This window comes from Vespula pensylvanica, chromosome 6, assembly GCF_014466175.1.
Source record: "Vespula pensylvanica isolate Volc-1 chromosome 6, ASM1446617v1, whole genome shotgun sequence".
Taxonomy (NCBI): domain Eukaryota; kingdom Metazoa; phylum Arthropoda; class Insecta; order Hymenoptera; family Vespidae; genus Vespula; species Vespula pensylvanica.
In genome coordinates, this window is record NC_057690.1 from 6,823,567 (window position 1) to 6,936,446 (window position 112,880).

At 32.2% G+C, this 112,880-nt stretch overlaps 3 protein-coding genes and 1 long non-coding RNA gene across 15 annotated transcripts; 3 read left to right on the plus strand and 1 right to left on the minus strand.

Annotated features, from left to right (window-relative positions):
- Positions 1 to 7,627: 7,627 nt before the first annotated feature.
- On the minus strand, positions 7,628 to 8,161 carry LOC122630183. Its single transcript, XR_006327429.1, has 2 exons — positions 8,022 to 8,161; positions 7,628 to 7,952 (listed from the first exon to the last, which is right to left on the minus strand). It is a non-coding gene; the product is annotated as an uncharacterized LOC122630183 (long non-coding RNA).
- Positions 8,162 to 15,495: 7,334 nt separating this feature from the next.
- LOC122630182 (protein doublesex-like) lies at positions 15,496 to 78,840 on the plus strand. 12 transcript variants are annotated; one of them, XR_006327426.1, is made up of 10 exons: positions 15,542 to 16,020; positions 16,212 to 16,281; positions 23,529 to 24,064; positions 24,310 to 24,538; positions 28,757 to 29,016; positions 29,155 to 29,374; positions 43,513 to 43,656; positions 64,129 to 64,378; positions 66,568 to 66,746; positions 76,098 to 78,840. XR_006327426.1 is itself a non-coding variant. In XM_043814391.1 (10 exons), exons 4-9 carry the CDS (start codon positions 23,816 to 23,818, stop codon positions 64,371 to 64,373), a joined length of 1,347 nt encoding a protein of 448 aa, XP_043670326.1. In that variant the 5' UTR covers positions 15,542 to 16,020; positions 16,212 to 16,281; positions 16,654 to 16,720; positions 23,529 to 23,815; the 3' UTR covers positions 64,374 to 64,378; positions 76,098 to 78,840. The 12 variants fall into 12 exon arrangements, 9 of the variants coding, with proteins under 9 accessions (XP_043670327.1, XP_043670329.1, XP_043670328.1 ...); XM_043814391.1 differs by lacking the exon at positions 66,568 to 66,746 and adding an exon at positions 16,654 to 16,720; XM_043814398.1 differs by lacking the exon at positions 66,568 to 66,746 and having other exon boundaries at positions 23,529 to 23,804; positions 23,883 to 24,064.
- Positions 78,841 to 81,342: 2,502 nt separating this feature from the next.
- Positions 81,343 to 82,332, plus strand: LOC122629835 (protein UXT homolog). The gene is made up of 2 exons (XM_043813667.1): positions 81,343 to 81,604; positions 81,769 to 82,332. Exon 2 carries the CDS (start codon positions 81,774 to 81,776, stop codon positions 82,203 to 82,205), a length of 432 nt encoding a protein of 143 aa, XP_043669602.1. The 5' UTR covers positions 81,343 to 81,604; positions 81,769 to 81,773; the 3' UTR covers positions 82,206 to 82,332.
- A 108-nt stretch (positions 82,333 to 82,440) lies between these two features.
- On the plus strand, positions 82,441 to 92,702 carry LOC122629834 (cysteine sulfinic acid decarboxylase-like). The gene is made up of 11 exons (XM_043813666.1): positions 82,441 to 82,940; positions 83,052 to 83,295; positions 83,365 to 83,563; positions 83,644 to 84,020; positions 84,988 to 85,179; positions 85,799 to 85,835; positions 90,791 to 90,981; positions 91,105 to 91,185; positions 91,464 to 91,626; positions 91,801 to 91,940; positions 92,480 to 92,702. Exons 1-11 carry the CDS (start codon positions 82,669 to 82,671, stop codon positions 92,642 to 92,644), a joined length of 2,061 nt encoding a protein of 686 aa, XP_043669601.1. The 5' UTR covers positions 82,441 to 82,668; the 3' UTR covers positions 92,645 to 92,702.
- The last annotated feature ends 20,178 nt before the right edge of the window (positions 92,703 to 112,880 follow it).

Genomic DNA, 112,880 nt, shown 5'->3' on the forward strand with positions numbered 1-112,880 from the left:
CCACCCTTCGAACAAACATTCCACGTGAGAGAGACCTTACGCGGCGCGCTTCATTAGACCCTTAATGAAATTTCAACACTTTAACGCCCCGATGCCCCGTGAAATACATAACCAATGAACTCGTTTTCACGCACGACTGCCCCATATCTTCAACGTGGCCTCTCGGGTTCTTCTTTCACCCTCTTCGGGATCTCGTCTCGGAAGGAAAACAAGGGTAGAAATCACCCTCCGAAGAACATTCAAGTATCCAAGACGCCAAAGTGTTGCTTTTACATTGGCGATCCTAGAGTAATATTCTTGAAACTTTTGTCCAAAGTGAGTACGATCGATAAAATAAATTCCTTACTTACCGATAGACGCAGCCTTATTTTTATTCTTTTACTCGATGGTTTTATATATTTAAGATAACGCTCGATTGAATCTACTTTTAATTTAGAATCCTATTGAATGTAAATTAAAATAGATATTAAGTTGAAATTTTGTTCATTTTATCCTAGGATAATACCCCTAACATTGGTAAGTGTTTTCTTAAGAGATAACTGAAGTACCAGTAGAAATCTGCAGCGGATAATACACTATTTTCTGTTTCAGTTGGAAAACTACTAACGATTGGTCAATCAGTCCACAATGCATTGATTAACAGTATTGAAGATAACAGTAGAAGACTGCAAAGTAAGCTATTATTATAATCAGAAAGGAATGCTACTTGCGAGATTATCACTTGAAGGTCTTTTTATACTTGCATCAACCCTTCCCTTACTAAAGGTGACTATAGTCAATCAATGTTGAACACTCGTTGTATACTTGTTGTATACTAAAGACTCTACTTCAATTAAGAACTCTAAGTGAATGCAACTTATCTTGATATCCTCGTTTATACTATTACTAATTTACGGAATTAATTCTTTCCTTTTAATGTTTTTAATTTAATTTATTTTTAGATATCAATAAAGATACAACAAAGAAAAATTAATTTCTCAAAAATGAGAACGTGAATTATTAAAATTATTGATCCAATTAATGGTCAAATAATTAATTGAAAAACTAACTAATTGAAACTTGTGTCTAGTAAACAATCATGTCGAATGTGATACGACAAAAATTATCGATTTACAATTTTGTTGTATTCGTAGTTCTTTTTCCATTAACTAATATTTCCATAAATAGTTTTCATTAATATTAAAAGTATGAAAATGTGCTATATTTTGTTATTCATTGATTCTAATCTAAAGAAAATTCTACTTTCTAAATGACGTCGCTGCGTAATACATTTTCTTAGTAAACTCTTAGCTATTTGTCGTGTTTATTTCGCTGTAGCTTAGAAACGCACGAATTACATAATACTATGTTAAAATTACGATATATTTATCTATCATGTAATACTATGTTAAAATTACTATATATCTTTTCTATTTACAAAATTCGATCTTAATATTTTAAAATTGAAAGAAAACTTTTTCTATCGTACTATATTAAATTTATCAATGACGTCTAATTATAAACAGATGTTTTGCGTCGTTAATTACAAGAATTTAGAATTATTGAAGTAAAAAAATAATAAATATAAACAATATATTAGCAATGATACGAAAGAAAATGTTAGTGACAAAGCAAAATGATAAACAACAAAATTATTTATCAAAATTTTATTGTAAATCAATTTCCTTTTCAATTTTTGCCAAATTTATTGCGTAAAATCTAGAATTGATTTGAAGATTTGCTATTATGTTTATCGAAAAGAAAAAAATCAGATTAAAATTTGAAAGTCTCAGTTGCAGAGTAGGTAGTCCATCATTAGATAAAACCGGTTTTTTCAGGCCATACTGCAGACGTGCTGTCTACCATTCGTTTTGTATACAGCCTATCTTGAAACCTCTTTTCGATCGATCCTTGATTAGTTTCTTATCTTTCCACTGCAAGACGAAAAATAAGAGTTAGAGGGAGAAAGAGAAAGAAAGAGAGAAAAAGAGAGAGAGAGAGAGAGAGAGAGAGAGAGAGAGAGAGAGAGAAAAAGAGATAAAGAGAAAAAGATAAATAGGTAAGCATCTTGCTTCAATTCCAAGCAAATTTACGATGGTTGATAGCTCCAATTGTGAAGTCTATTTTTTTTCTCTTTATCTTTCGGTTCTTAACTTTTTTTTGTCCTTCGTTCTTACTACATGGAAAAAAATCTCCTTTACACATTCACAGTTTGATTAACCCTAATCATACTATAATATTATTTTGAATCACTTTTGTGATTCATTTCTGAAGGTTCAAAAATGTTGAAAATTACTATGAAATATTTTGTATTTGAATACCTGACAAGAAAAGCATTGTACACTATACTTTTACAAAAGTAATAGATAACAAACATGAACATGAACATTAATAATTAATTAATGATTCCTTTTTTCATTACAAAAATATAACAATATTAAATATACATTATAATCCGACATTGGCCTTGCTGATTTTGTTTTTGAAGAAATTTAAAATACTCCTTAAAATTACAGATTTGTAATATATAATATTTTTTCCATCAGATAGGTAATAATTTGTAATTGTATCAACCATAAGTAAATATCGATATTTATAAAGATTTATTAATTGTTTTAAGGCAAATAAAGAAAAGGAAGATGAGAAAAATGAAAACACTTTTAGCAGAAAGAAAATGTACATGTTACTTCAAAGTATAATAAAATTCATATTATGTACACTTTTGTGTTGCATTTTGTGGCGGCTGGTCAAATAATTTTCACCGTGATTACATATATATCCGCATAGATACGGATTGGTATGTGTTGGTAAGAAGGCAACTCTAACCGAAAGAAGGTAACATGGTGCAAGAGGGCTCAAAATAACCACCGATATAGCTGACCCCTTATATGCTGGCATAACGCGTCTACATGCGTCTACGTGTATACTGTTGGATTATCAAAATACTCCAAATATACTAACACGATGGATATTTTCAAATGTTTAAATTGAAACTTCCGTCTAACAAAAATCTCGGTTCGAATTGCAATCTATAAATTATTAGCAACATAATACATACATACATCCATGCATGCATTTATATATATATATATATATATATATATATATATATATATATATATATATATCTTCATGGATGATGAATCTGTTGTACGTTTAGCACAAACTATTACTTAACCGATAAATACAGATATAAGTTTTGCAAAAGCAATTAGTACATGAACTGTGATCTCTTGTATGTATTTAATAAATCTTTTGTTTAGATTTAAAACAAGGAAAAATAATTAATATTTTCGATGGATACTGTAATCTTCGTCCACAAAAAGAAATAAAATAAATGTATATATATTTTAAAATATTCATATATTTTAATATGTACATATGTATGCACTTACGTAAATGTATAGTGTATGATGAATGAGATAAGTTAACAAGACAAGTTCTTAAAATAAATTTCCTTTGCCAAATGATAATAACTGGTCGTTTCTTATGGAATTATAATCATTCTGTAATACAAATAAAAGTAGTAAATTCATCAAAACTTATATTTACTTATCGAAGTTGTAGAATGCACAAATCGGATGTTATGTTGCTAGTACGATCGTTATAGTGGAAGTTTGTAGAAAAAGAATGACTGGTACGACACGTTTGCTTTTGCACAAGTTCATCGATCGTTCTATGTCTGTGTCAAGCTTCGAAATTCACGATCGAAAGATATGGATCGTCCTTCTTTGAGCATTATCGATGATCGTTCAGCTGGCGGTGAAGGTATCGTCTATCGAGCCTGATGTCGCCCGTATGCATTGCCCCTTTCTTAATGATTCTTCTCTGCTATGATATATATAACTCTTGCTTTAATGTTGAACACTGCTTATATTCATTGGTGATTTATATTAAAATTTTTAAAAGCAATTTATATTTATATAGAGGAACATGTACCCATATCTTCTCATATACATTTAAATATAAATAAATATATATATATATAAGATATATAATTTATATTATATATTCTGTTTCATCTGCTTGAAATTTTCATTGTCTGAAAAAATCTTTCTATAGTATCGTTTTATTGTTCTGAAAAATGTTATCATTTTTATAGATCCAACCGACCCGACCGCGAATAATGATGTATCAGCATTGTTAATGTGACTTTCTCTTATTTGATGTTAATTTATCATCATTTTACCGATTGTATTTTTGCCGGTAGCAGGATAAAATTATATTGTATATCATACATCTAGCTTTCTCTATATTTTTCACACGCAAGATAAATTATTAAAATCTTATAGAAATATTGCGAGCGATTCGTCATGCTCGAGAAGCTTAACATTAAATTTCATATTATTAATCTTATAACTACATTTCTTCGTACTTCCTTTCATTAAAATGCAGCATATAAAAATTAAATACAATATTAGATGCAACATAAATGCAACATTTTATACGAAAAGTTATATTGTATTCGTATTAATAAAATTCAAAAAAGATTTATTGAAATAGAATTTTTAGAAAAAAAATAGAAGATCATACATTTTCTTTCTAAATTGCAATTAACTTTTAATTTAATTAATTTATTTAATAATTTCTCTAATCTTTAGATAGCTAAATTTTATAGAACCAGAAGATTACATGAAATTATCGTATGTAAAACTATTTTACGTTGATGATGCAGACAATTCTAATCATCATTAGTACAGTACTTTTACAAGTAGTATTTTCAAGTTCTAGTTTATAGATAATAAGTGACATAATTTGATATGTTCATCAATATTTCTCTTAGACAATGATGATTGGCAATTTCATGCATTTTCTTCTGTACAATATGATCCTCAAATGAAAAGATCAAAATAACGATCATTAATTTCTTAACAGATGTATTTCTATACTAAAAAGACGTATACACTTATAAAATATAATAACATTTATACGGGCAATGGTGCAATAAAATATTTACCTGCATAATGGTATACGTTATCGGACTAAATAAAAAATTAAGAAAGATGTTCTTTATCCTTTAATTTATCTATTGCTATAAAAAGTAAATATATCTAGTTATATAAAACGTAAAAATGGAAAATATATCCATTTTAATTAGACATATGTATTAAACATCGATCGAAACGAAATTACGAAAAATCGAGAGATTATCATCGATGATCGGTAAAAAAAAAAAAGATTAACGATATGTTAAGAAAAGAATTGAGAAACTAATATTGAATAAAAAAACAAAGAAGAAAGAGATAAATCTCGTACGATGAAACCAAAAGAGATTAAATATAACGAGTAGAAAATTATAGAGTCACGTATCCGACAAGGTGAATTTTTCAAGCGAATGCGCAGTCTAATTAGTATCGTTATCGTCGCAATCGACGTAAAAGAGGAAAAGGAGGGAGAAAGAGAAAGAGAGAGAGAGAGGCACTCTACGCTTATGGCAAATTCGGCCTCGAGGAAGATGGATGGCCGAGGAAGAGGAGTCACGTCTGCAATGTCGCTACTTTGTATGAGCTCAGAGAGACGTACAACGCGCGAGATCCGCTGTCGGTGCATCGCCGGGAGAACGAAATTATGCGAACGCTAAGATGTTACCAGGGGCCATGCTGGGCTGTACCGTGCCGTGCCGTGCTGTGTTGTGTCGTGCCGTGCTGAGAAACTTCCACGAGAAGGTAACGAGCGCACCAAAATCGTTTTACGAGTTGGTTCCATTGGCGTAGGCATCAGCGATAGCAATGATCATTTAACACTCATTTAATCACGGATTCTATTATATTTTGCTTCAAAAAGGAAAGTATACAACATAAATATTAACATATTTCGTTTTATGTATACTTGTGTAGAGAAAAGTGAGCACAATTGGACTCTCAATTGATTTTTCTCGTTTAATTGTTTTGATGTTAACGATAAAAATTATTATTTAAACGGCAAATGATTTTCTGACTAATTATCTAAAAAACTGTCTTGATAGAATTCGTGTAAAACAATTAAAAGTATTTTCGAATTTACGAAGTACAGTTTAGAAAAAATTGCTCCAATTTTTCATATATTAATAAGACTGACTAAAATAAACGTTCGTTTTTTTTATGTGTAAAATTAAAACAAACTTCGGTTATATAACAGAGAAAGTTTAAAAAAAGATATATTTTAAAACAAAGAAATATTTAAGATATTGAATATAATAAGGATAAATTTCAAAACTTTGTGTTAACTTTGTTAAAGAATATTTATCAATTTAGAAATCAAGTTATATCCAAGTGATGACACGTTGAAACAATTTTACAAATTACAAATATAGAAATCAACGCGTCATTTACTAATATTCATTAACAAATGAGTAAGCCCAATTTTATTGTTTCTTGATGTTATTCTGAAGTAATTGTTCCAATTAATATTAATATTTGCAATATTTACATAATCCAACTTTACTCACTTTCCTCTATGCATATGTACATACACTATAATTTTTTATTATTATACAATATATCAATATAATATTTCACAATTTACTATATTATACTACAATGTATTTTAAAAATATACTTTATATTATATAATAAAATGAAAATGTCTGTGTTAAACAAAATAAGTTCTACTGATAGTAAAATACGAAAACTATCTTTCTATAATCTTTCCTGAATAGTAGTCGAATGATAAATGATACTTAATAATGATCAAGATAAGCGAATATAATTTTTACTGATTTTATCGTAGGTTTTGTAACAAAAAATTCGAAAAGTTGTCCAAAGCCTGTTTATATAACACACCGTATACTCAAGAAAGGTCGAAAAGACGGTGCACCGTGAAAGAGATTGGATCGACTGTATATTTCTTTTTTTTCCAATCTCATTCGACCGAAGAATCTTCACTACGTTCTACCTCTTCGGACACGCCTCTACACGCAAGATTTGCGCTGCGTGCTACTTCGTGCTCATCTTATTAAAATTTTTAGACTGAACCTGACAAGTTGTCCTGTCGGAATGCCATTGATTACTTTCTGTGTAAAGTCGATGTACTTACATAAAGAATATCCAAACTCCATTTTCCTCGTGTCTTCTTCTTTCACCATTTTTTTCGATAAGACACCTAGATAGCAAACTATCCAAATTAATTTACTTTCATTCTTTCTCTTGGAAAAGGTGGAATAGCAACGTTACAAAAAAAAAAGGAAGAAACAAAGAACTATTCTTAAAATTTGTAAAAATATATCATTCCTTCAGGGATGTACGTATATGTTTATGTATATTCACGTATTCGCGCTTCGTTGCATTTATCAGAAACTGAACTAGTTTTGAAAAGATTGAGAGAACTTGACATGTACTGGTCGATGGAGCGATCGAAAAGGTGGGCTGTCTATAGAAGAAAGAGAGAAGGAGATGGTGACCGGTTAGGTGTATACGTAAGAAAAAAAGAAAAAACGTTCCTTCTTTCGTATTCTCTTATGAGAGAGAAAGAGACAAAGAGAGAGAGAGAGAGAGAGAGAGAGAGAGAGAGAGAAAGACGGAGACAGAATTGGTAACATAAGATGCTGTATCGACGCATACAAAAATCCTTTTGCAATGTGCTGTTCTCCTTGGAGAAACGCATGAAGTTATAAAACGCTGGGCAACGGTATTTTGTTTCAGTGCACGAAGCAATTTGCAGCCGGTCTCACTCTCTCTCTCTCTCTCTCTCTCTCTCTCCCTCTTTCTCCTTTTCTCTCTCTGTCTTTCCACGTTCGCAATCAAGGAATCGCAAAAGTGTGGTTCCGTGGTCCTGTACCAAGAAGGCGGACGTGTGTCGGCTATCCAACGGCTCCAAGAAACTTTGATATGTGACGTAGCGTCTGAACCGATCATGGTGCGTCATCATTCTTTCATGCGTGAACTACGCATCCCGAAAGAAACTCTCTAAAATGCCTTTAACGTATTCCTCTCTCCTTTTGAGGTAGAGCTATCACTTCGATGTTGCATATTCGTTTTAAAGATGATGAGGAACTCCTGAAGCAAGAACGTTTCTATGTACTTGCGTTGTAAGTGTTCAAATATCTTGTGAAATGTTATAGTTACCACGTTCGAGATATTATGAAATGTAACAATGACGTTTGATGAAGATAATACTTCCATGTTTTCACATTTATCATCTCCACGTGTTCTCAATATTTTAAATACTTAATATATTTCACAAATGTATCGTATCTGATCGAAAATAAAGATTTCTAATTATTTACAGATCTCGTTAACGTGAGATAATTTATGCAGTATAATTGTTTATTCTTGAAAGTACCATCTACAATTTTCACATAAAATATAATTTTTACGAAATTACATACTTATACAGACGGGATACATGTTTATTCTCATATCGTGTATCCTACTACACGTCGTTTATTCTCACTACAAGGTTCGAAACCGTGTATTTCCGCGAACCTATCAGTCGAGTAATTTGTTAGCTTCCTCTTCTTCTAATAATTTCTTATGGATCCCATTACACTTACAGCCGCTGGGTATAGTATATTAAGTGTTTCACGCTCTCATAACTTCTGCTCCAATTTTCCCTGATTCGTGAGAAAAAAGAAAAAAAGAAAAAAAAAAGAAAATGGAATAATTCTAATTTGTTTTAATAAAGATATATTAAACGTTGCTAAATACTAAGGAGAAAGTGGAATTATTGAGCGTTTTTTAATATTCAATGTGATATTTTACATCTATTAAACGCTATCTCGTTTATGTGTTATCGATTAATATCTAAGAAAGCATATTTATCAAAAATATAATTGTATATAATATAAGAAAGAAAGAAAGAAAACAACGATATTATTTACATAATTGAATTACTATCTCACCCATGAATGGAACAGCAATACACATTGGTTAAACGTGATAAAATCAATGACATTAGCTGTAGTAAAGCAACCATACAAATTACTATCTCAATTCAATAAATAAATTGCCAAGATAAAATTCCCCGTGTGATTAGAATATAATTACGTGTATTTACGTGAAATAAAATATAGTAACTACTAATTCCACTTGTCTAATAAGCAAAATTCGTATTTTGTCGTAGTTATTTTCGAAGGACAAGGTGTTTTAAAAACCATAAGTATTTTCTCCGTTTTAAAACCACTTTTACGAGTTTCATTTTTCAGAGAAATTTTTCTATTCACCCTAGTTATTTTTAAGGAATGTCTCATTGATAACATGAGAGAATGTAATTGACTGTGACAGTAAGGGATGGAAAGTATTTCTAGTCTAATAAACACAAATATATCTTGCTCTCTTGTTTCCGTAATATATATATATATATATATATATATATATATATATATACACATACATAATCTATGTAAAGTATGTGTGAGATTTATTAGTCTACCGAGGCTATTTAACAGCTCTGTTTGTTTAGCCTACTCCTACAACTTACTATAGTACTACACTATTGATTAATCGTCGAATCGCATCGATTGCGTATATCTTGCACGATATAATTTGACTAAGATTATAGAAAAAGAAAAAATTCTGGCCTTTTTAAATTGTCTCGAAGATTGTTGGGAATCGTGCAAAGTGAATACTTATATACCTGCATCTTTTACCAGGCTACCGTATAGTATATGATGCTCGTTTTGTTACTCTTTAAGTTATATTGTGTTAGAATGCACATATTACACGCACCGGTACGGTATACATGTAGTGTAAGCTACTAGCTACAGTAGGACGAGATCAGATACGATCCGATCGGCCAGCGGCCCGCTATTTCTGCCGGTACACTCCGTGACAAAACTTTTCTAGAATTGTGCTAACTAGAGGTAGGAATAAACGACAGGGTTATTCGATGCACATCGACCGATAGTCACAAATAACTCATTGTAATTGCCTCGACTTAGCTAGTTTGATTAATGTCGCTGAACGTTACACTAGACTTGCTGAACTTGGATCCAGATTTCTGCAATTTCTACTTCTCTCCTTCTATATACAATAGCTATTTCTATCGATATATATATATATATATATATATATATATATGTTGTATATATATATATCTATGTACAGATATATATCTCAGAAATTTTATTTTTTACAATTTTAGATTTAAGTAAAAAAAGTCGAACATTATAAGAAGAAAATATCTTTCATTATCTCTGTGATTTAATCTAGTTTAGTTGCATCAATAAATCGTATATTTAGTATAAATAAGAAATACAATAAAAAATGCTTTTTTACATGAAATATGTAAAATAATGTGAATAATTATTTTTTTTTTGGGACAATGGGTGAGCAGAGCTCATAAATTCATTCGTGAACAATTAATTTTATAATGGACGTGTTGATTACCTTTCTCAAAAACTCTTGATCTCCTTTTTCTCTTCTTTCTCTCTCTTTCTCATCCATGCGATATGACCTTGAATACCCGAGCAAATTCTTAAAAGTCTACGTCCATCAGAGAACAAGCTTGCATAATTGATAGCGATCTAAGCGGCTTGGCGCTGATATATTCTAACTCGATTTTTCTTTTTAAGGAGATAAAGTAAAGAGAGATAAGCTAAGGATAATTAAAGATAAAAAAATCTTACAAAAATTGCATGAATGAGTATGATAAATATGCAGAAAATTAATTTTTTTGTTTCATTTGAAAATATCATAACTTGTGTTAATCAAAATTAGTCTATGAATAATTCATTGAGTTATTTCAATTGAATCAAATCAACATTGTATCATCTATTGTGGTGTTGCTTGAGGATTAGAATCATTTAATGAAGATCGTCGAAATATTCTAGAAAATTAAAAGCGAATAAAGCTGACTTGAGATATTGAGATATATGAGCAATGAATCAAAATGGCTGTTAGAGATATTAATTACTTTGTTTGTTCTTCTGTTGGCCAAATTAAGCTGCTGTTACGTTATACTGCAGGTAAGTAACGTTGATGTAAGCATAAGAAAAAAAAATAAGTAAATATTGTGGATGAGTCATTCTCCGCAACCATTTCTAGCAGTGCTTATAAAATATTAAAAGAAAAATAAGGGCAAAATTTATTTAACCAATAATAATACGGCATTAAGTAATTATTTATCTACCAAGTTGAATGAAATCATGACTATTTTTGTCGTTTTATTTCATAATAAAAATTCGTAAATAAAACTTCTTATTAATAATCTCTCGAAGGGTTTTTACAAGATCGGATCTATTACTACTACTACTAACAATATTATATATATAATATATTATATATATATGTGTGTGTGTGTACATATATATATATATATATATATATATATATATATATATAATACATGATCGAATTCATTTTGTCACAGACTGCTTCATAATTATGATCTTATGGATTTACCGTTATGGTAGGATTGACGAACAAGTTCTCACAGCAGATTTTCCTTTAACTACACGATACAAGGTCATTTAGATCTAAATACATACATACATGCATACATACACACATACATACATACATACATACATACATATATATATATATATGAACTATTTTCTAGAATCTAAATATAAATGTAATAACATATATACATATATATTTTTTCTATAATTATTTTTTAGAATCTAAATAATAAATAAATAAATAAATATTAGAAATTTTCAATATCTTCCTAAAAAAATTAACAAACGTTATTGTGTTAAGTTATATGTAGATATTTACGAACTATCAAGGATTCTTGAATGAATCGAAATTTTATTTGGTTTTTGCTACATACGTTTCCAACTAAACCAACAAAGATACGTAAGTCCTCATTAAATTGACGCTCGGCGAGTTGTTCAGCCTACGTAAATTTTTCACTCTGTTAAACATCAAGGAACATTAATTTATGACATAACAAATATATATGAGGTATTTAAGTTGATTGCTCTCAAGGGGCAGCTTCTTCAAAAGAAACGAGTATTAAAAAACGTGCTTTATTGTACAAGGAATCAATAAAAAGTGTTTTCGATGTAGACACTAAATATTTTATACGTTGCGGAACAGATGTATTAAATTTACGATCGGCTGAACTTTTTTCTTTTCTCAGAGTATCTTATAGTTGCAATGAACTTCGAGCTTCGTCGTTTAATATAATTTTGCGAATTGACATACAACTTTTACACAACTTTCTGAAATATAACTAATCACGAATCTTAGATTGTTTTTTATTGACCATTTTGTATATTTTATAATCTTCGTTTTATAAATAATTAGAATAAAGAAGAGAAAGTAGAATCCGATGCAGTCATATCAATTATAATTAGAATTTTTCTAACTTTTTTTCAAAGGAACTGTTGTTTGCGAGCGATATTAAGTAATGGTTTATTATAAAGTACGATCATTACAAATAATAAGAAAAATGATCTATCATATACTTTCTAATTAACGTAAAAGTTTCATTCCTAATAATCCTTTGAACATTAATATTAGATTCCATACGAGAAATATTTTGTGAAAGTTTCCTTTTAAAATTTCATAAAATTTTAGAAAATCGGTCTAACAGAAGAGTGCTAAAAATAGAAGACTTCTACCAGATTTTTACAAATATGATTTGTGTAATGCGGTTGTCAAATTATTCGATTCAAATTGGCATTTAATTATGTAAAATAACTCCCTTTCTCTTTCCTCTCCGTTTTACCATCCGTAATCTCCACCTTGATGAAGATTATAATGCAAAAAAGAAATGAATTTAATCTTTTTGTAGAATATATCAAACCACGAAGATTTATAATTCCTCTGAAAATAATGTCATGCTAATATGCTAGATCAATTTAATATACAACTTACTGTTTTTTTATTTATTTCGTCGGTGTCTCCTGGACGAATAAAATCATTTTTCATCGAAGAATTTAACAGAAGAAAGAATAGAAAAAGAAAATAGAGAAAGAGAAAGAAAATGAGAACCGCTTTAATCGGCACATTGATCCGATCCACAAGCGAAGCAACTTCCAAAAGAAGTACCGGTATCGTGTATGCGCCACTATCTCGCGAATCCACTTTTACGACCATTTACGATTTTACTTCTTTCCCTCTTTTCCCGATCTAACCCGACTTTGTGACGCTCTTTCATGAAACTCTGCTATTTTCTTGATGCGTCAGGGAAGCTTAGCAATTTATCAAAGTAGTCGATATCTGATAAACATGTAAAGATTTATTCAAAATCAATTTACTAAAATAAGCATACGATATAATCCTAATTATACAAGCTAAACGATATATAACTTAATGATGATTTACTACAACGTTTCTAAAGTACTTTGGTTCCTAAGACTTATGTAGATTCTTATAAATTATTGAAAGGCTCGTGGAAATTATCGAAAGGATCTCTATTGTTCGCTCATAAAATTAGAACGGAAGGAAGGCAAATAATATTTTACTATTATTATGAAAATGATTTGATTTTAAAAATGTCTTTAAACCGTCTCGAGAAACAAATTTTAAGAAAAATTAATCTATAATATCAACTGAAAGAATCTTCAATATTATTTATTAATTTTTATCTTTCTATAATCTCGAGTATAAGGACTTTTGTGTATCCTTAGATAATGGAGAATATATCTGGAATATCATTTAACATATATCTGGTTAGTTTGAATCATTAGATGATATCGATAAGTATTATTCGAAGCAACGAAATACGCTAAAGTGGATGAATTGCTTTTTACGAGTCCTCAGGTAGTTTTCGCACATGAAAGCACGCACGTATTCACAGTAGAATCTTTATTTTCTTTATCTCTATCCCGTTCTACGTTCTCGCGTATCTTTAAACGTTAAGGCTAACTTAAACGTACCAATCGTACTTTCGTTCGCATTCTCACGTACGATAATAAAACGACATGTCGCGACAAATGCGTAACGTAGAGACATTTGTCGCGACACACAACACAACTTGGTACATTATTCAAAAGTTCTTGGAAGACGTTTGACCGTTGATATAAATACTGTTAAAAACATCTTAATGTTTATCCTCCTTATAACAAAGACAACAATTTCTACGATCCCAATCATATCGATCGACCTACAAATGACACACGTATAAATACATTTACAATAACATAAATGAATGAGAGAAATCTAGAGAAAAATTATTTGTTTATTTCGTATTGAACGTGTTCATACCTGTTTAACTATTATACATGTTTTGTTTATACTTCGGTTTAACGATCGTATAATTTCTTACGTCATTCTATTATGTACATTGTACTACTCTCGCGTGTATTTGGAATAGATTCCAAGAAAATGAGTAATAGCTTCTTTTTAATCAACAGTTTCTACTTTAACGTGCCTATGTATTTATATAAATATTCTAAATTGCGCATGTAGGTCTTTTAAAAATATAAGATATAATTTTGTTACTTACGTGATAGTGGAATTCAGCGTAAAATCATTTTGAAAACGTAAAAGCATTTACGGAAAGTTCCATCTCTAGGCTGGTACTGAATCTTCTTATTCGAGGGTTGATTTGTAGAAGCGTCGAAGTAGAATCTGCGAACTTGCTCGATCATTTGGTACAAAGCTTTTACGAATCACGATCCTTTTATTTCGAATACCAAGTCATTTCTGTCCCAGTTGAAGGATATTTATAGTTATTTAAGAAAATATTCGGACAAGATGAAATTCGACGATAATCTTTGTTTCATAAATTACGTATAGTTCATGATATACTTATCACATATTTTACTTATCTATATATTTTTAAAATACGAAATATATACCTACACGCGAAAGCTTAAACCGTGTCTGCTAGTTTCGCAGAAGAGTGAATACTTTCTTACAGAGATTTCTCAGTCTATAAATATACTCAAAGATGAGATAACGACTAGTGTCTTTTTCAACTCTGTTTAGGTGACTGAAGGCGGTAAGGCGGGTACTGACTCACGGACTTTGTCCTTAATAGATCTCTGTCGAGAATTGTCCTGATGATTAATGTCTGCAGAACGGATGTCTTCTTTGGATTTACATTAGCCCTAAAGTTATTCTTATATCTCAAAATTACAAAAAAAAAAAAAAAAAGAAAAGAAAAGTATAAAATTGTCATCATCTCGGTATATAACCTGTCGTCCCTGAGAACATGTTAATTCTAACAAACGAAAAACTTCGCGTGTTATCTTCAAAATAATTTACTTCAAACGCATAATCTATTTTTCAAAATATACGTATAAAATATTACGCATGAAATATAAATTATATTACAAAAAGAATACAAAAGGAAATAATATTAAATATAAATACAAATTATATTTCACTTTTCATTAATAAGTAATTTAACAACGCAACGTATTACGAGATTATTATCACACATAATTATCTTATGGGAATAAAAAATATTTATCCAATTATAAGTCCTATAAAATAAAAAACCTTACGCGGCCCCAATAAGACAGACCACCTTTGGCGAACATCTTCGGCGGTGGCACCCCGCACTGGCAGCGTCACCGACACGCACGATACACTATATACCCCCTCTACATTGTCTCTCTGAATCCCCACCAGCGTAGCAAGTTCCCCCACTACCTTTATTCGAGCCTCGCTCGCTCGTCATGCACTTCGTCGACGTGCCGCCGCTACCAGTGATTCTACCAGTAAGTTACGGACCGTACGAGGGCGCGTATCATTTTGCTGCTATTTATCCATTCCTATCTCCTTTCTCTCTCATACTTAACTCATAAATATTCTCTTCTCGCCTTTGTACGTTCTTTTCTCCTACTCTATTTTTCCACTTTTATGTTCGCATACTGCTCATCGAAAACGCGATCTTTCTCGCGCGTGAAACTTCGTCGACTGGTTCATCACATTTTTTGCCCCCTCTCTCTCTCTCTCTCTCTCTCTCTCTCTTTTTCTCTTTTTTATTCTTTCTCTCGTTTTCTATCTGTGTTTCGCCCATTTTCTATTATGGAGTGTTCTATGTGAACCGTGTTTTTTGCGTTACCGTGTTTCTTTCTAATACAAGTTTGGAGAACAGGTCTCGTGATTTCTTTTACCTACTTCCAAAGAATTGAGTGCGTTAGAAACGAGAAAGACACGGTGTTTTTGAGAAAGAAATCAGAGGAAAACTGAACTGTGACGAGGAAAAAGATTGAAGGTGAGGAAGAGATAAGACGAGCATCATCCATCTCTGTTTCTGTCTCGGTAGTGAAAGAAGCGAAGGTGTAGAGTGCGCGTGTCGAAGTAGTTGTTATTTCTCTCCCTGTTTTTCTCCTTCCCCTCTTTCTTTTTCTCTTTCTCGCATGTATTATTTCTCTTTTTTACCCCTTTCTTTCTTTCGACTTACAGAAGTAACAGGATATTTCAGTCATATCAGGTCTTTCTGCCCACACAGTGAAACGTGCTACGCAAAAGTACGGTAAGTGTTACTTCTATTTTGTAGTTAGATGATTCAATTACGAATTTATGTCCGTTATATATCGTACAATGTTCGTAAAATGTACGTAGAGGATATTCTGTTTAATTAAATCATTAAATTCTTTGCGATTCGTATCGAGTCGTATTATCTTTTAAAGAAATAATAACAAGTAATAATAACAAATGGATTTATGAATCACGCGAAAGTACAACGTTTCGTTTAGAATATAGATTAATTAAATGCCAAGAAAACAAGTCCGTATAAATATTAAAAGTAACGTAGATAGGGAAATGTTTAAATACAACGTGTACATTATTTTGTAAAGTTAATCTTTTTCAAACAATTTTTTCTGGTATACATATCTGGTTTCAGCGTGCGCTTTCCGTCGGATGCGCGCGCGTGATAACCAATAGAATGGAGTACGCGTGCCACGTAAATTGTAAGTACATCTTCAGCGAGAACATTCGATTATCGTTGAAGGTTGAGTTTTACGGGAGCTAAAGTACCATTCATTATTTTTTGTTCTTTTTATTTATTTTTTTTCTTAAATTATATTCATTCCCACATGTTTCTAGTTTACTAGAGAACTTCTAGAACTCTTTCTAGTGAATCTTTTCATATATTTTCATGGATTAAACATATTAGGATATGGGACGTTTTATTTAAACAAATCACGTGTAAATTTTATAATCGTTATCATTAACACCGCTTCATTATAGTAACGAATTATTATCATAATCATCATATTCATTACCATAATGATCATCGTTATAATTAAATGACATTGGTGATGTCAATTTATATTAATATCCTAACTATCGTTCATTCGTTAATAAATATTCTCATTATCGTCACAATTAATTGCTGCTATTAACCCTGATATTTTTATTTATATATTCTTTTTAATTATCTTTTTAATTTATCTTTTTATTATCGCATTGCACAAAATCATAATAAGGATTACTAAATCATATTTAACGCAATGTTACGATATCTTTGAAGATTAGCAGTGAGTTAGAAAAAAAAAGATATTTTTAATAAAGATCTATCGTCTGCTTGCGATAAGAAATATCGAACGATGAGACGTAGTAGCAAGGTACTCTTGCGATTCGAACGTTTTTTCGAAAAGAAAAATGCTTGCCAATAAACTATTCCATAGTGAAAGATAGGTACTACTTGGAGAATACAATAGAATAAAGATATAGTCACAGAGCATAAAACTCTACCTTTTGCTCCTTTTTTTCTTACTAGCAAACTTTTTATTGGAATACTTTTGATCGATCCAATCGTACGGGTTTAAAGTTCGCGCTCCTAAATCGATTCGTTCGTGTCACGGTCTCGAGGACGATGACACGCTCTTGAACTTGTTTTTGATCTCGATTCTCTCTTTCTCTCGCTCTCTCCCCCTTTCTCTCTCTCTCTCTCTCTCTCTCTCTCTCTCGCACTCTCTTGCTCTCGTTCTCGTTCTCTATTTCTTTTTCTCTTTGCTTGAAAAAGAGGGTCTTCGCATTAGCTTTAAGTTCTTTTAAGGCTTCAACCCTTCGATAGAAATAGCTTCGAAATTAGAATACTTCAAATCATTCCATTTTTTTCTATATTCGATAGAAATTTCTTGACAATTTATCATTTTGTTATTTTTTAATTTTTTATCTATTTTGCTTTAAGTACATGTGCACATGTATGTATTTCTTTCTTCGTGTCTTCTATCTCTTTTTTTTCTTTCCCATCAACCTACGGTTAACTTGAAACTTTATGACACTGGTTTTTACATAACCGTCGGTTTCGCTTCATCAACGTTCGGTCGTATTTGCGATTGAGAAAAGTTAGCGTTTTAAACGTGTTATCGTCGAAGTATTACGTGGTCGATCTTTATTTTTCAGTCATACAAAACGTCGAAAAATTTTTAATGCGGACTCGATAGAGCAATATCGATAGTCAAAACTTAAAGTTTCGAAACTAGTCGCGATGTTCATTTTGAAGGGTAATAAAAAACTCTTTATTTCCTTTAAATTGCCAAATTCAACAATGTAAATATCGTGGAGTTTTCTAAAACAAAGATTATCGATAAAAGGGCAGATGAAGAAGTTCTCAGATTCACAAGTAGATATCTCAAGTTAATTCGAAACTTAATGATCACCGATTAAACGATCGAGTTTTACTTTCATCGTCAGAAAGCGGTAAATTGTTGATACATATGTTATATTGTGTTATTGATAATTATATAATGACGTAACTTTTGCAAGAATTCTACGCTATTAAATCTAATGTTACGTACGCAGATGATATGCACTTCAAACTGAGACTTTCTCCTTGAAAATAATATAAAATAGAATAATAATTAAACATGCGTATTATTTATATATCTAAAATTATTAGCTTGATTATATACCATCTTTATTATAATTAATGATCTAACTCATGGTTTAACGTTTCACTATACGAAGAAAATATTTGGACTTATTCAAAAAATTTTTCGTCTTTAATCTTTCAAAGTATAAAACTTGATTGCTTGATTACTCGTCAGGTCTAATAAATTTCGAGCGATGTTAAATGATCGAAGGGGAAGATCATTGAAGAAAAAGATGTCTTATGTTTTTACGTTTCCCTTGAAATAGCAGGTCAATGCATTACAAAAAAAGAAAAAGGAGAAAGAATATCGGGGAGCGATCAAATGTGGGAGAAGGGATTGTTTTATTCGATGGGGGTTAGAAAAAAGGTAGATTAATGGCAATCGATAAGAGGACAGTTATATCTACGTATCTAGCTGTGTAAAGAACAAGAAAGAGAAAGGAAGAGAGAAAGACAAAGAGAGAGACAAAGAGAGAGACAAAGAGAGAGACAAAGAGAGAGAGAGAGAGAGAGAGAGAGAGAGAGAGAGAGAAAGAGAGAGAAAGAGAGTTCTTCGTTTTATGGATAATTCTCTTATAATTACAGGAAATCGCCTTCTTGATTTTTGATATGAAATGACGTGTCTTATACCAGCTATGGTGATATTATTCCTCTTAATTCTAGAATGAACCCTTTGGTATTACGAAAACAGACAACTGTCGATACGGTCACGAAAAAGCATGAATTTAAGCAATCGTCTCCCTTTCTCCTTTCTTTTTTGTCCGCTTTGAAAAGAAAAATCGTAATATGAAACAAACTGTGAACTTCGAAAGTAAAATTTTTTTTTTATTGTGACTCCGCCGTCTTGGTAAAATATCGATCGAAAAACATCCAACAACCCTCCACTTTTCTTTCTATAATTTACTTCCATTAGTTTTATCGATGTGAAATGAACAGAATACTTATTCCATTCTGATTCAAATTAAATTAGAAATTAGTATATTCTATTCTCCTGTAAACTATGACATATAGCTAAGATTTAAAAAAAGATATTTTTATACTTCTTTCTTTCTAAGTAATATATCTAATATTTGCATTATTATCATTAATTGTATGGGAAAGTGTAAAAATGTGTTTAACGCATTCTACACAAATTATTTTTATAAAAATTACGGAACAAATTCATGCAATAAAATTTTTTTCCGTGGTCAAGTTACGAACATTATACCAAAATTTATGTGGATTCAACAAAAATATAAATAGGAATTCTTGACAAATTACAAATAAACAAAATAAGCCTTTTATATTATCAATAATATAAATATATATTGTATAAATGTTTTAATTAATTTTATTCTTAATCATTACAGAATGTAAAAAATTATTTTTTTAATACATATATAATGTAAAATGTTTTTATTTTTATCATCCATTAATTGTGACATATTACGTCCTGTATGTAACAAGTTCGCAGAAGTGATAAGATCTGAGGATTAAATGCGTTATCCTTTTATAGTATACTTCCCAATGAGATTATAATAATTGACAATAATGGCTGCCAGTGAAGACGACGCTCATAATATCAACGATATTATTTCTGTATCTTCGTATCTTTCTATATTGTTTTATCTCTATCATATCTATGAGTCTTTTTTTTCCTTTACGACTCGAAGTATTTTAAACAAATGAAAAATGTGTATGCTCAAGTTGGATCTACTAGCTAGATCAAAAGGACGTTAATTGGTATAAAAATTTATTTGATATTTCTCGATAAGATATACGAATCTTAAGTATAAATTTTTAACACGTTGAGTGTCATGAGATTTTCATAAGTATTATCTTAGGTTCCACAGTAGAATTTTCATTATTATTAACTCATAATGATAAGTTATTGCGTCTCATGATTAAACGGCAATGATATGTTTACTGTATTGTTGGTTATATCGCTGTGCATTTGGTTCCTTTTAACAATTCGAAATAAGTCAATGAAAAATATTAAATTACCGGTACAAACGTAGCAACAAATTATATAAAAAAAATAATAGCATATTGTAAAGATTGTAATGAGCCATCTTGTTTGTACTGCTTTAATACAGTTTATCGTAAAATTAAATTTTATCAAATATATTCTGTTTAACAAAGAAAGGTGAATTAATTGACCAACAATATTTGAAATAATATTTTGCAATTACATATTAAAAATACATAAACATAAATTTTCTTTATTTTCATAATTTTATTATTTATTCTATAGCAGAAATTAAAATTGTTAATAACATTTATTTATTATTACGTAGCGTATTTTTTATTTTACGTTATTATTTAGAGTTATTTGGTTTATTTAATATTTTTTGTCTGATGGCATTCGACTCATAGTAATTAATTTGTAAATTTTATAACCGTGATCACATGTCACGGTTAGCGTAGCAACATATCAACGTGTTAAAATGTTGTCATGCGTTAGATTCGAAAACAGATAACACATCCGTCTAGGTCTAAAGGCCAAGGAAATATGACATTGTAATGATTTAAACGCGAGCTAGTGTGTGAAAACAGAAATCTTCTTTTGAAATCAATCGACGATAGCCGAGGATACAAAGTTCGAAAATTATATAGTCTTTGATGTTTCATTCATATAAACGACGACCATAACATTATTATAACTTTGGCGTTTCTATTTTTAATGTTGGAATTGGTAAATGAATATAGAATTAAAGCCGTTTAATATGAGTATACAAATTACTCTTAAATTTGTATATTTAATTTACATGTCTATGTTAATTTCTCTGCTTTTAATTTCTAAAATTACTCATTTAAGTGTTCACGTTTATATAATATACGATTACAAGTTTTAGTATAAAACGTATCCTAATGATATTCACATATTTCCATATGGATCGACCAAGTAGTAACAACATTAAAATATATATACATATAATTTACATTTATTAGATTTTCTTCGACGATCATATATTGTACATTTGGTTTGTCGATTCGTTTTGGTTAGTCATGATCTCTTATCTTTTCATCGTACTCTCGAAGGGTGGTGTAAAACATTCCTTTAGAGTTGGTCCATATTTAAACTATTCTACCTCAGTGCTTTCTCTTAGTTATCTTTCAAAATATCGACGAGAAAATTCCATTTTCTAATGTTAAAAGGTTCTATATTTGTCTTCATAAAAGTTGTAAAACAAAAAAAGAAAAAGTATAGAATTTCACTAAAAATTAAAATTGTTATAATCGCATAATTCAAGCCTATTCAAAGAAAAATTTTGTTTTGGTATTATTTGTAAACATGCATATCCTGTTATGATTTTCACTTTTATAGACTACTAGCAATCATACGATTGCCAATACTCCATGACTTAACATTTGTGGATTGATTATGTGATATTCAATAGCAAGAAATGTATTACCTTTTGCCTGTATCGATTATTCATGAATAACTTATTAGCTCGGGAACGCTATTTGAAGATGAATTACGAATCGATCGGTCGATAGAGTTTCACACGGTATACGGCGCCGCCGTCTTCCTATTCTATTTGTATCATAAATGAAGTTAATATAATCTTCGTGTCGGAAAGAACGTTTATACCAGCATGATTTCGTTAATATCAAATAATTTTTTAATCGATTAATTTATCCTATCTCTCTCTCTCTCTCTCTCTCTCTCTCTCTCTCTCTCTCTCTCTCTCTCTCTCTCTCTCTCTCTCTTTCTATCTCTGATTGTGAACATAACTCACAATTTACAATGAATATATTATCTTGCAATCAATGATAAAACGCAATGTTTCTATTCAAATGGTATATTTTCTTAATTTTTTTTCTTTTTACTTTTTTTTTGTATAAGAAAGATTAATTATCAAATATGATAAGTTATTAGACGTAATGAAATCGCAAGTACTTTTATTCTCTTTTTTCTTTCGTATCTTTTCGAATTGTCCTTATTAAATGTTAACCAGCAAGAAGGAATGATCGTTATCATAAATAAGACGGTCGTTATTCAACGTTGGTCGAATCGCTAAAAAAAGCGTTAACAATAAGTATTAATAAGTTCATAATTTACATTAGGATTGCATGCTATAGAATATTGTTCGTAGATTCCGCAATACATGAATTTAAATTCTGTGACGAAAAAAATCAGCATTTGCGACATTATATGTACTAATAATTTATTTTACAATATCCTTGAGACATGGCTATTGTTTTCTGTGACTTTATTAATATTGATAATATATCTCTGTAACTTTTAACACTTTATTTAATGTTACTATTTTTTTTTTGATTTGTTCATATCATGTATAATTCAAGTTAGAAAAAATGAACGTACGTACTGAGTATTCATAAATCATACTTCTCATTTTATTCAAATGGTTAAATACTCTTCTTTTCTTTTTTTAAATGTACTTTTCGGAATAAATTCTGCTATTTGCAAAAATAAATATATGATATATTAGCAAGTTTTTGGCACGATTTTAAAATCATGCATGCAACAGATGCATCAAACGGACATAAATTAGTAATTTATCGGAGATTTTACGAGTGTAATAATAATAGTAATAATCAGTAATAATAATATCGAGATAAGTCATTACGTTTCTATATTTCGAAGTTATTCGATTAAGTTTTAAAATAAAATTAGATTGTCAGGCAAATTATAAACAGGGTTTACAAAATCATTATAGAAAAAGGAAAAATATTTGTAAATATCAATTATAGAATTGATATGAAAATCGAAATAGGAAATTGTAATCGAAAGAGATAATTATTGAAAATTTTGCTTCTTCATAATTGTTATAAGAATCGATCAAGCCTTGGTTATAATTTATTCATTACAAAGAATTGTATAACAATCGATGATTAATTGAAAGATATTGTCGATAACGGACTATGTGACAATCCTCTCGAGTTTGTTTCAGATCGAAGAGAAGATAGCAAGGATCGACGGTGTACTGTGAACGCTTTGAAATATTAACCATTTAGTGCTTATAAACGAGGACGAATTTGCTTAAAAGTTCGTAGTAAGTTTAAATTTGAACGAATCGGTGAAGAAAGTAAGGCAGAAGAATTAGAAAAAAGAAAGTATCAGAGAAGAAAAAAGATAAGTGCATCGAGAAAAAGAAAAACGAATATTGAGAAAATAATGTGACAGGCAAGTTGGGTCAATGAGTCCAGGTGGTGTCCTGTGATTCACGGTCAGTTTAGAATGGATCACGTGGACCAATCCGTAACTGCACGTATGGAGAATAACGCGTCCTCGAACATGTCTGTAGGTTCGCGAATAACGAGGAATTGCTCGCGGTGTCGAAATCATGGACAAAAAATTGCCCAGAAGGGCCACGGAAAAGACTGTAAGTACCGCGATTGCGTCTGTGAACGTTGTAAACTTTTTTCTGATCGACGAAGCATGATGGCCAGGAATACTGAATTGAGAAGAACTATGACTCAAGACGAGGTTAGAAAATATCTTTTACCAACTTTCTTCTATTTTTTTTTTTTCTTTTTCTATTACTTATAATAACTTATTTTCATTTCACGAATATCGTATATTTAGATTTTTTTTTAGCAAAATAATATTCGAAAATATAATAGAATCACACCTAGATAAAATCCTAAAAAGTTTTTTTTTTTACGAGTTGAAATTAATTAACCCGTAGTTGTTTGTTCATCTCTCAGTGATCGATTTTTTTCCGCTGGCAGGATTCAACATCCCTCTCCATAGATGGTTCCTCGCTCGGTTCGGGTCCGCAATCCGTGAAGAATCTCGAAGGAAGTTACGACAGCAGCAGCGGCGACTCGCCAATCAGCAATCACGGAAGCAACGAAATGCAGGACGGGAACAGCGACGTTGCTGGAATTGCTTCCTCAAAAAAGGCACCATCTTCAAATCGTTCGCCAGCCACAACATCTTGGCCACAATGGCAGGCTGGTGAGTTCAAATGAAATTTACATTCATTTACTTTGTTTTATTCTTCAAAAAGATACAACAATGAAATTTATCCGAGCAATGAAGAAATACATATTTTGTCTCAATAATTTATCTCAACAATCATCTTGTCATTAAACGATTAAATCAATGTTCGAAATATACAAAATGAGGAACGATAAAGAAATGCAAATAAAATTCGATGCCGTGTAAAGAAAGTAATAACGATTTTAAAGGTAGCGTTATTACATGGTGTCAACAATGAAACGCCTTAATTTACTTTTGTATTTTATAATAAAATTCGAGCGTTTCATTGCAGACATCCTATATATTCAACCGACCGCCCTTCAAAAGATCTCTTTTTGAATACCATTTCCTGAAATTTGATCGCGGTTTTAAAGAAGAAAGCATCTATTGAACGAAAACTTGGACATTTTTGCTCGAGACCAAAATTTCGTTCTATTGTGTGGGCTATTACGATAAAAAGAAAGAAGCTACGTCACCAACCACGATTATTAACAGAATATCATCGTACAATGTATCGATATTCGTGCTATTCAATGTTAATCTTTTTCCTAAACTCTTTTTTTGAATGACTCTCTAACCATGTTTATCGCTTAATCATGATTTTCGGTTTAACGGTTTGATTTGCTTTCGTATACGACGCCATCGTGATTGCAAAAGAGTAGCATTTGACGAAACCAGTTGGAGGTTAATGGCGTGACGAATTTGAAGCGTCGGTTTTCGATTGTTTTAAATTGGCCAACTGGCTCCTCGCCAGGAACGCATGAACGATTAGCACTTAATTGTACTGTCTGTCTATTATCTTTCCATGATGCTTTTCATTTTGCTTTTCTATGCTTGTTTATTCGTTTTCGCGCCATAAATCGTCGTGAAATATTTTCTATTTCTTTTGCTTTTGCTTATTAGTTTAGTATTTTTAAGTAATATGATATTTTTTCAAACCTATTTCTTATTTTCGAACTATTCTTAGTTTCTCTTTCTCTTTCTCTCTCTCTCTCTTTTATATCGATTTAGAACTCTTTTAATTGCAATGAAATATTTTTTTTTCTTTTTTATCCTACTAGAAAAATTGAAGATGGAAAAATCGAAAGATAGAAAAATATCTCATTTGGAAATAACATGGAAAAGGATATGTAATGATTTAAAAACTCGCATCAAAACTCGAGACTTTTTTTGAGCGTTACTTCCTTAATTAACTTCTCTTTTCAAATTCATATGCCCATCTTAACACGGCAGTTTAATTTACCTTCTCATCCATTTATTACCGTGCACCTGCTTATCGATGAATATACATATATAGGTTGCAAAGGAAGATTACCTACCTGTTGCACGCTCTGATTCATCTATTTACTTTTCTTCCCTGCTTAGCTTGTCTCTTCTTGCATTTCTCTTTACTCCGTTTTAAAATTTACCATGAATAAAGATTTTTCCTTTTTTTTTATTAACCAACGTAAACAATCTTATCACTAAAAATAAAGAAAGAGGAAAAAATCAAATATTCTAAATCCATGGCATCCTGTTCGCGTAAATATGCTATAAATAACTTATACTTTTTTTATAAGATCGATGGATGATGAACGAGATAAAGAATTAGTGGTCTTCTTCTCTTTGGATGCGGTTATACTAATGATTAAAGTTAAACGGCATACTAATGATTATTTTAAAGATTATTAATGATTATTCTCAGTCAAGATCTAATCACTTCAACGATCCATTTTGCAAGGAAATCGTTTTGATTTTATGTATATTCCCTATAATTATTTTTTATCGAAGTAAAATTGCCAGCGACACGTATGGTTCGTTGGATATAAATTTAACTACACGTCGAATATACGAAGAATGTTAATATGTAATTAAATAAGCACATGTGAGGGCAATAGCAGAATTATGACGTTTCGGAAAAGTCTTTCCGTTCATGAGTATATAGCTATATATAAATTTTTAATTATATAATATTTTTATATTTTCTTCTGTCAAATACATGTTCGTATCCTCAATCAGGCTATTTTGGAGAGAGTATTAGCAAACTTCTAATGATAGGAATATCGAGACAAGTTACAAATACATAGATGCATCGATTCAGACAAATTTTTTACATGTTCCAAATTAAAGAAACTTTCAATTATTTAAATCAATCCTTTCGTTAGCATCAGACATTTGATTATTTGATTAACAGCTTAGGAATATATTTAGTATTTACTGTTGAGAAACAAATTTGCAAAAAAATTAGAAAGTTGAAAAGAAAGAGATTGGAAAAAAGAATTAAGCGAGCGTTACATATACATTTTTCTTCTGACAAACTGCATAATATCGTTGATAAAAATACATACTTATCTCGTACCTTTCATTAAAATATAATACAATGTAATTGGTGCAACTTTTTCTGTAAATCTGTTCGAGCTTTTTCCTTCGAGATAGTTTTACTCACTCCGCACAACTGGTTTTTCCCTTCTCTTTCCTATTCTCTCTTTTCCTATCTCTTTCTCAACCTATCTTTTTTCTATCTTTTTCTCCTCATTTCTACCATTTTTCATGCAACATTTTCTTTTTCTTATTTCTGTACGCGGACAAAAATGGTAGATAATGACGGAGATGACTTCTCGTTTCGATTAATATCTTCTATCCTTCTTTTCTTTCTTATCTCTTTCATTTTCTTTCTTTTACCTTTTCTTTATCGATGCTACAACGATTTATAAAGATAGTAGTAGAACGGTGTTAGACTTAGGAAACGGTATTATGAGAGAAGCCATCCATCTTTGTTTCTCGCTCTTCTATTTCTTACTCTTCTTCCTCTTTTTCTTTTTCTTCTTCTTCTTCTTCTTCTTCGTTTATTTTGCTTTTCATGGGTTTCGTCCTGTATTCCTGGAAGAATGTTTCAGTATAGGGACTCGCCGGCTATTTACCAGGGACAATTTCTACTAAGTGAGATACCATACTTTTACGATTATTATCAAGTTTCTTACCGCCTTAGAAAAATAATTCTTGCTCGTAAGATCTGTTACGTTCTAATACGATACGATATGATCGACAAATGGACATAGTTAGAAAAATTTACTTAAATATAACAACGAAGATAACCGTCTACCGATTTTATCTTTATATTTGACAAGAACGTTCGATAATCGTTGAGATGCATTCCCTAAAAATATTTTTCAGCAAATCACATCGTTATGCAGAAGAGAAATAAAGTAAAATAATTATAAAATAAATTATAACGACAGAGATAGTGAGACTACTTTCACTGTAACGGATCAAGAACAAAGGATAGTATTCAAAGAGTTTTAGTTAAAATGATTTATTACTTGCATGCAAATCCATCGTTGTATAGGGTGATCCTAAAATGTTAGGCTAAATTTTATCAATTTCTTCAGGTCATTGTATCGATAAAAGGAATATTAGATAAGCGCAGATGCATAAATTTTATGTCTCTGATATATATATACCTACGTATAAGTCAAAATCGTAAAATATAACTCATTCAACTCATAAATTGGTATTTGCAAGTTTCAAATTAAGTCTACCCATTTTATAAACACTACTTGATATCTTTGGTGAATTGCCATATAGAAAATATCCTGTAACGTTGGTCGATCTCAACTGAAAGATCATCATTATTCGATGAACAACGGCCGTCTTGTTTGTCCTCATTCAAATATGGACTTAACTTCGTTCTTTCCTCATTTTTTCCACATTCAATCAGCCATTTCTTTAATTTATTTCGATCGTCTTCGAGTCTTAAAAAGGAAAAAGATTATTAAGCGTGATAATAGTACGAGGAATGATTTAGTTCTTATAAAATAAAAACGTTGCATTTTTACACCCATATTTATCATGTTATAAAAGACATTAACTCATTTTACTCGATCTTTCGAAATTGTTCTCTCATAGAATTTTTATAGAATATTAAATAACGTAAGGTAATATTTGGACGAAGCAATTGTTTTTATGTATATCAAATGATATTATTATTACTAGTATAACTAGATTATTTAATATTGGAAAACGTGAAAACTGATTATAATAAAAATAGACTCATATTTGGTTCTTTTTACAATAAAACATATCTAAATTATATATATTGTATGCGTAGTTAAACGTGTAATATTCGCTTTTTATATGCACAAATTATATGAAATAAATTAATGTTGACGGAAATAAGATCGACGATGAAATTTATCTCGATAAAATTAAATCCAGGGGCAGATTCAAACGCATCTTGGGACGCATCCTCGACCTCGAACAGCGGCACCAACTCACGTACGAAACCAACGTGCACACGTTGCCGTAATCATGACGTTACCAGCATTCTTAAGGGTCACAAGAGGTACTGCGACTTTATTTACTGTCATTGCGTTAAATGCCGTAACACACTTAAGCGCCAGAAGCAGATGGCAAAACAAACCGCACTTAAAAGGGCTCTTATTCAAGACGAGGAACAAATAAGAAAGTATGGTAAGGTAAGTAAACTAATGACTTATTTTTTTATCTATGAAATTTCATTCGATTAAAAATATTTATTAGTTCAGTTGTAAAATAAAAAATATTATTAATTACGTAACAAAAATGTTAAGCCGAATAAAAGGCGGTCTCCAAAGAGAGATCGTAATCTCGTTTATTTGTCGATGCAGCTGGTGATGCCAGCGATGCCTCCAGCAGTAGAAAACAAGCATATACCAACTGTCCCTCGACCAGCGTGGAGCGTCGAAGGCAGTTACGGTGGCATCAATGGCGTACTTAATACTCCAACTCCAAGAAAATTACCAGTCGTAGATACGCACTTGCCTCCTTCGATCTATCAGATTCAACCACAACCCAGTAAGTCTACTTTATTATCACTTTGTTATTTCGCTATGCTTACGAAATCTCTTCGACAAAATGCACAAAATCCATCGATTTTTGTGACAACTTTGTTCTGAAAAGAAAAGAAAATCGTCAGAGCGATGATCGATACGATAAATAGTCGGAAAGATTAGGAGATTTAGAATGATCTCTATCAATAAGAGATCCTGGAAAATACACAATCGGTTCTAATTCGAGCGGAAGTTCCGAGCCACGTTCGATTCGTGCGACCAAGTCGAGGGTGCGCACACTTATAACGTCGTTCACAATGATCCCAACGAAATTCAAGCCACTCTCACTTGACAACCCGACCGAATGTTAACCCTGCTTTTACGATCGTCCTCATTGGCTGCGGAGTCGTTCGTAGACGGTTAATATAATACCAACTTATAACCAAAGCCGAAACCTAGGAGCCTCGATTTTTGCTTTTACGAGCAGGCTCGTTTTTAAAAGTTATCGTTATTTTGCTCATTCTCGGTCGAAATAGTTTGTTCACGGACATATAAATGACCTCTCGAAGAGGTAACAGAACTCGTATCCGAGTTGGCTTCACCACAATGTCACATCTTCTTTCGAAAAATTCTTTCCTGCGCGATTATCTTTCTCTTTTTTGTCGACGATCAAAGAATTTTTATTAAGATTGAAATTCAATGATATCGTTTCTTGAACATTCTTTTTCTTTTTAATAATTAGAAATCGACGGGGTAATTTTACGAATCTCTCTGAAATGTTCGGAAATTTATTGAAAATAATCTGATTAATTTAGCAAAAAGATGTTAAACTTAGCTGTATTTAAGAAACAAAAACTTTACAGATCCACTCTATAAATTTTTTTAATTTACGAATGAAAATATCAATTTATTTCCCCGTATACTGATAAAATAAGTGGGTCATTCGTAAGACTTTTTCCAATTTTTTCCGTCTGGTTTGTTTTCGGTCTTTAACTTAGCTATCCGAAGAGAGTTTATGATAGCCGTTCACAGGAACGCTCGTAAACGGCTAATTGATTTACAGTCCACGCATTTCCACGGATTCACGATGATGGAATTAATGCGCGGACTCGACGTCTCCGTTCTTGACATCGTCAGACAAGCGTTGTAGTGTTAGTACTAATAGTAGTAAAAGTAGTAGGAGTAGTACTAATGTAACTAGTAGTAGTAGTAATAGTACTATTAGTAGTAGTAGTAGTAGAAAAATATATCGACGTGCACGTCGATAATACGTTGAAAAAAGAAGCAAAGAAAAAGTAAAGAAGAAGGAACGTTGACGTGCGCCAACTCTATATGTGTAGTAATTGAACGTGTATATGTGTGCAGTTAACTTAAAAGCTTGCTAGTACTAGAAGGGTGTCGTCGTAGAGGAGAGAAAGGGAGTTGAGCGCGTGAGGGGTGATTATGGTGAAGTATATGGGACTGTAAAGTTTCCATTTACGAACTTGCATTTCGAGACATCGAGTAGGCGCTTTTAATAATGCGAGAGTCGTTCGTTGTTATACGACGAGTGTCGCTTTCGCGAAAACGTACTCATATTTGTACATTATTACTAATTTGTCGAATGCCCGATAAGCCTCGCACAATTTTTACTTTTTTCTCTTTCTGCATCGTGGAATAATCGTTCTTTCCTGGAAATTATTATTATTATTAATTCTTTCATTCTTAAATCGCGTATTTCTTACTTATTCATATGTATTAATACACATGTAACAATCGATTTTTCTTATATTGCTTTAGAATTATCGTTTATTCGACAGTTTATCGTTTTCACTTAACAACGCGCTTATCTCTTACGTGTTTTCTTAAAAATGTACTTTTGAAAAACGCATCACGTCTACTTTCTATTGCGTAAAAGAAATAAAAAGAAATATTTGTAAATAACATTTACTTAATAACATCCAATTGTTTTTCGAGTCGTGGTTATTAGTGATTAAATCAGAAAAGCCCCTCTCGTTCTTTTTTTTTTCTCTTTAAATTATCGTGGAAAGTTTTACTTTAGTCGACCACTCTTTTCATTTTTCGATCTTCGAAAAAGGCTCGCTCGTAAATCACTGAAAATCTCATGATCGGCTTCCTTTTCTCCTGTTTTACTACCGAGACGACGACTTCTCGTTGACAGACGGTTAACTTTCAAAATTTCTAGTTCTTTTTATATGACACTTTCCGTGGAAAAAAAAAAACAGAAAAAAGGAAGGAAAGAGATAAAGAGAGGGAGAGGATGTAAGCGTTTAGCGTGTAGTGTGAGACGATAGCATAACGCTTTTGGGGTCACATGGTAACGTGAGGTAGTATAGTATTTACGATCATCTTGAGTTAGGTAACGAACGTTAGAGAGTTCACGAGTGTGTTCAAGGGTAGGTCAAGATCTTAAAGGATTAGACCCTTTGGTTATCGCTCTGGTCGAACAGATGTCACATCGTACTATGTATTATAGAAAAATTTCATTGCACTACAGTATCATAATATTACAGCCATTAATTATCGTATATACCATATTTATTTCACATCAGTTAATTACGATAAGCGATCGATCAAATTTTTTAATATTAAATATAACACTTTAGTAATGTAAAGCACTTGTCAATGTTTGGCTCTCGAAGAACTTTACTCGAAGAAGTCGAAAAAGTGTATTATTTTTGAAAGAAGTATATAGTCGCAAACAAAAAATATTAAAAATAATTTTATATTCAAGTCAAGCGATTAAATCAAGCAACTAATAAAATATGTAAATGTTATTAGAGATAGAATTCTTGCTTTTCGTTTACGACGAACGATCTAAATATATTCCAAGTAAAAATATATATGAATTAATGGCATCTACTTAAATTTATCTTAATCGAATCCTTCATATAGCAATGCTTTCAAAGAGGAAGAATTCGCATTTTATCTGCTGATTACTCGGATGAATTTTCAAAAGAAAAATTGTAAGACTCGTTCATTCATATACGTATATAGATATGCAAGTTTTTTTTTTACGTTTGTGTGTACGTATATGGGACTTTTATATGTTTATATGCTTGCTCAAACTCGTCGGCAAGTTTAGTATGTTACTCTCTTTTCTCTCTTCTCTCGCACTTCGCTCCTCGTATGATGGTGAAACGGTTCGGCTTCTCTGAGTTGGCTTATCCCAAGAATTCAGTTTATAACCGCTGACTCCACTGAATTTTATTACATCTTTCTCTATCTCTTTCTTTATCCTGCTTGCTCCACCTACTTTCTCTCTTTCTCTTTCTTTTTTTTATGTTCATCTTAGCTCTCTCTTTTCTATTCCATCGTTTCCGTTCTTTCCTCTCTAATGAATAGTTTCTTCCTATTTATCTCTCTTATTTTCGTTCCACGAAACGAAGTTGCCTAGTTTCGACCCGGGATCTTGCCGATCACGTTCGCAAAATTTATGTATCTACCTCTTCACTCGTTCGACATCGGCCTTCGAACGAAATCGATATAATTTATATCTCATAAAATTCGAAACAATGAAGCCTAATGGACGGTCAGATAGGCAATAAGAATTAGAAAAATAATTAAATAAATGTATCCATATAACATAATTATTCAATACGTAATGAAGGTAATTTATTAATCGATTTTTTGTTAGGTTAATCGGTTTTGGCTGAAAACGTTTCGACCGATTCCACGATTGTCATGGTTTTTTGAAAAATACTTTATAAAAGAATGTCATTCATTGATGGGATGACATCAATTGAATTCTCTTCGGTCTTTCGAAATATCGTCTGTTCATTTTCAAGGCGCATCGTATTCCCACTTGGAAATGTAAGATAGTCCGGGACTGTTCAACCGAGCGTGAGAGACACGATCGTAGCCTCCACCAAGGTTTCTTTTTCAATTTTACGATGTTGCTTCGAGGCAGTTATGCGAATCCTTAGTGTTAGTCACTCGGTCGAGTCTTTATTCTCCGACTACTTCTCCCTTTCTCACTCTTTCTGCTTTTCTCTTTCTCTTCTCGCGAGTCACCCTTTGTCTGGTTCGCCATCGACGTCGAGGACGAAGAGGACGACGCCGGCGTTGGCACTGATGCGAAAGTTACGATCCTTTCGTCGTGCGATACAATTCGCAAGACGTAAAGAAAATTCACGGCTTTTAACGGAAGAACGAAAAGCATGACAACGACGATGATGACAAGGACGACGCGATCTCTTCTTTTCCTGGTTTGATTTACATCCCGATTTGTCATGAATGTTTTTTATTTCGTATCTTTTGAAATTTCGCAGCTGCATCATTTTTATTCTTCTTCGCGGTTCTTTCAAATTAAGAATATTACGTACATATAAATATCTATCTACTTAAAAGAATACAGTATATGTTCAAAAACATGTACCTAGATATTCAAAAGTTTACACATACGATTGTTTTACCTACTCGATTTGATATTAACATTAGAGACACTTATATTGACATCTGCAAGCTAGAATAAGAAATAATCGATCAGTCACGAAAGAAATGTAACATGCGAGATTATCTCTACGTTTATTCGTTGAAAGATAAAAGAAAAGAAAAGGAACACAATTTCGTGTCATTATGAACACACAAATAACTCGTTTCTAATCGCTTACGGTGAAATTCTCTTCGATTGCCGATCTGATTGGCACGAAAGGCAACGAAAGATGAGTTCCGAGGATCGTTTTTACTCGCAATAACAATCTATCGACATTTCTATGCGATGTAATATAATTTCTTTTTGAACTAATCAGGGGAAGTGCACCTTCATTTCTCGACTCGTTTTATATCGTATTACCTTATGACTCACGACGAATAAATTTTTATATCAAAGTCCGTTCTTAAAAAAAGAATTGCGCATAAACTTCGACTTGATCGCTGGCAGATAAATTCTCTTGTAGTTTACGGCGTAAATCGTTTCGATGAAAGCAGGTAATCTCAGTAGTCAACTACACGATATCAAGCAAGGTCAAAAAAGGAAGGAAGAATTAAAGGGAGACCAAATAGAAGGGATAGAAAATCTAGGAGGGTGAATAGTAAGTTGGTCACAGTCCAGCAAATCGCTTTTCTTTTTTTCTTTCTTTCACTTTTACGATGTAGAGGGTTAAGTGATCTGTCATTTTTCTTCTTTTGTACTTTGACGAGCCTATCGTTAGAAAAATGTCATAAAATTTAATATTTCAATGTTGTCTCGTAATAATCTTCGTTGACATACGTTAATGTATTTGCTAAATATATAGTATAAGATTTAGTGTCATTCAAATGAATATATTGTTATCAGAAAAATGATTGTTAAATTGTTTAAAGTTAGAAAAAAGGGTAGTCGATAACTGCAGCGTTTACGTTATCGAAAAAGTGGTAAAAATTCTTATTACATTAAAAGAGTTTTTCTTTTTATGGTTACCAGGAGTCTCTTTGTGTTAGCTTCGCGTGTTTGAAAATCTTTACGTACATAGGTCTTTTTTTCTCTCCCTCGCAATTTCTTTGAGGGCAACGATCCCTACGGCATTTCAAGTAATCTTTAGGGGTGTTGATGGTTTCTATGTTTCTCTTTCTCTTTCTCTACCTTTTTCTCTCATTCTATCTCGTTATAGAAACGGACGAATACACGTCCAAGAATAAGAACGGTTTTATGTATAGTGTGCGTGACACCATCGTTTTCTTTTTCTGGACCGGAGATTCGTATTACAAAGAGAACACATTTCTGACAAAGTTTTCTTAGCCATCCAACGTGTTTAGTATATCGTACTAACCTTTATAGATTTCGTGATGGTCCTTCGAATCAAATCACAATCGAATCACCATCAACCCCTTCGAACATTTACCAACGTATTGTGTTACACTCGCTGCATGCTTTTGATGATTCGTTCGATAGGTTTCCACTTTCATCTCGCCTATCTTTTTTCGTCTTTTTATTTTATTGAATTTTTTTTTTTTTTTTTTAAGATAAAAGTGTCATCGGTAATATGAGGAATTATATTAACAACGAGCTCGTTATCCAAAAAGAGAAAAATATGTTGTCTTACACCTTATCCTGACCACCCACGTACCACATGTTTTTCCTTCCATTTTTTTATTTCACAAATATACACATGTACATAGGCTAGCGCGTCGCTTTCCTGGCTGACCAGTAAGCAAGGATTTTATAGGGACGCTTGACAGGATAGAACTTTACTGCTTCCGAAATGTTGTGCCTCGTAAAAAACGGGCTCACTTCACAACCATCCCTCTGTTCGTCCGCCACTTCCGTGAAAACTTATTCCGATTCCACATTGAGAATTCTTATAATCGAAAAAACGATTGTTTTTGCTAAAAAATCGTCAATATCTATAATCTATTTGATACTAATTACTGAACGTAAGTGTTAAGTATTATTTTTTTGTTCCAACATATCATATATAATCTAAACTCATTTAAATGATTCATTGTGTTTACAAAAAATATTACATTTTTTATGTGATTGGTATCAGTTTCCTTTTCTTCAAAATCCACATGCACTAAAATTAATGATAAACTTGAATGAAGAAAACGTAAAACTAAACTCCTAAAAATACAAACATTCTCTAAACTGTATTAGTTTCGTCGACGAACGAATAACAAGGGACATTCTCTCTGTCTCTCTCTCTCTCTCTCTCTCTCTCTCCACCCTCTTTTTCTGTCATCGAAACGATCCCTCACCTACGTCCAGCCAGCCAAGCAGGCTCCGATTACTCGACTACACAACGGTATCATTGATACAAAGCCCTGTATCCAAACACGCTCATCCATCCATCCCCTGTCCTAGCATAACGCAGCTCGCAGACCGTTCGAACGGATTTGTGACAGGTAGAAGAGAGTTGCGAGGGTCAGGGGGCACGGTCTCGTGCTACGTTTATCTCTTGCAACACGAGCACCTTCCTCGACAAACCCCGGAAAATAGCTCTATCTCTCTTTTTCACTTTTCCGTGAATTTTTCAACGATGCTCGATACGTTCCTATATTTCCAAGAGTGTGTTTTTACTACACTAGCTAGCTGTACACTTCGTTCTCTTATCATACAATTCAACACATTCGCGATTTGAAACTCGTAAACACAATAACCTGCATAAAAATATACATTAGGTCGTGAGATAGAAAGAGAAAAAGAAAGAAAGAAAATCTATATCGCATAGGAGACTATTTTCTTATAGAGAAATAAAGCATTATGAATTTTATACTTCGTTCATTTGAACGCTCGTAAACTGAAATTACGTTTTGAAGAATAGGTATCAGATGGTTACCTTGGATTTCTTCGGCCGAGGTCGAAAAATGAGACTTGCACTCTCATGGGTTCTCCCTTAACGAGTCGTTTTTAATATACCGAAGTGTTACGTTCCGTGAGGTCAAAGGTTAGACCATTTTACGAGGACCTAACAAAGTCGAAGCTGTATATCAACTAGATTGCGAGCGATGATATCAAGTTAACAAGCAATCTCCATTTTGTGCACTGGGTTATAAGAATACGCCTACAAAAGTATTTCAACCGCCTTCGTACTATCATTCTGAGACTATATTTGAAATGTAATATCAATTGCATTATCAATTTGATTCTGAAAAAAATGTGATCCGTATTATCATTGCATCGTTTATTATTATTATTGGTAACTTTATTTAGGTCAAATTAATTAAACATTATTATCAATTTTATTTCTCTTAACGATTTTATCAAATTTGTTGGTACTTTCATAATTTCCGATAATCGTTTGGAAAACATCACGAGACAACATTGTACGCGAAATAGTAACAATGAAATTTCCAAGTATACCGATTGCAATTTTTTCTCCTAATTAACTCACGAACTGATACGAAATCATTCCGTTTAATTCTCGATGATAATGATTTTATAGCAGTCGATAGAAACGTAATACGCCCGTTAAACATTAAGATGTTTTAATAGAAGCAATAATCAATTTTTAGTATATCGTATTTAGCTCTTTTTTCTTTTGTTTCTTTTTTTTTTGCAGCCAACATTATGGTTTTGTTTGTCCGAAGTTTTCTTTTCGGCTGTAACTTTGATTACAAGCCAAATTCAACTTCCGGTTTCGCGTGACTTATCGTAGTTTCGGTTATCGGACACCTCTCGTCGAGTAAAGAGTTAAACTTGACTCCGTTATATCGAAAAGACCCACGTTGAAGGTTGATATATTTTCTTTTATTTTTTTTATTTATCATAGACATTTACCCATACATGTATTATTCAAATATAATTTTTTTTTTCTTTAAAATTAGCATGTACGAAAAATATATAAACAAGTGGAGTTTGTCCGACATACTGGTTTCTCTTAGTATGTATCAAGTGTTCTTCGACATAGCAATACAGAAGAGGATAATAGCTTGAATTAGAGAGTTCGACGGGCTCGACAAGTAAGTACACATGACTCGACGTACTCGGCTGCGTGAGCATATGCGTGTCCGCTCGCTTCCGTTACATCGTGTTTATACGGAAATAATTTTCCAAGGAGTTTCTTAAGTTGTATACTTCGTATAGATCATTATAATAATTTTTTTTTTTGATTATACACATGCTTGCTGCATTTATGAATTTATTAAAAGTGAATTTCAAGCGAGCTTACATTTTCTTATCGCAAGATATGAAATAAAATCATCGAACGATTATCAATATGTAGAAAATTTTGATAGGTATTTCCAGTCACGAACACTGAGCTACTCTTATCGCAAAACCTTGGAAACGACTTTCTCTTACTTCGTTAAAACGTATTTCACTTATATCGAGTTACTCGAGTCGTTACAACATTCGACAATTATACAGTCGAGCCTATACCTTCTGACATTTTATACTAATGTTTTATATACTTGTTACTACGTGATAGGACAACGTTTGCGTTTACCCAAACACGATAAATACACGTTATCTTTTAACACCGTTAATCTTATTACACGTGCTTCGTTTCCAACGTCAATGACAAATTCTTCGATGATTAATAATTTAAATTGATAAAAAAAAAAAAAATGAAACTATTATTTCTGTTTCATATAAACGCCCGATCGTGTTTATGCTCATAATTGTTTACATTTATGACTTATCACAAAAATTTTGTAAGCGTATATGTACATAAGTATATGCCTACATATATCGCCTGATTTATTTGTTTATTCACGATCGTAATAGAGGAAATAAGAGGAACGAGCTCGTATTATATCTTAACTTCAGACTTCATATCGGAGATCCTTCGTAAACGAACGAAGCAATGTATGCGATCGATTTATCGCAATCTTCTTGGGAAAGTAAGCATTGAATGAATGACACAATTGTATTTTATAAACATTCTCCCACCCTCACAATCTCTAATATTTATCGTCGGAACTTTTTCCAGTCAATCGTTTCGAGTACACCACGCAATTCTCGGTTTACCTTCAGAGGAAAGGTATATTTATCAGTTATCTCTTTAAACGTTTACGACGAGTAAAAGAATCAACGTAAGCTCTCTTCTTTCACGATAGGAAAGAAAGTCAATGGCCCATATTCATAGTCGAGTGTCAAGTCAATACTTAAGATCGTCTTGACCAAAACATTCTTATTCGAACCAGACCGTCTTAAGATTGTTATATTTCATAGTCGTGAAATAAGATGATCTTCACGAAAAAGATGTTCCTCGAGTAAGTATTATTTAATTTGAAATCGATGAATTGACAAAGACGTACTTATTTAAGACCATGCTTATTCTTGAACGTGCTTATTTCCGTATTCTTTTTGTAAAGTTCTACAATAGAATTATTGAACCATTTCATGTTTTTATTAGACCAACTTGTGCATTATTAACCATAGCTATATTTGTTATTCTCTTTTCTTAAATTATACAAACAGTTCCCAGTAAAGAATATCAAATGTCCACAATTACATTTATGTATTATCTTTTTATTATAACTTAATTAATTTGCTGTTAAAGTTTAGGAATATGCCAAATTTTATTAAGTCTTTTATTTGTGATAATAAGTACTGTTAATAATGTTGCGTTATTATACTTGCTTTTTTAATTTCATCATTTCCTGTTATGTTTTATAATGTTTGAGAAAATAATAAATTATCAGATGATAAAAAATATTGGCTATATATAATATTGTCGATGCAATTTTTCTCAAGTCTTTGCTTATTTTTTCGACTATGAATCTAGAGATCGTCTTAAGACCAAACTTAAAGTGATCTTCAAAAATAAGACTTGTCTACGAATACGGGCCAATGTTTATATTCTGGAGTTGGCCTGTTCGATTAACTCTGCGTGCATTACAAAAAGTAGCAAATTTCATTTATCTTACGAAGACTAGCACGTTACGATTAATCACGAAAAGAAGCATGTTTCGATTTTATTCTCGATTATGTTCTCGCATGTTTGATATTAAGCACGATAATAAGCACGATTCGCAACGAGCAATAAAATATTTCGGACACTGCTACGAAAGGCACTACATTTTATTTATTTACATTACATTAAGTTGATTACATTAGTTTATCTGTCTTATTAAGTGCAATTCAATAATAAAATGTGCTAATTTTCTGAACAACTTCGAAAGTAGCGATAAAACGTGTTAGTTTTCTTAGCTAAAAAGTATTCTAAATGTTATTCTTTGAGCACTATAAATAAAAACATACTATTTTTCAAGAACGTAAACGCAACGTGGTGCTTTTCGTGGACACAAAATCCAAAGTATTAGTCATTGTAAGACAAATAAAATGTGCTACTTTTTGTAACTTGCTACTTTCTGTAAAAGAAAATGTATAGGGGAATTTTCTTTTTGAAGCTTACATTGTTTAAAATAAAAAAAGAATAAAAATAGTATTCGCTATAAGAGGAAATATCGTTGTTAAATTCATTGAGAATTGCCATGAGGCAATTAAATAAACATAGATAAAAATAGTTGCAAAGGGAGGAAAGGGTTAAAACACCCGTTACTATTGTGAATAAAATTACAGAGGGTGAACGTATGGCGCACACAAAGAAATAACATTGCGTCTATGCAACTAATAATGCGAAAAATATAAAAGAAGAAAAAGGTGTGCACGCGAGAGAGACATAACGTGGTTATAAATAATGAGCGACCGGTATTCGAGTGGGCAACAACACGGGCACATCGCGTGGCACGTTGAAGGAAATGTGTAATAAGTACGGGGTATAAAACTTATAACGCGAAATGGGTAACGTAAAAAGGGTAGCATGTACATTCAAATAATATTATCAGTCCGTGTTACCTATGCATACAAAAATCGTAAAACATGATTTTAATATTTTGACCAATATATTATACGAATAATGATCGATAGCCTAAAATTCAAATTTTTCGATAATATTACACATCACTATACTAAGTTAATCTTTTTTTTGTTAGATAAATTAATTTACTAAAACATTAAAACAATATATCCTTAAAGAATATTATAAATTTTAATTATTTATATGTTGTATTTTCTTAATTAATGCAGAAGTGATTCGACGATAGAGCGCATTGATGTTATAGATAATTAAATGCCCTACTATTAATACAATTCTATTCCAGCGGAATATCATTAATCTCAACTTTTTTCAGAATTTAAAATGTTGACTTATTGACGCAATAGGCCGTTCCTTTATTACCAGCAAGATAATGTTACGTGCTTCGGAATAATGAGAAGAAAAAAGCGGATATATCGGTTCGTATCAGTAAAAGGGTTAATAATGTGTTCAGCAAGTTACTATCGAACGACGAGTATGATAACGTCATTGTGCGATATAAACGTGACATGAACATATTTGTTCGTCGTTACTTTTTCGAGGTAGTGGTTTTAAAGCGTACACAATTTAGAGTCATGTAATAACAACGACAGTAGGTAATAACTAAAGAATACAAAGAGGTCAGAAAGACTTGAAGAAAAAACCTAAAGAAATAAGAGAAATGATTTAAAGAAATTTCGGTGAATATAAATAAACGACATTTTCTTGGGGCTCATTAATTTTACTGATATGTACCATTGTAAAGATACAATACAGAATAATCTTTCGTAAAGACGAGGATAAAATCGTGATGCCCGAACAAAAGTCACGAAATGCTGATAAATATTCTCTCGTTAGTTAGTTTCCGTGACGAAACGTATTGCTGGTCTGAAGAATATTCGGTCTCTGTTTAAAAAAATGCCTCCTTATATCATACAACTGTGAAATACTGTAATCACAGGACGGGAAGATTTCGAATAATGCCTCAGGAACAGGAACCTTGTATGGAGATAATAACATCAATTCACAGGTTAAATTTTAACTTGACAAATTTCATTGTCAAAATATTGAACATTTTTTTAATGATTGCTTATCTTTAATAATTTCTTTTTGAAACAAATTTTCGAATAAAGTAAAGATACTTAAGTACTTAGTATCACGTCCGTATCGTTGATATCCATACTATTTTTTCAAGCTTACCCCTTTAGATCGAATTTAAAAGTATTGGAAGAATCTCCTTCTTTCTCTCATTATTAGCCAAATATTGTACTAAGAAGTTAAAATAAAATAGAGACTATCTTAGAAACAATTGATCGAATTTATTTAATGATAAATCCACGTTATAACATAATGAACAATATAATATTTCTCTTACTTTATCTTTTTAATGGACACCAGAAAGTCCACCATCTAATATTGAAACCTCGTTCGGTATCATTGATGTTACGTTTAAGGAATAGTGCTTGGCGTCAAAACAGTGCTGCGAAAGGAGAAACGATCAGAGTATAGAGCGTATCTCAGTAGGAGTATGAGCGTATCTTAGTAGGGGAGTAACGGATAGAAACTTGGTAGAAGGAGAAAGAAAATGAGAAAAAGACAGGAAGAAAAGGATACCGAAAGTATGGACACACTAGAGACTCCTGTCTCTTCGTTCTTTCCTCCATGTTGTTTTTCTCCCCTCTCTAACCCCTTCTCTACCTTCTCCCTTCTCTCTAGTTATCTCTTAACTCCCTCCTTTTCACCATCTAGAAGGAAGAGAATGGTTCTAAGGAATGAAAACTAAGAGAGAGAGAGAGAGAGAGAGAGAGAGAGAGAGAGAGAGAGAGAGAGAGAGAAGAGGAAGAGGGCGAGAGAGAGGGAGAAAGAGAAATAGAGAGGTTTTCATTTATTAGATATAACGGGCATAGAGTAGGGATTGAAAACGATTAAGAAAAAGAAAGAGAAAGAATTAGGAAAAAGTATTCTTGTTCAATACAGTCATCTACTAGACCCTCAGTGTGGTACCAACGATGAGAAATTACAGCATTTCCGCCTTTTCATTATTATTAGCAAGAGCATGAACGTAGGCGGAGCCACGCCATCGTGCTGCTTGCCTATTGGTCGATCTAATGTTTAATATATCATGTCATAACGACCGGAGAACCGTTACTATCATTCCCTCTCTCTTTCTTCTTCTCCCTTTTTCAACTTCATTCCGACCTCTTTTAATACTTTCATTACATTTTAATATTTTTCCTTCTTTTATTTTTTGATTATTGATTGAGAAAAATATTTATTTAATATAGGTAAGTAAATATTCCTTCGACGAGTATATCTATAGATATTTCGAGAGAGTTGGAAGATCGAATAATAAAGTTGCGCGCGCAGAGAAGGTTGACTCGTTCGACATGTACACGCCCTTCTCGTTCTAGCCCACGTGGTATTTCTACGAAGAATCTGGTTATACTGTTTATTCTCTCTATCTCTCTCTCTCTCTCTCTCTCTCTCTCTCTCTCTCTCTCTCTCTCTCTCTGTTGATCTTTTTTTAATCGAAAATATTTAAACAAAAGTTTGTCGTTGAATGTCACCTAGCAATGCGACATACATGGTTTCGTTTCTTCAGTACTTTGTTTTCTTTGTTTCGTTTAGCGTGTTAGTCGAAGTCAGATCATAGCGGAATAAACATCGCGTGAGACCGAAATCTAAACCGATAAGCCTTAGCTTCAATTCTGTTTCATGTAAATTTTCTTTTTATCAAGTAACGTGTTCGTTTCTACCTCTTTTATTTTAATTAAAATTAGACTAGTAGAAATTATAACTAGTGTTAATTGATTAAAATGAAGATTCAAGATCCTTTCTTCTTTTAGCGAGAGATAGTAAATAATTATTTGTAAATAACGATACTTTTTCAGATAATTATATTTTAAAAAGATATTTATTTAATAATGTTTATTTATGTTCTCAGGCATCAACGACGAAATTATATTGGCATACAGTATGAATCTCCTGCAACGATTCCGACATCCTAGTGATATGCTCACGCTAATGTTTAGCACAGTGAAGAATGCCGGTGCGAATCTTGAAGAGACTCTCAGACGTATCGAGGAAGGTGAGATATATGATTTATCAATTATATTTCGAAAAATGAATTTGGACGATTAGAATAATTTTGATAACTTTAACAGTTAAACATTGGATACTGGAAGTTTACTGTACATTAACTACATACGTAATGGAAAATTTTTTATTACTCTTATATATAGCTTTCGTTATATATATTTATCATTCAAAAATTAACGAGGATTCCAAAGGTGATTTTAATAACATTGATAATAATTTATCTATAATTTGTAAGAAAGATTATATAGACCGTTTTATTTATCTTTAATGACATAGAAAGCGAATATAGATTTTTCGAAACAAAAGGAACAAAAACGGTTATATGTTACTAAATCATTTTCTATTGAAATTATCGATAGATCAGTTGGAGCATTTTAAAAGATAAATGTTTAAAAAATAATTTATTATTCTTCATATTATCGCCTAATTTAAAGTTGATAATAATATTACTATCGTCGTTGAAGTTGGCAAAGTTTTACAAAGATTCGGCTAAATTTAATCACGCATGTTGGATCATAAAAATAAACTATCTTCGTGTGCACAATGATATTCTTCTCTTAACTTATACCAATTCTCAAATTTGAAAAAGTATTTTACATAGACGATCGTGTTTGTAAATCTATCAAACAGAATATAATTTAAATCATTAAAATTCATTATCTTAACAGTTGTGTTCCTATTTTAATAAATAAATGCACGCTGATACTTAATTTAATCTTAACTATGTTAATTTTTAGTTCAATCTTAACTATGTTCTTTGTTCCAATATTATGCTACTTGAGAATATTAAAACTATTGAGGTTCATGATAAATAATGCTTGTATATTCTATTAAAAAAACGATTATTAAACAACTCACATAAATTTGATTCGCGATTAAAACACATTTTAAGATTATAGAAAGCAATTATCTAGTACGCGATGAACAAACTTTATACTTTTTTTTTCAATTTTTTTTACATATTTATTTATTACTAATGGAAGAAAGAAAGCGTAAAAATGTTAGAAAATGAAGGGAAATATAAACTCATAAAGCAATCATCAAAATAATATTTTATATGAGTTACGTGAAGCGTAATATCAAATGTTTAATATCAAATGCCATCGGTCATGTCATGTGTGTTAGACGAAACGTAACATTAGATATGTAAGCTTATTTATTCTACCGCGAACGATTTTACATAATGTATATTACTACGTTAGATATGTATAGATGCATGAAAATACGTAATATAACGTATTCACAGTTCTACTTTAATCCTTAAGTATTATATTAAACTTGTTCTTTCGCGTATATAAAGTCAATTCTATAAATTAAACTATACCGTTTTCTATTAGTTAGAATAATATAAACGAGTTTTAGATCAGTGAAGATTTTTTAACGAATATTAAATTTCGTCACTTTTTAATAGTTATTTAATAGTTAAACGAACAAACAAGCTTTATGTATATGTACGTTTATATTTTTTTTTTTTGAAATATTTATTTATCATGCCTTTATCGAATTAACAATGATTGAGTTAAGAAAGAGTATCTCATTTTGTTGTAATAAGTGCAAGAAATTAATTCGTGCCAACTTCAATGCGATCAGTAATATTTCCAGTTGTAATAAAATAAGAATTAATATTAAATCCGTTCAATCGATATGACAAATGTCAAATCAGCGTTTATTGACATTTATCTTCTCTCGAAGATCAACGTTGATTCAAGAACAATCTACAATTTCTTGAAATTACCATCATTGAAGATGATACACGACGGTATGAAGATTTTGTTTTTTTTTTAAATTATTTTTATCATTTTCTACACATTTTTATTTAATGATACTCGGTTCATTAGAGTATCCCTGCCTTTGATTAAAAACATTTTATAATATATCTCCGTCCGTGAATTAATATAATTACTTTTCAACGCGTCAAGATCATGAATGCCAAAGCACAAGCACTTTGACAATGGGATCAAGGTATGATCACAATGTCGATATTTTTTTTTCAAATAAATATACGTTTCTTTAACTAGTACTTAAATTTGACCAATACGACCCGCCCACTTGCCCCTTGGCGAAAAAGCTTTGCTTTTTGCAATTTTAAGAATCAGGGTATTCAGTTCTCTGAACTCTCCTCCCTTTCTCTCAAATATGGACGTAGATCCCTCATAGTTCTATTATCATGATAATTTTAAATGATTACCATTATATTCATAACACTAATTTTGCATAACAACTACGCGCTTGAAACTTTTCAGACAGAAATTTCCTGGAAAATATCGATATGATCATTTCGATCGTTTCGTTAATTTCTAACATTAAAGTATTCATAAAATTGATAAAATAGGTGTATTGTAAAAATTTCAAGGAATCAATTTGAACTTTAGACTTTTTATTATGGTAAATCGTTCGTAAAATTTTTAAAGATTTTGCTTAATTAATTTGTTATTATAGTTGAGAAAAGATTACATACACATTTATAAAACGTTATGGTATATATACCGAATGTTTTATTTTAAACGATGTAGCCAAATAATCTCCAATCGTATTGGTTTTACAAACGAATGTTTCAAACAAAACTTGCTAGATCTTGTAGGAGAAATCTAATGTTTATTGCAACTATTTTATAGAGATTGCACTATCATCAAGATACGTAAGTCATAACAATTTGTTTAAATGGAAATAGATATATTTAAACATAATTTAAAATAGAAATAAACAAAATAAGTAACTACATTTTTAAATAAAATTTTAACTTTTTTTTTATTTTATAAGTTTGCATATAGAAGCTAAAATTTTGATTATCGATTGGAATGATTATATTGTGATATTCATTCTTCCTTTCTAAAGACAAAGTAAATACACGTATGCGATATGATATAATAATTGTTGTAGGATATTTCTGCGATCATTATATAGATATTATTACTGTTCCCACTTTACTCGTTCCAGAGTATCTAAGAGCTTGGAAAGTAGCCAATCGAGCCCAAATTACGCGTCTCACTTTCCCCTTCGACTATGAGATTTATTTCATTCAAGGTTATCCTAATGAAAAAAGCAAAAAAATATATATATATAAAATAATAAAATCCCAAAGGAATTCTTAATTTTACTTGATTTTTCTATATTGTTACATTTATCATGAATTTTTTTAAGCTATCTATATTTTTAATTATTCATACATATTCTAATTATTCATGCCTTTCTAATTATACAACACAATAGGACAATATTTAAATCTATTTTCATTTAAATTTTATTTTTTTAAATTATTCCGGATATCATATAACTACGATCTACATTGTCATTGCAAAAGAAAGATATTGCAATAAAAAAGAAAATAAATAATGATAGGAACAAATAAGTGATGTATAAAAAAAGAAATTCAAATATTTCATGAGAACAACTATTTTTATAGTTTTCTAATTGGAGTGATAAATGTTCATACAGATTATAAGAAAGATCAGTAAATGCAAGATGCCATTCATGTTTCGTCGATTCGCGAAAATATTCCTAAGCGCCCAAATAATCGAAAGGATTTCTTTTTTATTTCTTTTTCAAGTGATCATTAAATACACATGTAAATAATCTGTCGATAATTTTATTTATAGTTTATTATCTCGGTTCTCGAACTTTCCGTTCGATAATAATGACGACATTATGCTTGAAAGTTTATCAAATAACAAATTTTGTGTATTTATTAAACGCTCAATCAAAATTCGTTTTCTCTTTTCTTATATTATGGAATCTTAATCACGAATTTAAAGCTTTAATTTACAATGTGATTACTTAAGATCATTACATGATTTTGCATATCAAATAAAACGTTAAAATATAACTTTTCTTAATAACATTAAATGATATTCCATATGTAACGTTACGATTAAATAATTTGCTTTCGTATAACGCGATAAGTTTATTAATAAAATATACAGAATTATCAATATCGATTATATATTTTTTTGTTTCTTGAAAGAACATAGACACTTATCTAAATGCATTTTCATAAAAAGGTATTTTAAATAAATTTAAATGAATGATGCAACACGTCAATCGTCTATATTTCAATGCAGCGCAATTTATCGGTAATATGATGGTAAATTTACAAAAAAAAAAAAAAAAAACTAAACGTCATTAAGTATTTCTTGCCTGAATTAACGTACAAGAAGGTATTTAACAGAGCATAAAGGAGATAGTTGAGTAATTCGTTAAGACACGTGGTTAAATGTAGACTATCAGCTGCTGCTAAAAGTGAATCGTTATATATCACTTAAGGAATCCTTTTATTCCTTAATTAAAAAACAAAAAAAAAATGATTACAAGAGTGATTCAAATTATTTCTGAAAATAATTACTTCCACATATACTATTTTAATTTAATATCGTTAGAACGCTCTCTGATAGTAAAAATTTAATATTATCATTATTATCTTATAAATTATACTGTATTGAAGTAGCATGACTAATTTGCATAATTAATTATATGTAATAGTTAGTAAAAAATACAATATTCTTTCCCTCTTAACGATATTATAGTAGCGATATATAAACTAATGGAGGAAGTCATTATTATCCAAATGAACGTTTCATCAACCTACCGGGTAACAATAATTAGATAGTATGTATTCACAATACATCTTTGATTGTGAAATGCAAACAATAACATAGCATTATTGTTAGAAAATAAGATCTAATTTTTCTTAATATAATTTGTCTTAAAATGCAGAAATTGATAGATAAATGTTACAGCAAAATTGATCAATTTCAATGAGTAAAATTTTTGTTACTTTTCGAATCTTTGATATAAATTTCAATAGAATAAAGTACATGCAATAATTTCAAATGATGTTGATTTAGTTTCGTATGAATTAATTGATAATAATTCATTAATTTTTGTTGAATATATTTTCAACGTAAATTCATTTTTATCGATGGAGAATATCAAAATTTATTCCACGAATGGTTTAATTTGCACTTGCAATGTACTTGCATGTAATTATAAATAATTCCAAGGTAAAATGCTTCGTGTCAAAAAGTTCATGATGCCAAAGGTGTCTCGGTAACAAACACATACACTTTACAAGGAAAGACTTCCGTGAACGAGCTTCCGAGCATTTGAATAACGGTCGCCTTGGGCAGTGTTGCATTCTTTCATTATACGATGACATTTGCATTTTCACGAAGCTTGATGTTTCGAAATATCGTCGAGTAGTTTCCTTTAAAAAAAAAAAATAATGAAAATTTACGATAAGTACGTATTATTGCTATTAGTTATTGATATCGTATGAAAATGAAAAATGATAAGTAGTAAAAGTTTTAGAGGGAAAGAATCATACAATTAAGAAATGACAAAAAGCCATTTATCAAACTAGCATATATTATCGAAAAAAAATTTTGCTCGCGTAAAAATATTAAGTATTGATTTTTTTTAGTAAGAAATACAAACGAATCTTAGAACCAATCTAATAAAATATCAATGAAATGTGTAATAGCTCGACGAAGGTCGTATATATAATAAGAGGAAAAGAAAAAAAAATCTTTTCGATTTATTAAAATATCTATCAAAAAAAAAAAAAATACTTAACTACATTATTAGATTGCATCTCTTATGACGAGCACGGAGAAAAACGACAGAGAGAACATTTGACCTTGTGTAAGTGCATCGATGTTCATAGCTCACGTGCACGTCAAATTTGCGTACGAGTAAAGCAACCTCTACGAACGCAAAACACAATGACGCACGCCTACTCGGCGACGATAGCTGGCAAACTCGTTCGTAATCCTGCGTCGTTACAGCAAAACGTAAATGAAGTGCTGTAAGTCTTTCAATCGAATAAACGACAAATAATATTCGAAGCGATTTTACGTATTACAATGCGATTGCGATTTTTCATAAAAATATATACCGGCTAATTAATTGTTAATAAAACGATATCTTGATGAAAAATTAATTTAATAATTATTGAATAATTATATCACTATAACTCATGATTATACACAAATCTAATACAAATTTTCTAATAAAACTCGATATATAATCTTCAAAGAATAATTGATAATATTCTATTCAATAGCTTACGAAATGTGTTATTTAAATATCTTAAAAATTAAATTCACTATTACCGCGTCTTTATATGTTCTTTATTTTTACATATACGGCATAATTGGAAAGTAGTTTGTCAGGTGTATTTAATCCGGTCAAGATACAATATTCGATACGTAGAAATTCCATTTCGACGAAAGTCGATGAAAGTAGAAAGTAAACTTAAATTTTATGAATATTTTAAAGAAGTTCGTTGCTTAAAAGCTTAACAATAATAACCGATATTTTTCCTCAAGGTTAATAGTCTCTAAACGCTAACATGCATGCTACCAGCCACGCGAGACTCACGAAAGGAAGATGAAACGCGACAAAGTATTCGGATCAAACATCTGCTAATAAATTAGGCGAAAATATATGTTTCTGAACGACTGAAACTGCATTGGGCAATAGTAGAGAGGTAAATAATAAAAGAGTTTATGAATAATTTGTGGAACAAATAATTTGTGGAACAAAATAATGATGAGAACGAATAACATGTTGCATGAGATGTAGGAATCTATCTATATTTAGGATGCAGCTGAACCACGAAACTGTAGCCCCCAGGCGATTCTCATAAGAATAATTTTGTTAAATTACTTAGTATCTAAAATGAACTAATACCCTCTTTTGAAAACAACGTATTTATTTTTTCTTTTCGTTGTAATTCCCACACGATTTTTTCCTTGGAACAAATATTTTTAAATTTTCATATATAATCGAAACGAAAAATTTTTCCAACGTTAGCATTAAACCGATCTTTTAATTTTTTGATAATTGGAAATAATCTCGATTAACAGCAATAGCTTAAAAACTTTGAAAAATGATATCGGATTAAACAACGATAATTCTTACAAGTGACTTTATAAGACTTGTGTAAAATTTCACTCCTGCTCCTGCTTTACACCGGCGAAAATAGTAAATTCGATAAATTAAATAAAATTTAAATTGTTATTAGACTTCGAGTGCTTGAATGTACTCGAAAGAAATCTAAATCAACGTCAAGATCTCTCGTATTATTTGTATCTGTTTTAATAAAATATCAAGAGATACGCGTCTTAAAGAGATCCGTTGATGCATTCACTTTAGGTTAATGAACTTTTGCGTTGCTCCGGGCAAGTAATTGCGATTTTAATATCACGTCTTGAACGATCAAAATACTTCGTATATTCCTCGTCAATTTCTTATTATTATTATTTTTCAACTTAAATTTTAGTGTATCTTTCAGTATCTCTAAATCTTCCAATATATATTTTTTTGTTATCCTTCAATGTGTTTCGTTAAATAAAGACCCGTGAAACTTTTACACGCCTATGTCACGAAGATCACGCGATAAGTTACTACGTTTGTGCCGAGGTATAACTTTGTCGCGAAACATGAAATTCACACGAATACGTTGGAAATGAAAATCGTTCGTCGTTTTATATGTATGTATTTTCCTGTCCTTCTTGACTTTTATATCGTGATGCGTCGTACACGCTTAATGTTCGACGTCCTAAGTGGTATTGGTAATAACACCTTGGAAGCTGCACGCACAGTTACGGCGAACATAAGCTTACATTGCCCGGTAAATGCGAAGTAAAGAAATAAGAAAAATAATTTATATTAATAATAAGAGAGGAAGAAAGAGAGAGAAAGAGAAAGAGAGAGAATTATTTCGATCTATCTCAATAACCCTTTTTCGTTTTTTCTCTCGTTGACACAACAAAAGGCGAGATTGTCGTTAAATGCAAATTAATTTGAACGTATTTAATAATATCCAACAAGATACGCACTTTGAGAACTAACAGCAAATATATTCTGAAACCTTTCAAGCCAAAGTAGTAATTTGCAATTGAGAAGTGACTATTACTGGTTCTTATTTGATGTGAATATACATATAATATAAAAAAAAGGCAAGCAAGAAAAGAGCAAAGGAAAAAATACAGATAATTCTGCTTATTGAGTCATATGTAGATTGAATGAATTTACGTGGAGTTAAAAATCAAGGCTTCGAAGGATTCAAGGGATATCGTAGTGAAAAAAAAACAGGGAGAGATCGATCGAATCACGATCAGATCGACTTCGATCTTCGGTATAGCCTTTTTCGTGACAAATAAAAACAAAGGAACGAATCGTTTGAGGATCGAATCAAGTCTCTCGGACAGGTTTATCCTTGAAACGAATTTAAAAACGGCAAGTAGCAACTCTCACAAAACGTGATGGCGCGTAAATTTGTACTTTTTCGTCCTTTTCTTCTCGTTATTCTCCTCTCACTCTTTCTCTCTTCTCTCTTTCTCTCTCTCTCTCTCTCTCTCTCTCTCTCTCTCTCTCTCTCTCTCTCTCTCTCTCTTTCTTATCCCTTCGTATCGACAAGATAGCTAAAGACGCTGGACCACCGCATCTCGGCTATCAAAGTGTTTGACGTTTCAGATGAAAAGATCGGTCGTCGTTTTTTTTTTCTTCTTCCTTTCTTGCCTTTCCATTTTATTTTTTTTTTTTTATTTTTTCTTTAATTCTTTTTTTATATGATGCTATTCTACGTAATGCACAACTCTTTCCTGTATAAAATACGTAAAGACGTGGAATCTCTCGTGCATGACCGCACGGAGATCGCATTGAACGGAAGTACGTATTAACGCTAAAGCAAGAAATCTTTTTACTTTAAGAAAGCGACTAGCGTTGTAAAAAGACCTACCGTATAATCGGAAGCTCTCCAACTAATTTCGCACCTCCTTTTCTCTTCTCCTTTTCTTATTCGTTATTATTTTTTTATTCGTCCTCATCTCTTCGATTTTCTTTCGCTTAAAGTTATTTATTTAAAAAATATTATAGTTTTAAATATCGGATACTTTCAATCAAATTTTATTACGACTTTTCTACGTCTCTAAGAAAACTTTTTTTATTTATAATTACATCTTGGGAATCATTCATGAAGTATCGTCTTCTGACGTTAATGTAATAATTTATGACGATAAATTAGCTTTAATATATCGTCGTTGAATGATTATAAAATATATTTTTTATATCTATATTTTTCTCTCTAATGTCAATGTCTAACATAAAATTTATGTTTAAAATTGTTCCATATGGTCTATGGTGAATGGTCTAGATAAATCAAGAAACGTAAATAAAATAATCGTGTGTAATAAACGTATCATAGATAGTTTGTTATCGCGCTTTTTTTATAGAATATATCTAAGCTATGGTCATTATTTATATAATATACGTGCAAAATACTTCTTTATTATAACATCGTATTCTTAGCTCGAATGAAATACTTTACACTTAAAAAGCTCGAAGACTTGGATTATTAATTATTTATTTTCTTTTTTTTTCTTGAATAAAATTCAACAGAATCGATATATTCATCTATCGATAGCTTGCTAATAACAGTCTATCAACGTTTAATATTTTTTTCGATGTTACTACAAGCGTTAAAAATTGAAGAAAATGACAATAATAAATATCCAGTTAATTAAATCGATACGATTCATGGAAAAATACTTGCGAGATATATACGATACTGTGAAAAAACATAGTCTTAGCCGAGAAATCATTTTACATCGTGGACTTATGCAATCGTGACAAATAATCTTAGTGCAATTAAATGTTGTTGCATTATTAGAAATAACGAGTCGAACGAAGGTGTTTCATTATCGATCATTGCTGTAATGTGTTGTTCACATCGATGATGAGAGTATAAAAAAAGGAAACGATTGCGTTATAGATACAATGTCAAAGTCAAGATCAAGAGCTATTCATAAACTGGAATAATCGCTCAGTCGCGAATGAGCACGAACGAGTATGAGATTAGATATCGCTAAAAAAATCATCTTGCAATCTATTCTACACTTTTTATTATATATATATATATATAATATATATATATATATATATATATATATATACAGAATATATATGTATATATATCAAAATGATCAAACAAAAGTATTACAATTCTAAGATTTATGAACAACATGAAAATTTTTATTATTAATAACAAAAGGCAACAGTTGTCTACTGAACGATCGTTTGATAAAGATATTAATTAATCAATATAATTTCCATGCGAATAGTTAAATAGTAAATAAAAAGAGGAAAGGCAAGTGTTCTCGTAAACATTAAACAAATATTCAACGAGATCAAGTATTATCAATGGTATACTGTTTCGTAATAGTCATAAATATTTCTCTTCGTCGTTCTTCCTCTTCTTTTTCTGCTCTTTTTTTTCTTTTTCTTTTACTCTTATCTTTATTCGCGTTTGTAAACGTTTATATGTGCATGTATCTAGGTGCATCGTTAATGTATATTTTATTCGCATTTCGAAATACGTAATCGCACGAGTCATCTCGTTAACATATTTCCAACCGATCGAGGAAATTAATCATTTTGTATTACGCACACTGAGTATATTTATTTATTTTTATTTCAAATTTTATGTATATAATTAGGTTGATTTCTTGCATTCCATCAAATAAGGTTATACGAAACGTTCCGATTTTTTTTTTCGTAAGAAAGTAGTCTACAATTTACAAACGGGTATTGCAAGGACAAGTATCAACTTACGAATAACTAATAAATGACAAATACAAATAGTAAAAAAAAACAGCTCGGAAACTATATGCATCGGTGATTAATCGTACGAGATAAAAAATGGAAAGTATTATAATTTGCATAAACCTACAATCGTCATAAATCAGAAACTCTCTCTTTTTAATCATAATTAATTGAAGTTTAAGGAACTCTTAATTTCTTTCATCCTGAGCATGCTCTTTACCGGATTACCTTCATCTTGACATCAGTTACAAACAGAATTAAATAATCTCGTGACTTTCTAAATGGACTATACTCCGGTACTCACTATCCAGATCCTTTTCTCGTATCTTATATAGTACGCAGTGACGACTTCTGCACAATATTGTAAACTGCATGATCATCCGTGCAGCGAGTGATAAAGGAAGAGGTAGACATAATCGAATTGATGAAAATTACAATGGTACAAGACCGCAGCTACTGTTGAAAAGAAAGTAGAATTTATATTTTAATTTTACTTATGTTCTAGATAGGTTTCAAGACAACTTAAGTTTAAGCCTAAATATTTATCATTTTTATTTTTGATACTTAAACTTTTAATATTTTCTTATATCAATCGAAATATTACAATATATATATATATATATATATATATATATATATATATATATAAGGAATTATAAATTCGAGATAAATCGTTCAACGTTCTTAGTCGTTTCATCGATAACCCATTTTAACAAAATCCCTTATTCTTTTTATCGAATTGACCCTAATGACGCCCTTACGATAAAATTATTTCGACATACACATGTATATTTGATCCAACCAACTCTCAATGCAATATGACCAAACATAAAGCAAAGATAACCAAACAGAAATAAATGAAGTTTAATATCAGAAAAGTGATTGTTTTATTATCCGAAAATTTCATTAAACGAACATTTATGTCTCTCTATCGGTTCGGATACAAGAGGCTTTACTGTATAAGTATTTTAAACCAAACTGATATTCTGTAATTATCATGGAAAACTCGACTTATGCTTGATTAACAATGAGTGTATTTCCCTTGATGCTTCCCTGTATGAGGTCACAGTGAGAGTGGTATAGAGAGAAAAACAGACAGAAAGAAAGAGAGAGAGATAGAGAGAGAAAGAAAAAGGAAAGAAAAAGGTAAATGTGCCAGTACATTCTCAAATAAAGGCAGATGGAATGTAGTCGTGTAGATGCATAAATAAATGTTATAAGAAGAGAACACCTTAAAAGCGATTGAGAGAGAAAGAGGATGAAAGAGAAACGAGTAGACTGGAACAAACGAAGAAAGGCTGCTGAATTAAAAGATTAAAAGAGATAGAAAGTAAATGGTAGACTCGAAGGGAGATTACGCTACAGGAACGAAGCCGATGGATTGATACATCAATAAGAATATATGTATGTCATGGCTAAGAATTTATGGATGGTTTATCCTCTCGTCTGGTTGCCTTTAAAAGAAACAAACGAGATACATTCAAATTTCCTTAGATTTACGCTTTTAAATTCGATTATCTCAATTTTTAAATCTAATCTTTTTTGTTTCTTTCTTTCTTTTACTATTGGACTCTTTGAAAAGTATCCGCAACGATATCGATTACTTGAAATTTAAATATAATTTCTTTACAATCTAGTTCGATCTCTGTTCAAAATAGAAATGACTGTAAGAGAGAATAACAGGATGCGCGGTGCAGATACTTGGCGATTCTATTTGAAATGAATTACGTACCACATGCGTCGCATTTTCGCATCTTTGTAGCATCTGCTTTAAATAGTTTAAATACGATGTTCGTGAGAACGAACCCATCTCGTCTCTAATATCTTTTTTTTTCTCTCTTTCTTTCTCTCTCTCTCTCTCTCTCTCTCTCTCTCTCTCTCTCTCTCTTTCTCTCTCTCTCTGTTTCTTTTTTTCTTTCTCCTTCTGTTCAATTCAGAAACATCAGTATTCTTTTGACATCCGCGCTTTTCATAGTTGGTCACGCGTGTCGCGGTTTGTAACAATGCCAAGAATTTTTAAACCAACCATGATGTTAACACAACCAGCGTAAGATACTCGCACGCGGACACAAATATACATCGCTATGTTTCCTCGTTCCAATTCTCCTACGTTTCATGATACATATGTCACGAATATTCTGTTGCAACAATATACTTTTTGATCTCTGCGGCCCTGTATACGATGCTGTTCTCTCGATCGTGCAAGTAAAACAGTATAATATATAGATAGAGATCGATGATGCACACTGACAACGATGTATCGTGGTTTAACATGCGATAGTACGATGAAGTTCACAAGAGCAAACGGGAGAGAGAGAGAGAGAGAGACAGAGAGAGAGAGAGAGAGAGAGAGAGTGAGAGAGAGAGAGAGAGAGAGATGGAGAAATAAACGATGGCAAGAAAAAGGAGAATGTTATTCGGATATGGACAGGAGAAATGCATTCGATGCAGGAACGTATACATTTCGATGAGAATATAAAATAAAATTCATTTGGAAATATAAAAGAATCTTTCTTCTTTAATAAAATTTAACGCATAAACAATTCTTAAATGATTCAATGTACATTGGAAAGTTTATCACGACAATCGAAGTATTTCTCTTCTTTCTATTTTTCATATTTCTTTCTTGAAATGCAAAGACTATAAAACGTACAGCATTAAGTTCCTGTAAAAGACCAAAAGTTAATAGTTATAAAATATTTATTCAATACATACATACATACACACAAACACGCATACTTTTCGTATAATTTTATCTATTTAATTAAATAACAGCGATAATGTAGCAAAAGAATGACTATTATTTATTTGTTGCATGAACTAATAATGATTAAAAATTTGTTTTCCATTGATTAACGAGTTGACTTTTGAGATGAATGCGAGAAAATCTATTGCCTCGATTGTTTAAAGTTATTATTTTTAGTTATTATTTTTATTTTATCATTAGGAGATATTAGCTTGCTCGTGAGGTTGATTTTACACAGAAAGTTTTTTGATTGTTTTAGAGTTTATAAAATAACTAGTTTAATAGAATTCTGTATAATACAATTTAATACAATTTAAATTATTATCGATACAACAGATGGTCAGAATGGTCTGAGGTCAAATAACGTGTTTAATGATTCATAAAATTGATAAAACATAACTATTTCTAACCATTTTAGAGTTAGACGTTAAATATTTAAGAAAAAAAAAACAAAGTTCTTTAAAAACTATTCATTTAAAAATTATTTAAGAAAAGAAAATTTTTACATAAAATTTGTAGAAAAAGTTGGATTAAGAAGATATGGTTTGAATATTGTTAAATGGACTACTTTTTCGATACGTTTCTCACCTTTCTTAATCTTGCGATGGGAAGGAGAACACGTATCTCCGGTTGACTTCATTTCCCAAGCCGTTCTCCTTTCTCACAAAGCTATACTCTTCATTCTAATAATCATTATCGATTATCATATGATTCATTTTCTTGTTTTCTATCACATTTTCGTTCCTTCTCTATTTTTTAAGATACACACGTCGAGCAACTTTGTTGAAGGAAAAAGAAATTTAGAAGAAATTCAAGTCCCCTTCATACAATTTTCTAACATGTTTCTTATTTCTTGTGATATTATTCATTACGATATACACACAAATTGCAATTTAAAAATAGATATATATTATTTATATTTAATTGAAAACTAAATATTATATAATATATTTAGTGAATTTAATAGTGGTGTGCATTTGTATCGTAAGGAGTGATTGTATAGAAATAAAATGAAAACGGTTATTTATCTGCTTCGAAAGATAATTTCTTTACCGTTAACTTTTTACCTTATCTTGAACTGTCATTTCGCACTCGTAAAATCGACCGGTAAGAAGAGAAAGTTAGATCTTATCGATGCTCGACGTTAACACGAAAAGGGTCGTTCCTTCTATTGAATTTCATACAACGAAACCCGCTGATCCATCCTTACAATACTTATTTTTAATCGAACAACTTTATATTTAATTTAAAAAGAAATTTTTTTAAAAAAGGATCTTTGTGCAAATTCATGCACATACCCAAACTGTATAGTTCGTGGAGAACTCAAAAAATGAATATAGTCGTAAAATTAAGAAATATTGAGAAAATATTCTAATTTCATTCATCGACTATTTTGAATGATCTTACGTTATTAATTGACGATTACTAAAAAATGTAATAGAAAAATCGATTAAATCTTTAAATACTTGGAAAGGTTAAGCCTTTTATTTGTGTTGATTCTTTCTTTTGATTCTTCAAGGCTAGATCTTTCCGGTTCTTCTTAAGGTTCTCTTTTCAAGATCATGCAAAGAGAGAAAATGATAAATATAAGTAGACAGATAGGAAGCAAAAGAGAGAAAGAGAAAGACTGCGAGAAGGAGGGTCAGAGGAAGGTCGAAGCTCGAAGGCCCCGAGAACATAAAATGGTAAACGGACCTTTGCTCGCGGGAGACATAACAGCAGGGCAACCGATTTATACTCGCTCCTTAGCTCGTGCACACGCTTTACGATATGTAAAACCACTGGTGCCACGGCCATTGTTCGTCTTTGCTCCATCGTTGCTTTGCCGTCATAAAATGTTCGACCATTCGAAATCTACTTTGAAAGACTCCCGAATGTGATATTGGAAGATTGCCGTCACGTTCGTTTCTATTATTCATGAAAAGACAAACACAAACAGAAATAGAAAGAGAAAGAGAAACATATAGAAGAAGCAAAAGCCGTATGTAAACAAACACTCTTTCGGTAACGTCGTAAGTGGGGAATTACTGTTATCATTAACGAAGAGAGGTCAGTCTTTTACGTACCGTCGAGCGAGATAGACATCGAGAGATCGGAATGCGTAATATATAAACCAATAGTTATTTAATTATTGTACGCAGATACGCAGGTAATAAGAGAAGAAGAGAGAAAGTATGACGAAGCAATGGCCATCTACACGAGTGAACATTTGAAAGTAAGAATAACTTGAAAGTAAATTCCCCGTTATGAAGCCAACTGAAATAGGTAGGTACTTTGTATAAATCTATCGAGTAAAACACTTTGCTATTTCACGATCGCATTATACTAATAGAAACGTTTTGTGTACAAAATGCTTGACGTGACTTCATACTTTCGTAAGAGGAACGGAAGTTGTGGTAATTAAAGCAAGTCGTAGACTGGGCATTGGGGGACGGTGCACAGCTGCAAATACTATTTCTGTAATCGTTTTGTCGATTTTAACCCCCTTCTTAAGATTAGTTGTAATATTCGCAATGAAAATTATTTTTCTCGCATCCCGAGACGATATATTTTGATTTTCGTTTCCTGCTATATTATTGAGCATTTCCTGTAATACGATCGATCGCACTGTTTATAAAATATTAATATATAAAATATTATAAATTATGATCCAAAAATCGGGAATAAGAGTTATATTTTCTTTTACAATATAATCATTAATTATTATATTATATATATATAGTTTAATAACTATTCAATTAATCTATTCAACTAATCATTCTAATTAGGTATACATTTTTCTTCTACGAAAAAAAAATATCAAATGTATTTGCAAGCACGAACGATGAAAGTCACGTATATATATTTACGCTACCGCCTAATTACAAAGTTCGAAAAATAAATTACACGTACGTAAGTTTAGCGAATAATGGGTTGCGTCTTGCTGAATAATTTCTTAGGAATACAAGTATTCTTTAAGACTCAAAGTATTTCTTCAGAGCATAAAGAAGAAACCGCATCGGTTATTTGCGAAAAAACGTAAGAATCAATGGACACGCCAGACTGTATCATTACATATAACTTAGGAGTAAAACTATATTTTTGCGTTCAACTTTTGAACCGCCTCTCGTGAGAATCAATTTCTCTTCTATTTTTCTTTTCTTATATTGTATAACATGTGAACCGTATGTCATACATTATTATATGATATATGAACCGTATGCGATACATTATTATATGATATATAAACCATAAGAACATTTCTGCCGACTAAAAAAAAAACTAAATTCTTTCTTGCGAACAAAGAATATCTTTTCTTATGTTTATAAACATATAATTATTCGAAAATATCATTTTATATATTTGTTGCTTCGTAATTTTATTATTACGTTAGAGAACAACATAATGAACTCCGAACGTTTTTTCAGTGTTATTGTTTTATTCCTGGAAATCTATATTGTTGAACGTGGATGAGCTCACAGAAACAAATAAAGCGTAATATTTCGAACGTGACTTATGCGTAGATGCGAGAGAGTCGTTAACGAGAAGATTATATCCCATTCATAACGGCTGGTAAAATCATCAGAGGTCTAAATGCGGGACGGTGCTTTGGATCGAGACAACGAAATGACTGACGTTAATGCGTTTCAGAGAAACGGTAGGGTCGTCGTGACGAATCATCCCCGAAATACTTAAAGAGAAAGAACTTTCGCCAATATTTTTATTTTCAACAGAAATGTAGGAATCGCCAGTAAAATTATCATTCGAGTCAAATGCTATTTACTACGAAATTTAGATTTTACATAAGAGAAACATTTCAAAGATAATTATTGCTTTTCTAATAACGATAAATCAAATCTATAAAAAATAGTAATTAATAGTAGTCTTGTATCGAATTATTTTAGAAAATAAAACGATGTTATAAATATTTGTACAGTTAATGTGTAATACAATGGCAAATATGTACTTATATAATAAGTACGTACAACAATGGTCCGTGGACGAGTAAAAATGGAACTATTGAAATGTTAAGTCAAACCAGAGAGTAGATATTTCCGCGTGTAGTTGGGCGCACATATAACGAAAAAAACGAAAGAAAGTTCACGAAATACTGTGAAGAGTATTGCTCAATAAAAAATGCATTATCTCATAGACGCTGATTTTTCGATGATCGAAGCGCATTTTAATTATCGACAATTCTAATTTGAAATTTGCAGATCATTCGAAATTTCGCCATATCATTCTTAAAGATGATTAGTTATGATAGAACCGGATTTCCATTTAAGATTTTTACCTGCGTGATGTTAGGTTGTGATCGAAACGATAAAAAACAAATGTAGCAGTTTCAACCTGTTGTAAAGCTTTTTTATTACATTTATTTTATAATTTTGAGACAGTTAATAAAGTAGGAAAACGTACTATTCAGATGTAATGAAGAAATAGTTTTGAATGTAACCTTCATCTCTAGGTTTGTAATAATCGATTATTAAAATCTACGGAACAAACATTAGTTAACATTGTATGTTTAAATATAACATTAAAAGGTGAATATAAGAACGTTCAGAAACGAAATATCTTAGCAATTTACGGGCGATGAGAGAACAAGAAAATTGCACGCACGAGCGGAGCAACGCTAAATATAAACTCCAAGAAGACTTCTCTTCTCTCCTGTCGTGCTAGTTCAACTTAATGAGCTCGTATAAACCTGTTCGAAGGTGTAAAAGAGAAATAATTGCTTTACTCGTTGGTCATAATCGAAAGAACATATTCTCGATGACAAGACGGTCTTAACATTTTCTAATCGCGAATATTATAAAGTAATATAATAAGGGGTACTGTTGGATGAAGAATTCGCTTACTACATAGTACGGAAATATTCTACAAATCCTCGTCAAAAAATATTTTTTTATGAATATCTTTTCTATAAATATCTTATTTATGAATATTTAATCTTACAGCTTCTCCGAGTTCTCAATAACAAATAATAACGTAATTCTTAGAACGTTGTAATAAAAAAATATTACAACGAAAACAGAGTAAGATTCGCCATGCAATGCAGACTAATGACTCTAAGTGAGCATTACGCAGTCCAATATTTATGTAATCGTGATGCTCTTATTGTCAATAGTTACGTGCATTAGAGGAAGACTTTATAATTACATTCAATGATTTTACAATAATTTGTAGTGTATAGAAGAAAAGGCAAAAATGGCTAAAAGAAAAGCTATATAATCTTTTCTTAATATATTAAAATATTTTGTACATCTAATACTAAATTAATTTGTAAAAAAATATTCATACTTATTTGATTACTTTTTACTACTTATTTTACTCCATATTATGTGTTTTTTGCTGAGATAAAATATATCAAGGAGATGTTATCTTCGTTTCGAATGATTTTTTGCTATTATAGAAGATAAAAGATTCTAAATTACATTCTATTTGTAGAGTATTCTCGAAATATTATATTATAAGAGTTGAGATGAGTACCAGCAAAAATTAGATTCTTTTTCTACCTCTCTAGCTGTGGTCCGCTGGTATCTTATTAATTTTAAAATAAATAGATTTATTCTCTCTAATAACTTTAAATTATTCGTTAATTTTTACATTGCATATATGTTTAGTATAGTTATATTTTGATTATTTTATTTATTAGGAATGATAGATACTCTGTGACATCTCCTTTGAAAAATTTGAGCACCTGCATTTATGTTAGATCATAATTTAACATATATCATAATATATGTTAAAATTAGCCTTATTAACGATTTATATAATAAGATTTTTATTATTTTATATAATTTTTTCGAATAGAAAAGGTTTTTATAAAGCTAAACGCTTTTATTCAATTTGTATATTTATATAAACTGTATAATTTAATTAAAAGTTTGTATACATATACTATAAGTTACCGAATTATATCTTTACAGGATGTTTTATTCCGGTCAATTTCGTTATCTATTAAATGACATGTATCTCTAATACTAACATAGACGAACGTTAATACCAGGGAATCTAAAAATGCTTGATCTGAATAATATAGTTTCTCGTTTATTTATTTTACGTTTACAGGTATAAAAGTAGTCTTGTATTTAAAAAAAAAATTCTTCTAGTATTTTCGGTGTTTATTTTTAATCTATTATTATAATTTATGAGAGATCGTCTGCGAAGGTTATTGCGTTCTTATTTTTGTCGGTATTGAAATCATATATTTGTAGAATATTGCTGACATAGATGTTAAATAGAATCGGCAAATTAACTGTTCCTTTTTATAATCCGTTTGTTACATACAATAACTTATCAGATCTAGTTTGATCAAACGAGACATACTCATTAAGTAACATGTTCCGAATCATTGTAATCAAATGCAACGGGAAATCTTTTTTTACTGAAAAAATGTACTTATTCGTTTAGAGAACACAAAGATTTCGGAAACAATAACTGCATAAGCCAAATACTATCAACGAAAATCAATTGATTAACGCTTAAGAAAAAAAAGTAAAAGCGTGATAATTGAATACAGTTCATTAGCAATTGGCTAACAGTCAAGTAGGTTTTAAAACTTGCTCTTAGGCCGCACGAACGACTCGCGTTTATATGCTAGTCATGTGAAAACCACGCCTCAAGGGGTCGGCCATTTTGATTCGCGAACGGACGAATTCCCATTGGCTATGTCTCCGCACGAATTCAGGCTACTCCACTTGTCCGTCTCTGGGGATTCTCTCCTTGAACAGTGGCCGGTTGAAAAGTATATACAAATCTACACCTTCGCCATCTTCGAGTTTACATTTTTGTCGCGACCCGTTAGAGACGCATCTTCTTCGGTTAGATCGGTTAGATCGGAGTAGACACGAGATCATTGAATTCGTTGGAGTGACTTTTCCGCGATTTAACGATAAGTCCTATAATAAAAGTTTAAACAATCATAAAACATTTAACTCAATCTTTGTATTAATAAATATCTAATTTCTACTTTAAAATTGAACACTTACTCTATATAGTTACTCTGTAACTAAATAACTTTGCTATACAAATGTTCGAATTTTGTAAATTACCTTGTTTTATTTTAATAGCCAACAATAGGTATATATCTATCAAAGTTTTAAGATCTTAAATGTAATTTTTCTGAAACAGCAAACTATGATCTAGAAAGGTTGGGTATTTGGAATATGGCGAAAAAATTTTGGGACGACAACAGGTCTTACTTTTCAAAATACACACCGATGACAGACATCACAGATGCACCAACCTACGAGGGACAAGCACCATTCATTGGGGATCCGCCCCCACAACATCCTGAACTCTTCAGGTTACTACCGCACCTCCAAAACGCCCACATACCAACGAACGACAGCTCTTCGGAACATCATGCCAAGTAGCCGTGGTGAGTTTATCTTTTTCTTTCTTTCCTTATTTTTTCTTTTTTTGTAATACCTATCAAACTTATCTTTCATAATAATAGTTTATATAGTTAAACCTTTTTATTATTTTAATGGATTTATGCGATTCTATTATTGTTCGCGTGAAAACTTGACAGGTTGCAATTATCATCTTAAAAATATATACTCAAGCTTCTCTCATTTAGAAAATTTCAAAATATATATACCAATGCATGATTATATCATATTCTTTTTTATATCAAATAATAAAGTAAATATTGGAGAATTCAAGGTATAATTTTTTTTTTGTTTATGGGAACTAGTTCCAACGAATTTTTTTTGGATAATAATTCGTTATTTTATTCGTAATTATTACATTATGTCATTCATATACATAAATCATACACATATTTATTCATGTTTAATGTCGAATTAGCGTAGTTAACGTTTTATGCTTTTTGCAAAAATTATGTGTTTCATGATTAAAGTTTGCGACTTACTTAATTCATCATTTGTGTCAAATAACAATTATCTGTATATAATTTATATTATTCAATATTTTCTTACTATTATTTGAAACTCTTATGATTTTATTTCATCGTCAAAAAGTTGTTAAGTATTTTCAAATACACTTTTTACATTAATACAGGAACATAATTTTTGATCTTATTAATCGATACGTAAATGTTTGTTCAGCTTATTTTACTGTTCAAGGCTTACATCAATATTTCTAACATTTTTTCTTATCCAGTCTTTATAAAAGAAATAATTAAAAATAATTTTATGGGAAAAGAATGTATATCTATATATATCTACTTACCTACTTACATGCAAAGTAATTCGTTTGAGTATCAGCATAAATCAAAGACAGCAGGTAATAAGAGAGTTAAATAAAAGTATTTTTACAAAACAGGTAATGGTTCTTTGTTCTTATTACTGATAGAGACTCGAGAATCATAAATTTTATATCCCCTTTTTTTAGAGAATTCTCGACGTAATCCATTCCATTTCTTTCTAAAGGTAGATAAAAGTATTTTATTAATATCCATCGAAGAAAATAATAATAAAAATGATGTCTAGCAATGACGAAGGCAACGTTCCGTGACTTAATAAGAATATATGTGTGATATTCATCAATGAAATGTGATCAAAAACGCCGCACCGAATCGGTTATTACATTACGTTTTATGTGATTTTTACGTTCCTTCAGAAGTGGAATCGTGTACTTCCATTCTATTCCCTTAACCGCACCTTTTTTCTCCCATATCGAAATTTCTTCAATAGTGTATGGAACCGGTCTAATAACTTTCATGATATCGGAAGTTTTAATTGATACAACGAAAATGATCAGTTTAAATCATTGTCTTTATAAAGGATTTTACCATAAATTATAAATAGAATTTTAATCGAAACATATTTTTCAATTATTATTCCTTCGTGAACGAATAAAAACCTTAATTTAATTTCATATTATATAAAGAATAATTACTGGCTTAAATAACGAATTAATAAGATCAATAATTATATTCGTACATTAATATAAAAAGTGACCTAAAGAGAAAAGTATACGAAAAAAAAAATAATTTACGTTTTGAGATATAAACGTCCGATTCTTTCTTTGTTTCTCTCTCTCTCTCTCTCTCTCTCTCTCTCTCTCTCTCTCTCTCTCTCTCTCTCTCTCTCTCTCTCTCTCTCTCTCTCTCTCTCTTACTCCATTTTTCTACATGTATTTCTTTTTTATTTTTTTATACTACAAGCCAAAGTATACTACTTTTGTTTGGGAGGTTCGTAGTCGGAATCATAATCGCAAATCCGGTGCTCATAAAACAGATTCTGACCTATAAAATGACCTTCTTTCCGAGAAATAGTCAGGCCGCAATGCTTAGAGCAACAAACCGTATCCCATCTTCGAAACGGTGCTGCTCTACCGACACTTCTGTAATTATCTACTGTTCTATCATGGTCTACCAGGGATTCGTCTTTTTTTTCCAAGATCAGTCATCTTTCATAATGTCCTGCAAAGTTTTACTTTCTTTGTTGCTCGCTGCATAAATTTCAGAATGAAAACAAATAAAAAATAAATTACACTGGAATTCGATCGAATTTAAAATTGTTATTTTTTTTTTTTAATCGGTCGTCAATTATAAACAAAGATAGTGAAAAAAATTTCAGAGAGATATAATTTTTGCAATAGAACTTCATCAAAGCAGCCGCCTCGCGAGCCAATCGAGGGGGAACGCAGAATTTGAGGGCTTTAACGGCTCTGCTTTAACGATGACAACACTATAAAAAATCGAATTTACGAGTACTGGCCATCCTCCAACCCATCTTTATTCTTGTCGGTGGTCGACGACTACCTTGCTCGTTAAACGGGTTAGAGGAAACTGCAGCTTCTTTTTTTTCATTTCTCCTCATGTTTTTACTTTTTTTCCAAAAAAAAAGAAAGTATCGTCACGATTTTTGACATTAAATTATATCCAATGAGCAAAAATTATTTTTTTCATATTAAAGACAGTAAATCTTTCTGAATATGAAAGATTATATTTATCGAATATATTTGATAGATATTTATATGCTACTTCAACCTCGTTTTAAATTCTAATCAGAGTTCTAAACTAGAATGAATACTAGAGATTTCCATACGAAATGACACATAACTTTTCATTAGACTACACATCGAAAAATTTTCCTTTAGGAAGAAAATTTTAAGATCGATCGATCTCTGTTTGGTTTATAAAGGAAATTGATGCTTTATTTAAAGATAAGAAGAAAGCTGGTAATTCAATGAACTATACGTAAAGTACACGATGTAGTCGCGTGCTAGGTCGCTTTTCTATCTTCTTACTCTCACGGGAAAATAATATGGCTGAGAGAAGAGAGAAATAGAATGATAGGACATAATGAATGATTTGCATTAATGAAAAAAACATTTAGAGAGCGAGATCGAAATCCAGCGTAAATCGTCTTCATTTCTTATTCAATCGGATAAAAAAAAAGAAATGTTTTCTCTTGGTTCGTTCGCTCGTGTTTCTTCGAATACCATTTTCAAGGTAAATATGCGAAATCGTTTCGCGAAAAAACTTCTTAACGAAACGACAAAAAATGTTTAAATGAAACTAGGCAGATTGTTTTTACAAGGCATGGATATATCACAGACAAGGGGTGCGATTCGCGGATCAAGCACGAAATCAAAATTTATCGGTCGTATATCCGTCCAAGTAAAAGTCGTTGAAGTCGAAGAGGTATCAAGCGTCGTCGTCGTCGTACAAATGCGCTCGTAAAAGCGGCCTAAAAATGTTTGGAATCGCTAAGCGACTGTACTACTATGGCCGTAGAGAAATAACGAAAGAACGTAGCAGAGAGAAAGAGAGATAGAAAGATACGAAAATGAAAAGGATGAATAAAAGCATCTCTTGTGCACCCTCGGTTATCTTGAATACAGATTGCAAAGGCTTATGAGCGATTAGAGCCGTTAAAAAGGAGAGACGATCTTAAAAGGTATCCATACACAGTACAACAACCTTCGTCCCTACGAGGACGTCTTTGAGGATACCTACGAAAGTATCTTCTCTAAGCCTCTAAGGGTACTATCGGCAACTCTAAGACTCCTCTAACGATCCGGAATCTGGTAGCGAATGATTGTACACTCGGCTATTAATCTATAAAACAATTAACGACGTTGTGCCGGTATAGAATTAACTATTCGAACCCTGCTGTTGTAAACGTTTAACGATTATGATTATTCAAAATACCTTTTTAATTCTTTTTCAACCGTGTAGTATGCACAGTGAAAAGAATTAATAGCTCTTACTTTCTCTTTTCTTTTACATATTAAATCTTTAACAATTTTCTTACGTTGCAATTTTGAAATAAAAAAATACTCATCGTGATTTAAATAATTTATTTAGATCGTTGAAAAATTAATTCATAAAAATAAAACGATTATTACTTTCTCGTGACTTCTTTTTTAACCAAGCCGAACGATCATTCAAAAATCATCGTCTCAATCGTTCGACCGGTTTTTTGACGGATCGTCGAAGGGTTTCAACCTTGACTTCGTGGTAAGTAGCATCAATGTAATCAGATAGGCTGCTCGGAACGAGTTTAACGACGCTCGTAAACGCGATACACCAGCAGATTTTTTCGGCGTCTTTTCTTTCTTTGTTCTTTTTTCTTCCTCCTCCTCTTCCTCTTTTCTCCTCTTCCTCCTCTTCTTTCTCTTCTTCCTTGTCATCTCTTTTTTCGTCTCGTCGTTTCTCTCGTTCTTATCTTTCAGTCTTATAGAGACACTCATATTTGTGGTCACAGACATATCCTCCTTTCTCTTTTCTCGTTTTATTTTATTTCCTCACAATAAATTAGTTGATTTTACGCAATGAATTTCGAACGAGAATCCAAAAGTCAATGTCTATTTGAAAAATGTCGTCTCGAAGAGAACGTTTTTATGAAATCTATAAGAAGTATTTCCTTTTCGATAAAGCATTATTCAAATATAAAAAGATAGGAAATATCGGTTATATTTAAATACAGATAGATCAGATAACAGAAAAAGGTAACCAGATACCGAATAATAAAGATAGAAAAAGTATACAATATTAATTTAAAATTAATTAAGTGGTAATACATTTATACAGGATGCATTATATCTGAATAATAATGTTAAACTCGAGACTCTTAATATTATCTCCTATATATTTGAAACCGTATTTTCTAGTGATATTATCATATACCCAATTAGTTACCACTAATTACGGAAGCATTGTATGTCCAGTATTATTTTAGAAATCGTACCAATCTATTCTCAGTATAATTTACGATGTAAATCTTTAATGAAGGGTCGAATATAAAAATAGATTAATAGCGTATAAAAGGGGGCTCTTTCAGGTAACATTTTGTTCTGCTCTCAGAAAACGAGTAATTGCTTTTAGAAAACATTGTAACCTTTCAGTTCAATCCCACGTTAATAATGAATGAACATGTTTGAAAGAAGTAGCAATAACGATTAGACGAAGATTGAAATACGATAAACGCGTCTGATTTTTCTTCCTTTTTCTTTTTTTATTTTAATCATTTGATTTTTATTGTAACCATATTTATCTTTCTTTTTTCATTTCTCTTATTTATCTGGATACTTGAAAAAAGTCGTATTTTTCTTTTCAAAAAAAAAAAAATTATTAACTAATTAAACGTATGAAACATTTCACCATACGGAATATTTCACTTTGCTAGCGTGCGATAGTTACGTATACAGGCGATCTGAAGGGTACATATGATCATAATTATAATGTTTAAAGAGAGAGAGAGAGAGAGAGAGAGAGAAAACTATACCGTTAAAGCTACTTCAGACATAACAGCATGATATTCTCTGTCCATTGATAGGCGCGAACGCGTTAGGAGATATTATCGGGTTGTCTGTTTCAACGGTTGTAGGAGATATATGGTTGCGTGATGTGCTTATCACTGCCAATGGATGAGAATAAGAGAGAGAAAAAATTTTATTGCTACCATAGTATTAAAGACGAAAGAGAAAAGAAATATCAAGAAAAAAATTAAAACGTTGTTAAAAGTTAATTATTTTAATTACGAAAATCTTAAGATTTTTAAATCATCTTTTGGTTATGAAAAAAGGATGACACTAAATGACACTAAAAAGAGGGTTTTTTCAATATTTAAATTGTAATAATACATTTGCAAGAAAGATGAGGAACAAGAAAAAGAAAAAGAGAAAAAGAAAAAAGGAAGAAGGAAGAGGACGAAGAAGAGTGTAACAATATCTATGACCTTGATGGCGAGCGTCGGCCTTATTTCACGAAGATGAGGGTGCAATTTTCGAGACAAAGCAATAATTAGCAGCACCGAAGTGCGTGAGCCGCCGCCGTTATTTATTTTTCTTCTCCTCCTTCTTTTCTTTCTCCTTCTCCTCCTCCTTGTTCTTCTTCTTCGTTCACGTCTTCTTTCCTTTTTCTTCTTCTTCGTTCACGTCTCCTTTTCTTCTTTTTTTTTCGCTTCATCATCATCGTCGCCCTGTTCGTCGTCATTCTTCTCTTTCTCCATACGTCCCGAGTAAGAGTCGGCTGAGCGTTAAGTAGCATAGTAACAGGCCGGAGTCTTCTGGCAAAAGGAGTTTTACTACTTTCTAACCACAGTCACGGGCTACAATTAAACCCCCATAAACCTCGTCGTAACTTTTTTAAAAGCGGCCGACCGCTCTCTCACGCGTATTCCGCTCCCTTCGTTTACCCGACAAAAAGTCCGCCATATTGCATCCTTAATGAAGCCTCGAGACGATATGGGCGCCGTCTTCCGGTTGACCCCCGCGATTCCCTCCTCTTTTCTTTCTTTATCTTGTACCTTTCTCGAAAATGAAGAGGAACCATTGATTTTTAATCTTCAAAATTCGAACACGAATCTCTTATTATATATGTTCAATTATTTCTACGCTTAATTCGAAAGAAATTCCAAAAACGAACGAGACGAAAATGCAGAAAGAATAAGTAAGACTTGTTTTCAAGTCTATAGTTTGACGTCGGTCAAATCGATGAAGAAAGAACTGGAAGAAAGAAATGAAGAAGAAAGAAAGTACAAAGGTGAAGACTGCGAGAGAGAGAGAGAGAGAGAGAGAGAGAGAGAGAGAGAGAGAGAGAGAGAGAGAGAGAGGGAAAGCCGAGGGTGGAAAGCGACGAGGCAGCCGTGCAGGGACTTTAGCGGAGAGTGACGTTTACGGCTCGGTGCGGTCGACCTAGCGCCAGTAAAACTTGAGAAGAAATACAAGCGAAGTCCGCATCGACAGTTAAAGTCATACGCGCGAAAATACAGCCGGGCTTCTATGAAATACGACGTACCTACCTACCTCGAGCGAACGAAACCACTGGGATCTTTACTCAGGATACTTGCGTCTCGTTAATGAAAAGGATTCTCAAACTCCTACCGATCCTCTCAGATAAACGATAAACAAATGCATTGGAACATTGAACGACTATACTAGCTCTCATTCTTTTATAATCCATTATTGATGGAATGAGAAATGTTACTCGACTGTGGAGCAACATCTTCTTTTCCTTAATAAAATCCATTAAGGGATGTTAAATCAATGGATATATTTTGAAAATTCGCGCAGCATCGAAATAATTGTAAGATGATTTATAAATTTTCCTATTAGATTCCAAGCTGGTATATCTTTCTTTAAATATTTAGTTGTTGTCTTTAAGAAGTCTCGCCTCAATCGGAAATTTAACTTTCTCTCTCTCTCTCTCTCTCTCTCTCTCCTTTTCGAATAGAATGGCATTACTCGAAGTATCCACGCTGATTTTACGAGCCACCCCTTCAGCCTCGGGCGAGAGGTGGAAAGGTGCCGAAGAGGTGTTAGAAGCCGCGAAGCACTTTACCGAGAAACGATAAACCTCCTCCACTTTCGTCTCTAGCTCGTCCGGGAACGTTCTGCCCGTTTCCATTTTAGATACGTGCTTTCTCTCTCTCTCTCTCTCTCTCTCTCTCTCTCTCTCTCTCTCTCTCTCTCTCTTTCTCTCTCCTTAGACGTCCTTTACGATCGTTCGAGAAGTCGCAGCGCGTTCCGGAAGCCGCCTAGATCATCTAAAGGAAGAGATTCACTGTAAAGTGGGAAGCAACGTGTACTATGCGATACTTTCAAATTCGCCGTTTGAAATTTTACTTTCTCCTTCCCTTTTGTTATTTCTTCTCGTCAATCAGTATTTTTCGTGTTCACAGAAAATTCACTTTCTTTACCAAGATCGGGAACTGATTATAATTATGGAATAATGAAAGATGGTAATGTTAATGAAGTAGTGAAGGAAATCATTAGAAAGTGAATATGAATGATGCGTTGAAAATTGAAATCTCAATATTGTAAATGTAAGAGAAATGTGTTTCCCGAAGAAAAAAGTAGAGAAGACAGAAAAACAGGAAATCAATGATGGTACATACAAATATAGATGCCCGTGTATGTATGTATATGTATATATGTACATATAGACACACACACATATATATATATATATATATATATATATATATATATATATACAGTCACAAGTGACGAGTAGTGAAAATGCAGCCCACGCATGAAAAAGGAACCCAAACATCGTAAAACTTAAGTATTTTAGAAGACACACCTTGACGTACATTCTTAACTGTATCGTCTTCGATCTCTCATCGAATCCTCTTGCCGAGAGATTCTTCGTTTTTATTATTTATATAATTCTTATCTTGATAGGCATCTTTATTGGAAATAAAGAGGATAAGGATATCCTACGTTCTAGTATCTATTCGCGGTTATAAATACGGGCATACGATATATACGGGCCAATGAGAAAATTTCCCGGATGAAATTTTTCACATGCATTCTAGTGCATCGACTTCTCTTCCTCAATTATAAATCACAATTCTCTTTTTTGTATTTGTTTTTTTTTTTCATTTGCCGCGAAACTCTTTACTAAGACAATATTCGCCATAGACGATCTATCTTTACGTTCAAATAATACGGAAAATATTAATGAACTTTTGTGAACAGATAAAGCAAGTTGGAAGAGAGAGAGAAAGAGAGAGAGAGAGAGAGAGAGAGAGAGAGAGAGAGAGAGAGAGAGAGAGAGAGAATGCACATCGCAGAGATCACGTGGCTCAGCAGATTGCAAGGCGGTATAGTTGTAAATCATACTTTTATGAGGCACCCCATGGTCAATCGGAAGAACAGGACAGCTTTGAGAAAGAGTGGATCATGAACTGTGAACCGATGCGTACCTCTTTCTCTTTCTCTTTCTATCTCTCTCTCCCGAGCCTCGCTAGTTTCCTTCCTCTATTTCTTTTCCTTCGAGTCGAACGTTCACCAGACATTGATCGGACTTTTACGAGTTTGTAATTACGATGGTCAACTCCGAAGTCTTCTTGCAGAATTCTCTCCACCGATATAAGCTCGAGAAACTCGTTTTTTGAAGAAGGAAAGAGAAAAAAACAGAGAAAGAATAGGTTCTGTCAAATGTTTTAATTATCTTCAATTATTTTATGTTTATTTCGAAGGAAAAATAGAAAGCAAATAAGTATGTATGTACATAAATCTTTCGTTTTAAAGAAGTCCATATCTCGTCATAACTGCAAACAGTATAACGATAAAATGAAGAGAAGCAAGCTCTTGTCTTTACCACCCCTTCGTCAAAGTAATCGTCGATCGTTTCGTTTTATAGCCAAGGAAATAATACTTTCGGCAACGTTGACGGGTTAAATATGTGTAACATTTTAATGGGGCAATCTCGCATAAAAGTTTCGTGTTACGAGGAATTCTCGAATCTCTCATTTTCCTGTGTAACATCCTTTTCCATCTGTCTTCTGAAACAACCAACTGTCGAGATCGGATGATCCGTTAAAAGATTAGTATTTGAAAGAATGAACGAAGAGAATGTAAAAGATAGAATTAATGCCGGCCATGAATAGCCCTGTCGTTTCACATCGAAACGCGAATACTTTTTATGGTCGTCGATAAAGTTATCGTCATAAGGGTCTCTCGAGGAAGTGACAATTTGTATCTTCGATTTAACTTTCTACAGTTTGCTATGACAAGAAAGCAAAGAAAATTATATCTAATATCTCTAATTTTATATTATTTTCTTTTACTTTGTATGATTTATTAAAAGAAAACTTAGATAAATAATATATAATTTTATGTAATTTTGATATGTAAAAATTATATGTAATTGATTTAAAATTGATTATAATTGATATAAGAAATAACATGTAATTTTAGTGCTATTCTAATAGTAAGTAAATGAATCAAGGATCTTTCTTTCTCTCTCTCTGTCTGTCTCTCTCTTCCTTATAAGAAAAAACGATTTCAAACGATAGTACAAAAATTCGTTTCAAAGTCGATTCCTTTCGTTAAAGCGGATTCAGCCTTTATCTCGACGATACTTTCGGGAACGCGCGTGTCTACGGTGTTTTACGATGCGCCCATGTTTTAGTACCGGACGAGGTTTCGCTTGGCCGAGCTCTTCAGGGCCTATCTCGTTTTGCTCTTCGTTTATAAGTTATCGCTCGCATAGTGCAAAAGGGAAATTTTTCTCTAAGATTTTATGCATTCATGAATTTCAACGTTTTCTGCTATCTCATAAAATTTAACGAGTGATATCAAGGCAATAAATTTATCATATGAAAGATTGTTGCAAAAAACGTGTTGATTATATTATAAGTTGAATATATGATCTACATGTTCGTAAATATGATATATGGAGGTATTCGATATATATATATATATATATATATATATATATATATATATATATGGATGTTTTCAGTATTTATAGTATTTCGTGGAGATAACTGGCATATATCAAATCTAAGTTATAATACCAAGCTATGAATTAACTTATAATTAATCTACTGAATTGACAAAGGATTAGAAGATCTTTATCCTAAAATCTTAGATCCCCGAAAGATGAACTCCTTAATCCTGAGCATTATAACTATACAAAAGAATCTTGAAACATACATAACAAGAGAGAGGCCGACGAAGACGCTACCGTCGCCGACGTCGTCGCCAACGATGACGACGACGTCGGCGACGGTCGGTGCACGTATGAAAACTAAGTCCAGGTTTCATTTGACTGGCTTTACGAGGGAGACATAAAATGGATTTTACTGTCGGGCTAGTTCGCCAGTTCTCGAGTTGGTAACATTGCTTTAGCGAACATAATATATCCCCTTTCCTCTTGACCCCCTATCTTCTTCCTCCCCCTTTTCCACCCTCTTTTCTCTCTCCGTTTCGTCTCTCTATCTAGCATTCTCTTCGACTCCTACGAAAAGCGAGTTGGCAGCTTTCATTTACGTCGTTTTCTACGATGTTCTCCTTTTCTTTCTCTCTGTTTCTCTCTCTCTCTCTTTCTCTCTCTCTCTCTCTCTTGCTCTCTCTGTATTTCCTTTTACTTTTCATCTTTTTCTCAGCACCATCTACGTTTTCTCATGCACCCCGAGACATTTCGCGAAGCAACGCGAAACTTTTCGCATGAGATGCATCCCGTAACCGGATTTAATATCCGTCCGGATATAACGTCAGGACGATCGTTAACCCGCTCTTTTTGATTTCGTTTCCTTTGCCTGTTTCGAACATAAGCGAACGTTGGATTTTACATTATTTCCTAAGGAACTTTCGTCATCCCATTTTTTTTTTTTAATCAGTGAAAGCGATAGTGTGCCCGCCATTTACCAACTTTGGGAGCTATCTTACTACGTTCGGATAAAAGTCCGAGATAAAATGGATCAAATCTTATTATGCGTTAGAAAACTCACAGTTTCTGTAGCACAAAGAAGACTAGTTTCTTACATATGCCTGGCACGTTACATAAAAGAAATGTTATATAAGACAACGTACGATTAATTTATTTGTATTACTTCAATTACGTATGTACTACCTATACTAAGAGCTACATCTACAAATTATAGACTACGAAAGTGAGCATTAGACATTGTGCATACATATCGTTCCGTTCACGAAGAACGGACTACGCAGTAGCGTAATTAGATCTCGAAATTAGATCATGGCACGATAGATCGGATTCTTATCGTTGTTTCAATACGTGAAATAATATATTATAATTGTTATCGAATGGTAGTCATGAATGAAATCATTTTCAAATCATTCTAGTAATAGGTAAATATATATACCTATGATATACTAACGAAATACATTTTAGTATTTTCAGATCGATCATTTTCAAATTTCAGATCGATCAGCAGGTAAATCGGCAAGGAAAAACGACGGGAGACAAAAAGGCCAAATCCAAAGAGGATCCTCCAGGGTGTTCTTCTGCTCGAGAGGAAATGATTTTCGACTCAATCCTCGATAAAGAAAAATAGGAGGGTAAGAAAATGAACAATTCCACATGCGAATGCTGTCAAAATTGAAAAAGAGAACAAAGGATGTTTATGGTATAAAAATCTATTTTATTTTTTGTTGAATCGCGCGATTTCTTTTTCATCATATTAAAAGAGTAAATTGTAAAAGCGGGAGAAATTCAAATTCATTATTGGAAGAGTTTTTGAAAAGTATATTCTTTGTCTCTCTCGCTCTTTCAATAGGTCAACGTTACTATTAATCGATCTTTTTTTTCTTCTTATTCTCTCTCTCTCTCTCTCTCTCTCTCTCTCTCTCTCTCTCTCTCTCTCTCTCTCTCTCTCTCTCTCTCTCTCTCTCTTTTTCTCTGATACGGTAACGAAAATAGCATTTGTCTGCAAGTTGTCAAATTATACGATAAGTATACGTGTAGTATATACGTTAGTAGTATAAACATGTAGTTATGTCGAACGGAGAGAAGATTCTCTCGGGTTCCCTAATTTAAAATCGCAGTCTCGAGACTGTTAACTATTGAGAATAAATGACCTTCGTCACTATACGTTGGGGAACAAAATTACCCGAGAAAATCTTAAAATATATAACTTGTTACGAGCCGCTTACGAGCTCTTGCAAGAAGTGCTGTCTGGAATACAGTTGTAATTGTAAGAGATGAATACAAAGCCTAGGAATTTTTGGATTCCGAGGAATTTTAAATAATAGATCGATCTATAAAGCAACTGTGTTAGGTAAGACCTCGATATCATTGCCTCTTTTATTTCAAATAAAGTCGAAGTAACTGAAACTTTACTAAACTACTTTATTGATTGTTGATTACTCAAATCTTAAATAAAATGAATTTGAAGTAGTCTTGAAGCAACCATTGAAAAGGTTTTGTAAAACTGCGTTCCTGAATAAACTAGATAAAGAAAACATAGAACGAGGAACATAAAGATGAGGCAAATTAAATCCCGTGTATCGTGTATTCGTCTCACTAATGTAATAAATTCTTGCGTATTGATGCCATATTTTTTTGTTTTTAAAGAATTTAACCATATTATAAATCTCACATCTTTACTGTTTATAAGGCCATACGTTTGGGAAAAGTCGTTTTAAGAAAATAAATAAGAGCATTTAAAATAAGAAAAAAGAAACAAAAAAGTAAAAAAAAAATTTTTGTTAAGCAAGGAAAGAACGATTATTCGTAAGAATCGTCAAGAATGAGATGAGAATGGAAAGATCGAAAGAATGAAAATTAGATTTCTTTTTCCCTCTTTCTCTCTCTCTCTTTCTCTCTCTATCTTTCTCTCTCTCTCTCCCTCTCTCTCTCTCTCTCTCTCTCTCTCTCTCTCTCTCTCTCTCTCTTTCTCTCTTACGATTTATGAATGTACCGAAATTTTTAGTGCACTGCCGTACAGAAGATAATGTTAATATCAAAAATCATTTTCATAGAATTGTTTAGACTTAACAATATATAATAATGACAATGATGTTTAAATAAGAAAGGTATGATACAGACAAACACACCTAATCGTAGATTATGATTTCTAAGTAATACATGTCTCTATGAGAGAGTCTTTCTTTCTATTTGAATTATTTCTTCTGTTTCGTATATTTCCACATAACCGTATTCTTTTCACGCAAAGACTAGCTCTCTAAAGGATAATATATATATATATATATATATATATATATATATATATATATATATAGCATTATCGTTACAAATGATTTTTGATGCTCTATGTTAATCGGTATCGATTTAATAACAAATTTAAGAGTAAAACTTTAGAGAGAAGATAGAATAGCGTCACGAGTCAGAGTGTAATTTCTTTTTTTAATAAATAGATATTTCAAACACATGCGAGTAAAATAATAATAGTTCTTAAATAAAAAAATAAGACATTCTATACGAATGGATAATAAATTCGAAAGGATTGTCGATGACGTATTTATAAGAAACGCGTCAATGTGACTTATGATTTTCTTTCTACAACAACAGTGAAAACGTTGAACGATAGAAAAGCTGACGTGATTTTTACGTATCTACGTCCGACAGATCAATAATAATCGTGCTATAATTCGGATCGATCATAACATATAATAAAATAATACAGCTCGGAAAGTTTCTTATTTCTTCTTTCTACAGTGTGCAGTACATATGTATGTATAAGCGAAAGTACAGCACGGCACGTGCACCGAATATGAAAAAGTGCGAATGAATGTTGTGCGAGAGGATTTTGCACATCGTAAAACCGTACCCGTTTTTGTTTTTTATAGCTTGTAACCAGTCGGCAAAGAATGTGATGACTTAAATGAAAAGAAGTAGGATCAATGCACCTATATTTAATACGATCTTACCTACCTGTATTCATACATTCTTGTCCGTGTAGTTATTTATTCTACGATCTTCGGAGATAGATCATTCGTGCTACGAGGTAAAAGAAATACAACGTTTCATAGAAAAAAAAGTATGTTGAAATAAGTATATGAGTAAAAAGAAATAAAACAATGGAAAGAGAAAAAGAGATAGGATCTCGAGACATGTAATGATCGTTCTTCAAGGATTGACCCTACTTTACGTACTTTTAATTGTTATACATATTATAGCATACAAATAAATGCTAATAAAATCAAGTGTGATCGGGTGCTTCATGCGGACACTCTAATTTTATTCCTTAGTTAATGACCAAAAGAATGAAGGTAGGTATAATAATGTTTTCTTTGTAATTGAATTCGTTGCAAATTTGGATTTTATTGAAGTTTTTAATTATTTCCTTCTTCTCTATATTAATAATATCCACTCGATTTAAATAGAAGTAGTTGTGTACATATATGAGAATGTAATTTGAATACATCAATTTAGCAATATTGTAACGCGAAATTGTTGGTGGTGATACATCTGTCGTTTAGCATTGAAGATTCTTCATAGGTTCTTTGCAGCTGATTAAAATGTGTCTCGAGACAAATTTCACCAAATATTTTTGTATCATGTAGCTATTCTATTAATCTCAATGGCGAATAATTTTTCTATCGTTTCTCTTTTCTTTTTTTTCTGTTTTTGATATATTCTCGTTATAGCTGAACTCTTTACAGCTTATCGCATCATCTGTAATAATAGTAATAATGATAGTAATTTATATAAATACCTCGATAGATGAAAAGAGTATATTACAATTAAAAGTTGAACAATTCTAACGACTTTCGATATTTGGTGTAGGAAATATAAGGTATAATATTAATCGTGATGCGACTTCACTGGAAACACCACAGAGTAAAATTCTCATCGTATGTATATATTCAAACTTACTTTTTTGCATCATCATCTGCACGCAATGGGTTCTCTACAACGATCGTGATAATATACGAACCACCTTGTAGTATGTATACGAATATCTCGGTAGGCAAGTACTTGCTTTACATGAAAATAATAAGACAATATAACATCTTACCTTTTGTTAAGATTTACTTTTTTAGAATTCTAAGAAATTCAGAAAGAAAAAATTATGGACATGCTCTAGCAACGTAACTTTAATTATTTTTACTAATTAATAACTCCTTGACTCCTTTAGCGTTTCATTTTATGTAATTTCTGTATAGTAATTATTTACACGCTTACTACCGTGAAACTAATCGCAAGGACCGATAAGCAATATAATTACCGCTGCATATATACGGCATTAAATACAGTAATGCTAAAATGTATCTGCTTGAATATAGTTAAAATACATGCGATTTCTTTAATTTTGAATATTTTAACAATACAAATCGTATACACCAGGTGTGGCTATGTCGACGAGTTTCATTCCACCGAGTGTTTCTTTTAGTTACTGCAGGCAAACTTGTTTCGACCATTCTCTTAGATTCAAATCAAATCGATCTTGGTATCGATGATTTGCAAATCATGCGCCATGAATAATTTATATTATGTAGTTAATATGCATTATAAAAATTTTATAATGTACCATGACTTTACAAAATTTTGCAATCAACGAACAAACGATAATCAATTTTAAATGATAATCAGTCATTTTTTAAATGTATGTATTTTGATAAAAATTATAAATATAAAACTTAAAAATGAAAAGAAGAATTTATAAAAAGCTCGATGCACTTAGATTGATAAAGTGTAAAATAAGAGGGCAAATTATAAGGGGATGTTATTTACAAACATTCGAATTAGCATAGTCATACAATCCGTTATCTTTCATTGATCTGTTAAAGCCCGAGGTGAACGAATATATTCTCAAAATATCTACTTAATTTGTGAAGGTATTATTAAGGATACTCCTAACACGCCGGATGGCAATTGAACTTGTTGGTGGGCGTCAATGATTTAATTCATTGCCTCGAGCAAACCAGCAGTTTTACCTGTTAAATTGGTATGCATTTCTTTGCCGAGGAACACTGAATATCTTTGATTCATTGTCTCTACAGAATGGACTTTTAATTTCATAGTCTACAACAGTAGGAACAACTTTAATAGTAACTTTAGAAAGGAAATTATGATCTCTCGAACATTTAAATGATATTAGATGTAAGTATTTACAAGGGATAGCAAATTCATAGATCTAAATTGTTAGCTCTGAATATTGAACGGACTTAACGGAATTATTACATGCTCTGTTAAGCAAAGGTAAGCATTGAATAAAACGTTTGGAATGTAGCAAATACATTACACCAACGGTACTTGTATATGCATATATCATTAATCTTCGTTTGCAAAATAATCCATCATCTACAAAGCAATAAAAACAATAGTTGCATCTGTATGGTACATATATTTTCTCTTTTAAAAATAGAATTCGAGAAATTTGCTTTATTCCATTAAAAACAAATACGGTATATTTAATCTTTTTGCAAAATTATTTGTTGTTATTAAACCTTTACACTATGTTATAATTGACATGATATTTCATTTAATTCATTAAACAAATTAGTAGCAAATAGTTTTATTTAAAAATTACTTTATATATATATATATATATATAATCATATATATAATACGAAGAGTCTCGATGACTCACAATCTGTTTATTTCTAATAAAAGGATCCTGTTTATCGACTACGTTGCTAGATATAAGTTACTAATAACTTTCGCTAGATATCGCTTCAATCACTTTTCTATCATATATACGTATACTTCAGTGATCGTCTAATAACGTTTAATATAAGTGAGTTGAATTTAAAAATGAAAATATTCTTACTTATATGATGTAATTAACGTAACAGATATAATATATAAAGTGTTTTATAATTTAAGAGTATATTTCGAACAAGGAATCTCATTCATAATTGGTGTTACACTGTTGAAAACGAGTATAGAGTATTCGTGATATTTTCTAACCTCTAAGTGTTTGGTAATACACTTGTTAACGCATTTTTTTGCAACAATTAACTGGTAAATATATTTTTTAAATAGTAAATGTATAAGTAGATAGATAATGCATCTTAAAAATACTTTTATTTTACTTGAACATTTATTTATTGTGATGCTCAATAACAATATTATTGTATCCATGTAGAACCGTCTTGGTTATTTTATTGTTTATAATTTAATTGCAGTAACTATGAATCCAGATATACAGAAGAAAATTCTACAGTTTGAAGCTTTTATAAATGGTGTGCTAAAAGCTGATCTTGCGAAGTTAGAAGAAAAACTTGATAGTAAAAATACAGATATTGCTGAATTTCTTCAGCTAAAGAACATTATCACAACCTTTCAATCCAGCGACTTTAATAAAAAAGATTTTAAAACTCAAGTAGATATTGGAAACAATTTTTATGTTGAAGCTCATGTTCAGGATGTTTCAAATATTCTATTAGACGTTGGTTTGGGACACTATGTTGAATTTAGTTTAGAGGAAGCTTTGATAATAATTAATGTAAGAATCAAACTTTTTGAAAAACAGATAGCTCATATACGGAAACAAATTGCAAGAACTAATGCCCATATAAAGTTAATTTTAATAGGTATCAGAGATTTACAAGGATTACAATAATGATATATGGTATTAAATTGTACAAATCAATACTTATACTTTCAAGTAGGTGTGATATATGTGTCATAGGCATATGTATATAATAAAACATCAAGTATTTTATATAAAATATATTTTTATAAATAAATGTATGTTTTTATTTATAGTTATATTGATTAAAAAGTTATATCTAAAAGATTATTTAAGGTCTTTGTAATATAAATTTCAAGAGTACTGTGTTTCATACAAATTAATTATATTGGTGACATTGATTGATTCAGTATTCTATAGGGTTGTTGCTTTGTTTCCTTGTTAAGTGTAATTGTGAAATTTTATGAAGACCTTGTAGTAGTTTATATATATATTAGAGCTTGGTTAAAAGTGCCTCAGTCTATTTTACGTCGTTCGATTATACAACATTTATAAGGCCTTGTATACGGCCTGATATTTCATTTTTTTCGAGATAATCTTCAACGAATTATTCATGTCTGATTGGCGTAGTATACCTTCTGAAAATAAGCATAGAGAATTTCTTGAGAAATTCAGTGCTATTTTAATTGATTTCGCATTCGAGAGTGTATCGCGAGACAATCCTGTATCAAGATGGAGAAGTGCAAGTTATTTGCAAGAAATTTTAGACTTCGATTTGTTAGAAGAACCAAAACCACAAAAAGATCTCTTATTGGTAGCAAATAAGATCTTGAAATACAGTGTTAAAACTGGCCATCCATACTTTATGAATCAACTTTTTTCTGGGTGAGTTTTACTCGCGATTCTAATATAATAGTCAATTAAATGGAAAAAGTTTCTGGTCAATTACTACTTAGTGATTCATAATTATTTTCATGTGATTATTTATTTGTATAGATTGGATCCTTATGGCTTGGCAGGACAATGGTTGACTGATGCTCTAAATGCTTCGGTATACACGTACGAAGTAGCACCCGTATTAACTTTAATGGAGAAAACCTTGACTAGAAAGTTATTGTCTATGTTTTATAAGAATGATAATGGATGTGAATTCGGTGATGGATTGTTTTGCCCAGGTGGATCTTTTGCGAACGGAACAGCTATCAATTTAGCAAGATTTTCCTTTAGATGTGAGAAAAAGGTAATTATTTTGTTTCCATCTATTGTATAAGAAGAATATGTAAATTAAAAATAATCATCTTTCTTCAAGGATTCGATGGTGAAGCCAACTCTCTTTGCTTCGGAAGATGCTCATTACTCTGTATCCAAATGGGCAAATCTTTGCAATGTAGATGTCGTTCTCGTGAAAACGGATGATTTGGGTCGAATGAGCGTCGATGATTTAAAGATCTGTATTCGGCAGGAACAAGAAAAAGGCAGTTCTTTGTTTATGGTTATGGCTACAGCTGGTAATTCATTTTGTTTAATAAATATGAAATGATGTAGTAATTATATACTATATTCATCGACAAAATTTTCGAAATTTTAGGAACGACGGTATTAGGTGCCTTTGATCCATTGATCGAAATAGCAGAAATTTGTCAGGATTTGAAAATATGGTTACACGTCGATGCAGCCTGGGGTGGTGGTTTAATATTCAGTAAAAAACATTGTGGTCTTTTAAGAGGAATAGAGAGAGCAGATTCTATATTGTTTAACCCTCACAAATTACTGGCTGTCCCACAACAGTGTTCCTTATTTTTGACAAAGCACCATAATATTTTGACCAAAGCACACTCTAAGGGAGCTACTTATTTGTTTCAAAAGGATAAATTTTACTCAGCTGATTTAGATCCTGGAGATAAGTATTTACAATGCGGGCGTAGAGCAGATGTTTTGAAGTTTTGGTTTATGTGGCAAGCTAAGGTAAATTACAAGTGTTGTTTCAAATATTTTTATAAACCTTTTTATAAAACGTATTTTAAATGCTCTTAATCAGACCAGAAGCATATATTATATGAATCATATTTCATATATATTTGAAGCATCTTTGTTGATGCGAATTTAAGACTTATGCATGCCAGAGAAGTGGTTCTCTTTTCCCTGTATTAGATTCTGAATGCAACCACTTATGCAAATATGTAGAAAACTAGCCTTCATAGCACTTTTTTCCCTACCTTCTTTTAAACGTGGATCTTGTACTTTAGCATTTAAGCCATTACGGTTGAGGTAACGGCTTAACAACTCCATAGAAGTAAAGGGCTTGCATGCTCTGTATAGAGTGTTTGCTGGTGTACTTATGCATATATTAATCTCCCCTGTAGGGATTCAGAATTATCCATACCTTATTCATTCAGTGGCTTTTTAAGATTCTAAAAGAAGCGTCTGAATTTCTCAAGAGTTCAGCCGATAGCAATATTTTGGACCAATAAGTTTTAAATCTTGCATGAAAGAAAGTAAGAATTTATTAAGCCAATGAGTAATACTGTTCAGTTGATATAATGATAACTAGAATGATGCATCATTTTTAAAAAATATATATTATAGTATGATATATGCACATACATATATAATTTCCAAGTAGTTAAATATATGGTATAATTATTTTAATGCTTTTCTTACTTTTATTTTAGAAATGATCTAATTTTATGTTGTAAGATGTATTTAAATTATATAAATAATTAAGATAAAAGAATTTTCACTCAGCTAAAAGCTAAGTAAATAGATTAATTCATAACTTGAAAAATTATAGAATGAATTTGCATGTATGTGTTATTGAGTAGTATATGCATATAATGCATGGTTTTTTTTTCTTTCTTTTATATTATTTATTTAAATTAACATGAATTTTTTTATATTATTTGACCACTTTACTAACACTTTCTTTTTACAGGGATCATTGGGTTTTGAAAAACATATTGATCATCTAATGTCACTGTCAGCTTTCTTTAAAGATGAGATTGAGAAAAAAAAACATTTTGAGTTAGTGACACAGCCATGTTTCATCAATGTATGTTTTTGGTTTATTCCTTTGCATTTGAGAGATAAGGATTCTATATGTAACTATGAGGAAGAGTTAAGCAAGGTAAGCATTAACTACTTTATAATGGAGTTTTAGATATATTCATCTTAATTCTAATTTTAAATAAAACTTATTTGTTATAATTAAGACATATATTGACAGTAGTACATATTAAGTATATGTAAAATATATAAGTGTAAAATTGATTTGCCTTTTTTTTTCGATATTATTATGTATATACATTCTCTTTCTATTCAGAAGTGTAATAAGAAAATCTTGCATATAAGAAAATCAATTTACTATTATAACATACGAATAATTGATTTAATTGGCATGTTATCTACAGAGAATATTTCTTAAGTTACTGTTGAATGTTGATAAAGAAACTAATTTATAAGTTAACTGTCGGTTAAATAGGTATCATTTCTTATCGATGAATGCGTACATGTATACGTATATGTATATGTATATTTATATGTATATATGTATGTATGATGTATGTACGTATGTATGTACGTATGTATGTATGTACGTATGTATGTATGTATGTATGTATGTACGTATGTATGTATGTATGTATATCCGCACTACATTCTATAAATTATGAACTTGATTAAGATTATAGTGAAATTAAAAATTGATTCGTCTTAATATTTCTAAATTGTTATATTTTCTGCTTTAGGTAGCTCCTAAGTTGAAGGGAAGGATGACAAAAAGAGGTAGTTTAATGATCAATTATCAACCGTTACGTGAGAAACCAAATTTTTTTCGATTTGTTGTACAAAATTCTGGAACAGATATGCAAGACATTAATTATGTATTAGAAGAGCTTGAAAATCTCGGAGAGTCCTTATGAATTCCAATATGAGGTCACATATAATCAGATATTTTATTAATAGCTTTTTTTTGATTTCTTCTTTATTGTATCCACTTGCTGCTTTTAGCACACGCGATTAGAATACTATACAAATACTTTCTTAAGTTCTCTTAATAGACAATTTAGAGACGAAGATCATATATTTATTCATGTATACAGTATATATGTCTCCGATCGAATTTCGAATTGGTGTTAGTTGTCCTGCTAATGAGACACATTAAATTCGTGATACTAAGGTAGGAGGTCATTTCGTGATTGCGTTTGTCCTACAGCCCTAACGGCCTCACATCGTATGCGAACGAGCCGGCTAATCCTGATACGACTGACAGCACACAGGGAAGCCATATATTCCATACTACTTTGCTCATACTGACTTTCCATGACTGTACAACATTATGGTAGGTCTCTGAGTGCTCGTAAAAGGGGATAATGTCAATAATGAGTGACACCTTTTCATTTATTTTCCTTTTTATTTTCTTTTTAATCCTTTTTTTTTTTAGTGCAACATACGTAATAGCTCGCTTTGAAACAATCGATTTGAAAGACCTATTTTTCGTGATAGCAGTGAACTTAGCGAATCGACTTAATATAAAAGGAACGAAAGACTTCTTTCGTGTCAATTATTAATTTCGATAGACTTTGATCAGTTCGGTTTTCATTGGATTTTATGATATTACTTTCAGCTAATTGCTTTTTTGTTGTTGGCACGATCTGTTAGCGCAGTGGCGCACGAACTATATATACTTGCGACCTTTTTTCTTAAACGTATTTTTTGTTATCAATATGTAAATTAATATGTATTGATAATAATAATATTATTTTGTTATTTCTGCACATAAAATTTATAAAAATTTCCTAACGCCAATAGTAATCAGGTGATTCTTCAAAAGGTTGTAACATATAATTTATTCATTACTGCATTAGCTTATGCGAGATTTTTATATGCTGATCTCGTACGAGTAGAAAATATACGATAATTGGATTATTAAAAATATACTCGAAAGTCCTTTTTTAATTTTCACGAACGGTAGATTCCTAATTATTTTTAATTTGATAAATAATTCGGTAATCATGAGCATAAAAGACTAAAAGCGTGCACGGAATTTCGTGATCCTTGAACGATGTTAAAATGGAATATGTTGACCTCATTCGAAGATTAATTGCAGTAAAACGGCCTTGACTCGTCTGTGCAATCATAAGTTATGTTTATGATTTGAACTGAAACAGATGTTCCAATTTGATTATTTATTTCATTATAATACTTTCTATTTTCATCATAAGTTTATAATATAATAAAATTAATTAGCTAATGACAAGAATTAGGAATTATTACAAGTCATTTTCATTATACTGCAATAAAGTTTATTAGTGAAAATTGTTATTGTCTTGGCTCAAATTTACATACAATAAAAAAGTATGTAATGCATAATTTGTAATCGTAATTTTTTAATTTTCGGTTCTTCGTTTGATCGACTTTTAAAGATGATAAAAATAAAGTTAACGATAAAGGAAACGATATAATCGCTTTATTAAATATCGTATGATCGTCTAATAAAATAATAGAAAGAAAGAGTAGCGATTGAAACGATTGAAAAACGAAATTAGAATTATTTAAAATTCTATATATCGCGCGTGGTATTGCCCTAGTTTGTTACGCTCCTGAGCATAAGCCTCTACTAGGGGTGCTTGCCCTATGGATGAACGTAAGTTGGACAGTAGTCTAGTGCCCTGAAAGACGGCGATAACGTCGGCATACGCGAATAGAAAGTAAAACATTTCGTATAGTAGTTCAAATGTCATCAGATATTTACAGAATCGAAACGCAAGATGCGGAAAGTTTCCCGACTTGTGGATCGCAGGTGCGTCATTTTAGTTTCTTTTTTCATTTGGCTCACCTCTTTCCTGTAAACCTGCGCATCGTAGACTTTCTGGATCATCGTTAAATGATCTCTCCATTCAAATTCTTTAAAATCGGATTTTATTATCTTTGATAACAGTAATTTTTTACCTTTGAGAAATTCGACGAATTCAAAGACGAAGTGCCGGGATTGGACTGCATCGATCGATTGCGGCCAAATAAAACAACCACAACTTCGAATTTAATCGTTCCAGAATGTTGATAAATAGACGTTATTTGCGCGTACAATTGAGGTATTAATATTGATTTAAAAAGACAAATTAAATGTCAAATCTTGGGAAAATATAGTTGTAAATAAAATTTTCGATACCTATCGTTTCTCATAATAGATACTTTTTCCACATATTTTCATTGTATCTAATAAAGAATTTTTTTTTATGCGTTTTAGCGCATGTATTAATTTTTTATAAAGATCTTGACTATTGTAATGTCATTTTGTTCGTTATCGAAAAAATAAGTTCATGTTTTTCATGATATTTTTACTTAAATGCAGTAATACATTACTGTACATGTGGCCTTGTAATTTATATTTGTTCGTAAGCAAAATCGAGGTTAAAAGAGCAATTTTACTTGTAGATAGGCATGTAGAAATATTTAAATAAAATTCATTTTTTTTAAATATTCGAAATAGTTTTTTTTATGTATTTATTCATATTGAAAGATAATTCAGAAGTATTTTACAAAAATTTATATAATGCATCACGAGAATTAATTTTGGAATGAAAAGTTCAAGAACAAATCTCATGTTGTTATTTTGATCATCGTAGGCGAATACGATCTTGTTTTCGAGAGGCTCTTAATAGGTAGCTATGTATACTTCGAGCTTGTTATAGTTTTCGTTAAAATAGTCGATGAACGGTAGAAGATCGTAACCATAAATCAGAGTTAAATTGTAGTCAAGGTTTTATTATATAGATATATAATGCAGATACATAACTGAGCGTACATTTTTATCTTTATGTCTCCATGTTGAATGTATAAAGTACGCTATTATTATCGTTATTATTATCGCTATATATATTAAATTATTATTATTTTTTATATGGTTATCTTTTTATTTTGTAAACATAATTTAGCAGTGATTGATAATTACAAGAATAATTAATGGCAATAGTTATTCTATGGAATCAATTTTAAGGAACATATTATGTAATGCATTGAACATATTATTTTGTTACGTCAGGAGATCGAAATGTCTCGTAACATTACGAATCTTTTAATCCTTTATGCTATGTTGTAACTCATCAGGCGTTTTAAATAAGAAAGCATTATGCGAATTTCTATTATTTTGATTTATGAATCGCGTATTATATTTATATTAAGGTACGTAAGATTTCGTCAATAAACTATCAATATTTCAATTGTATGTAGGTACAGATAAGATTTCTGAGCAAATTTTATTTCAGAAATGAATTCTGTATTATTCTTTATGTGAATTTATAAAAATTTCGATGAAGTTAGTACATTTTCATTAACGAGAGATAGCTTTCTCGATCTTATTATCCTGATAACAATGGCTAGTTGGGTAAAAGTATTTTCCTTCCGCTTTTAGAAGGATTTAAAGAAAAAACTTCTAATGAAACAGTTAACATACGACTCTTTTTTAGCGTGTAGAAACTTTACACATTACATCTACCTGCATTTATTCCTTTTGTTCCGTTAGTTTGATATATAGGGTGGAAGGTATACGTTGAAAATAATCGTTTTGAGATTATAAATTGCTTCGATCCTCTTCCTGCATTTCTCTTCTTTCGTTTTAAATATTCTTTTCTTTAAATTTAAAATAGATTAAAGTATAAATTGATATTTGAAATTAGAATAGAATAAATATTTCAACAGACGTCTTTTCGTTTTATTTTGTATCGAGGTCAATTTGAAAAGATTGTGGCATTACTTCTTCACTAGGAATGCATGACTTTGCAATGTATTATCTATACATATTATAACTGCTAACTCGTTATTCTGTCATTCTCTCGTCGGCTACCATCGACGACGATTGCCGTTGCACCGGTATCCTGTTCCTCCAACGGACCCACTCGTTTCTTCTTCCTATTTTCATTCGCGAACGAACGAACGACGCTATTCAGTCAGTGTTGATATTTTTGCTGTTGTTGCTTGGCTCTCTGGAATACTGGACTTCGCTCTTCTCTTTTCTTGGCGAACTTGAACGATAGAGCATGGACATTGCAAGGATCTACCATTATCTCTTCGAGGAGATTGCAGGTGAACGAACGTATTAAATATTTTATTCTATGTTGAATTCCTTTGTCCGTTAACGGTATTCCTAGCTTAGAATATTTTTCATTTCTACAGGATGATCCAGAATCGATGACCTAAGCTTTGCGAGTAATACTCAATGAAATAAGCATCAAAATCTTTTTAGCTATTTTTTCATAGTTAAAGAAGACATAATATATTCAAAGAAAATTAATGTTTTAACCCGTTACACTATTTTATATATATATATATATATATATATATATATATATATATATATATAACGTAACACTTCATTTAGTTGATAAAATAAATCAATGAAAATAGTTCTTTTTCAAAATTATTTTATCTCAAAATATACAAAATGTACATGAGATATCAAAAGTAGAAAAAATCAAATAAGAACTAATCGAAAAATACAATAGTGTAAAAGCGTTAAAATTGAAATTTCGTGCTGAATTAATGATCTTTTGTGATAAATGTGAAATGTGAAGTTGATATTTGAATGTCTTTATTAACATTTTCTTGCATAATCTAGTTCTCGAATTTTGTATTATTTTAAATATATATATATATTAACATTTTTAATGTTTAGACATCTTAATAATTTTTTAAGATCTTCTATTTTGTAACATTCTAATGATTGCAAATATATATTCTAGATCCTAGAGTGGCAAAATTTCCTCTGATGCAAGATCCGTTCGTAGTGATGTTAATCCTGGTTGTTTATCTAGAATTTGTTCTTCATATTGGACCTCGTTATATGAAACATCGAAAACCTTACAAACTGAGGAACTTTTTGATTGTATATAATTGTTTTCTCGCAATCGCAAGTGGAGTCGCATGTTATGGAGTAAGTGAAGTTAAATTTTTTATATTAACATATTATACATACATTATACAAGAATGATAATATTAAGTTCATGATACTTAAATATACATGAATATATTTTTGAAGATATTCTCTCTTTTATAGATTCTCACATCGGGTTATACAACGAATCTTTCTCTGGGATGTGAACCTTTTAATATATCTTATGAACCCGAACCTCTTAATGTAAGTGATGTTATAAATAGTAATAGTAGTAGTAATAATAATAATAATAATAATAATAATAATAACAATAATAATAATAATAGCATCGTGATTGAATGACATCAGACGGTAAATATTTAATTACATCAACGAATTCACGATACATATCAGATGTCTTAGTGATATAAAATATGAATTATTTTATTAAATAATTAAATTAATTGATTGTAAAGTAGACGAGAATTTTTCTGGAGGAAAGGATTTCTATGACGAATTATCGATCTTTATTAACTTTTCAGATGGTTAGTTGGGTTTGGCGGATCTTTATAATGAAGGTAATCGAATTAAGCGACACAATCATTTTTGTTCTTCGAAAGAAATACAATCAGACATCTTTCCTTCATGTCTATCATCATAGTTCAACAGTCATAATGGCATGGACGGTTTGTAAATATGTTCCAGGTATGTGACATGAATGTTAATTATTTCAATCGAATTTGTTAACGATCGATCAGAATTTTTTTTATAGAATATGTTTATTATAATCTTTACTAATAAATTATTAAACCTTTAACTAATAACTATTTTATACTCTTTTGAATAAAGAATATATAAACAAGTCATTATTTTTTTCAGGTGGCATGTGGACTTTCATAATGATACCGAATTGTATCGTGCACGTATTCATGTACACTTATTATCTATTGGCTGCTCTCGGATCAGAAGTAAAAGAGAAGATTATGCCGGTGAAAAAATATATCACGAAACTACAAATGGTATGAATTAATATAATACCTTCTTCCTTTTGGAAACAATGATGTGATTTTATAAGCAGAAACAGATTCTTGCATTTTTGTTTCCATTAAAAGAAATTCAATATTCGATTTTCCGTTTTCACGATTCGTTGTGCTCAACTCGCTTCCGTCTTTTCTTCCTTTTAGACCCGATCTTTCTTCTCACCTCCTTCTGTATCGTATTCGAAGTTTACGAAAAAGCAACGCTTTTCTTCGCGAGCATTCGAATGGAAGATGCATATATTGCACTTTGTCCCGATATCCGTATTGCCAACGTGCATTTTCTTTCGAAGCAAAAATCGACGATGAAAAAGGCACTTTTACTCGTGATAACGTTGCCTTTTTTTGAACGAAGAACATTTTAACTGTTTCATTTATTTATTTATTTATTTATTTTATTTATTTATATTATTTTACTTTTTATATTATAACGATTTATGGCTTAAAAGAAACACAAAAACAAAAAATAAGACTTGTATCCCTTTTTCCTTTTTTCTAAAAATATATTTGTATGATTACAGATACAATTCATCATTATGCTGTTGCACACAGTTCAGGCACTGATGCCCTCCTGTGATCCAAATAAAAAGTTTGTTGCGTGCATGTACACGGTGCAAGTAACTATAATGTTGTACCTGTTCTGGGGCTTTTATAAAAAGGCTTATACAAGGAAGAAGTTGGAGTAAAAAATCATCGGCATTATATATGATTGAATGAGTGAAATATAAAGCTATTAGAAATTTCTTACGTGGGGTAATAGGTGGATGAATATATTTTGCACATGCATATGTATGTTTATATGCATACGTGTATATATATATATATATATATATATATATATATATATATATATATCAATTGAATTTTGCGAAATTAGGCTTTTTCATCGCATTGATCTTAAAAACAAAATATCTTCTAAGACTACGTTGTATTTTCTTAATGGTACGCGTAACTATTGAAATTTCTCTCTTTTCCATTATTTTATTCCGTCTTACTGTATGATGGACAACGTCACATCGAACGTTAGTTTCGTACTCTTTCAATTAAGCCATAAGAAATATAAAGTTTGCATCGATGAGTTACCATTGATGGTTTATAATATATTCTCAACTTTGTATCATTAATTCTTTAAGATGATTCTTTTGTATCGCATAAAAGAATAGTCATGAATATTTTTGCAAAAAAATGCGATTAATTATAAACCATATATAAGAATATGATTATCCTTATGCGATTATAAGTGTAAAATATTTCAAAATTGCTAGGAATATATGAAAAAGAAACAGACTGGTGGAATAATATTACGTTTATTAATTAATAGCTTTTTATCTTAGCTCGTATTTGTATGGACTGCAGGAAGAAGGGTTAGGGCTTATATAGTTCCATCGTTTTCACACTCTGAAATTAGCATAGCGGATTAGTATGTCCGTGGCTTTAAGTCGACACGCATGGGCTACCGCCGATAAGAGTTTATTAACGTGGAAGTGTATTTATCTCAACCCTCGGGGTCTCGTGGGCCCTCTGCGTTGTACATTCTTTGCCTTTCTCTCGCTCTTCCCTTCGGAGCCATTTAAACGCATTCACGCATTGGCTTTTTTCTCTAGACGGTGTATTTCGACTCGTGGTTCGTTCCTCCCATAATATAAACTATTAAATAACATTTTGAATAAATAATTTCGTATATACTCTTGAGTTGACGATGCTAAACACATCGTTGAAATAGTAATGATGTATAAACGTTATACGAATATACGACACGAACTTTTCTCTAGCGAGACATGTTGTCTTATATATTTGAATAAATAACATTTCTTTCGTATTATATTTTGACGTGTCTTTTATTTAAGAATATAATAAGAATATTATTGTGTATTTAAAAGATTGCATATGTGTATCCAAATTTTTTATTGCTTGCAACGTGATATTTATTTTTAAAAATTGAAAATAATGTATCGAATCCTTTTTACAAATTAAAAAATCTTGGTAATTGGTGGAATATATTTTTTAAATAATTTTAAATGATTTCCAATGAGTTTTTCAACATACGGAGAAAATTGTACTTTTTAGATTCAGTCTAGAGTGGATTACAAATAAGTAGATAAAATTTCGAGTACATTATATATATATATATATATATATATATATATATATATGTACACACACATATATATATATACACACACACACATTTTCGAATTATTGATTTTATTTTTAATTAAATCCGAACGTTCGATGGTTCAAAGGATTAATTAAAAATTTTATCAGGTATCGAAAGTTATCGGAGAGGGCGCTAAATTCAATTTTCCTCAAAGCGATTTCCGAGTTATGAAAGTTCACTCGGTATAATTCACCTACATAAAATCTACCGGATAAGGGATACTATTTACGTTCTGTTAAAGTATATGCGTTCTATATCGATTAAACGTTTGCTCTACGTGCGTTTAAAAGTAAGGACAAAAAATTTTTGTATTTCGAAAATTTCAATAAAAGCGTCGATCGATTCATAGATCGTGGAAAGTTAGCGCAAAACTCAGTTGCACTTGGTTTTACCAGAAAAGCAATCAACGCGAGGCTGCTGCTGTTGCTGTGCTCGCGAAAATAACGATCGAACCGACGCGTGTGCGGCCTATGCAAATTGCAATTGCAAAGGTAGCGTAAACTAGTTGAACCGAACGTGCTGCTCGAAAGAGGGCGAGTGGAGACTCATAGGAGGGAGTCATTTTTTGTTCCCTTCTTTCTCGAAAATTTTCATTCCCTATCCGGTCTCATTATTGCCGGCCATGCGTAGTCGGTAACTCTCGAATTAACGGCTCGGCCAATTTCCTGAAATTTATAAGGTGGGGTAATGGCACAGACGCCATTGCCATATTACGATCCTCCATTACGATCGCACGGTATACGACATAATTGCTTGCTTAAATAGCAGAGTTTACGCATACAGTGTCGGGTACAACTACGTATATGTGTGTATATATATATGTATATATATATACACGGTGTCTCAGTAATTCAGTTACAAAACAATATTTCCATTACTTTTAATGATACGAAGAAATACCGAAGTAAAGAATTGTTTGATTCATATGGATATATATTACCGTGATTTTTTCTCAAGATTATTTTTTTCAAGATTTCGAGATCATCGAAGATTTTTGAAATGGTATAGGAATCTTAGCTATCATGTCGCGATAATGAATATATGTTGTCCCATTCGAAAGAAATATTTCATGACTTTAAAATCTTGCAAATAATGGAAAAATAATTAATTCGTAGCATAATGTATGTATGACGTTCTGACTCAAACAATTCATTCTTTCGATATTACTTTGTATCGTTAAAAATAACGGAGATATCGCTTTGTAACAGAATTATTGAGACACCCTATATTCTATGCTCGTTCGCAGGAAAGCACGAAAGCTCATCGATTGTACGAAAACTACTAACTCTTTCCTACGATACCGACAGAACGATTCCAAAGCTTCTTTGGATTGTCTCTCGTAATCGTATATCTAGTCGAAATTTCTCTTAGTCTGCCATTCACAACGATCGTTACGAATTAATCTTTAAGATTTCGGATATAGTCATTAAAACGGTAGACAATTTTAGATTTTCTAGGAGCTTTTGAACTATAATAAAATTTACATGCATATACCGATTCATTGAAGAATCATGTTGCGATAAAGCAGAAGCGAATTTAATATCGATTATTCGTTGATAGGATGGAAAGAAGATTAGATTTGAATAGAAGTTTTAGAAATTAGTTTCGTATCCGGTGCTAGACAAGGATCACCTATCGTTCTGTATGCCATTGCTCCTTTCACCACGGGGGTTGAGTTTCGGAGACCGTAAATAGGAACAGAAGTGGAGTTCCCACGGGGGAAGCGGCTTAATTAATTGAACTTAATCTAAATTTAATTTAATTTCTCCTATCCTATATCCTCGACGAGGATGGCCATGTTCTATCACTGTCCTGTGTGTCTTCTGAATTGGACGTTTAAAACGTGAACGAACGAAACAAGATGGAAAGAAAATGCGTCCTTTCTTAGATGGAATCGCAAGAGTTCGACTAAAATCCGGATTAAAGTAATGAGGATAAGAAAAAGAGAAAGAGAAGATGCGATGATTTAAGAACTCCTGTTGTGTAATTCATGATCTACACAAGAAACTTTTATCTTAAAATTACGCGAAATATTTAAAGAAAGATATAAGCGATGATTTTTATTTTTATCGTTAAACTATTTGGAGTCATTTACATTACGAAGAAAGAATATCTTCAATGTTCTTTACGAATATTATTAAGATACATCGTTTTTCTTTTTATGCTTTCATACTTTTACGTGATACTAAAGTATTCGTGTAGGTGACGTCACGACAACGGAAATTTATCAAAACGATTATCTCTTGCATAAGATCGATCCATCCTCGGTGGGACAATGCATCTGCAATTTCTCAGGCAACGCGTTAGCACATGGAACTTAAGCAAATGGTGGACCCGGAAGATTAATGAGCGCAAGAAGAGGAATACGATGAGACGGAGAGGACATCCCCCTTTTGGCGTTAGGATGATATAGAAAAAAAAAAAGAGAGAAGGAACATGAAAAATAGAAAGAGAAGGAGATAGAGAAATATCTCTTCCTTCGAAAGGAAATCTCTTGCAAGGGCTCAAATTTTCCGTGCTATTTTTCCTTTTCACTCGTCAAACCTGCGTTTCAATATCTCAAGGAGAGAAAAAAAAGAAAGGAAAGGGACAAGTGAAGTTCGAGCCATGTGTAATCTTGGATGATTTACTTTGGGTGTAAATCACCGTTGTTACAGGTGCCACACTCGAAATCCACCGCAGCTCGTTTCTCTTGAGAATTTCGTGAGATCGCTTCCGCGGTCCGAGGAGAGTTCCCGGACCTTCGCTTATATCGAAAACTTTTTCGAACTTATTTCTCTTCTTTCATTTTCCGTACTTTTTTTCTCCCCTTTACCTTTCTCTCCGTATTTTTCTTTTGCTTAGAATTTTATTTGAAGATAAAGGAAACTAAAGAATACAAATTTGAAATACGGCTGGTATTTCTGTATCTGTATAATTCGAGAAAAAGACTCGTCTTTAGAGAAAAGAAGAGAAGGAAAGAAAAATCTTGAATACTTGTGTTAGATTAGAGACGTTCTCGTGCCGTCTTTCGAAATTTATTAGCGAATATCGATGAAATTCGAGCGCGGTTAGACAAACTCAACGGTGGGAAGAAAGAATGAATGAAAGAAAGAAGAAAAGGCAAGAAATGCAAGGAAGAAGAAGAAGAAAAGAATGGCAGAGGTTTATTGAATTTCAAGATTGGCCTCGTATGTAAAATATCTAAAAGGAATCGCATTCATAGAATCCACGATTGAAAATTTCAATACGATTTATTTTTAAAGAAATCATAGACACAATGCGTCTCTATAATTATGACAATTAGTATCATAATCATTAAAATGAAATTAACGATTTTTATAAAGATTAACTAATCGAACGATTCAAAAATTATTCAAGTAGAGATAGATTCATATGCATATATTAAATTTACTCAAAGGAAACGATACGTCTCTAAGAAAATGTTCTCTGCCATTTTGATACGATAATTTGATATTTTTTGTCAAAGAAACCGCATTAAGCAGATAAATAACTACGTTTCCTTTATAGTATTCGGCTCTTCGGTTGTAAAAACTCGGTTATTTGTTGGTAGAGTTTTACATATCTTATTCGTGAATATTCATCATTGAATTGGAATAAAGAAAGTTTTATTTGCAAGAAGCCGCTCGACCTACTTTGTTACGTTACTATTTTCCGATCGGTACTTCAGCGACTCTCACAAGAATTTTATCTGAACAGAAATTTTTATCAGGGATTAATTTTCTTATTATGAAAAAAGTCTTGATCTATAACATTTTTTCTATCAAGTATGGAGTCTCGTTTCACGTAATTCGAGTATCGATTCATGAGGAAATCACTGGAAAGAAAATACGAAGGGAGAAAAAAGTAAAATGTTCTATCTTAATTTCTAAAGTCGTTGGTAAGTAGGGATGAAAGAGTGGGATGAAAAGAGAAGGAAATAAAGACGGAGAGAGAGAGAGAGAGAGAGAGAGAGAGAGAGAGAGAGAGAGAGAAGAACTTAAAAGGGAACGTCGTTGATGGAGTAACTAATGAGGAAAAGCGGAGGATAATGTCGTTATAATAAGTATCTGCAGCGTTGGTGTTAAAGTAGTGTTTTATAACTTATACCGCACTGGCTACGATTTTAAATGATCTCGCGAACGTTAAGTGACTCCAAGTGGAAGTCAGATAGCATTTTATTACCATCGAACATCCACCTCGTCTAGTCTACCATTCCTTCCTAAATATCGGCTACTCATTTTCATTGTGAACTCAACGAAGACTCGATACAAAGACCTCCCTGCTTTTGTTCTGATAATCATTCTTCAATAAGATAAGATAAGATGCTATAAGATCAAACGACGTGACGTTTTACGGAAAAGAAATCACAAAATCTTTTTCGTCGTTTCGAAAACAAATAACTGCAGCGGGTAAAAGCACAAAGGGGTTAAGTGCGTCCACTCTTTTCGGTGCTGTTCGATATCCGGCGTAAATGCATCGCGGCGATCGTTCGGTGAAATCCTTAACACAGAACGAAAGTTCTTTTTCTAGCTATCGGAAGAACGTGGAATCTTTCCACATGTAAGCGTTGAACAGGCTTCTTGTACAGCACAAATGCGCACTCACGTTCATCGTCCTTTTCTAAGAGGTTCCTTTTTCCAATTGCATATTCGAGCAAAGTATGAGGACATTTTTCTGAGAAGTTACCAACCGAATAAACGACTGACATATGCAATGGTAATGCGGTTCCATTGCTCTTTCTTTTACTTTCTCTCTCTCTTTCTCTTTCTCTCTCTGCTATTTTCCTTTTTCAAATACATCTAAAGGTACCTGAAATTCAACGTATTGTATTTATGACAAGAAATATACCGGAGTCAATTTCCCAAGTACATTCCTTTATGGTCATGTTTTAAATGTATAGCTTAACATTAAATGAGAAAACATTGTAAGATTCTTATCGAGTGTAGATGGCTAGATCATATTATTATCTTAGATTTCTCTAAAATCTTCACTTCAATTCCGTAAAGAGACTTATTGAAACTTTTATATTGAATATTAATCCAATTCTTTTCATCTCGTGATCTTCGAATGAATAAAAACTCTTCCCGAAATTGAAATTATACGTAAGATCTAGTAATACATTGAAAAATCTGATTCTTTCAAATCTCTCAAAATACTCACGAACAATCGGAACTCATCGACACGTGGAAAACATAATAGAAAACAGAAGAATGGAAAGATAAGATATGGTAAGGGTTGTTTGAGGAGGGTTGGTTTGGGGGTGGGGAGAGATAACGGTGGTCGCGGATATCCAGCTCACTTCGGGTCCTCTTCGTCATCCTGCGGCTTGCCGGAGACAGCCGCAGAAACTTGGAAATTTATGGTCTTGCGGCCTGCGGATTTTCGTTTTCAACCGAACGATCCGTCGTTGGAAATTCCACGTTCTCGTACGACGAGAAGAGAACGCCGATGGGGACTCAATTAATATTTATGGGAATGCTGCCATTTTCTTTTGCCTTTCTCTCTCTCTCTCTCTCTCTCTCTCTCTCTCTCTCTCACACACACACACTATATCTATCTATCTATCTATTTATCTCCATTTCTCTCTTTCTCTTTCTTTCTCTCTATTATATCCTTCTCTTTGCAACTTTTGGCATTATAGGAACGAACTGTAGGATTGGCAGAGCTTTATAGACGACTACACAGGAAAGGAAAATGAGTTACGTTTTGCGATCAGTCCCTACGTTTTGTCGCTTTTATTTTATACCTCTGAATTTGCAGGAAGCACATTTACCAAGGATACAAGTTATTTGTAACAACTTTCAGTTTCTTCGAGACTCGTATTGGTTTTTAAGGGGAATCATCGAGATAGAAACTTTTAAGTTTGAACAATTACTTCGATTTCATCACGAAATTATCCTTTAAATCTTATCGCTTTTTAATTTCTTTATTTCTTGTATTTTGAATAGATAAAATGATTAAAACACAAAAAAGTCAGAATCATTCAAGTAGATTAAATGTTTTTATATGTTCCTGTTTCGGTATATTTCTTTCGAAAGCTTTGATCAATTTAGGCAGTATTAAATCTATACGGATACCTTTTTCATTAGCTAACAAGATTTTTCTATTACTAGTAGTCTGTATGAGAAAACGATATTGATGGATGTTGCATCTGTAGTGGAAGAAAAATGAAGTAGTGAAGTAGTGATTCTGGGTTTAGGAAATTAATGAAAGTAAACACGGAATTCATCTATAAGATACGTTTGTACAGTATTGCCTCATACGAAAATATTGAAATTGATATATTTAAAGAACATCCGATAACTGTTTATTGAAAGTACAAAATATTTTTTCTCGTTTATTAAAAATATGTTGAAAAGATAATAAACTTCCTATGAATTTTTCACTATTTCGTTCTTTAAAATTTCCAATATTTTATACGAAGAAAAAACTGAATTAAAGCAAATATTATTTGAAAAATAATTTTCATCGAATACGATTCATTTAGCATTTTTTGTTTTCGAATTCTCTTGTATTTCTCTTCGATTCATAGAACATAATATGATCGTGACTCATATAAGGGGGATATCGGTGCGTGGTCTTGCTTTAAATTCCCAACACGAGGACTGCAAACCGGAAGCTCTGGGAAATTGAGAATAAAAGGACGAGGAGGAAAGCGTGAAGGATTCATAATTTTTTTTTCCTCATTTTTTTTCATCTCATGCGGTGCAAGTACTACACATAGTATTTGTATATGCACCTGCGTGTTCAGATATGTGTGTGTGTGTGTGTGTGTGTGTTTATGTATATCCACGTACGTGGTTTGGTTGGTTCCGGTTAAAAAGCTCCGCGAGAAGCATGTAACGAAAAATTCCCCGGACGGAAATAAAAGTAAATTAAAGCGTTCGTGCTTTGCCGGTTGTTTAAAATGTAACAGCCAATTACTGGCTTCCCGCTACCACGGAGTCGTCGATCGCGTGAACGATCAAAGCTTTACTTTCTTTTCTTCATGATTTTTCTCGAGGAAAACTCGCATCACGAAAGTATACCAGCTCCCTATGAATTTTCCTCAGTTATGTTCACCAAAATTTTCATATATTTAATTTTAGTATCTCCTTGAAAGTTTCGTATAAAGAAAATGCCTGTATTATGAGTGTTAAAACGATGCTGTGTAAGACGTGTAGTGGCCAAATAGCTTTCTGCACTTTACGATCGTACTGTTTTTGACATTGAGGCAAATTTTTCGAGTGACTCGAAAGAGAAAAGAGAAAAAGAGAAAGAGAGAAGAGAAAATCTTTGTCTTTTCGTCGTATTCTTATCGTTTTTTATACTCTTCTCAATGATCCTCAAGAGGTCTATTTCCGCATTTTTTTTATCTTCTTGATTCTTTTTCTCCCTGTCTCTCTCTCCCTCTCTCTACAGTGAGTTCTCTTAAAGTCCACCAATTCACTGACCGAACGAGAAAGTCGACGATTCGACTGCAGGAAAGGTTTGGAATTATCCGCTTTCCAGCGGATAGCCAGTTTTCCAAGGTACGATTATACTCGAGCTATGCCCGGATATCCTGGCGATGTCGGAACGCTGCTACTAGCCATTCTCTTTCTCTCTTTCTATTTCTCTCCCTCTCCCTCTCTTCCTTCCACTTCCCTCATCTTTTCTCCTTCCCTCTTTCACGAACATTACTACGCAGCGCATCCTCGGATTTTCGCTAGCTCGAGTCGAGGAAATTGTTTCGCTTCTGGAGGTTGTGAACGCATCTAACCATGGATGATAATCCAAAATTTCGCTCCTTTGCTCTCATAATAAGAGGGAGAAAGGAAGAGAGAAAGAGAGAGAGGGGGGGTGGGAGAGAGAGAGAGAGAGAGAGAGAGAAAATAACAGAACAGAGGGTAAATGTATAAGCTGTTAACTTTCTGTATATCCTACATATTCTAATGTATCTACATAATCTACATATATCTTACTTATGTACACATATGTGTTACCAAAGCTCAAGAAACATTTGTTCATTCGTACTATTGAAAACAGGAGCAACATATGCCGCGATAGTTTAGTTATGTAAATAATGAACTTTGACTGAAAGCTGGAAGAAAGAGAGAGAGAGAGAGAGAGAGAGAGAAAGAGAGAAAAGGTATCATTCTGCTATTGTTTCAATGTTAAATTCCTTATCTCTCGCTTTTCCTTCCGTTTTCCTTACCTGTTCCGACTGATTCAAGTTTCGATTTTAGAAATCTATGCTAGGAATTAATTTTCAAACGAAAGTAGACTATCTGATAGAGAAGCTATTTCTTAGTTTGACAATCAATTGAGAAAAAACACGTGATTATTTGAAAGTTAAAAGATTATTATATAATGATTATTATTTTCTACGAAACATTTAGTATAGATTTAAATGCATATTGGATAATTGAATCAATCGAAGATCCGAATCAAATGTCGTTATACGTAATTCAAATATTTATAATTTACAAGAAGGGATGATATTACTGATCGTACATTAAATTATTTATGTAATACGTATGTTGAAGTATTTGATGGAATAATCTTTAATATTTAAAAGTATTGCATTACACTGTCGTGTTAACCTCGTATCAAGGTATCAATAATACTTTTACAAAGAGATAAATATAAAATATGAATGTGTCCGACTCATAAATTCTTTAATTACGTTTCTCGATGAAACGAAATCATATTGATGGCATCGATTTTTGTATTCAATAACTATTATCCTATCTCAATGAAATGATCATTTTGTGTGATATTTCGGTAATATTCTCTTACGTTCGTTCAAGGAAGGGCGACGTCCTAAATCCCTAAGGGTTCGAGTTCTCTTCACTAGTTCTTCTTACAAGCCTGCGTCGACCCATTTTTCTTCTCTTTTTTTACTGAATCCTTCGACAATTTGCTTCCCAATAGATCAAACTTACAAGTCCGAAATTTTCGTTCTTGTACTATTCTTAGAAAAGAATCATCGAATTTTTATATAAGAAAAAATATAAAATAAAGAATCTTAAATTTTATCTCTAATAGAAATATTGTAACATATTATACAATACATCATAATCTTCCTATAACAATAATTTCAGTCATGTATTTGTATATTTTTAATTTTATTTTTGAATAATTTGTATTTTAATATAAAACAATTTTTGATAAAGGAAAACAGCATTTTTCACATGACTTTTTTCAAAGAAAACCAAACAACTTCAAAAATTCGAGTAAGTGTAAATTTTTACCTTTAAAACGAGACCTTTTCCATAAAAATTGGCTAAGAATTACGTTTGGATTCATTGCTAGTGTAAATCTTAAATAAAATCTTGGGTGATGAACAACCTTGAGACGTTACAAAAGAAATTTAACGCTTCGTCGTTAAAAGATACTATTAAACGAAAAACGATAGTATTCGTTTAATAGTAAAAAAGATAGTATTAAACGAATCCCTGTTACGAACCAGTGATTCGATCTCACGAAGAGGAATACCGACGTTTCTCTACCCGCTCCCCGTCATCTTTTACTACCTAACTAGCCCGCTATCGAACGGATGATGAGAGAAACGAATAGACCGACGAAGCGGTGAAACAAAGGGTACCTTTATTTGACGTGATAGGGGTCGTGAATCCTTTATAACAAGATAAAGCAAATTGTAAGGTGAAAGGACCATGGTTGTTCGTTGACGAGTTCCCAAATGGGATTTCGCGGTGTAAAAAACTTTTACTTTGAAAAGCTTGTTGCTTGTTGCTTTCGTTTTTTTTTTGTTCAATTGCATATTGAAAACTAATACAAAAAATAAAGGGATGAAATTTGAAAATCTCACACTAACGCATGGATATCTCTGTAAAAATGAATTTCGTGAATTTGTAGAGTGTAACAAAAACTTGGTTTCAGAGATTATTCATCTCTCAACAAAAATATGATCGATTCTGAAGATATTTAAAGAGTTTATATAAGATATGAAATGAAATTATAATAATCAAAAATCTACAAAATGCATGTACTCCTACTTATTATTAAATCTCTTGATAGAAAATTTATCAAAATTTTCTGTTTTATGTTTCTATTTGTTACAAAAAGAAAACCATTTATCTTTTTAATTTTTCATATATTTCATATTGCTATAAAATACTTTGTTCAGTCTAAAAGAAATTGCTTAATTTCTAACAGTCTTTCTATAGTCTTAGAATATTTCTGTGTGAAAATAAAATCTTGAAAAAAATGGAAAGAGGTAACAGACAACATTATTGTATATTGAGAATCGTATTTTCCATATATTCTAGTACGTAATGCGATAAATCAAACGGAAAAGTTTATGATGCTTGTTAGTTTCAGTACAATAGTACTTTAAAAATGATATAGAGATCCGCCAAGCGGTTTCTGTTTGTCTCGCTTTCTCTCTTTCTCCTTCTTTCTACCCTTTTACAACGAAGCCGCGTATACTACAGTAGTTGATAATATCTAGTAAGCCATTACTTCCGTTTTCCGGACAGACTTTGTAGCTTATCTTAAACCAGGAAGGCGGATGAGAAACCATTCGTGAGATTTAAAGTAAACTGCATCGAGCTATGAACTAATATTCTTCCTCTAAACCGTCCTCGTTCTCTTCTTTCTTTACTTCTCTTTACTTCCAACTAATTCACTTCGGTTCCTTCTTCACTTCCAACCATTTCTATTTCATTATCGAATGTTGTTACGACATCTGTGTTCCTAAATAAATCATCCATCATTCGTTAAGCCAACATTATTATATTTCTCGTTGGTAGACATTTCCAGGCAGAGCAGATGTGGATGGAAGATTAGAAAAGGGTGAAAGCATGGTCGCTTAATAAGCAAGAGTGAAGTGCCGTACAGCTTTAATGGTTAGTTAACAGAGATGGAGATATCAGTACGTTTGCCTTTCCTGTGAGTTGAACCTAGAAAGGGAAGTTATAGAAACTCGCGAACGAGTACGAGGAGACGAGAAAGTGTTTGCTTAATGTCTTCTCCATCTTTATTCCATCTGCAAAGGGACGCGTATTTAACTTCAGATCTCGAATTATGATTCGACGATAGAAAGGAACGCGAATTTAGCCGAGGAAAAAACGACAGATAAGAAAGTTTCGAACGATGGTAAAAGGTCGGAGTGTGAAAAAGATCATGATTCTCTGAGCTCTTTCAAAAGCGTATTTGCGAAACTCTTGTCGCGCGAGTCAGCCATGTTAGTTTTTCACGAACGGATATCGATTCTGAAACTTATTCCGAGAAAGTTCAATATCATGCGATCAAACACATTGTCGAGATTTTCTAAAGACGTTCGCTTCGATAATTCGGAATGATCTTTAAATTCGTGCATGTATTTTTTCAATACATCAGAAATGTTGACATTGTTCCTCTTATAATAAATTATTTAACATTTTCATTTATTCTTTCTAAATTACAAATTTATAAATTTTTTCTGTGGCGATTGAAAAGTTTTATTAAAAGTTTCTAGATTTGTTGAAAACGAAAGAACGTTTTGAACGAATATAAAAAGTGTCATCCTAAATGTCATGTAACTCGTTAGTAGCCAAGCAGAAGTGAATCTTACCATGTTTTACGTAGATTTACAGTAACTACTCGGTCAACCGAGTACTTTCCAAACCGCAAAATTCCGAACTTAATCCATTTTCAGTTTGCACAGTGCTTTATGCCATCGTCGACAGTCGGCCATTTTCGGACGGTTAGCAACTTCATAACGCTATTCTTAAATAATTAGGATTCATTAATACAATCGCGTGATATTTAAACCGATGCTAATTGCATGCACGAGTCAATTTAATTAGGTACTTTGACGTTTTACAAAAAACCTATTACTACTCGATAGCTAATCGAATTTCTAGTTTCAGTTATTTCAAGTTTCATTGTGTTCAACCTTTTCATGAATTATTCATTTTTGTACAAATTTTTAGAAAAGAAGAAAATAAATAATATAGGTATTAGTTACAAAGTTAAAGTGTGGAAATAATTGAAAAGTTACGTTCTCGTAATTTTCCTTTTCTTTTTATCACGTAACTTGAAGAACTAAATTATTACTAGGATATTTCTCGAATATCCTAGAAAATCGTAGAAAATGTGGAGTCGCAAGGAACGTACGAAGTAAGTTAGACCCCGTGCTCCAATTTTCAATAATACCATTTAAATTGGTATAGGTTAGCGCGTACTATATACGTTATACAGGGTTTCCGAATAGGACACGTCTCTACGTCGGCGAATGAAACTGCGGCCGATCCAAAACTTCGCTTGGAGTTACACGGTTGGTCGTTAATCATGGATCTTAATTGGTTCGCAGGCACCTACATAGAGCCGAACGAACAATTTAGAATCCGCCCCATTGATTTATCAAATAAATTGTCGCGCGGCTTCCGAGATCGCTAAACGGATATCCCTTTTCCTCTTCGTGCACACTATTTTTAAGATCTTTTTATTCTTGGAAAAAGAAATTTCCGGTATTTATAAACTCCTCTTTTAATAGAAATAAAATAATTTTATTTCGTTAGAATAAACCGAGTTCTATTTCACGTTATTTATTATGAATTATCAATAAGGTCATTGATCAGTGATACATCTATATTGAAAAATGCTATAAAAGATGGTGCTGCGAATACTTTCCGGGAATGATTTCTTGGAAAAAAGGTCGTGCGAGCGACGTAGGTGAATAAAAAGAAGATATGCGAGCGTTTTGAAAAGGGAGAAAGAAAAGGATGATATCAGTGGAGAAACTGTAGGATGAGAAGAAGAAGAAGAGGAGAAGAAGGAGAAGAAAAAGGAGGAGGAGGAGGAGGAAAAGTAGGAAGAAGGCAATGGCGTTGGAGCAGGACAGACGATTCAAGCGAATCGCAACCGCTTATGAAAAACGAGGCATTTGAACGTCGGTGGAGGTCTTTCGGAGAAAGATGGATATCAGTGAATCTATTTGCAGCTCTCGTGAGTCTTGGAGTGTCTCATTAAAATGCTAGCTTCATTTTCTTTCAAACGAGCCCATACAAACGTGGCTCACTCTAGCTTCCTCGCATGGGATCTCCACTTCATTCACGTTCTCTTTTCTCTCTTCCTTCTAGTTGGACATCGACGTTTTCTCTTTCTATCTCTTTATCTCTTTTTCTCTTTCTCTTTCTCACATTCTCTCTCCTTGGACTCGAGTCGAGTCTCAGAATGACTTTGGACGCTCATGGTCGACACTGCTCGACGGTCTTCAAGAGAAATGGAAAATATAAAATGGAGCAAATGGCAGAAAGAGAGATGGCAAATATGACAAGCTCTTTCCACCGATTAGGTGAGTAGGAGCAGTGTGGACCGGACAAACCAAGTGACAAAGAAACGTGGCACATTGAATCGTCCGGTTTGCTCGAGATTAGTCATTCCATGAATAACCAGACGAGAACGAAGAGCCTTTCCTAAAGTCCACCATTACGGTCAGAGGAGAAGGGTTTGCGGTAGGGTAAGATACGTAGCGAAACGAGAGAAGGAAGGTGACTTCGAGTCAAACGAAGTACACTAAAGCAATCGAGTGAGTTTTACCTTTAAAAAAAAAAAAAAAAGAATTAAATAACAAGAAAAGGAAAGAGAACGAATTTATAACGATGATTTTTATCTTTATATAGCATTATATTTGGTATTTAACAACTACAAAAGAAAGAAGTTAGCGGTACGCAGACAGGAGGATTGGAGTCGGAAAATCGGTTTTAAAAATTATGAATCCCATCTGAAATCTACTTAGCGATCTTTTGCGTCTTACCCTTTTCATCGTAATTAGTACCAGAAAAGAACGTAGTTGCTTTTGGTCCGTGCTAACTCGGCATTGCTGTACACACATAGAAACATTTAAGCAGGCAATATAACGCAGTGCACCGAGTCTGAATAATATTTCGAGCATTTATCTTTGTAAAGTTTATATATTCGTAAATTGCTTATGGTACCTCCCACTTGCGCGCGAGCGCGGCAGGCCTTCCATGCATTATGCATTTATAACTTGCATGCTCAGTATTTCTTTTTTCTTTATTTTAAAACGAAATGGTTCTCTCGTATTTTACACGCCGTCTTCTTTTGCTCTCGCAAAGCGACTACCTTCCCACTCTTTCCCATAATGGCGTTCTCTTTTCATAATGAAATGCAGTGAGAAATAATTTAACTTAGGAAAAATTAAATAAAAACAGAGAAATTATTTACTTATAAAAAGATTTAAGTCAAACAAAACGGTTAAAATGAAAATAAATCCGCTTACATATTATGCGTACACGTTCTTTTGTCTTTGACATGCTTCTTTTTTTTTGCAAAAGAGGAAAAAAAATATTTCGGTAGGTAAAAACGCCGTATATTATTATTATCCCACCTTTCTTTTTTATAGTTTAATAAAAATCGGTGTTATCGTCGGTAACAATACGATGTCCTTATATGGCAGTAGCGATAACGCCGAAAAGGTCGCTCACGAAGCTCTTTTTAACCTCAGCTCCAGATACTCGCCAGGTGAATTTACTTTCCGAGAGACTCAAATCGTCGCTCCCGTGGGCCCGAGATAGTCCTGAAAGCTCCTTCGCAACGAGTAGCTCGATTTTGTCACAGGTTACTATGTTAGAGCCAGTTTCACATCCGTTGAACTCACTTCGAAAGTGCATAGACTCGATAAAAATACTCTCTTATCGCTTCGAATAGCTTGTGCTATGTTTTATATCTTTCATATACTTTCTCGCGGTCAATCGTAGAAATCAACCATAAAAAAAAAAATGAGAAAAACGAAATTGTCTAGTAACGAATAAATTAAAATCTTCGAAGGGTTTATTCTCGACAAAGGAGCTAGTAAAACGTTTCCATCCTTTTTCTGATAATCTCGAAATGGCGTTCTTCATCTTCAAACGGAATAGTACACAAAGGACTCCACACGTTTTTGATCGTCCTGGATGACTATTTGCCAAACCGGAAAGTTGGCGACGATTGAGAAGAAGAAAGTAAGAAGAAGAGGAAGAAGAAAGTAGAGGAGGAAGTGGAGGAGAAAAAGGAAGAAAGAAAAAGGAGGAAGAATCTAAGACTCGTGAAGAAGGGCCCGTTATAGGAATACCTACTTCCGGCGTGTTGACATTGCAGCCAGTTGACCCGGTTGGTTCAAAGGGAAACAAGCAACCCTGATCGCCGCTCCTGATAGTGGCAATAGAGTCTAGATTACTTCAGGGGTGCTCACGAGACTTCTATCGCCGTGAAGAACGTTGCCTTCGCAGGAAACGAAATCCTCAAAGTGTTCACGTAGCTGATTCCTAATAGGAAGCACCTCTGAGCAACGTCCACCACTGCCAACGTCAGAGTCGAGCACATAATTTGAAATGCATGTTCCTAGACGAGTCTAAAATGATATAGTCTCCTTGTTCGTTTGATCTACGCCCCTTCGCTCGCTTCGACTCGACCTCAGAACTTTAAGAACCCTTCGAATATTCCTTTCCACTATGACGCAACTTACAACATCTTTGCAATGCGAAGAACATTAAAGAAGGCGAGTTTTCGAAGTTTCCCATCATTCCAAGTATACCGACTGTATTTAAAGCGAAAACTAGAAAATTACGATGGTTCTTGAGAAACCGCCAGGGTTATCTCAGCGAAAAAGGACACTTTGGAAAAAGGATCAGTATCTTTATTCCGTTATGAAAAATACAAGTTTCGTTGTATTACGAATGTAATTAAAAAAAGTCTTGATAACTGTTCGTAAATGTGGAACTTTCTTACAATTGGTTCTCTTTATTTTCCCTCAAACATTTCTCTTAAATCCGTGAAGCCAGAAAGAAAGGTATAAGTCAAACGATCGAACAGTTTTCAATCTTACGTTTGTAATATTGTCACGTTTACATTTACCTACAACTTCAATATGAAAATAAAAAATTCACTCAGTTCTATTATCTACCGAATATTTCCATTTCTTCAAAGTACGCGTCTTTGAATCTCCTTCGAGCGAAAAAGGAACATCGAAATCTTTCCATTCGTTTTATCTCTATGCTACCATAAGGTCGAATTCGCGAAAGGAACTGTCCATTTACCAAACGATGCCACTCGAGAGACGAATCGTTTCTCAAGTGACATATATAGGACTTGGTACACAGTTTCACCGAACAATCGAAAGGTCTGCCTTGTTTGAGAAGTAACTACATACATACATGAGAGAAGATGGTGTGTTCTCGATAGCTCGAGGAGAAACTCGGTCGTGCGTCGAAGAAAGGGGGAGAGAGTAAGAGGAGGATAAAGATAGGAGAGAAAATCGTTTTGCTTGCCCCTTATTCGCTTTGGCATAAATCTTTGGTCAAGCTTGGACTTTCGTGCGGTTATGAGGTTTCGCGAACGATGATGTATCGCGTTCGAATGTTGGTATGGATCGGACCGATAAAGATGTAATTGGTGCCTCGAGTCCAGTGCTTGTTCGGCACGACGCAGGTATACCGAACGATCCATCATTTTCTTCAGATCGATATATTATATTCCGTCCCTTTTCGTCGTTCGTCCGATTATCTTTCCTTTCCTTCGTCAATGCCTTTTATTTTATACGTGTACCTACCCCTCTTTACTTAGTTCCTTCTCCTTCTTTCTATCTATCTATCGCTTTCTCTACTTCTTTCTCGACGGTAATTGAAAAACTTCAGGGATTACAGCCATTCCCTCAGCTACCCTTCCACTGCTTCTCAAATCATCTTTGACTGGGTTCGACTTGACGACTCGCTTCGTTATCCTTCCTATTTCTTTCGTAAAGAAGAAAGATGATCGATCGATTGTGAGAAGGGTAATTCGTTTTTCGTCTTCCCTTTTTTTATATATCGTTATTCCTTTTATATTAAACTGAACATTGCCGGCTATTATACCTTTCTAAACTGTAATCGCACGTAACTAGTTCTTAGCGAAAAACAGAGAAGTTTGGAATATACGGTAGATGTTATCCCGTATATGTACGTTATCAAGAAAAGACCGGAATTTTGAGATTTGGTTGTATCGTTTACGTATCACTCGACTTCGAAAGCTTTCTCTGCTTAGAAAAGCAAAATGAGAGAAATCGTCCATTTCACAATGGCCGTTTATCCAGACAATGAGTAGAACGCATAGGTACTGTTTAGTCGAAGCACCGTCACAATGATGCCATGTTTTCGGATTTCATCTTCGTTTAAAGAGAAAGAGAAAGAAAGAGAGAGAGAGAGAGAGAGAGAGAAAGAGAGAATCGGTAAGTTGTACTTGTTGGAACAGCTCGCTAGATTTCAACATATTGACCTCGCTCTGTGAAAACACGATACAATGGAACATATTGGTAACCATGTACGAATGAGAGAGGGAGGGAGAGAGAGAGGAAAAGAGAGAGAGAGAGAGAGAGAGAGAGAGAGAGAGAAAGGGAGAGAGACTAGATAGACGCGAATAAGAGACAAAGACGAGGATTTTAGGAGAGGATTTCAGAGTTTCGAGGTATGTAACAATGGCCTCGTGGCTCTCTTGCCTCTCTTCTACATTGTCACATCTCCGTGGATTAGGTAGAAAATGTCTACTCAACTATTCCTCCTTAATAAATAGTTTCCTCCTTCTTCGTATAATTTCAGCAGATCCCACGCTTACTCTTAGAAGAATCCGTGGCTCTTCGCCGAACGTAAACTGGCTTCGCAAAAGCTTCGTCGAAGTCGTTCTTCGCGGCTTACATGTTTTACTCTTACCAACTCGTTTTCTTTCCAGGTCGCGCCTTTCGAAGAAAGTGTAGCAGCCTCGCTCGAATGAGTTGCCCGAAAAGAGAACTGAATTGCAGCGGGGGTTACACTGGGTGGCTAATAAATTGTGGTTTTATGCACAGAAGCGAATGAGACGATGAAAGAAAAAGGGAAAGAGAGAAAGAGAATAGTGCGACTCGGAAAACGACGACGGTACTTCCTTATTGCTCGGTGTAATACGACGTAATGCATACGAGAGGGATGTCTGGCTCGGCTGGGAATAAGGAAATTAGGATCTTTTTCTACCGGATATTATTATCATTGCCACCAACAGTACGAGTATTGGTGTCGTAGCGGTAGATAAGAAATTTTAATTTAATGCTGGTGTTCGTCAAGCCGTCAACCTTTCATACAATTATATAATACTAACAATAAAGTCTCTTCTTACTTCTCTTCTCGATGCTTCGTTATTATTAAATTTACGATATTAAATTGATGTCGCTGAGAGTAGTTTTGATCATATGGAAAAAGTTTATTCAAGTTGATACCGATTGTAACTATCGTTAAACATTTGATAATTATCGATTACTTTGCTTAAAGAAAAATAATATTTTATTTGACTATGTTATTTTTCATCTTTTATTTCGAAATCAATTAATTTAGTAGTATGGGCAAAATGAAATTATTTTTTTTTTATTTCCTTGCGTTCTCTTTTCTTTCGACTTCACAATGACATAAGTTATCAAAAATTGAGAGCCTTGCGCCCGCGCACGGGAGAAATAGGGATAGGGATAGAGATAGAAATAGAGATAGAGAGAGAGCGTCTTCGAAAAACATTGCTTCTCCTGCAAGAAAATCGTGCCACGTCAGTACTTGCCTGAACTATAAATTTTTAGTAAGGACGCGCGGTACATCATCCAATATCCAGAGCTTGAGGTTGCAAGCTCAGAGATTGCGAAATGCCGTTTGCTAGCTGATTAATGGACCGTGCTTATGTACTATAGACCTTCATCCACTTGAACGTCGAGGATCGTCCACTCGAATCGTTCCTCCTTTCGGATATTTTCGTTATGTGCGTTCTCACCCGTAAACTCTCTCTCTCTCTCTCTCTCTCTCTCTCTCTCTCTCTCTCTCTCTCTC

What these genes read in the sequence shown, in the direction of transcription:
- LOC122629835 (XM_043813667.1), top strand. Translation starts at nt 81,774, where the DNA reads ATGAATCCAGATATACAGAAGAAAATTCTACAGTTTGAAGCTTTTATA.
- LOC122629834 (XM_043813666.1), top strand. Translation starts at nt 82,669, where the DNA reads ATGTCTGATTGGCGTAGTATACCTTCTGAAAATAAGCATAGAGAATTT. An exon ending in ATGAGGAAGAGTTAAGCAAG is followed by an intron (nt 85,180 to 85,798) that starts GTAAGCATTAAC and finishes TTTCTGCTTTAG; the next exon opens with GTAGCTCCTAAGTTGAAGGG. An exon ending in GGGAAGGATGACAAAAAGAG is followed by an intron (nt 85,836 to 90,790) that starts GTAGTTTAATGA and finishes TATATATTCTAG; the next exon opens with ATCCTAGAGTGGCAAAATTT.
- LOC122630182 (XM_043814392.1), top strand. Translation starts at nt 23,816, where the DNA reads ATGGATCACGTGGACCAATCCGTAACTGCACGTATGGAGAATAACGCG. An exon ending in GAACTATGACTCAAGACGAG is followed by an intron (nt 24,065 to 24,309) that starts GTTAGAAAATAT and finishes TTCCGCTGGCAG; the next exon opens with GATTCAACATCCCTCTCCAT. An exon ending in TCTCAGACGTATCGAGGAAG is followed by an intron (nt 43,657 to 64,128) that starts GTGAGATATATG and finishes TTTCTGAAACAG; the next exon opens with CAAACTATGATCTAGAAAGG.